General features: G+C 45.7%; 4 protein-coding genes, 1 non-coding gene and 1 pseudogene across 5 annotated transcripts in view; 3 read left to right on the top strand and 3 right to left on the bottom strand.

Moving 5' to 3' along the window:
- Positions 1–6,794: 6,794 nt before the first annotated feature.
- On the top strand, positions 6,795–17,003 carry LOC133044289 (short palate, lung and nasal epithelium carcinoma-associated protein 2A-like). The gene is made up of 7 exons (XM_061125687.1): positions 6,795–6,818; positions 7,600–7,694; positions 10,582–10,689; positions 11,702–11,854; positions 14,166–14,247; positions 15,287–15,350; positions 16,906–17,003. The coding sequence occupies exons 1-7, from the start codon at positions 6,795–6,797 to the stop codon at positions 17,001–17,003; spliced, it is 624 nt and encodes a 207-aa protein (XP_060981670.1).
- An 8,243-nt stretch (positions 17,004–25,246) lies between these two features.
- LOC133044288 (short palate, lung and nasal epithelium carcinoma-associated protein 2B-like) lies at positions 25,247–35,665 on the top strand. Its single transcript, XM_061125686.1, has 9 exons — positions 25,247–25,300; positions 26,300–26,447; positions 27,245–27,405; positions 29,034–29,163; positions 30,429–30,533; positions 31,542–31,694; positions 34,152–34,233; positions 35,273–35,336; positions 35,568–35,665. The coding sequence occupies exons 3-9, from the start codon at positions 27,258–27,260 to the stop codon at positions 35,663–35,665; spliced, it is 780 nt and encodes a 259-aa protein (XP_060981669.1). The 5' UTR covers positions 25,247–25,300; positions 26,300–26,447; positions 27,245–27,257.
- Positions 35,666–36,800: 1,135 nt separating this feature from the next.
- Positions 36,801–88,852, top strand: LOC133044287 (short palate, lung and nasal epithelium carcinoma-associated protein 2A-like; annotated as a pseudogene).
- Positions 88,853–98,071: 9,219 nt separating this feature from the next.
- On the bottom strand, positions 98,072–98,143 carry TRNAC-ACA (transfer RNA cysteine (anticodon ACA)). Its single transcript has one exon. It is a non-coding gene; the product is annotated as a tRNA-Cys (tRNA).
- Positions 98,144–106,235: 8,092 nt separating this feature from the next.
- Positions 106,236–114,804, bottom strand: LOC133044596 (short palate, lung and nasal epithelium carcinoma-associated protein 2A-like). The gene is made up of 7 exons (XM_061126031.1): positions 114,666–114,804; positions 113,295–113,454; positions 111,806–111,913; positions 110,476–110,625; positions 108,273–108,366; positions 107,201–107,264; positions 106,236–106,273 (listed from the first exon to the last, which is right to left on the bottom strand). The coding sequence occupies exons 1-7, from the start codon at positions 114,802–114,804 to the stop codon at positions 106,236–106,238; spliced, it is 753 nt and encodes a 250-aa protein (XP_060982014.1).
- A 22,815-nt stretch (positions 114,805–137,619) lies between these two features.
- LOC133044463 (short palate, lung and nasal epithelium carcinoma-associated protein 2A-like) overlaps positions 137,620–143,163 on the bottom strand; it is an 8,917-nt gene continuing 3,373 nt past the window's right edge. The window contains exons 3-7 of the mRNA XM_061125844.1: positions 143,140–143,163; positions 142,035–142,187; positions 139,659–139,740; positions 138,550–138,613; positions 137,620–137,663 (exon numbers count right to left, since the gene is read on the bottom strand). The exon at positions 143,140–143,163 is cut by the window's right edge and continues 81 nt beyond it. Of these exons, the coding sequence (XP_060981827.1) occupies positions 137,620–137,663; positions 138,550–138,613; positions 139,659–139,740; positions 142,035–142,187; positions 143,140–143,163 (367 nt within the window). The remainder of the gene's footprint in view (positions 137,664–138,549; positions 138,614–139,658; positions 139,741–142,034; positions 142,188–143,139) is intronic.

Raw genomic sequence — 143,163 nt, 5'->3', positions numbered from 1 at the left:
AGGTTCAAGAAAGGCAGGTGATTGGCCCAGGTCTCACAAGGACAGGGACCAGCATTTGAGTCCAAAGGGAAGAACCTTTCACTCAGATTACATCGAGGCCAGCTGGTGGGGCAGGAGAGTCCTAGGCTTGAATACCCTGCTTATTCCTTGACCTCTGCTGTTTGAGTTGGTGGTTATGCCTGCCGCACAGGGCCCCTGTCAACCCGGAACACCTGGTCAAGGATGCACAGATGAGTGCCCAGTTGGCATCAGGCTGGGAGCACTGGTAGAGAGCTCCAGGTCATCCAGGGCCCATGTCCTCCAATCCAAACCTGCATCAGTAGGTAAATGATGAGTGTGGCCAGGACAAAGTAGGGGTAGGGCTGCAGGCTTGAGGAATATGCTTTCATCACCCTGACTGTGGTCCCGTCTTCAGAGCACAGCCCAGGGAGATGTTGGCAGCCCAGGTGCCCTAGGCTGGGGCTGGAACATGCAGGACTCCATCCTGCAGAGACTTGGACCCATCAGAAGACCACCCTCCTCACTGGCTGTGCCCAGTTCTGCAAATATCAGAGGTCCTCCTCCCCTTGGTGTGGGGATGGAGGTTAGGACTGTGGGAAAACTTAGGAAGAAAATTTTTGGCCTCAGGATCACAGCCCAGAGATTAGAGGGTGATGTAGTGAGTTCCGACTCAGTATAGGCCCCAGGCCTTAGCTGTCCCATTGTAAAATGGCCAAAAAATCCGGTACCTGGATCCCCAGGGCAAAAAAGGTACAGAGGAGGTAGTGCTCAGAACTCAGCTCCAGGTTCGGGCAGACTGGCTTTGAATCCTCTCTTTTCCTGTTGCTGGCTATGCAGCCTGGACAAGGGACCCATCTCCCTGAATCTCAGGTCACTTCTTGGTGAAATGAGACTAAGCATGGGACTCTCCAGTCTTCCCAAGAGGCATTAGTGGTAAAGAACCTGCCTGGCAGTGCAGGAGACATAGGAGATTTGGGTTTGATCCCTGGGTTGGGGTGATCCCTTTGGGGACAGCATGACCACCCTCTCCAATATTCTTGCCTGGAGAATCCCATGGAAAGAGGAGCCTGGCGGGCTACAATCCTTGGGTTGCCAGAGTTGGATGTGACTGAAGTGACTTAGCGCTCCCACACTTGGGATTCTCCTCCCAAGTGTGTTGGAAGAAGCGGTGGGCACACGTGTGTAGTAGGCCCCTGATACACAGTTACAACAGTGATGATGATGATTATAGCTGTTCCTGGTGTCTGGTCACTTCCTCCCCTCCACCTCAGGTCTCCTATCTTTACATGACCCCACTGCACAGCGTTATGGAGAGAATGAAGTGAGGAGATGAAACATTCCATATGCTTTATGTTTAATCAGTGGCAACTGCATTTCTTATTTTGTGTGCTATAAAGACAGCATGAGCTAGATGGGCTCAGACTTCCAGTAGAGCTGGGGTATTGTAATTTCCATTTTTCTCCTAGACATGGAGTTGTCTCGCATTTTACAAGAGGCAGATGTAGCCTGGGACCAACACCAGTCTGGACTCACTACATCACACTGGTTTCTTGGGCTGTGTTCCTGAGGTAGAAAAACTCTCTTCACAAGATTCTGGCATAGCCCTCAGCTCTGTGCCCACAACCAGGAGAGTAAGGCCTGGACGTTTGCAGAACTGGGCACAGACAGCCTGGAAGGTGAGTCTGCTGACCAGTCCAAGGCTCAGATGGATGGGGTCCTCCGTGTCCCAGCCCCAGGCTTGGGCACCTGCCCTGTGCTCTGATGATGGGACCGTACTGAGCATGAGGAACACTAGCTACCCAAGCCTCTGGTCCTACCGCTACTTTGACCTGGTCGCACTCACGTCAAACTGTTACAGGTTTCCTGCTGAGGTGCAGGTAGGTGATCAGAGGAGACTGACCCTGAGTGACCTGGAGCTGTGCTGGTGCTCCCAGCCTAATGCCATATGGGCACCCATCTGTACTTCCTGGCCCGAGTGTTCCAGGTTGACTTGTGCCCAATGCACCAGGCATTACAACCAACTCAAGCAGCAGATGTCAAGGAATAAACACGGTATTCAAGTGCAAGGACTTTCCTGCCCCACCATTGGCCTCAATGTGATCTGAGAGAAAGGTCCTTCCCTGATATCGCAAATGCTGGTTCCTGTTCTTGTGAGACCTTCCTTCACTGAACCTCAGTTTCCTCAACCAGAAAATGGAGCTTTCCAAACCTATTTAGCAAGCTGTCTTGAGCACCAATGGTGAAAGCAGTCCTGCAGTGCCAAGCAAATGGCCAGGTACTGCCCTGGACTTACTGGGGCCAAAGAGTGAGACTCACTGCTGCTCCCAGAGGCTGAGAGTTGGAACAGCTGATCTCGATGGTAGAGGATGCAGACCTGGGTGCCCTCTCTAGATCTGCCCCTTCCCATCTATTCCACCCTGAGCAAGTCATCCTTCGCTTCTGAGCCTCACTTTCCTCAGTGAAGAAATAAGGACAGTAACACCCCCACCTGGTTGCTTCTGAGATGAAAAAAAAAAAAAAAAAGGTGAAGCAAGATAAGCACCTAGTATTGTACAGTCATGTCTAGGCAGAGGTGGGGTTCCAGAGGATGATGTTGGGATCAGAGCTCTTAGAACTCAAGGTCAAAAGTACCTGTGAGCCACCCTAGTCCAGTTACCTCCACTTCTGGTCAGCCACCCTGCAGACCCTGACTCTTAAGTGTCTAGAGAGGAGCTCAGGCATCCATAGCTTAAGCAAACTTATTTGATAATTTTATTTAATCTTTTCTTTTAGAAATATATTGCCCTGGCAGAAAAGTTCAACAGAACTAAAACATGTGAAATGGAAGAGGAAAATAAGTTGGGTTCAATTCACATCTAGCTTTGGCTGAGTCCTTCTCCTTCTCTGGACCATAGGTGCCCCAGCCTCCCCAGCAAGGAGGTTAAGTTGAACTCTAAGCGCTCCTGTGGCTTTGATGTCTGTTATGTTTCCAATGTGGTTAGTTGACCCCGGAGTTGTCACCTAAAGGGAGGAGTTGATGTGAGACTATAAATGTGTGAAGTCAGGACTTGTGAGTTTGAACAGCAGGACCCAAGTCACACTGGCTTTAAGAGGTGAGTTCTGTAAAGAGGGAATGGTCTGTGCAGAGGGCCAAGGCAGCAATGAATTTTATATTTTTCTGGAGAAGAAGGAAGACAATAGAGCCATGGAGAGAGAGGTATAAGTGTGTTTGGGGTGGCAATGAGTAGATGACACAGGAGCCATGATGGGCTTCTGTTTAAGGTGAGAGCTTTAACTTCTGGCAGCTGCATTGAGAGCAGAGGGGTTGGGGGCAAGTGTGCAGAGGGATACTGCATATATGCAGATATATATGGAGGCAGACTATATTCACTCTCAGGAGAAACTCTACTGACTCAGTGGAGTGGGCAGATGGGGGAGGATGGGTCCTAAGCAACCTGTTACTGCAAATATTTTTCCTGAGGCTGGTTCCACTGTGAAGGATGTTATGGAGAGTGCTCGGACACAAGGCAAGGTTTGGGGAGAATAACTTCACTGGTCACTGACCCTGATGCTACTATGGGCCGCGAGTCTAGCCCCATCTCTGTCTCTGTCTTACAGGCTGGCTGCTTTCCCTCTCTGAGCCTGAGTTTGCAAATGCTGATAAAATTAAGCTAGATGATCACTATGGATCCTTCTACCAGAATATTCTCCAATTCATCCATTCACAGTTTCAGCCCCAGCCCTCCACCCTCATGGCCACCATGTTGGTAGCTGGAGGCTCCATGAGAACCTGCTCTTATTCTTGGAACAAAGTCCACTCCATAGCCACCCAATTCAAGCATCCTGGCTGACCTTTGCTTTGGAAGTCTCTCTGTTCACTCTGGACAGGGCTTATTTTCATTGGAGTCTCCTTGGATGGTTCTGGACCCAGCGTTTGTTTCCGGGGGCAGCCTCCCTCCCCATCACCATCAATATAAGTACCATCACTGCCCAGCAGAATTCCAGGAGATTGTGCAGAGGAGCAAGGACTTTGTAAGTATTTTTCTTCAAACCTGTGAATGGTGGGCTTCCCCCTTAATGTCACTCCACATGGAGGCCTACAGAAGGCTTTGGGGACAAGAGGCATTGGGATTAAATTAGCCCCTCATTTGTGTTTGACTCTTTGCGACCCCATGTTCTGTAGCCTGTCAGGCTCCTCTGTCCATGGATCTCTCAAGGCAAGAATACTGCTGTGGTTTGCCATTTCCTTCTCCAGGGGATCTTCCTGACCCATGGACCAAATCTGGGTCTCATGCACGGCAGTGTTTACCATGAGGCACCAGGGAAGCTCTTCAGAAGGCTCTAAGGACAAAAGGCAGAGGGGTGGGGCCACTTGAATAAGCTAATTTTTTTTTTTTTTTTTTTTTTTGAGCTGTCTGTTACACCTTTATTTTCATAAATTGTAAAGTAAAGGAAAGCAAATTGGTAAGGAAAACATTTTCTTCCTATTGACACGGATGAGTTAATTTTTGTAGTGATCTGCAGTCCTGTTAGAAAATTGCGTGTCCCCAAAACAATGACTCTCTGAGAAAGTGGGATGATGCTCACTGACATTTCCTAGCCAAGCGTTCACTAACACAAGAGGAATCCCTTGGTGGTCCAATTGTTAGGACTTTGTGCTTCCAATGCAGGGGGCACAGGTTCAATCTCTGGTCAGGGAACTAAGATCTCACATGCCTTGCGGCACCTCCAAAAAAAAAAAGAGGATGAATATTCATTGTAAAGCACCTATTCTATACCAGGCACAATGCTGAGTCCTTTTAAAAAAGTGGTATCTCACGTAGCACCATATGCTACCAGAAATGCTGCTTCAGCATAAGGATTATTTTGTTTTTGTTTTTTTTTTTTTTTTTTTATTATTATTATTTTTTTCCAGTGGGTTTTGTCATACATTGATATGAATCAGCCATGGATTTACATGTATTCCCAATCCCGATCCCCCCTCCCACCTCCCTCTCCACCCGATTCCTCTGGGTCTTCCCAGTGCACCAGGCCGGAGCACTTGTCTCGTGCATCCCTCCTGGGCTGGTGATCTGTTTCACCATAGATAGTATACATGCTGTTCAATATTTTGAGTGGAGCAAACTAAGAAATAGATTCAAGTAGGAGAAATGTCAAATTGATGATGAATACAGTGTCATGATGTGCCGCCCACTTATTGGTTCATACTTTTATTTGGCAAACTTTATTTTGTTGTACTTACTAGCAGCAGTTTTTTACATTGAGTTGGGAATTCAACTCATCGTGAAATACATCACAATCCCCCCTCTAAGGAATTCACAACCTGGTGAGAAAGGCAGCCAAATTGTCACAAATTGGGACTCAGGACTCTTAACAGTGAATAAAGGCAGCAAGATGGTGGAGTGCGTCCACCTAACTTAGTCACTGGGGAGAGTTCAAGAGGACATGATGTCCTACTGAAGCTGGAAAGTCAGTAAGAAGTGATTCAGCTTAAAATGAAAAGGAAATGTTCCATGCAGAGAATTTATCATGTGCAAAGGACCTCTAGTAAAGAGAATTGACCTGGAGTCAAGCGTGACTTTTCAAACAGTAGGTCCTTCATTTACTGGTTGTTCATCTCTGGGCAAGTTTCTCTAGCTTTTTGACCTGGGTTGCCCGTCTGTAAGAGAGGGGATAACTGCATCTATCTTCAAGAACTGTTGAGTGTAAGAGTCATAGGTGCTCATCCACGATCCTGTTTCCCTGTGGGTAATTCTCACTCCTGTTCTTCCCGTGACTATTCAGGTGTCAGGACAAGATGTTTCAGCTTTGGAAACTTGTTCTCTTGTGCGGCCAGCTCGCTGGGACCTCAGCGTCTCTTTTTGACAGTATTGGCAAGGATGTTCTGAGGAAGCTGAAATCTGGTCTTGAGGTACACTTGACAGTACACTTGAAAGTGAGTCAACAAAAAAAAAAAAAAAAAAAGAAAGAAAGAAAGAAAGTGAGTCAACAACAGGGATGATCAGGGGGACCTAGAAGCTTGCTTCCTAAATACTACGCCTGTATTCCCAAAGGCTGCCAGCAGGGGCAGCTCCTTATGGGTGGTTTACTGAGAGAGGTGACTAACTGATTTCTGGTTCTTTTGTTTATTATTTTTCTAGAAACAGGCAATACTTACCTGAATATCACTTTACATCTTATATCATGGTAAACTTTGCTAATATATTCATAGGATAAAATCCTCAAAGTGACATTTCAGAAGTTCAAAAGGCTTGCATATTTTAATTTACAGCACATATTGACAAATAATCCTGTATGTTAATAGTTTCTCCAATCATCTGTGAGAGTATCTTTTTCTACTCTCTTGACAGCACTGGTTTGGACAACTGAGATTTTTTCCACTCTCACAGATGAAAGGTTATAATTCATCACAGCATTTCTCTAATTATGAAAGCATCCACTCATCTTTTTCATATTTATTAGCCATTTATGTATTGTAATTTAAATATTTAATTTATATTTGTAGCATATTCTTCTGTTGGGTTACCCAATTTACTTAGTAATTTGTATTAACCAACTGGAAAAGAATTTTACCTAGCCTAGGTAGCTTTAAATTTACCTACCCTTCTAGTGAATCATATTTCCTTGTCATTCTAATTTCTTGAAGGACCTTGGTCCTTTCACTTTTTGGAAATGTTACTAGGACATTGCTAAACATTCTTTGTAGGAAAAGCTAACTTCTGTAAAGGACTGCCCTTCAAACCTTGCCAGGGCTTAGGCAATCTCATAGATATAGGAGGGACCTACTTTCCAATTTCATTGCTGGTAAAACAGCAATGCTTCTGAACACAGAAGCAGAGGTGTCTGCATCCGAGTTGCCTAGTAAGTTCCAAGACCAGATGTAGTTTCCATTGCTGCATCATTATAACTAGGTACTGTCCATTGCAGAGCCACGTTGCAGTACTTTGATTTTCTTGCAGCCTTTTCTTCTTCTTTGAGCGAGTTGTTGCCTTGTTGTTTCTCATTTGAATTATTTTCTACACATATTTTCTTAATACCTTTCAGATGTGCCATTCTATATCTGCCTTGTCACTTCCTCTATCAAATCCCTCTTTCCTCTGTTCATTAGGATTCTCTGTTCTTGTTCTCTTCTATTAGTTAATCCTTTTCTCAGCCTTATGCAAATCTGACATTCAGAGACTCCTATTTGACAATCTGCATACTTTCTCTGATTCTAGATTTTCCATTTCTTATTTTATTCTACATTTATTTTGCTTGTATGAGCAGCCCATTAGTGCTTCACTACTAGAAGCTGATGTGCAATCAGTACCTATTGACTGCTCAGTGGGTTGATTGCTTTGTTGATGAATAATGAATATGTATTAGCATGAAGTCAGCATAAAAAGAACAAGGTCTCCTAGCTGTGTGACTTTGATCAATTCCTAAAACTCTTGATCTTTAATTTCCTCATCTGAAAGTACAGATATTAATAATACCTACTTTATGCAGTTGTTGCAAAGATTAAATGAAATAACATAGGCAAATATTCTCATTTAGTACCTGGTGCGTAGGAGCTGCTTCATAAGTTGTGTACCACACTAAGTGGAGATTGTTTTTGCAGCTATCTTGTGGTAATTGAAGACTGCTGAGGAGGACCTGGAGAAGACTGAGGAAGCTAAGAACTTGTTGGAACAACTCATTTCTGGAATTTTTGAAGTAGTGGAGAGGCTTACGGGGTGAGTTGATGCTTCATTTGGAGAGTTTTGTTCCCAGAAAAGAGAATACATCTCTTTGGGGACATAAGTTTAATATCAAAGACAAAAAGTGAAAGTGAAAGGCTCTCAGTTCTGTTTAGTCACTCAGTCGTATCCGACTCTTTGCAACCCCATGGACTGCAGCACGCCAGGGCTTCCCTGTCCATCACCAACTCCAGGAACTTGCTCAGACTCATGTCCATCGAGTCAGTGATGCCATCTCACCATTTCATCCTCTGTCATCCCCTTTTCCTTGTGCTTTCAATCTACCAGCCTTAGGGTCTTTTCCACGGAGTCAGTTCTTTGCCTCAGGTGGCAAAAGTATTGGAGTTTCAGCTTCAGTATCAGTCCTTCCAATGAATATTCAGGACTCATTTCCTTTAGGATGGAGTGGTTTAATCTTCTTGCAGTCCAAGGGACTCTTAAGAGTCATCTCCAACACCACAGTACAAAACTATCAATTCTTAAGAGTGCTCAGCTTTCTTTATAGTCCAACTCTCACACCCATACATGACTACTGGAAAAGCCACAGCTTTGACCAGATGAACCTTTGTCAGCAAACTAATAATGTCTCTGCTTTTTAATATGCTGTCTAGGTTGGTCATAGCTTTTCTTCCAAGGTGCATGCGTCTTTTAATTTCATGGCTGCAGTCACCATCTGCAGCGATTTTGGAGACCAAAAAATGAAGTCTGTCACTGTTTCCATTGTTTCCCCTTCTATTTACCAAGAAGTGATGGGACCAGATACCATGATTTTAATTTTTTGAATGTTGAGTTTTAAGCCAGCTTTTTCACTCTCTTCTTTCACTTTCATCAAGAAGCTCTTTAGTTCTTCTTCGCTTTCTGCCATAAGGGTGCTCTTATCTGCATATCTGAGGTTATTGATATTTCTCCCGGCAATCTTGATTCCAACTTGTACTTCTTCCAGCCCAGCATTTCAAATGATGTACTCTGCATATGAGTTAAATACCCAGGGTGACAGTATACAGTCTTGACGTACTCCTGTCCCAATTTGGAACCAGTCTGTTGTTCCATGTCTGGTTCTGTTTTTTCTTGACCTGCATACAGATTTCTCAGGGGGCAGGTCAGGTGGTCTGGTATTCCCATCTCTTGAAGAATTTTCCACAGTTTGTTGTGATCTACACAGTGAAATTTGCTCAGTCATGTCCAACTCTTTGTGACCCCATTGACTATGCAGGTCATGGAATTCTCCAGGCCAGAATACTGGAGTGTGCTGCCATTCCATTCTCCAGGGGATCTTCCTAACACAGGGATTGAACCCAGATCTCCCTCATTGTAGGCGGATTCTTTACAAGCTCAGCCACCAGGGAAGCCCATAGTTGGTTGAGTCACTCAAGTAGACAGAGGGTTCCTCTTAGAGTGCAGTGCTGTTCTGTGCTTAGTCGCTTGTCCTGTCGACTTTTTGCAACCCCATGGCCTGTAGCCTGCCAGCCTCCTCTGTCCATGGGGATTCTCCAGGCAAGAGTACTGGAGAGGGTTGCCATGCCCTCTTCCAGAGGATCTTCCCAACCCAGGGATTGAACCCAGGTCTCCCACATTCCAGGCAGATTCTTTACCAACTGAGCCGCCAGGGAAGATGAATAAACTTGTGTGTTCTTACAGAGCAGAAGTGGTCTGAGGCCAACTCCACCAGAGCTTGGGAAAATTAGAGGGCTGTGGGGGCTGTCCAGGTATCTTATGGGTTTAGACTTTCTCTTCTCTGATATCAGGGTCAGGATGAAGGTTCTCTTCACTCTTCCTCTACCTGTTTGCTGGTGCCTAAATTCCCTTTCCCCAAGAATAAGACTTTTCTTCTCTGAATACAACTGAATTTAAAAGTATGAATGGTCTCAGGAGAAAGGAAACTAGAATTCACACCATGTAGGTGGCCCACACGTGAAGTCTGGGAATCAAGCAGCTTCAGGTTCTAATTCTAGATCTGCATAAAAAGGAATGAAATAATGTTGTTTGCAGCAATAACCAAATTAATGTAGAGACAATCATACTAAATGAAGTAGGTCAGAGAGAGAAAGACAAATATCATAGATACCACTAATACATAGAATCTAAAATATGATAATAAAAACTTATACAAAAAGACTCATGTTCATAAAAAATTAAAAGAAAAAAAATTCACAGTTACCAAAAGGGAAACAGTGTGGAGGCTAAATTAGGAGTTTGGCATAAATATATACACACTACTATATATACAATAGACAACCAACAAGGACCTAGTATATGGCACAGGGAACTATACTCAATATTTTGTAATAACTTATAAGGGAAAAGAATTTGAAATAAAAATACATCTATATCTCTATATATCTATATCTGAATCACTTTGTTGTATGCCTGAACCTAATGAAAAGTGAAAGTGTTAGTCACTCAGTCGTGTCTGACTCTTTGTGACCCCACAGACTATAGCCCACCAGGCTCCTCTGTCCATGAAATCTCTAGGCAAGAATACTGGAGTGGGTTGCCATTTCCTTCTCTAGGGATCTTTCCAAACCAGGGATCAAACCCAGGTCGCCTGCATGGCAGGCAGATTCTTTACCCTCTGAGCCACCGTGGAAGCCCCACACCTGAACCTAGCATAACATTGTAAAGCAACTAGATATCAATCTAATAAAAAAGAACAAATTCTGACTCCGACACATATTTACCCTTGGAGTCTTGAGGGAAATCACAGCTGTCTGATCGTCAGTCTGCCATGCCATCCAGAGGAGAGAATCCAACCCCTGAGCAGGACTCTCATGAGACAAAAGGCAAGGTCTATGAGGCTCAAATGCTCAGCACAACGCTGGCATAGACAAGAGCCCAGCAATGGCTGTCAAGAGGAATGACAGGGTGAATTGTGGTTTTTGCACAGGGTGAAACTCAGTAACCTGCACATCCTGGATGGCACATTCGAAGAGACTCCTGATGGCAAAGGTGCTATAGTGAAAATCCCCATCACTGCTGAAGTCAACGTGAACCTGTGAGTATGTCTTGGAACTTGACGTTTGGGAGTGGCAGTGCACCGTATGGCTGCACCGACAGATCCCCAATTTGAAATCAGGCAATTTCTACCCTGCTACCTTAGTCTCTCAATCTATAAAATAAGATGGTCTTTGCAAGTCTAGAATCCTAACCTTTAAAATGTTCTAACAGACTTTTCCTATAACCAAATCTCTTTTAAAAAATCCCCCCATGAAATACATTTTCAAAATCTTAACACTTTTCTAATTATAAAACTTGAGAATTGAGAAGACATGATCACTTATAACTCTTTGGCAAAGTTTACCCCAGCATCATTTTGTCTCTCAAGATTCTCATTAAATGGCAGTGACCAGTATAGGCCATATAGCAGTGTATAGTATGTAATGAAGAGCATGTGGAAATTATATGGAAAATAAAATTTCTAGGTCTTTTAATTACTTTGAAGATACAGAGAGATAGGAAATGTAGGACGTGTAGGAGTCTTTATAAATTAAAGTGCACTATGACTTCATCATTCATTAGTTATGAGATCCTGAGATAGTTACTTAAATTCTCTATACCACATGTTTCCTCATTCTGAAAATAGAGATAGTGATAGTACTTTTAGAAATGGTATTGCTGTAGAGATTAAATGGATTAATCCAGGTAAAATAACTTTTTGGAAATACCTAACATAGTATTTTCTTAGGAAATGTTAACTCATTTTTATTTTAATCATTGGTGTGATACTCTATATAAATTTCACATGAGCCAAACCCTTGGGGCCAGGAGAAGAAATTCCTAATGTAAGAATGTAAATTCCATAAAGAATACAGGTATTATTGACATTGTCCATTTGTTGTTCATCACCTAAGTCCTATTCAACTCTTTGTGACCCCATGGACCACAGCACACCAGGCTTGTCCTTGTCAATAGACACCCCATATAATGTCCACACAAGAGAGAGACTAAAGTGGGCAATGTGAAGAGTCTTCTCCACCTCTGTTCACTGTGAACCTATTTCCCTGCAGGCTTGTGTTGGGTGAGATTGTCGACTTGGCCCTCAACTTGGTCCTCCAGTATAGTGTCAGCGTTGAAACTGATGAAGAGACTGAAGTCTCCACCGTGGTCGTGGAAGAATGCAGGAGCGATCAACACATCATCTCTCTCAGCGTGCTGGGCAGGCCAGGTGCACACATCTCAGCAGAGAGGGGGCGTCGGAGGAGCTGGGACTCGTCATCTCAGCCCTATTCCTTACCTGGGAAGGAGCAGAATATGAAAAAAAGAGGTTAGACTTTGGAATCAAGTTAGCTTTGCCACTAACTTGTGATTTTGTAATCAATTTAGCATCTAGATGCTTCAGTTTCCACATCTGTAAATGAAAGATGGTAAAAACACCTAACTCATAGGCAACTGTGTTAGCTAAATGAGAAAATGGAAGTGTTTACCATACAGCCTGGCACATACTAAGCTCTCAGTAATAATAATATCCATGCTGACTTTCAGTCTCTTTGTTTGTCCCCTTACTGAGACTGGAGTGTTGATCTCTCCAACCATACCTGTGAATTGCTGTATTTCACCTTTCAGCTTTACCTGTTTTAGCTTCATGTTTTTTGAAGTTCTGTTGTTAGATGCATGCACATTTAACATTGTTATGTCTACTCGAAGAACTGACCGGTCTCGTATTACATAGTGTCCCTCAATAATAATAATAATAATAATAATAATAATAATTCACTGTGTTTACTTTCCTGCCTCTTGTTAGGAGAGGGCAAGAGGAATAGTAAATACCTGCTATGGGCTCTAATTTCAGATTGTCCCCAAGTCATCCTCCTCCCACTGGAAATTTCCTAAAAATGACATCTTGAAAACTGAGCCCTCTCCATTTAAATCACTGATCTCTGATAACCCACCAAATCTACATCTTAAACTGTGTGCTTGAAAAAAGATGTTTAGTCCCAGGAAGAGGGTGGAAGGAGAAAGGCTGATCCTGGTCCTGGCTGGGAGAGAACTAGTCTGGAAGCTGAAGGCTGGGGCAGGTTGTCCTTGGAAAGGAATGAAACTGAGTCATGTGCAGAGGTCAGTTCATCCTCCCCAACAAGGCATCTGATCACAGCTTTGCCTACAGACCCCCAAAAGAAAAGATAGAACAGGTCTGCAGACTACTGGCACATGGAAAGACTGAGATGTAAGTCCAAATGCCTGAGCTCTACTGGACACTGCCTAGCCTATAGCGCCAGGGAAACCATCCTGCCTTCCGGGTCTCAGTGTCCGTATCTGTAAATGGCATTCCACTCTGCTGCTCCAAACCCTCTGGAGACTTTTCTCTCCACTTTAGGTGGAATCTCAGACCCTGCCAGGGTCATCTAGGCTCTACCTGATTTGGATCCACACCTTGCCCACTCTGCCCTAGACCCGCTAGCTTTTGCTCTGAGCCTCAGACAAACTCCTTCCACTCAGAACCTGTGCTTGGGCTGCTCAGGCACCTAGGACACCTTTCCTGCATTCCATTTTCATGTTTGTCTCATCATTTAGGGTCTAAAACAAGCTTCCTCTTCTTTTCTCTCATAAGAGTCTACTCTCAGCCTTCTCAATACTTGTCACAAGTTGTCTTTAAATATTCAATCGTATGTTTACTTCATTTATTCCCTCAGCCAAAAACGTGTGGAGCAGCTGCTCCATACAGGCAGGCACCATTCTGAGCTCAGGAGAAAGTACTGGTGACTGCTGGCAAGGTGCTTGTTCTCATGGAGCTTAGTCTCTGGAGGGAATGACAGACAGGGGAGCATTCAGTCCAGTAGTAAAAAACCCACATGGAAAATGTTCGATTGCCATCATCCCCAGGCAGAACAGCACACCTAACAGGGTGCTATGACAGAAGCCTTCCCTTGGGCAAGCAGTCACAAAGGCTGCCCTGAGGAGGTGACAGTTACGCCGAGAACTGAAGGTGGGAAGGAGTCAGCCTTAGGAAAACGTGATACTACTGGATTGGCCAAAAAGTCTTTTGGGTTTTTCCATTAGCTCTTGCTGGAAACTCCAAACAAAACTTTTATCCAACCCAGTATTCAGGTACCACATTAGGAGTTGCTTGTGCTTTGCTCATCACTGTGTCACCAGTCAGTCTTGCTTTGAGCACATAGTTGGTGGTCTCTAACTATGTATTAATGAATGAATGGATGACTAGATGCACGGATGGATGGAAGAATGGATGGATGGATGGGGAGAAGAATGGATAGATGGATAGAAGAATGGATGGATGGTTGGATGGAAGAATGGAGGATGGATAGAATGGATGGTTGGATCAGTGAGGTCTCAGGGTTGTGATGAGACTATCATGAGTTATTGGGTTGAGCTGCTGGTCAACCATGGGGTTCTAAGTGATGGTCCCCCTAGGTAGAGGCCCAAGTCACCTGGCTTCAAGGTGTTTCACCTTCTTCTGCCCTCTTCCCACTGCTCTTGCTTGGCCGACCTTTATCAGTGTCCTCTCTTCTCCAGGCGCATTGGACTGCTCAACGAGGTTGTGGACTTTGCAGTCAATCTCATGAATGAGGCGTTGTCCCTGGTAACGCATTATGAGGTGAGTCCCCCACTCCTGGGGTGCAGAACCAGGCCTAGTGGGGGCAGGTGTGACTTTCCCTGGCTGGACTGTACTCTCTGGACACCTTCTTTTCTGAGGGGCCAACTTCCTTGGGGCAATCAGTTGCTACCTGCCCTCCTTCACTTAGCCTGGCCTGGAGAGGAGGTGAGCAGGGGCCTGACTGGAGCTGAAATCACTGGGTCCCACACTTAAACCATTTGCCATACACATGGACTGCCAGTAGGCCTTTTAGCTAATACTTTTCTTCATTCAACATAATTTTAATTCATTTAAATTAAAAAAATACTGTACATACCATAGTTCAGATTCATGTGCATCACATGAAAAAAACCACTTATATACCATGTGCCCAAAATTCCAAAGATTCTATATCAGTCAACTCTGGAAGGGGGCTGGGAATCTGGCTTTATTAAAAAAAAGAAGTCCTCCATGTTGTTCTGTGATTTACTGCACTTGAGTCATGCTCATAGTGTGGTCCTCATACCAGCAGCACTGACCTCATGACACTCATGAGAAATGCAGACTAAGATCATATCCCAGACCTGCTGCTCAGTAATTTGTATTTTAACAACATCCTCGGGGAATTGTAGGCACACAAAAGTGTGAAAAACACAAAACCATTTCTCTATCATTCCTAGGGCCCCATTTAACTCTACAAAGTTTCAGAGTCCCGATGTCAAGATTTCTAAGGGCATAGTGTTCTGGAATGTTAAAAATCTAGATTCTTCAAGATTCTAGATTTCTAATGTTCTGAGGTTTTAGAATCCCAGTGTCCTCTGGTTCTCAGGTTTGGGCCTTCTAGGTTTCCACTGCTCTAGAATCCTAAGGGTCAGAAGTTCTAGGGCCCCCAGTACTGAGCATCTCTGTGGGTGTGGGGCAGGGTGCTCACAGCAGGTAATAACCAGTCCTCTTCCTTCTCTGTCTCTCCTCTCTCTCCTCACCTCCCAACCTCTCTCTTTCCTTCCCTCCCTGCATTTCTGTGTCTCTCTCTCTTTCCTTGGCTCCTTGTGACCCTCAGCTGTGCCCGCTAGTCCGCAGTTTCCTTGAAAGCCTGGATGCGAAGCATGTTAAGAACCGCATCGGTAAGTCACAGCCTGGGGAAGTGGTGAGGGGGCACCCTATGCATCCTTACAGGGGAGGGCACGCTGCTCTATGCCTGCTGCACCAGGAGGTCTTGTCAGGGCACCCTGGAGAAGTTGAGGACCCTTTGTAGTGAGTAAGTCAGGAAAGTGTGGCCGGAGGCCTCCTTGCAGACCGATGGCCTCTTGGGCCTCTGAGAGCTTCTATCCCTCCTTTGTCACACTGGCAGAACCTGCTGCCCAGAATGATGTGAGAAAGAGGACTGGCCAGATCTGGGTTCAAATCCTGAATGTTTTCTTAGCAACTGTTGGGTGGAGGTCAAGTGCCTCCACCTCTCTGAGCCTTGGGTTCCTCCCAAGTGAAAGGAAATTGTTAACACTGCTGAGCTGATGAGTGGATTTAAAGAAAAAGCAGAAAGAGCTTCATATCAAGTAGGCATTGTTAATCAACATCGCCCCTCACCTTTTATTTCTTATGAGGAACTATGGCTTCACCTCCAACCCCTGGAAGCTCTTCTTGACCTGGGTCCCTGGCAAGACTGGGGTTGCGAGGGCTGTGGGGCAACAGAAGTGGGGTGAGTAACAGTGTCAGGGTCCTGGAGGCAGTTTTTCTAGAAAATAGCCACAGACCCAGTTCACTGGGCCATCACTCTGTGCTTCTTATATACTATCTCACTGGATTCTTGGAATGACCCCAGGGGGATGGGTAATGTCATCATACCCATTTTATGAATGAAGTAACTGAGCCTGAGAGAGATGGAGTGACATGTAAGAGGTCCATGGCTTTCAAGTCTGACCCACTGGATGGTTTCAGCCTTTAGTGTCTGATTTCTATTCAGCTTCCAGTGCTACAACCTGAGAACTGCTATTGATTTGTTCTTTCAGATGAACTGTATGAAATCCCAGAGACAAAGTAAAGAGCACTGATGAGGAAAATCTCTGATGCCTGCCTGCTGGTGAGGGCCAGGCGCTGGGCCCTGGACTGAAAGAGGATATACACCCCCCGCCCCCACCCCCGCCACCACACACACACACAGGGGTCTGTGGAGAAGCAGAAGCAAAGCTTGGCTTCTCTTCTTTCTCTAGTAGCCACCTGAGCCCTGATCTTGGTCACAGACCAAATCCTGACCCTTAATCACACACTCAGACTGCACTTGATTCTTCTCCCTGACTGAGCCCAGAACCCAATCAGGCATAGCTTTCACTCCAGTTGTTGAATGAGTCCTGACTGAGCCTCTATCCACTGGTCATGGATAGAGCGCTGACCTGTATCTCAGTCTGATCCCGGATCCTGATCATGTACTGAGCTCTGAACCCAGGCTCCTCTGAGCCTTGTTCAGTCTTTTCACTTCAGCCATTGTTGCTAAGGTGAGGGGTTGGGATGGTGAAGAGATGAGGAGGGGTCAGTGCCAGGTGCCAGAGGAAGACTCCAAACCACAGGTGCCAGTCCCTCCCCGAGCCTCAGAGCTCTCAGGGTTTGTGGGGAAGTACCCCTGCAGCCGTGTTTGCTGAACATAGGAGCCGGTAAGGGACCCGGGATGTCCATGCCTCACACCAGGGTCTCCTTCCAGATTGGTTCCCGGGGACGTGACTGAATCTCTGTACCGTCTCCCTCTGGACCTCGGTGCTGCCAGCATCCCCAGGAGTGACAACTGAGCCCAGTCAAAGGACACCTCTTAGATACTCCTCCTCACAGTCAGGACATCCTATGTTCATCACCCTCCACCTCCAGCGATAAAAAGCCATTTCTGCACCTCCTGTGAGTCCCATTGCATTTCTTCCACTGAAATTTCAGGGAAGGCAAGGTATGGGCCATCAGGGCAGCAGAGACCTGGACCTGTAGCTGGAAGGAAATTTTGGGGATTATCCAGCTCCACTTCCGTGTCTTAAAATAGGAACACTGAGGCCTAAGATGGGCAAGAAGGTGACCTGAGGTCACATAGAGACAGCCTCACTCTGCTTCTGCTGCACCACCGCCATGTTGGAGGGCTGCCTTCAGCAGCACAACTGACCTCATGACCTCCTCATAGGACCCTTCTGCAGGAAACACCAATCTTGTCCCCATTAGACAGATGAGGAAATTGAGGCTCATAAGGACAAGGGATGTATTGAGATTAAAAGGTAACATCTGGCAGGACTAGGTTTTTAAACCCATGGGTATGGGATCCTTGCTCAGAAAGGAGACATCCCTCTGAGTACCCAGCCACCTCTCCCCAGCCCCGAGCAGGTCCCACTGTCCTGGCCTTGTTCTCTTCCACCCAGGACTGATGAGGATTCTCTCATGGCCCTTCTCAACATGCAAGCCCTCCGTTTCTCCTTTGCCCTGGAGTCTGGAGCACAGAGCCCTTTACTCACAGCCGTGTCACCTCTGCAGAGGACAGACCCAGGCTATCACCTCAGGGACCCTGGGCCTCTCCTTTTCAGGATGCCATCTGACTTTCCTGCCCAGAGGGCCAGAGAACATTTGCCCATCTTGCCATGAACCATCTCAGTGCTGTGTGCAATTCTGTGAGGGAAGAACCACTGTCGTCCTCATGGGAGACTCGGGGTAAGAGGGGCCAGGATCACACAGAGGCCCGAACAAGCGCTGCCTCACTCAAGGGCCTTCTGTCTGAAGGATGCCCCACAAGGTCAAGTCACCGTAGGAGGCCCTTGAGCCCCTGGGACAGGTTGGGGTGGGGGGGCCTTGGAGCAGCTCTCCCAAGAGACCTCAGGTCAGGCTGTGCCAGGGCTCCTGACACATGTGAAGTGAGAGGTTGGACAGAGCTGAGCACGACCTGGCCTCTGCTGTTGCCAGCTGTGTGATCTCAGCCAACTTACTTAACCTCTCAGAACCACAGTCCTCAAACCTGCCCAATGGAGTTAACAGGAAAACCTCCCTCGTCGTGTTGACGTGAGAATGAAATGAGTCAATGAGTGGAAAGTGCTTTACCAGAGTCTGACTCTGGTGAGCACAAGATGAACGTCAGCCTCGACACAGTGGAATTACTGTCAACCAGTGCTGAAAAATCCCGTATTAAATCTTTATACACTGTATCTCACTCAATTCTGACTTCCACTGAGTGAATGGTTCTTGGAGGAGGTGTGGCAACTGAGTCTCAGAGAAGTGAAGTGAATTCTGCAGGGCCACACAGCTGGTCAGAGGTGAAGCTGGATTCCGTTGGAAGTCAGAGCTGGCGCTTCCCCTCCTGGCATAGCAAAGGGATGAGAGTTTTCCTCTCTGTCTATATTTTGTGACAATCCCAACTCCCACAACTGTACAGAAGGAGGACTCACAATTCAGGGCTTCTCTTGAGCAGTAGCCCACTCGGGTCAGTGCTGAGCCTTTGTCCAGGCTGTTCCACCCGCTGGTCATCATTCCTTCTCTTCCCTCCAGCTTCTCAATCCTCCTCAGCCCCAAGACTCTGCTCAGGAGCTGTCTCCTGGTAAGTGGGAGCCACTCCTCAATGTTGCCCCGACAAAGAGACCATGTTTTCCAACTGGTAGGTCTACCCAAGCTACCTTGTCACCATTGTCCCATACAGACAGAGGGTTCAGGAAGTGTCAGCTCTCACAAAAAAGGTTTACACTTTTTTAGTCATCTTTTTCCCATTTTTTGCTAAGAACAAAATTGACATTCATCACTGTATAAGTTGAAGCCAACAGTTTGATTTCTGTGTACTATGAAGTGATTATGACAATAGGTTAAGCTAACATTCAAGTTCTCATATAGATACAGTAAAAAATGAAGAAAAAAAGAACAACAGTTTTTCCTTGTGATAAGAACTCTTAGAATTTGCTCTCTTAACAAAGCTTCTATATATCATACACCACTGCTAGCTATAGTCATCATGTTGTATATTATATCCCTAGTATTAAAATATGAGGAAGAGTAGCAATAAATGCCTATATAAAGAAGCAAGAAAAACCCCAATAAACAACCTACTTCTATACCTTAAGGGATTAGAAAAAGAAGAATAACTAAGCCCTGGTTACCACTGAAACAGTACAATAAACATTACAGCTAGAGTAAATTAAATAAGAAGAGAAAAATAATTTAAATATTAACCAAACTAATATTGGTCCTTTGAAAATGAAAAAAAAAAAAAAGAAAAAAGAAAGAAACAAACCCTTAGCTAGATCTCATGACTCACAAGGGGGCTTTAGGTCTTCACATGTTGCCTGGATCTGATTTGTCCTCAAGATAGCATTTATATACAAATATTTTGGCAAAGCTCACTAGAAAAAGAAGCTGTACAAAGGGGATGAGACAATATATTGTTATAGTGCCTTGATCCAAGTGTACCTGAAGTCCTCCTTGCCACAAAAATTCCTGTTCAAATACATTTCTCGCTTCTTATTTTTTATTTTTATTGAAGCCGGTGTGATTCAGCTCTTGCCATTCAAATCTACAGGAAGTCCCGGAAACACATTTGTAAACTCATGTCTTCCTACTCCAATCTGATGCCTACTCAAGGGTCACACAACCACACTGGAAACACAACAGACATCAAAGCCACAGGAGAGCTTAGAGGTCATCATTTTAACGTCTTTGCTGGAAAGTCTAGGGAGACTGTGGCCTGGGCAAATGGCTTGGCACTGCGGGTGCATGTTCACCATTGGTGCTCACGGCAACCCACATAGTAGGCATGGAAAACCTCATTTTCCAGCTAAGGATACTGAGGTTCAGGGAAGGGAGGTGGCTGGCCTAGGTCTCACAAGCACAGAAAACCAGTATTTGCGTCCACAGGAAAGGTCAGGTCATATCGAGGACAGCTGATGGGGCAGGAGAGTCCTTGGACTTGAATATGTTTATTCCTCGACGTCTGCTGTTTGAGTTGGTTGTTACGCCTGGTGGTTGGGCCCATGTCAACACGGAACACCTGGTCCAGGAAGCCCAGATGGGTGCCCACTTGGCTTTGGGCTTATAGCACCAGCAGAGACCTCTGGGTCACCTGTGTCCATCTCCTCCGGTCCCCCACCTGTGTCTCAGTAGGAACCGGATGAACTCAGCTAGGACAAAGTACAAGCAGGGCTAGAGGCTTGAGGAGCTAGCCTTCCTCACCGTAACTGTGGTCCCACCATCAGAGCACAGAGCAGGGGGAGGGTAGCAGCCCAGGTGCCCAAACCTGGTGCTTGGACATGGAGGACCCCATCCAGCAGAGTCTTGGATCCATCAGCAGACCACCCTCCACACTGTCTGAGCCTGGTTTGTACACATCTGAGGTCCCTCTTCCCCTGATTTTGGGCACAGAGCTGAGGGATCTGAGGAAAATCTTGTGGAGAGACTTGTTCTCACCTCAAGACTAGCAACCCAGGGGGTGGGGAGTGATGTAATGAACTCAGACCTGGAGTTGGCCCCAGGCTTCTGCTGCCTCATTGTAAAATGGGTAAACAACCTGGTACCTGGATCCCCGTGGCAAAATGGAAATTAAAAGGGTACCACGGGGATGGTGGTCAGACCTCAGTTCTGGATTCGGGCAGACTGCTTTCTAATCCTCTCTTTCCCTGTTGCTGGCTTGAGACCTGGACAAGGGACTTCATCTCCCTGAACCTCAGGTCCCTAGTGTGCAAAATGAGACCAAGTATGGGAGTCTCCTCCTAGGTGTGCTGTGAGGATGTGGAGGGATAATGTGTGCAGGCTTCTAATACACGGTTATAACACTGATGATGATATTATAATTACACCTCAGGTGTCCCATCTGGACCTGACCCCACTGCACAGGCTTATGGACAGGATGAAGGGAGGAGATCAAGCATCCAATATGCTTTACCCTTAATCAATGGAAACCAGATTTCTTATTGTGTGCACTATAAAGACCACATGACCTAGATGGGCTCAGGCTTCCTGTACACCTGTGTCTATAAATTCTGGCTCCCTGGTGACTGGTGTATAAGCTTTGGGAGGTGCAGTTCCTCACTAAGCCTCAGCTTCCTGTCAGGACCATGTTAGAGATTCCAAGAACTCTGGTATCATGTACACCTCATTAATTGTAGGAACTGGATGGAGCTTTCTGCAGAGAAGCCCTCCCAGGCGACTCCTGGGCTTGGAGGGCTGGATTGATTAGTGATGTCTGCCCCAAGTTCAGGAGGGGAGAGTGGAACGACTGCATGTTCGCCAGATCAGGACCAGGTCATCTCTAATGGCCCCTCCAGCCCGTGATGGGCGCATGGACACCACAAGTTCACGGAGGTTGGGACTCTGGGACCTGCCTAGCGCTGTGGGGTGGAGGAGGGACCCTGATCTGGGTTCCAGGCTTGGCTCAGTTTATAACCTGTTTTGTGACTCTGAGTAAGATGTTCATTTTCTCCAGGGTCTCCATTTCTTCTAACTACAAAATGAATAGAGGCTTCCTGCTACACATTTGACCCCTTGGTGTTCTGAGAGGTGGTCAGGAGTGTCTGGGGTGCTACTTGCTACATTCCCACCAGCTGCAGCAACGTGCATGGGGGAGAAACCTCGGGCCAGCCCAGCCCACACCCTTAGCTGCTACACATACCTGTGGTCACCTATGGGGCCAGAGAGAAGGGAGGGGTAGGTTCTAATGCAGCAGAAGAGCCCCGTGTCTGGGGAGAGCCCGACATGCACAGAAAGTACTTGAAAACAGAGCGACGTGCTCTCCCTCAGGGAAGTCAGCCATGGGCAGGGTCCCCGATCTGTGTGTTATAACAGTGGCAAAAAAATGTCAGGGAGCATGTGTTCATCAGCTATGATCACAAGGCATTGTTATGGCACAGGGGACATGTCAGGGAACAAAACAGATGAGATCCCTGCCTAGTGGGGCCTAGTGACGAGATCCCTTCCTCATCTCTCTCTAGTGGATGAGGAAGAAAGCAAATCTTTAGGGACCACATGTCCAGATTTATATATGTTGACTGTGTACTCTTCAGACCAGTTCAGCGATGTGGGTACACCCACTTGCCCTATTTACAGGTGAGTAAACTGAGTCTCTAGGAGGAAAAGATCATAAGGCCAGTAAGTGGCAGCGCTCTGATTTGCTTACAGCCTCATCTACTTTCAAGAACTGCACACACTGCCCCTTGTCTCCCTCCCTATTTTCCAGGGCTCCTGAATGCTGCCTTAGGTCACAACTCACAACTATGTATTGCAGTGATAGCAGTTATGATGATCTCTATTATTCATGGAGCACTTTCCTCATCCAGGGCTGGGTTGGGCTCTCTACTGACATTTCCTCATTTAGTGCCCCCAGCTGCTCTTCTAAGGTAGAGGATAATCTAGTGCTCCTTTTCATGGTTGAAAGCAAAAATAACAGAGCTCCAAGAGGTTATGACATTTACCTGCTGTCATACCACCAACAAGGAAAAGTTCTGGGATGTACACCCCAGGATGACCTAAGAGCAAGCTTATTGTACTGTTACAAATAAAATGCATGGATTACTTGATGGGTACTTTTTAATTAATCAGCACTTAAAGTGCTTATGCAAGCTGTAATGAATATTTATTGAAAATCCGCTCTGTGTCAGGGTCTGGGCATGAAGCCTGTGGTTTTGGCCCTTATGGCGTCAGAGAGGGGGCGGTTATCACTGTGCCCAAGGAGCTGATGGGATTCATGCTCAAAGCAAGAGTGTGGGGTGGCCCAGCAGGTGGGAATGTAGCAAGTATCCCTTAGATGTTCCTGACCACCTCTCAGAGCCCCGAGGAGTCAGCCATGTAGCAGGGAACCTCTGTTCATTTTGTAGTTAGAGGCAACGGAGACCTTGGGAGAAAATGAACATGTTACTCAGAGTCACAAAGCAGGTTCTTTGCTGGTCAAGACTGGAACCTAGATAAGGTTCTCCATCTCCTTCTCCCAGCACCAGGCAGGTCCCAGAGTCCCACCCTCCATGAACGTGTGGTGTTGGTGTGCCCATCGCTGGATAAAGGGCCTCTTGCATATGACCTGGTCCCACAGTGGCACACACGCAGTGCCTCCGCTCTCCCCTCCTGAACTTGCGGAAATCATCACTAATCAATCCTTCCCTCCAAGTTCAGGAGCTCTCTGCGAGGGCTTCTTAACATAAAGCCCCATCCAATCCCTATATTCAATCAGATCGTATTTGAGACCATGGTACTGTCTTAACTAACTCAGCCCCAGAAGGGAAACTTAGGCTTATGAGGAAGCACACCTGCCAAGAACTAAACACCATCACCCAAGGGAGCCAGGATTCATGGACACTGGTATACTGGAGACCTGAGCCCATTTTACCTCATTCAGTCTTTACTGCACACAAAAGGAAGAAATGCAGTAGCTTTGCTGAAGCATTAAGTGTATAGAGTGCTTTATCTTCTCACTTAGTCTTCCCCACAACCCTCTGGGGTAGGACCACGTATAGATGGGAGACCTGAGTTGGAGGGGTGTGAAATGGCCTGACAATAGAAACAACTGTCATCATCATTTCATCACTGGTGTTACTGCATATCAGGTACCTACTTCATGCTCAGCCCTTCATACACATTATCCCACCACATCCTCACCACACACCTGGAGGAGAATCCCATCTTTAGTCCCATTTCACACACAGGGGACCTGAGGCTCAGGGAGATGAAGCTCCTTGTCCAGGCTGCATAGACAGTAACAGGAGGAGAGGATTCAAACTCAGCTGGCCCAGCACTACAGCCAGGCTATGAGCAGCAGTCCTTCGGTACCATTTTAATTTCCATTTGCCACCAGGATCCAAACACAAGTTGATTACCTATTTCACCAGCTGAAGCCTGGGGCTAACACCAGGTCTGAGCTCACTACATCACATTCAGTCCCCTGGGCTGTGTTCCTGAGTAGGGACAACTCTCTACACAAGGTTTCTGTACAGCCCTCAGCTCTGTGCCCACAACCAGGAGAAGAGGGGCGTCAGATATTTGCAGAACTGGGCACAGTCTGGGAGGGTGGTCTGCTGAAGGGCCCAAGGCTCTGCTGGACAGGGTTCTCCATGTCCCTGGCTTAGGCTTGGGCACCTGCCCTGTGCTTTGATGGTGGGACCAGAGTCAGGGTGAGGAAGGCTAACTCCCGAAACCTCTGGACCTACCCCCACATTCTCCTGGCTGCTATCATGTCCAGGAGAGGGTTGCAGGTTTCTACTGAGATGCAGCTGGGCAAATGGAAGAGACTGACCCTGGGTGACCTGGGAGCGGGTGCTCCCAACCTAATGCCAAGTAGGCATGCATTTGCACTCTAGGACTGGGTGTTCCGGGTTGACATGGGCCCAATGCACCAGGCATGACAACCAACTCAAACAGCAGAGGTCAAGCAATAAACAGGGTATTCAAGTCCAAGGACTCTTGCCCCACCAGCTGGCCTCAAGGTGATCTGAGTGAAATGTCCTACCCTGGGGACCCAAAATTGGGCCCTGTCCTTGTGAGACCTGGGCCAGTCACCTCCTTTCCCTAAACCTGTTTCCTCACCAGAAAATTGGGCTTTCTGAACCTCCTCACGGAGTTGTCCTGAGCACCAGTTGGGAAAGTGGACCTGCAGTGCCAAGCCCAGGCCCTGGCACTCACCTGCCCCTACTGGGAGCTGGGCATTTTGGCTAATGAATGCCACTCATTGCATCCCCCAGAAGACAAAAAAGAAGCTGGCTTTGTCCTGGGTGTGATCCGTGATGACAAACTACCCCGCACCAGCCAGTGTGACTCCAGGAGGCCATGCCCAGGTGGATGTGGGTCTTGGGAGGACAGGCCGGTGAGAAAAGGAAAGAGGCAGGAAGCCTGAGGGAATCACATCCCCAGGGGGCAGCGAGACTCAGGGTGAAAAAAAAACCTGGGAGCCAGAGTCATACAAATGTACCACATTGATCTTCTAACAAGAGACTATGGAAATTTTTAATCACAGCTCACAGTCACATCAAGTCACACGGGACATTAGCAGTCATCTGGTCAAATTACCAAGCATCTCTAAGGATGGGACCCTCACCACCTTATCAGGGACTGGACGGCCTTATCAGATGCCACAGAGATGCTTGGAGCATTCTAGAGCAAGGTCAGTGTCTTGGGACCCATGTGGGAGGAAAGCCCTAGAGGAAAGGGTGGTAACAACTTGCTGAGGGCAGAGAACAAGGGGAAAAGCCAATGATAATGATCTGCTGTGACAGAAGCCAGCAAGAAGCTGCACTTGGGGAAGATGGGGAGGGACCACCTCAGGTGAGCCATCACAGAGGTTGCGAGGTGATGTCGAGACCCAGGGTCAGCTAGGCAGGCGAGTTCTGCAAAAAGGGAATGGTCTGTGTGGAGGTCAAAGGCAGCAAAAGGGTGGTATCCTTCTGGAACAGAAGGAAGTCAGTAGGGCCATGGAAGGAGAGGTAGATGAGTTTGGGGTGGCAGTGAACAGTATCACAAGGCCTTGATGGGGTTGCTGTTTTGAAGCTGAGTGCTTCAACCTCTGGCCACTGCATTGAGAGTAGAGGGGTTGGGGGCAAGTGTGCATAGGAATCCTGCATACGTGAGGGCACAAAGGAGGCAGGGTTTGTTCACTCACAGGAGGAACTCAACTGACTAAATGGAGTAGGCAGACAGGGGAGGGTGGTCCTGAACTGAAAACATCTGCCCTAAGGCTGGCTCCACTGTGAGGGATTTTATGGAGAGCACTCAGACAGAAGGTTTGGGAAGAATGACCTCACTGGTCACTGACCCTGACTCTGTGGGCCACAATTCTAGCCCCATATCTGTCCCTGTCTTTCTGGGGGACCTCAAGCTGATTCCCAAATACTGATAGAATAGTATCATAATTTCCCTCTCAGCCTGTGTTTCCAAATCCTGATAGAATTAAGCTGGATGATCACCATGGGTCCTTCTACCAGAACATTCTCCACTTCATCCATTCTCGGTCTTTATCCCAGCCGCCATTTGCAATGGCCACTGTCTTGGCAGCACAAGAACCTGCTCTTAGTCTTGGCACGAAGTCCTCTCCACATCCACCCATTCCAATTCAAGCATCCTGGGTGACCTTTGCTTCGGAAATCTCTGTATTCACTCTGGACAGGGCTTATTTTCATTGGAGTCTCCTTGGATGGCTCTGGACACAGGGCTTGTTTCCGGGGGCAGCCTCCCACCACATCACCATCCTGGAGATATAAGGGCCATCACCACCCAGCAGAATTCAGGAGACTGTGCAGGGGAGCAAGGATTTTGTAAGTATTTTTCTCCAAACCTGTGAACGATGGGCTTTCTACCTAATGTCACCCCACCTAAGGCTTTCAGACGGCTTTGGGGGCCAGAGGCAGAGGGATCGGTCTAATTCAGTTAGCTTCTATCTTGATCAGAGCAAATTAAGAAATAGATGCAATTAGGAGAGGTGCCAAACTGACAAGCAAAGCAGAGTCATGATGTAGTGCCCATTTATTTGTTCATACTTTTATTCAGCAAGCTTTATTTTGTTGTAGTGAGCGAAGAGCAGGTTTTTTACTATGTGTTATAAATTTGATAGTGAGATACATCACAATCCCTCCTCTAAGGGGTGCCCAGCTTGATGGGAAAGGCAGTCAGTCTTCTCTAACTGGTCCCCAGGACTCTGGCCATACAATGAAGGCAGCAAGGTGGTGGAGTGGGGCCCCCTATCCTAGACCCTGGGGAGAGGTCTAGAGTGAGAGGACATGCTATCTTACTGAATTTGGAGTCAGTAGGAAGTGACTCAGGTAAAAATGAAAAGAAGAGGGAAATGTTCCAGGCAGAGAAGCCAGCAAGTGCAAAAGACCCCTAGCAAAGAGCACTGACCTGGAGTCAAGTATGACTTTTCAAATAGTATCTCCTTCTTTCACTGGTTGTTTATCTCTGGGCAAGTTGCTCTAGCTTTCTGACCTGGGCAGTGAGAGAGGAGATAACCACATCTATCTTCAAGGTCTGTTGAGTGTAAGAGTGATAGGTGCTCATCCAAGATCCCGTTTCCCTATGGGTAATTCTCATTCCTGATCCTCCCATGATTGTCCAGGTGTCAGGACAAGATGTTTCAGCTTTGGAAACTTGTTCTCTTGTGCGGCCTGCTCGCTGGGACCTCAGCATCTCTTCTTGACAATCGTGGCAACGATGTTCTGAGGAAGCTGAGATCTGCTCTTGAGAGTGGACTTGCCAGCTTTGACAGTGCAATTGAAAGTGAGTCAACAATAGTGATGGTCAGTGGCACCTGGGAGCTTGCCTGCTAAATACTATGCCTGTATTACCAAGGACTGTAGCAGGGGCTCTCTTTATGGGTTGTTTACTAAGGTAGGTTGCTAACTGGTTCCTGTTTATTTGGAAATAATGACTAATTGGTCATTGCTTATTATTTTTCTAGACACAAGCAACACTTAACTGAACATCACTTTACATCTTATATCATGGTAAACTTTGCTAATATAGTCTTAGGATAAATTCCTCAAAGTGACATTTCAAAAGTTCAAAAGTGTGCATATTTTAAATTACAGTAGATATTGTCAAATAATACCCTATGCTAACATTTTCTCCAATAGTCTATGAGATTACCTTTTTTTCCACTTCCCTGACAGCACTGTTTTGGACAACTGAATTTTTTGCCAGTCTCACAGATGAAAGGTTATAATTCATGTCACTTAGCTTTTCTCTAATTTTGAAAGAATTCACTCATATTTTTCATATTTTGTTAGTCATTTACATATTTAATTTAAATATTTTATTTATATTTGTGGCATATTCTTTTGCTGGGCCATTTAATTAACTTAGTACTCTGTATTAACTATTAGAAAAGGATTCCTACCTAGCCTAGATAGCTTTAAAATTACCTATCTTTCTCGTTAATCACATGTCCTTGTAATTCTGATTTCTTGGAAGAACTTGGCCTTCTTTTCAATTTCTGGAAACATTACCAGCACCATGACAAACATGCTTTATAGGAGAAACTAATTTCTGTATATGACTGCCTTTCAAACCTTGCCAGGGCTTGGGAAAACTTCAAAGGGACCCACTTTCCAGTTTCAGTGCTGACAAAACTGGGCTCAGAAGCAGAAGTGTCTGGATTATCTATAGGACCAGACGGAGTTTCCGTCTCTGTTTGCATCATTATAATTAGGTACATATTGTCCATTGCAAGTTGGAGTACTCTGAATACATATCTTTTCCTGTAGCCTTTTGTGTGTGTTTTTTGAGCTAGTTGTTGCCTTCCTGTTTCTCATTTGAATTCTTTCCTACAGGTATATTCTGAACTCTTTTCAACTGTGCCATTCTGCATCTGCCATGCCACTTCCTCTATCAAAGCCCTCTTTTCTCTGAAAGACCCTCTGTTAGGACTCTCTGTCCTCCTGCTCCTGAATGAATCACTGCTTTCTAGGCCTGTTATCCAGGGCTCCTACTTGCCACTTTAATGATTTGGAGCCATGTTTTTCTTTGATTCTACATTTTCCATTTCTTATTTTGTTCTCAGTTTATTCTGTTTGAGCATCTCCTTAAGCTTCACTACTAGGAGCTGATGTGCAATCAGTATCTACTGATGCTCAGTGGACTGATTGCTTTGTTGAAATGACGAGCATATATTAGCATGAAGACAGCATACTAGGCACAAGGTCTCCCAGCTGTGTGACTTTGGCCCGTTTCTCAATCTTTTGATCCTTTATTTCCTCATCTGAAAGTGCAGATAATAGCACCATCTACTTTATGGAGGTGTGACAAGATGAAATAAAATAACCTAGGAAAGTAGTCTCATTAGTACCTGGTGCCTAGGAACTGCTTCTTAAGTTGTGTACTACACCAAACGGAGATTGTTTTTGCAGTTATCTTTCAGAATTTGAAGGCTGAATTGGAATCCAGGTGTTCAGAAGAGGTTGTGGAGAACCGGGAACCTGAGAATTTGTTGGAACAACTCATTTCTAGAATTTTTCAAGTAGTAAACAGGCTTACAGGGTGAGTTGATGCTTCATGTTGGAAATCTTTGCTCCCAGAAAAGAGAATATGTATCTTTGGGTAGGTAAGTTTAGTATAAAAGAAAGGAAGATGAACAAACCTTGTGTGTTCTTGCAGAGCAGAAGCGGTCTGAGGCCAGCTCTACCAGAGCCTGGGAAAATTAGAGTCAGCGCTGCAGGGCCTGTCCAGCATCTCATGGGTCTGGACCTTCTCATTCTGTGATTTCAGGGTCAGGATGAAGGTTCTCTTCTCCCTCACCTCTATCTGTTTGCTGATGCCTAAAGTCCCTTTTCTAAGGAATGACTTTTCTTCTCTGAATATACTTGAGTATAAAAGCCTAAATGGCCTCAGGAGAGAGAAAACTAGAATTCACACCACGTAGGTGGCTCCACACATAACGTCTGGGAGCCAGGCAGTTCTGGGTTCAAATTCTGTCTCTGCATAAAAAGAATTAATTAATCCTGTCTGCAGCAACCAAAGGGTGGGCATAGAGGTTACCATACTAAATGAAGTAAGTAAGACTGAGGAAAAACAAATACCATGTGATGCCACTTATGTATGGAATCTAAAATATGATACAAAAGATCTTATACTAAACAGACTTGTGGACATAAAAAGCAAACTCATGGTTACCAGAAGGGAAAACTGTGGGAGAGAAATGAGTGGTTTCGCATTAACGTATGCTAAGTTGCTTCAGTCATGTCCAACTCCTTACAACCCTATGGACCGTAGCCCACCAGGCCCCTCTGTCCATGGGATTGTGCAGGCAAGGATGCTGGAATGGGCTGCCATTTCCTACTCCAGGCATTAACATATACACACTACTATATATACAATAAATAGCCAACAAGGACCTACTATATAGCACAGGGAACTATACTCAATATTCTCTAATAACCTATAAGGTAGAAGAATCTGAAATAAAGATACCTCTATAAATATACATATCTCTACCTGAATCACTCTGCTGCCCACCTGAAACTAACACAACATCATAAAGCAGCTATACCTCAACTGAAAACAAAAACAAAAAAAACAAATACTGGCTCTGGCACATGTTCACCCTTGGCATCTTGAGAAAATCACAGCTGTCTGAACCTCAGTCTGCCATGCCTCCAACGGAAAGAATCCAACCCCTGAGCAGGGCTCTCATGAGACCAAAGCAGGTGAAGTCCATGAGGCTCAATGCTCAGCACAACGCTGGCAGAGAAGAGCCAAGCAATGGCTGTCAGGAGTGACAAGGGTGAACTGTGGTTTTTACACAGGGTGAGAATCAGGAATGTCCAAGTCCCGGATATCACATTCGAGGCAACTTCTAACAACAGTGCTGACGTGAAGATCCCCATCACTGCTGATGTCACCGTGAACCTGTGAGTAGCCTTAGAATCTGAGGGTTGGGAGAGGCAGTGAGGTATGGCCAATAGGTCTCCAATCTGGCATCGGGCACTTTTCCACCCTGCTGCCTTGCTCTCCCAATCTGTAAAATAAAGAGGCCTTGGCAACTCCTAAATCCTAACCTTTAAAATGTCTAAGAAACATTGCCCAGAACCAAATCTCTTTTTTAAAAAGTCCTCCATGAAATATATTTCCAAAATCGTAAAACTTATCTAATCATAATAGTTGAAAACTGAGAAGACATGGACATTCATAATTCTTAGGCAAAGTTTCCTCCAGCATCATTTTGTCTCTCAAGATTCTCTTTAAATAGCAGTCACCAGTATGGCCATACAGTAGTGTACAGTATGTAATGAAAGGCATGTGAAAATTATATAGAAGCTATAATTATATTAGAAATTTTATTACTTCATTAATTATATAAATTATATTAGAAACAGTAATTTCTAAGTATTTTAATTACTTTTTAAATACTAAGAGAAAGGAAAATGCAGATGTGTAAACGAGTCTTCTTTTTTTTTTAGACGAGTCTTTATAAATTAAGTGTACTGCTATTTCATCATTCACTGGATATGAGATCTTGGGATAGTTACTTAACCTCTCTATACCAGACATTTCCTCACTCTGAAAATAGAGATAATGATAGTATTTTTCCCTCATGGTACTGCTGTCAAGATTAAATTGCTTAATTCAAGTAAAAGACTTTTGTGAAATACTTAACACAGAGTTTGTGCTCAAGAAATGTTAACTATTATTTTTATTTTGTTTATCAGTGTGATACTGTATAAAAATTTCATATGCGCCAAACCCATGGGGCCAGGAAAAGTAATACCTAATGAAAGAATGTAGATTTCATAAAAAATTTACACACCATTGACTTTGTCCATAGGTATCCCATGCAATGGCCATCTAGAGAGAGAGACTCGTGGGCAATGTGAAGCGACTTCTTCACCTCTGTTCACTGTGAATCTTATTCCCTGTAGGCCTCTGTTGGGTGAGATTGTCAGCCTGAACCTCACTGTGGAAATCCAAACTAGTGTCAGCATTGAAACTGATGCCGAGGCTGATGACTCCAAGGTGGTCGTGGGAGAATGCGCCAACAACCCAGAAAGCATCTCACTCACGGTGTTGCACAGGTCAGGCCCACACATCTCTGCACAGCAAGGAATTCCAGAGGAGCTGGGACCCAAAATTTCAGCCCTATTCCTTACCTGGGAGGGAGCAGAGTATGGCAAAAAAAAAAAAAAAAAGAGAGAGAGAGAGTTCAGACTCTGGAGTCAAGCTAGCTTTGCACTCACTTGTGTCTTTGTAATCAATTTAGCCTATAGAAGCTTTAGCTATCACATCTTTAAACTAAGGCTGGTAACATTACCTAACTCATACGCTACTATGTTGACCAAATGAGAAAATATATAGCATACTCAGAGAATATTTGGCCAAGCACATACGAAGCTTTCAGTAATAGTAATATCTATCCTTATTTTCTGTCTCTTGGGTCTTCCCATTACTAAGACAGGAGTGTTGACCTCTCAAACCATAACTGTGAGTTTGTGTATTTCACCTTTCAGCTTTATTTGTTTTTGCTTCATGGTTTTTGAAGCTCTATTGCATGCACATTTAGCATTGTTACATCTACTTGAAGAACTGACCCTTCTTTTATTATATGGGCTTCCCTGGTGGCTCAGAGGTTAAAGCGTCTGCCCGCAATGCAGGACACCTGGGTTCAATCCCTGGGTCGGGAAGATCCCCTGGAGAAAGAACTGGCAACTCACTCCAGTATTCTTCCCTGGAGAATCCCACGGACTGAGGAGCCTGGTGGGCTACAGTTCACAGGGTCGAATGTCCCTCAAATAATAATAATGATAATAACAATAATAATATATTGTGTTTACCTTCTTGCCTCTAGTTAGGGGCAGGCAAGAAGAGTAAACCCTGCTACTGGCTCTAATTTCAGATTGTGCCCTAATCATCTTCCACTCAATGGAAGATTCCCAAAATGAGGCCTTGAAAAATTAATTCTCTCCATTTAAGTCACTGATCTCCAGTAACCCACGAAATCTAGATCTTAAACTGTGTGGTTGAAAAAAGCAGGTTTTGCCCAGGCACGATGGTAGAGAGAAAAAGGCTGACTCTGGTCCTGGCTCGGAGAGGAGGAGTGGTCTGGAAGCTGAGACTGGGGCAGGTTGACCTTGGCAGGCATCAAGGCTGAGCCATGAATACAGGTCAGTCCATCTTGCTCCAACAAGGGATCTGATCACAGGTTGCCTAGGGACCCCCCAAAACCCACAGATAGGCTCTGCAGCCTATCCTCACTTGGAAAGACTAATGTAAGTCCAAATGCCTGAGCCCTGCTGGACACTGCCTAGCCTATAGCCCCAGGGAAATCACCCAACCTTCTGGGTCTCAGTGTCCATATCTATGAAATGGCATTCCACTCTGCTGCTCCAAATCCTTTTGGGGCTTTTCTCTTCGCCATGGGTGGAATCTCAAGCTCTCCCCAGTGCCACTGAGGCTCTGCCTGATCGGATCCGCCCTCATATCACTGTGCTCTCCCCCTTGCCCTCTCTGCTCTAGACACACTAGCTTTTGCTCTGAGTCTCAGAAAAACTTCCACTCAAGACCTGTGCATAGGCTGCTCTGGAACCTAGTCTCAAACACCTTTCCCACATTCCTTCTTATTGTACATCTCATCCTTCAGAGTCTAAAACAAAATTCCTCCTCTTCTCTCTTGGAAGATCTACTCTCACCCTTCTCAATACCTATCATAAGTTGTCATTATGTATTTAGTTGTATGTTTACTTCATTTCCTCCTTCAGCCAAAAACATGTTGAACATCTGTTCTATGCCAAGCAGCTGCCTTTCTGAGCTCTGGAGAATTTATGGTGACTGCAGGCAAGGACCTTGCTCTTGTGGAGCTTACACTCATGAGCGGAGGGCAGACAGGCGAGCATTCAGTCCAGTAATAAAGAGCTCACACGCCAAGATCCCTGAGCAGTGCAGCACACTTAACAGAGTGCTATGATACAAACTGATACAAAGTCCTACCTTAGGCAAACAGTCAGGGAGGGCTGCCCTGAGGTGGTGAAAGTTATGCTGAGAGCTGATAGTGGGAAGGAGCAAGTCTTAGGAAAACTTGTTTAATGCGGGGTTGGCCAAAAAATTTATTTGGGTTTTTCCATAAGATGTTACAGAAAGCTCTGAACGATCATTTTGGCCTCTAATACTTAGGTACCATGTTAGGAGCTGCTTCTGCTTTGTTCATCACTGTGTCCTAAGTCAGGCTTGGTTCCCAGCATATAGTTGGTGTTCTGTAAATATGTGCTGACAAATAAATGAATGGATGGCTAGATGGAGGGATGGATAAAAGAATGGATGGATGGGTGAATGAGGTCTCAGGATGGTGATAAGACTCTCATGAGCTACTGGGGTGGGCTGCTGGTCAACCATGGGGTTCTAAGCGATGATCCCCTTGGGTAGAGGCTCAAGTCACCTGACCTCGAAGTGCCCCAGCATATTCCACCCTCTTTCCCACTGCTCCTTCTTGGCCGCTCTGCCAACTTCACCAGCCTTTATCAATTTCCTCTCTTCTCCAGGAGCTTTGGACTGCTCAACGACGTTGTGGACGTTGGCATCAACCTTGCGAGAAGAGTGGTGTCCTCGGTGGTGCAGGACGAGGTAAGGCCCCCGCTCCTGGGGCTGCAGAGCCAGGATGGTGGGGCAGGTGTGACCGTCCATGGGCGGGCTGCACTCTCTGGGCGCCTTCCTTTCTGAGGGGCCGGCTTCTCCATGAGGTGTCAGTCGCTATTCCCCCCGCCCCACCCTGCTTCACTCAGCCTGGCCTGGCGAGGAGAAGGGGGCCCAACATGAGCTGAAATCACTGGGTCCCACACCTGAACCATTTGCCATACCCACGGACTGCCAATAGGCCTTTTAGCTAGTATTTTTCTTATTTCAATACAACTTTATTTAATTTATTTAAATACAAAATCTGTACACACCATAGGTCAGATTCCTATGTATCATGTACAAAACCATATGTACCATGTGCCCTAAATGTCAAAGATTCTAAATTAGTCACTGTAGAAGGGGGCTTGCAATCTGGGTTTATTTTTTTAAAGAATCCTCCAGGAGACCATGATGTTTACTGAACTGGAGGTCACGGCTAAAACTATGGTTGTCAGACCAGCAACACTGACCTTCCCTGGGCATTTTTTAGAATACAGACCCTTAGGTCCCACTCCAGACCTGCTGCTCGTTAATTTGACTTTTCACGAGATCCTCGGGGAATTGTATGCACACAAAATTGTGAGAAACACTTCTCTATGGTTCCCAGGGCCCCATTTGACCCTTGAGGTTTCAGAGTCCAAAGGACAAGGTTTCTAAGAGCACAGGGATCAGGGATGCTTATAGTCTAGATACTTAAGGTACTGGGATTCTAATGTTCTGAGGTTTTTAGGGTTCTAGTGTCCTCTGGATCTCAGATATGGGCCTTCTAGGTTTCCTCTGTTCTAGACTCCTAAGGGTCGGAAGTTCTGAGGCCCCAAGTAGTGAGCATCTCTGTGGGTGGGTAGGAGGGTGCTCACAGCAGGTAATAACCAGTCCTCTTCCTTCTGCGTCTCTCCTCTCCCTCCTCACCTCCTGACCTCTTTCTTTCCTTCCTTCTTTCCAATTCTGTGTGTGTCTCTCTCTTTCCCTGGCTCTGTGTGACTCTCAGCTGTGCCCACGAATCCGTGAACTCCTTGAAAGCCTGGATGCAGAGTGTGTTAAGAAACTCATCGGTAAGTCACAGCCTGGGTAAGCGGGGAGGGGGCTCCCTCTGCAGCCTCACTGGGGATGGTATGTCGCTCTATGCCTACAGCACCATCACTTCTGGTCAGGGGATCCTGGAGAAGCTGAGGACCCTTCATCCTGAGCAAGTCAGGAGAGTGTGGTTGGAGGGGGTCCCTGCAGACTGAGGGTCTCTGTGAGCCTTTGAGAGCTTCTACTGCCCTCCTTTGTCCCACTGGCAGAAACTGCTGCCCAGAATGATGTGAGAAAGAGGATGGGCCAGATCTGGGTTCAAACCCTGGATCTGCTACTTAGCAACTGTGCAATCCTGGTCAACTAGCTCCGCCTCTCTGAGCCTCAGGTTCCTCCCAGGTGAAAGGAGATTGTCAACATGCTCAGCTGATGAATGGGTTTAAAGAAAAAGCATCAAGAGCCTAATATCCAGTAGGCACTGGTGATAAATACCGTCCCTTCCCTTTCCCTTCTTATAAGAAGGTGTGGTTTCACCCTCAGCCCGTGGGAACTTTCCTTGACCTGGGTGTCTAGCATGGCTGGAGTTGCTGGGGCTGTGGGCAACAGACATGGGATGAGTGAAACATAAGGGTCCTGGAGGCAGTTCTTCTAGAAAAAAGCCACAGACACAGTTCATTGGGCCATCGCTCTGTGCTTCTTATATGCTATCTCACTGGATCCTTGCAATGACCCTGTGGGGATGGGTAGTATTATCATACCCATTTCACAGATGAACTAACTGAGGCTCAGAGAGATGGAGTGATACACAAGAGGTCTCATGGCTGTCAAGTCTGACCTGCTGGAGGGTGGCAGTCACTGGTGTCTGATTTGTATTCAGCTTTCCTGTGCTGGAGCTTGAGAACTGCTACTAATTGTGTTCTTTCAGGTGAGCCTCAGGACTCCCAACAGGGAGACTGAAGAGCGCAGATGAAGAAAACTGCTGGGATGCCCGCCTGCTGGTGAGGTCTGGGTCCAGGGCCCTGGGCTGAGGGAGGATAAGACCCCCCAGAGGAGCCCGTGGAGAAGCAGAAACAAACTTGGCTTTTGTTCTTTCTCTGGTGGCAGACTGAGCCCTGGTCTCGGTCACAGACCAACTCCTGACTCTTAATCAGACACACATGCACATATTGTGCTTGATTCTGCTCTCTGACTGAGGCTGGAACAGTCAGACTGAGCTTTGCCTCCAGTAGTTGACTGAGCCCTGACACTGGTCACAGATAGAGACCAGATCGCATCTTAGTCTGATCCCTGATCCTGATCATACACTGAGCCCTGAACCCTGGCTCCTCTGGGCCCTGATCAGTCTTCACATTGGCCATTGTTGCTAAGGTGAGGGTGGTGGGAGGGTGAGGGGATGAGGCGCGGGTCAGTGCCAGGTGTCAGAGAAAGAGCCCAAACCACAGGTGCCGGTCCCTCCCCAAGCCTCCGACCTCGCAGGGTTCGAGGAAAGTACTCCTGCAGCCATGTCTGGTGAACGCAGGAGCAGGTAAGGGTCCCAGGGTGTCCATGCCTCACACCAGGTTCTCCTTCCAGATTGGTTCCCGGGACTTGACTGAATCTCTGTTCCATTTTCCTCTGGGATGGTTGGTGCTGCTGGGACGGGCCGTCCCTCAGGAGTGACAACTGAGCCCAGTCAAAGGACACCTCTCAGATACATGTACTCACAGTTAGGACATCCTATGCTCATCACCCTTCACCCCCAGCAATAAAAAGCCTTTTCAGCACCTCCTGTATGGTCCGTTGTATTCCTTCCATTGGGATTTTGGGGGATGTGGGATATGTGCAACCAGGTAAGCAGAGACCTGGATCTGAAGCTGGAAGGGAGTTTGGGGATTATCCAGCCTCACCTCCTTGTCTTACAAACAGGAAGACTGAGGCCCAGGATGGGCAAGAAAGTGACCTGAGATGTCACAGAGACAGCCTCACCCTGCTTCTGCTACAGCACCACCATGATGGGGGGCTGCCTTCCCCAGCACACCTGACCACATGACCTCCTCCCAGCACCCTTCTGCTCTTGTCCCCATTGTACAGATGAGGAAACTGAGGCTCATAGAGGACAAGAGACACATCGAGGTTACAGGATAGCAAGTGGCAGGACTGGTATTTAAAGCCATGGCTATGGGGTCACTTGCTTAGAGAGGTGATGTCCCATCTCCCAGTACTCAGCTACCTCTCCCCAGCCCCTGCAGGCCCCGCTGTCCTGGCCTTGGTCTCTTCCACCCAGGACTGCTGAGGTCCTTTTGTGGCCCTTCTTCCTCCCCAACATGCATCCCCTCAGTTTCCCCTTTGCCCTGGAGTGGTGGCTCAGAAAATAAAGCATCTGCCTGCAGTGCTGGAGACCTGGGTTTGATCCCTGAGTCAGGAAGATCCTCTGGAGAAGGAAATGGCAACACATTCCAGTACTCTTGCCTGGAAAATCCCATGGATAGAGGAGCCTGGTAGGCTACCGAGTCTCAGAGAGTTGAAGTGACTTCTCCAGGGCCACACAAGCTGGTCAGAGGCAAAGCTGGATTCTCTTTGAAGTCAGCCTTCTCCAGAGCTGGTTTTCCCCCTGCTGGCCATAGCAAAGCAATAAGAGTTTTCCTCTCAGTCTATATTTTGTGACAATCCTAACTCCCACAAACTAAGATCATGGCATCCAGTCCCATCACTTCATGGCAAATAGATGGGGAAACAGTGGAAACAGTGTCAGACTTTATTTTTGGGGGCTCCAAAATCACTGCAGATGGTGATTGCAGCCATGAAATTAAAAGACGCTTACTTCCTGGAAGGAAAGTTATGACCAGCCTAGATAGCATATTAAAAAGCAGAGACATTACTTTGCCAACAAAGGTCTATCTGGTCAAGGCTATGATTTTTCCAGTAGCCATGTACGGATGTGAGAGTTGAACTATAAAGAAATCTGAGCACTGAAGAATTGATGCTTTTGAACTGTTGTGTTGGAGAAGACTCTTGAGAGTCCCTTGGACTGCAAGGAGATCCAACCAGCCCATCCTAAAGGAGATCAGTCCTGGGTGTTCATTGGAAGGACTGATATTGAAGCTGAAACTCCAAAACTTTGGCCACCTGATGCAAAAAACTGACTCACTGGAAAAGACCCTGATGCTGGGAAGGATTGAGGGCAGGAGAAGGGGACGACAGAGGATGAGATGGTTGGATGGCATCATTGACTCAATGGACATAGGTTTGGGTGGACTCTGGGAGTTGGTGATGGACAGGGAGGCCTGGCGTGCTGCAATTCATGGGGTCGCAAAGAATCAGACACGACTGAGTGACTGAACTGAACTGAACTGATAGATCCAATGTTCCTTATTTCTTATCCTGCTACCATTTCTAGATGTGTTTTAGTGTCTTTTGGTTTCAGTATGCTTTGAATTCTTTCCATGTTCTTTTATGTAATAACTACAGAGCTTCCTCTTCTAGTTACCATGAGGATAACATAAAATACTTTATGCTTGAAACATTCTATTTTAAACTGATCACAATTCATCTTCAGTAGAATTAATAAATTTTCTGCTTTTACTTCACCTTTTCCTCACTTTTTAGGTTATTATTTTTATAATTTACATATTTTCATATCATAAAACCAGTAACAGATTATTATAGTTATGGCTATCTTTCTTCTTTCTTTTCTGAACTTTTAATTACACTTGTGTGAGTTATGCACCAATATAGCCATATTGAAATCTATGACTATATACTTACCACTACCAGTGAAATTTATGCTACTTTTAATGTTCTTATGCTATTAATTAGCCTACTTTTACTTCCACTCAAAGAACTTCCTTTAGCATTTATAATGCAGATCTGATGGTAATGAACTCTCTCTGATTCTACTTGTTCATAAAAATCTTTATCCCTTCTTTGTTTCTAAAGGACTGCTTGTGGTTCACCAGCTATAAAATTCTTGGTTGATAGTTATTTTCTTTCAGTATTTTGAATCTCATTCCATTCTCTGCTGGTCAGAACAGTTTCTGTTGAGAAATCAACCAATAATCTTACAATAATCTTACAACCAATAATCTTAGAATAATCTTACAATAATCTCCCCTTGTATGCAACTTCTTTTTTTCTTTTGCTGCTCTTACAATTCTTTCTTTTTCTTTGACTCTTAAGAAGGTAATAATAATGTGTCTTGCTGCAGACCTATTCAGATTCAATTTATTTTGGGCTTTTTGGACCTCATGGATCTAGATGTGCATTTCTCTACCCAGGTTCAGGATGATTTTAGCCATCATTGCTTTAATTATACTTTCTGTTGTTTTCTCTTTCTGGAATTCCCATAATGAATATTATTTCTTTTCATCCTGTCCCATAAAATTCCCATAGGCTTTCTTTACTCTTTTTGTTTTTGCTTGACTGACTGGGTAATTTCTAATGTCCTATCCCCCATGTAGATAATTCTTTCTTCCGTGTGGTCAAGTCTATTAATACTTTTGAAACTTTCCATTGAGTTCTTCAGTTCAGTCACTGTAGTTTCAGTGCAGGATTTGTTTGCTATTTTTTACGAATGCTATTTCTTGGTTGAACTTCTCATTTTATCCATGTATTGTTTTCCTGATTTTATTATACTTGTCCGTGTTTCCTTGTAGTTCTGTGGGTGACCTTGACAAACCTAACTGGTCCTTGTCCAAGGGTACCAAGTTCCCTGCCCTTTGCATGTCCCCCAAACCCAGACTCTGCCACATTTGAAGAGTGTTCGGGCAGGCAGGGGCGTTGATACACCCCACATGCACTGAGCAAGGCATTAGAATCCAGAGCAGAGAACAACTGGCTCAGAGTGGCCCACAGCTGAGGAGAAACGCCCCCAGCCTGCCAAGGCCACACTCGCAGCCCCTACACAGCCACTCTGGGTATTAACGTCAGTCTCTGGCTCCTCTATTCTGCTGTGACATTGGGTAAGATAAACCCGGCCTGGGCCTGGCACAATGCTGAGTGACTTAACTCTTCAAAGCCTGCAGGGCCTGCATACAAAGGGCACACAGATGGTGCTTGCATTGCCGTTAGTACACTCTGTGGGTATCTGAGTTCCAGGCTGGTTTGTCCATATAATCCCAGAAAGAGAAGCAATCAAGCTTCCCCTCATCTCTCCTTCTTGGGCATCCCGCCTCTTCCTTCACCTCCAGGGTACAAGGAATCTCTTTGCTAGCATTTTGCTGTTCACCACCCATTCAGCTATCCTGAGAATACTGTCTCATTGTGTACAATCAAAAAAGTGCATTCATTCATTCACTCATTCACTCATTCAACACCAGTTAGTGCCTGTATTGCATCTGGTCCTTTGTTTGGTAATAGGGCTCTTAGAAGAGGGAGGTGCCCGCCCTCAGGGACCTCACAAGCTGGTGGAGCAGAGATGATAAGAAACGTAAGGGAGTGCTGTGACCAAGATGGAGACTAAGATCCTTCCTGACTTTGCTCTCCTCCTAAGAAGAACAACTAATGATTATTTAAGAACAAAACACCACAGAGGGGATCCGAGAATACAAGAGTGAAACTGAAGCATTCCCCACACCCCAGAGAACCGGAACAGACCACCCTAGAAGGGTAAGAGAGAAGCTCCACATGTACTCCTCTAGGCCAGCACAGCACCATGTGGAGAGGCTTCCTCTGAGCCTCCAGGGAGAAAAGTAAACACTGGGGGACAATCAGAGTACCTTCGGCATTGTGATCAACTTGCGGAATGACCCGATTATGATCTCACAGGGACTGCCAGGGAACCTGCAAGGGCTTACCCCTGGGACACTGACTTCAATGACAGAAGGAAAGAGGGGCTTGCAACAACCAACACGTGAAACTTGGCAGACCAAGTTCATACCTGCAGTGATCAAGTAGTAATCACAACCAGTGCCTTTGCCTATTTGCAGAACTGATCTGGGGGTGCAGTCTGAGCAGAGAACTTGGTGGGAAGCACGTCTGTCTGATTCACATCCTCAAACAAGGAGTTTACAGGCCCTAGAGATCAGTTTGTCCATGAACAGTCAGGGAGGGGAGTCCCAGCTCCATCCCCCAAGAACAATGTCTTGTGGTTCCATCTGACCAGAAGGGCTGGTGGCAACTATTGAAAACTGTGTTTACCAAGCACAAAACAAGAAAAAGTCAGGCAGAACCCATAGTTCACAAGCAAAGCTAATGAATGCTGACCCAGGAAACTTGGGGTGTGAGTTGGTTTCAATTAAAACAATAAAGAGAAAGCTTTACCAGCATTAGAGCAACTTCCCCCACCTGCCAGGACATGAAAGCTAATTGCTGAGTGCAGCCTGTAGCCTATTCAACTACAGCACTTAACCAGAGCACGTGGGAAGCTGTGTAGCCCATTCAACAGTCCTAAGTACCATAGCCCTTGAAGACAGCACAGCCAGTGACTTGGCTTATTTGCAGAGCAAAACTGATGGCTTCATGGCATGGATTTCAGCATACTCAAGCTTTCAAAGAATAAATTCTAGAGGCTGTGGGTCCGGTCCTACAGCATATTGTACTGAATATAACATCACATCCCTGAACATGTAGGAAGTCTGGCCAGAGAATCCAGGCAACTGCAAAGCTCATTCTACAGCCTCAGCTAAGGAGGAATTCAAGGCAGTAGTTGGATCCAAATGCCTTCAGGCAGAGGCACACCCCTATCCTCATTCTCAGAACTCAAACCATTGCCTCAGCTCCAAAGAGACCGAAATAGCAGGTTCCCTCTGGCCAAGGACATCACCCTCAGACACACCCAGAAAATGAATTTGAGCTGACTTGTGCAAAACTGTCCCTACCAAAGCAAACCTGTAATTCTGGAAGAGGAGCCTGATTACTCAAATGTGCAGATTCCAGTGTAAGGAATCAAGGATTACACAACATAAGTGAACTATGATATGACCAAAGGAAACTAACGAAGCTCCAGTAACTGACCCTCAAGAAATGGAGATCTATGAACTGTCAGACAAACAATGAACTCTCTCAGCTTCTGCTTGTTCAGAACAGTTTTTATCCCTTCTTTGGTTTTGAAGGACAGCTTGTGCTTCACCATTTATTGAAATCTTCAGCACACCAGGCTTCCCTCTCCTTCACCATCACCTGGCAGGCTGCAGGCCTGGGGGTTGCAAAGAGTCAGACACTACTGAGCAGTTGAACAACAACAATCACAAGAGAAAGCCCTGTAGTTATTACACAAAAGAACACATAAAGAATTTAAATCATACTGAAACAAAAAGTTACTAAAACACACACACACAAAAGACAGCATAACAAGAAATAAGAAAAAATGGATTTACAAAAAAAAAACACAAAAAAACAATTAACAAAATGGCAATAGTAAGTTCTTACCAATCAATAATTACTTTAAATATAAATGGACTGAATTATCAAATTAAAATACATAGCATGGCTAAATGAATAAAAAACAACATCCAAAAATATACTGCCCAGAAGAGATTCACTTTAACAGTAAGTACCCACAGAGATTGAGTGTAAAGGGATAGAAAAAGATATTTCAAGAAAATGTTAACAAATAAATCAACAGCAGTGTTCTGTTCAGTTCAGTTCAGTCGCTCAGTCGTGTCCGACTCTTTGCGACCCCAGGAATCACAGCACGCTAGGCTTTGCTGTCCATCACAATCTTCCGGAGTTTACCCAAACTTCCGGAGTTTACTCAAACTCATGTCCATCGAGCCGGTGATGCCATCCAGCCATCTCATCCTCCGTTGTCCCCTTCTCCTCCTGCCCCCAATCCCTCCCAGCATCAGGGTCTTTTCCAATGAGTCAACTCTTCACATGAAGTGGCCAAATTATTGGAGTTTCAGCTTCAGCATCAGTCCTTCCAATGAACACCCAGGACTGATCTCCTTCAGGATGGACTGGTTGGATCTCCTTGCAGTCCAAGGGACTCTCAAGAATCTTCTCCAACACAACAGTTCAAAAGCATCACTTTTTCGGTACTCAGCTTTCTTCACAGTCCAACTCTCACATCCATACATGACCACTGGAAAACCCATAGCCTTGACCAGATAGACCTTTGTTGGCAAAGTAATGTCTCTGCTTTTTAATATGCTATCTAGGCTGGTCATAACTTTCCTTCCAGGAAGTAAGCGTCTTTTAATTTCATGGCTGCAGTCACCATCTGCAGTGATTTTGGAGCCCAGAAAAATAAAGTCTGACACTGTTTCCACTGTCTCCCCATCTATTTCCCATGAGGTGATGGGACCAGATGCCATGATCTTAGTTTTCTGAATGTTAAGCTTTAAGCCAACTTTTTCACTTTCCTCTTTCACTTTCATCAGGGTTAGCCATACTTAAAACAGACAACATAGACTTTAAACTAAAAATGATTAAAAGAAACAAAGAGACTCATTATAGAGTGATAAAGGGGTCAATACACCATGAAGATATAACAATAACAAATGTTTGGGTGCTTAACATTGGAACACCTAACTATATGAAGCAAAAGTAAATAGAGCTACAAGGAGAAATAAATTGCAATGTGGTGGTAGTCAGGGACTTTACTATCCCACTCTCAAAACAGATATCATTCAGATAGAGAATCAATATGGAAAGAGAGGATTTGAACAACACTAGAGGCCAAATGGGGACTTGCCTGGTAACTCAGTTGGTAAAGAATCTTTCTGCAGTGCAGGAGACCCAGTTCGATTCCTGGGTCGGGAAGATGCCCTGAAGAAGGGGTAGCCTACTCACTCCAGCATTCTTGGGCTTCCCTGGTGGCTCAGACAGTAAAGAACCTGACTGCAAGGTGGGAGACCTGGGTTTGATCCCTGGGTTGGGAAGATCCCTGGAGGAGGGCATGGCAACCGATTCTAGTATTCTTGCCTGGAGAATCCCCATGGACAGAGGAGCCTGGCGGGCTACAGTCCATGGGGTCACAAAGAGTCGGATATGACTGAGAGACTAAGCACATAGGCCAAATGGACCTAGCATACAAATATAGAACATTCTAGTCAACATCAGCAGAATACACGTTCTTCTCAAGCACATAAGGAACACTTTCTAAGAAGACTGCAAAACAACTTGGATCTAATTCAAAAAGACTGAAATTGTATCAAGTATAATTTCTGGAAACAATGCTATGAAACTAGAAATTGGTAAAAGGAAAACTGGAAAACTCACAAACACATGGAAATTAAACAGCATTCTCCTGTGAAGTGAAAGTCACTCAGTTGTGTCCAACTCTTTGCAACCTCATTGACTATACACTCCACGGATTCTCCAGGCCAGAATACTGGAGTGGGTAGCCTTTCCCTTCTCCAGGGAATCTTCCCAACCCAGGGATTGAACACAGGTCTCCCACATTGCAGGTGAATTCTTTACCAGCTCATCCACAAGGGAAGCCCAAGAATACTGGAGTGGGTAGCCGATCCCTTCTCCAGGGATTCTTCCTGACCAGGAATTGAACCAGGATCTCCTGCATTGCAGGAGGATTCTTTCCCAACTGAGCTATCAGGGAAGCCCTGAACATTCTCCTGAACAACCAATAAAAAGAAAAAAGAAGGAGATAAAGTTTCTTGAAACAAATGAAAATGGAAACTATAGCAAAACATACAGGATGCAGAGAAAGCAATTCTAAGAGAGAAGTTCATAGCAATAAATGCCACATTAAGAAGCAAGAAAAATTTCAAATAAACAACCTAACTCTATACCTTAAGCAACTAGAAAAAGAAGAATAAATTAAGCCCAAAGTTATCAATGAAGGAATACAATAAAGATTATAGCAGGAATAAATGAAATGCAGATGCTTTACCATCTGAGCCACCAGGGAAGCCCCTAAATGAAAAAAAGAGGGGAAAAATAAGAGAAAGTATTTAACAAACAAACAGCTGGTCCTTTGAAAATGTAAAGAAGTTGAAAAGCCCTTAGCTGGATCTCATGACACATAAACAGAGCTTTACGTCTTCACATATAGCCTGGGTCTGCTTTTGTCCTCAGAGATAAAGATTAGATACAATTACCTGGCAAAGCTCACTAGAAAAAGAAGCTATACTAAGGACATAAGAGAATGTATTCTTTCAGTGCCCTGATCCAAGTGTACCCGAAGTCCTCCATGCCCCAAACTTTCCAGTTAAAATACATTTCTCCCTTTCTATTTTTTTATTTTTGTTGAAGTCAGTTTGAATTGGATCCTGCCATTCAGGATCCAAGTAAGTAGAACCTGACGTAGCACATTTATAGACTCACATCTGTCTCCTCCATTCTGAAACCTCCTTAAGGGTCACACACCACACTGGAAACAGAATAGACATCAAACCCACAAGAGAGCTTAGAGATAATCATTTTAACCTCTTTGCTGGAAAGTCTAGGGAGACTATGGCCCAAAGAAGGGTTCAAAGTACACATGACTTTAACCCCACTTATTTTCTTCACTTCACAGATGCTAAGCTTTGCTTTTGGAAAAAAAAGAAAAAAAGATCAACAAAGTTATCTAATAAGGCTGCTTAAATGATAGATGCCTGAGCCACTTCCTAGATACTTAGGGTTACCAGCTCCCAGACAGGCTGCCCCGGGGTGTCTGGCCAGAAATGGAAACAACTGGACTGGATGGACCAAAGGTACTTTCTAAGTTAAGTTCTAAGAGCTTGAGCCTCCACTCCTTCCTCTAGAATCCCACCTCTGCCTAGACATGACCCTCACAACCCTACATGCATATCCTGTTTCATCTTCTCAGCAACCACGCGGGAGGTGCTACTGCCCCATTTCCCAGCTGAGGAACATGAGGCTCAGAAGGGCAGGATGACCTGCTGAAGGCCACATGATGGGAAGGGGCAGAGCTGAAGAGTGCACCCAGTTCTGTATCCTCTCCCATCGAGGTCGGCTCTTCCAGTCTCTGGGGACAGCAGTGAGTCCCAGTTGTTGGTCCCAGGGTCCAGCACTCAGGAGGTGCAGGTGAATGCGTGGCTCTAGTCTTGACACTGCACATCCGTTTTTGCCACTAATGCTCACCACAACCTTATAAGGTTTGGAAGACCTCATTTTCCAATTGAGGAAACTGAGATTCAGGGAAGAGAGGTGACTCACCCAGGTCTCACAAGGACAGGAACCCAGAATTTGGACCCGAGGGGAAGGACCTTTCACTCAGTGTCACACAGTGACAGCCTCACTCTGTTTCTGCTTACATCACCACCATGATGGAGGATTGTCTTCTCCAGAACCCCTGACCTCATGACTTTTTGACAGGACCCTTCTGCCAGGAGACACCACTCTTGTCCCCATTGGACAGACTAGGAAACTGAGGCTCAGAGAGGACAAGTGACTCCTCAAGGTCACAGTGTAGCAACTGGTGGGACTAGGTTTAAACCCAAGTCTCTGGGTACCCTTGCTCAGAGAGGTGACATCCTGGCTCCCATACTCAGCCACCTCTCCCCAGCCCCTGCAGGTCCCGCTGTCCTGGCCTTGGTCTCTTCTTTCCAGGGCTGATGAGGTTCCTCTTGCGGCCTTTCTGTCTCCTCAACATGCAAGCCCTCAGTTTCCCCTTTGATTTTGAATGGGGAGCAGAGACCCCTTACTCACAGCTGCATCACCTCTGCAGAGGACTGACCCAGGCTATCACCTCAGGGTCCCCTTTCCATGAGGACATCTGACTTTCCTGCCAAGAGGCCCAGGGAAGCTTTGCCCATTTGCCGAGGAGCCATCTCAGTGCTGTGTCCAATTCTGTGAGGGAAGAACCACTGTTGTCCTCATGGGAAACTGGTTACTTGAGACCAGGGCCACACAGAGGCCTGCACCAGCGGCTGCTTCATTCAAGGGCCTTCTGTCTGATGAAAGCTGCCTCAGAGAGCCAAGTCATCTAGGAGGCCTTTGAGCCCCTGGGACAGCTGGGGGCCTTGGACCAGCTCTCCTGATCTCTCCCAAGAGGACCTCAGTTCAGGCTGTTCCAGGGCTGTTGACAAGGTGTGAGGTGAGAGGTTGGTCAGAGCTGAGCTACACTTGGCCTCTGCCTTTTGTCAGCTGTGTGATCTCAGGCAGCTTACTAGAGCCACAGTTCTCTCACCTGCCCAGTGGAGTTAACAGGAAAACCCTGTTGCAATGTTGTGACGATGAAATGAGTCAATGAGTGGAAAATGCTTAACCAGAGTCTGACACTGGTGAGCACAAGATGAATGTCAGCTTCTACGCACTTGAATTACTGTCATACACATTTGAGGAATCCCATATTCAATCTTTATACACCGTATCTCACTCAATTATGATTTATACTGAATGATGCAGTGAATGGATCTTGGCGTAGGTGTCGCAACTGAATCTCAGAGAGGGGAAGTGACGTCTCCAGGGCCACACAGCTGGTCAGAGGCAAAGCGAGATTTCATGTGAAGTCAGGCTCCTCCAGTTCTGGTTCTTCCCCTGCTGGCCATAGCAAAGGGATGAGAGCTTTCCTCTCCGTCTGTATTTTGTGACAGTCCCAAGTCCCACACAAGTCCACACGGAGGGCTCACGATTCAGGACTTCTCTTGAGCAGTAGCCCCCTTGGGTCAAGGCTGAGCCTTTCTCTGAGCCGTTCCACCCACCTGGACATCAATCCTTCTTTCCCTCCAGCTTTTCTGACCTCCTTAGCCCACCACTCTGCTCAGCAGCTGTCTCCTGGAAAGTGGGGGCACTGCTTAATGTTTCACCAAGAAAGAGAGAATGTTTTCCAGCTGGTAGGTCTACCCAGGCTACTTTTCATTATTGTCTCATACAGACAGAGGGTTTAGGAAATGTCAACTCTCGTGATTATGGCTTATACTTTTTAAAATACTCTTTTTTTTCCATTTTTAGTGAGAAATAATTATACAGTGATATTCACCACTGTATAAGTTAAAGGCAAGTTTGATTTCTGTGTATTATGAAATGATTATGACAATGGGGCAAGTCAGCATTCATCTTCTCATATAGATAAAATTAAAAAAATTATGAAAAAGAATAATACTTTTTCCTGGTGATGAGAACTCTTAAGATTTGCTCTCTTAACAACACCCCTGTATATCATACATCACTGTTAGCTATAGTCATCATCTTATGCATTACATCGCTATTACTCATATATTTAGAACCTAAAATATGGGAAGAATAGCAATAAATGCCTACATTAAGAAGCAGGAAAAACCCAAATGAACAACCTAACTCTATACCTTAAGGGACTAGAAAAAGAAGAATAAACTAAGCCCTAAATTACCACTGAAAGAATACAATACAGATTACAGCAGGAGTAAATGAAATAAAGAACACAAAAAGAATAGAAAATATTAACCAAAATAGTAATCATACCACTATTGGTCCTTTGAAAATGTAAAAGAACTGAAAAAACTGAAAAATCCTTGGCTAGATCTCATGACTTACAAGTGGGCTTTAGGTGTTCACATGTTTCCTGGGTCTGCTTTGTCTTCAAAGATAGACTTTACACAAAATTACATGGCAAAGCTCACTAGAAAATGAAGCTATAAAAGGGGATGAGACAATGTATCATTTTGGTGCCTTGATCCAAGTAAACCTGAAGCTCTTCCTGCCACAGAACTTCCAGTTCAAACACATGTCTCCCTTCCTATTTTTATTTTTGTTGAAGCCAGTATGACTCGGATCCTGCCATTCAAATCCACAGGAAGTCCTGACAAGGTATTTGTAGACTCATGTCTTCCTCCTCCATTCTGACATCTACTCGAGAGTCACTCAACCACAATGGAAACATAACAGACATCAAAGGCACAAGAGAGCTTAGAGGTCATCATTTTCACCTCTTTGCTTCAAAGTCTAGGAAACTGTGGCCCAGAAAAGGAGAAGGACTCATCTAAAGACACACCTGACTTGAATGTTACTTATTTTCCTCTTTCTCTTCACATATTTTTGATTTGTTGAAATTATCTACTTGGGAAATAGCCTTTTACCAAAAAACCGAAACAACATTACCTGATAAGTCTGCTTTAAACTTTAGATGCATGGGCTCCTTCCTAGATACTTAAGTTTAGGGGTTCCTGAGGAGTCTGTCCCCAGAGTGTCTGGCCAAAAATAGGAACGACTGGAGTAGATGGACCAAAGGTGCTTTCAACCTTGAGTTCTAGGAGCTGTGACTGACCCACCCCACACACCCCCGCCTTCCCCTGGACCCCCAGCTCTGCCTAGACATGACCCTCACAACCATATCTGCTAATCCTGCTTCATCTTGCTTCATCTCAGCAGGAACCAGGCAGGGGGTGTTCCTGTCCTGAGGGGTGTGATGCTGAGAAGGGGAGGATGACTTGGTCAAGGTCAAAAGATAGAAAGAGGCAGAGCTGAAGAGTGCTCCCAATTCTGCATCCTCTCCCATCGAGACTGGCTGTTCCAGCTCACAGCCTCTGAAGCAACCATGAGTCACAGTGGTTGACCCCAGTCTAGCACCCAGGAGGGAAAGCAAATGGCTGGTTCAGGGCTTGGCAATGAGGGTACACTTTCAGCATTGGTGCTCGTGACAAACCACTAAGGAGGCAGGGAAAATACCCTTTTCCAGTGAAGGATACTGAGGTTCAAGAAAGGCAGGTGATTGGCCCAGGTCTCACAAGGACAGGGACCAGCATTTGAGTCCAAAGGGAAGAACCTTTCACTCAGATTACATCGAGGCCAGCTGGTGGGGCAGGAGAGTCCTAGGCTTGAATACCCTGCTTATTCCTTGACCTCTGCTGTTTGAGTTGGTGGTTATGCCTGACGCACAGGGCCCCTGTCAACCCGGAACACCTGGTCAAAGATGCACAGATGAGTGCCCAGTTGGCATCAGGCTGGGAGCACTGGTAGAGAGCTCCAGGCCATCCAGGGCCCATGTCCTCCAATCCAAACCTGCATCAGTAGGTAAATGATGAGTGTGGCCAGGACAAAGTAGGGGTAAGGCTGCAGGCTTGAGGAATATGCTTTCATCACCCTGACTGTGGTCCTGTCTTCAGAGCACAGCCCAGGGAGATGTTGGCAGCCCAGGTGCCCTAGGCTGGGGCTGGGACATGCAGGACTCCATCCTGCAGAGACTTGGACCCATCAGAAGACCACCCTCCTCACTGGCTGTGCCCAGTTCTGCAAATATCAGGGATCCTCCTCCCCTTGGTGTGGGGATGGAGGTTAGGGCTGTGGGAAAACTTAGGAAGAAAATTTTTGGCCTTAAGATTCACAGCCCAGAGATTAGAGGGTAATGTAGTGAATTTAGACCCAGTATAGGCCCCAGGCCTTAGCTGTCCCATTGTGAAATGGCTAAAAAATCCGGTACCTGGATCCCCAGGGCAAAAAAGGTACAGAGGAGGTAGTGCTCAGAACTCAGCTCCAGGTTCGGGCAGACTGGCTTGAATCCTCTATTTCCTGTTGCTGGCTATGCAGCCTGGACAAGGGACCCATCTCCCTGAGTCTCAGGTCACTTCTTGGTGAAATGAGACTAAGCATGGGACTCTCCAGTCTTCCCAGGAGGCATTAGTGGTAAGGAACCTGCCTGGCAGTGCAGGAGACATAGGAGATTTGGGTTTGATCCCGGGTTGGGTGATCCCTTTGGGAATAGCATGGCAACCCTCTCCAATATTCTTGCCTGGAGAATCCCATGGAAAGAGGAGCCTGGCGGGCTACAATCCTTGGGTTGCCAGAGTTGGATGTGACTGAAGTGACTTAGCGCTCCCACACTTGGGATTCTCCTCCCAAGTGTGCTGGGAAGAAGCGGTGGGCACACGTGTGTAGTAGGCCCCTGATACACAGTTACAACAGTGATGATGATGATTATAGCTGTTCCTGGTGTCTGGTCACTTCCTCCCCTCCACCTCAGGTCTCCTATCTTTACATGACCCCACTGCACAGCGTTATGGAGAGAATGAAGTGAGGAGATGAAACATCCCATATGCTTTATGTTTAATCAGTGGCAACTACATTTCTTATTTTGCATGCTATAAAGGTAGCATGTGCTAGATGGGCTCTGACTTCTAGTAGACATCTGTCTACAAATTCTGACTCCCATGGTGACTGGTTTATAGTCTTTGGGAAGTGTGGTTCCTCACTAAATCTCATCTTTCCGTCCAGGACCGTGTTAGAGTCTCTAAGAACGATGGTCTAGTACACCTCATTGATTGTAGAGACTGGATGGAGCTTTCTGCAGAGAAGCCCTCCCAGGCAATCCTGGGCTTGGAGGGCAGAATTGATTAGTGATGTCTGCCACAAGTTCAGGAGGGGAGAGTGGAAGGACTGCATGCTTGCCAGGGCAGGACCAGGTCATCCCTAATGAGACCTTCCTAGTGCTGTGGGGTGGAGGAAGGGCCCTCATGTGGGTTCCAGTCTTGGTTCAGTTTATAACCTGCTTTGTGACTCTGAGTAAGATGGTCATTATCTCCAGGGTCTCCATTTCTTTAACGACAAATGAACAGAGGTTTCCTGCTACACAGCTCACCACTCAGACATTTCAGAGGTGGTCAGGAACATCTGGGGCTACTGGCTGCATTCCCACCCGCTGGAGCAACGCGTGTAGGGGAGAAGCCTCAAGCAGCCATTCAGGTAACCTGTGGTCACCTGAACAGGGAGGGAGCAGAGAGAAGAGAGGGGTGGGTCTTAATGCAGCAAAACTTCCCAGTGTTTGGGGAAGTACGTGAAAACAGCAACATGGCTCTCCCTCATGGAAGTCACCCACGGGCAGGGTCCTGATCCGTTGCTATAATAACAGCGACAACAGCACTCAGGGAATACGTTCATCAGTGACGATCACAAGGCATCGTTATGACACAAGGAACAAGTTAGATCGCAAAACAGACAAGGTCCCTGCCTCATGGGGCTCCCGCTCCAGTAGAAGAGCCAGGACAGCACACTTTTAGGGACTGTGTGTCTGGGTTGATACACGTTAACTTGTGCGTGCTTCAGACTAGCTCAGTGAGGTAGGGACCCCCGTTGTGTCCAGTTTACAGGTGAGTAAGCTGAGTCTATGCGAGGCAAAGCTCACAAGACAGAGCTAGGATTTGAACCCAGACCCATCACGCTTTCAAGACCTGCACACGCTGCCCCTTGTCACCCTCCTTATTTTCCTGGGCTAACAAATTTCTCTTTGATCATGACTGACTACTGTTTACTGCAGTAATAGTAATGACAATAATGACTATTATTCATGGACCACCTTATCCAGTCAAGGTTAGGGTGGGCTCTCTACTGACTTTTCCTCTGCTGTTTCCCCAAGCAGCTCTTCTAAGGTAACTAGAATGTCCTAGGACATTCTAATTCTGGTTTCATGTTTAAAACAAATGGACAAACAAAGCTCAAGAAATTAGAGCACTTGCCTGCTGCCTCACAACCAACAAGGGAAAAGTCTGGGATGAACACCCAAGGCTGACTCTAACAGTATTGTGCTGATATAAATAAAATGAATGGAAGTCTAAACGTGTACACTCTAATTAGTCAGCAATAAAAAAAAATGTATCATCAGGCTATAATATATATTTGTTGAGTGTCAGTATTTGTGGACACTGGCATACTGGAGAGCTGAGCCATTTTATCTCATTCAGGTTTCACTGCACACAAAAATAAGAAATGCAATAGCCATTGATTAAGCATATAAGATGCTTTATCTTCTCACTTGGTCCTCTCAATAATCCTCTGGGGTAGGACCACATATAGATGGGAGACCTGAGGTAGAGGGGAGTGAAATAGCCTGACAATAGAAACAACTGTCATCATCATTTCATCATTGGTGTTACTGCATATCAGGGGTCTATCTCAATGTCAGCCCTTCATACCCATTATTCTACTGCATCCTCACCACGCTCCTGGAGAAGAATCTCATTTTTGGTCCCATTTCACACACAGGGGACCGGAGGCTCAGGGAGATGAAGCTCCTTGTCCAGGCTGTACACCCAGTAACAAGAGAAGAGAGAGGATTCAAACACAGCTGGCCCAACATTGGAGGCTGGGGATGAGCACCAGCCCCTCAGTACCCTTTTAATTTCCACTTTGCCACCAGGAGGCAGGCACAGGTCTGTTTACCCATTTTACAATAAGACAGGTGAAACAGGGGCCAGCACCGGGTCCTAGCTCACTACATCACACTCAGCCTCCTGAGCTGTGTTCCTGAGGCGGGTGAAACTTTCTTCACAAGATTTTGACACAGCCACCAGTTCTGTGCCCACAGCCAGGAGAAGAGGGATCTCTGATGTTTGCAGAACTGGACGCAGACAGCCTGGGAGGTTATTCTGCTGATGGGTCCAAGGCTCTGCTGGATGGGGTCCTCTACGTCCCAGGTCCAGGCTTGGGCACCTGGGCTGTGCTCTGGTGGGGGGACCACAGTAAGCATGAGAAAAACTAGCTCCCCAAGTTTCTGGCTATATCCCTACTTTGTCCTGGCTGCATTCGTGTCAAGGACAGGGGTATAGGTCCTTGCTGAGAGGCCGATGGACAGACGGAGGAGACTGACCCTGGGTGACCTAGAGCTCTCTACCAGTGCTCCCAGCCTAATGCCAAATGGGCACCTGTCTGGGCTTCCTGGACCGTGTATTCCAGGTTGACATACGCCCACTGCACCAGGCTTTACAACCAACCCAAACAGCAAAGGTCAAGGAATAAACAGGATATTCAAGCCCAAGACTCTCCTGCTCCATCAGCTGGCCTCGTGATCTGGGTGAAAGGTCCTTCCCTGGGTATGCAAGTACTGGTTCCTGTCCTTATGAGACCTGGGAGAGTCACCCTCCTTCCCTGCACCTCAGTTTCCTCAACTGGAAAATTCTGCTTCTATACCTCCTCATGGGGTAGTTGTGAGCACCAATCGTGAAAGAAGACCTGCAATGCTAGGCCCAGGGTCAGGTACTTGCCTGCACCTACTGGGTGCTGGGCACTTTGGCCAATGAGTGTGACTCACTGCGGCCCCCAGAGGCTGAGAGTTGGAACAGCCAATGTCCATGGGAGAGGTTGCAGAATGGGGTGCACTCTCTAGCTCTGCCCCTTCCCATTAGTGTGGCCTTGAGCAAGTCATCCTGCCCCTCTGAGCCTCATGTTCCCCAGCCAGGAAATGGGGCGATAACACCCTTGCCTGCTTCCTGACTAGATGAAACAAGATAAAGCAGGATAAGCATCTAGGTTTGTGAGGGTCATATTTAGGCAGAGTAGTGGTTCCAGGGGATGGCAAAGGTGTCACAGTTTTTAGAACTCAAGGTAGAAAGTACCTTTGAGCCACTAGTCCAGTTCTTCCCATATCTAACCATCCACCCTGAAGCCCCTGACCCTAAGTATCTAGGGAGGGGCTCAGGCATCTATACTTTCAAACATACTTAATGCATCATTTTTAAAAAATCTTTTTTTAAGGACTGTTGCCCAAGAAGAAAATTTCAACAAACTTAAAAGATATGAAATGAAAGGGGAAAATAAGTTGGGTTTAAGTCACCTGTAGCTTGGATGAGTCCTTCTTCTCTCAGCTTCAGGTTTCCCAGACTTCCTCAGCAACTTAAGTTGATGAACTCTAAGCTCTCCTGTGGCTTTAATGTCTGTTTTGTTCCCAGTGTGGTTTTGTGACTCTCGAGCGGTCATCAGAAGGAAGGAGACAGACATCAGTCTACATATATCTTAAGTCATGACTTACTACGGATTTGAATGGAATCCAAATACTATGGAACTCACACTGGCTGCACCAAAGATAAAAAGTATGGAGGGAGAAATGTATTTGCACTGGAAACTCCAGGGCACAAAGGACTTCAGGACAAGCTAGATTAAGGCACTAGAAGGCACCCTCATTATGGTTTCATTCTCTGATGAATTTACTGGATATTTGTATCTATATAAGTTGTATTTCCAAGAACAAAATCAGACCCAGGCAATCTGTGGAGACCCAAAGGTTGCAAGTGACACTGAGAACATGGTTCCTTAGAAAGAAGAACCTTTGAGGTACAACTGTGCCAGCTTCAGGCCCACCCCCAGGGACCAAGTATATCTGATCCAATTCCAAAGCATCTCTGATGATGGAGCCCTCACCAACTTCTCAGGGAGTGGACGGCTTTATAGGATGCTCCAGAGAGGTTTCTACTAAAAAAATATAGTCACAACCTGAAAGTAAGGAGTTATTTTATTTGGTGGGAATGTTTAGGACATGAGCCTGGAAGACAGCATCTCAGTGGTTCTGAGAAAACGGCTCCAAGGAGGTGGGAGGGGGAGTCAGGCTATACACAAGTTTGCAACAAAGAGAGCAAGCAGTCCGAACATCAAAGATTATTGTGATGTAAGAAAAATCAGATATCAAGTTGAGGAATTTAGCAATCTATGTATGAGAAGATGCAAACGTTGGGCTCACTGAATTCATTCCTTTCGTGTGCATCTCAGCTATCTGGGGCCAAATCCTGTTTCCTTGTCCACCTCAAGGAGTGGCTGGCAGACAGCTGCTTCTTGTATTCCCCTCGAGCTCCTCAGCCATCACTGTGGGAGGTGGCAGAAACAGCTGAATCGCAGGCACTGTGTTCTTTGAGCTGAGCTCAAGGTAGAAGGGAGGGACCACTTCAGGTGCACATTCACGGAGGTTGTGAGGTGATGTTGAGACCATAGACAGCTGGAGAGGAGAGACAGGGAAGAGGGAATGGTCTGTGCAGAGGCCTAAGGCAGCAAAAAGACTAGCATGTTTATGGAACAGAAGGAAGAGAGCAGGGACCATGGAAAGAGCGGTAGATGGGTTTGGAGGGTCAGTGAGCAGATGAAACAGGGGTCATGATGGGGATGTTGTTTTGAAGCTGAGAGCTTCAACCTCTGGCCACCTCATTGACAGCAGAGGAACTGGTGGCAACTCTACACAAGGATGGCATCACCGACTTGATGGACATGAGTTTGAGTAAAATCTGGGAGTTGGTGATGGACAGGGAGGCCTGGTGTGCTGCGATTCATGGGGTCACAAAGAGTCAGACACGACTGAGCAACTGAACTGAACTGAACTACACAAGGATACTGCATATATGAGGGCATATACGGAGGCAGATTTTGTTCACTCACGGAAGGAACTCTACTGACTAAATGGAGTAGCCCAGGGGGGAGGGTGGTCCAGAAAAGGCATCATTGCAAATATTTATCCTGAGGCTGATTCCACCATGAGGGATATTGTGGAGAACACTCAGACACAAGAGAAGGTTTGGACAAAATGACATCACTGGTCACAGACTCTGACTCCATAAGCCCACAATACTAGTCCCATCACTGTCCCTGTGTAACTGGGTGACTTCAACTCGTTGTTTTCCCTCTCTGAGCCGGAGTTTCCAAATAATGACAGAATTACTCTGGCTGATCACTATGGGTCCTTCTACCACAATGTTCTCCAATTCATCCATTCTCAATCTTGATCCCAGCCCCGCACCTGCATGGCCACCATCTTGGCAGTTGGAGGCTCCATGAGAACCTGCTCTTAGTCTTGGCACAAAGTCCTCTCTCTATCCATCCATTCCAATTCAAGCATCCTGGGTGACCTTTGCTTTGGAAACCTCTGTGTTAACTCTGGACAGGGCTTATTTTCACTGGAGTCCCCTTGGATGGCTTTGGACCCAGGGCTTGTTTCTGGGGGCAGGCTCCCAGTCCATCATAGAAGGGCCATCACCACCCAGCAGAATTCAGGCAACCTGTTTTGCACAGTCGTGCTGTGCAAAACAGCAAGGATTTTGTAAGTATTTTTCTCCAAGCTTACAAATGGTGGGCATCCCCCTTAATGTAACTCTTCATGGAGGCCTTCCAAAGGCTTTGGGGGCAAGAGCCAGAGGGATGGAGTAATTCAGTTAGCTACTATTTAATAGAGCAAATTGAAAAGTAGCTTATATGAGGAGAAGTCCCAAACTGATGAACTGTGCAGGGTCATGATGTGGTGTCCATTGATTTGTTCACACTTTTATTCAGCAAACTTAATTTTGTTGTGCTCTACTAGGAGCAGGGTTTTTGTTGTTTGGTTTTTTTTTTTTTTTGGTTTGTTTTTACTCTGTGTAATGAATTCAACAGTGAAACAAGTCACAATCCCTCTTCTAAGGGGTGCACAGCTTGTTAGGAAAGGCAGCCAAGCCGTCACTAATGAGTACCCAGGGGCAGCAAGATCACCATCTCCACTCCACCAGTGGACTCTCTAACCTAGACCCTGGGGAGTCGTCTAGAGTGGGCTTCATAGACATCATGATGTAATAGTAAAGCTAGAGAGTCAGTAGGAAGTGACTCAGGTAAAAATGAAAAGAAGAGGGAAATGATCCAGGCAGAGAGGCAAGCATGTGCAACGGACCTTTAGTAAAGAGCAGTGACCTGGAGTCAAGCATGACTTTTCAGATAGTAGCTCCTCCACTCATTGGCTGTGCCGCTCTGGGCAGATTGCTCTAGCTTTCTGACCTGAACTGCCGTCTGGAAGAGAGGTGATAACCACATCTGTCTTCAAGGTCTGTTGAGTCCTAGGTGCTCATCAAAGGTCCCATTTCCCTATGGGTAATTCTCACTCCTGATCCTCCTATGACTGTCCAGGTGTCAGGACAAGAAGTTCCAGCTTTCAAAACTTGTTCTCTTGTGCGTGGCCTGCTTGTTGGGACCTCAGCATCTCCTCTTGGCAATCTTGGCAGGGATGTTCTGAGGAAGCTGAAATCTGGTCTTGAGAAAGGACTTGCCACCTTTGACAGTACACTTGAAAGTGAGTCACTAACAGATGATCTGTGACACCTAGGAGCTTGCCACCTAAATCCTATGTCTGTGTTAGCAAAGGCTGCCAGCAGGGGCTGCTCCTTATGGGTGGTTTACTGGCAGGTGGCTAATTGGTTCATGGTTCATTTATTTATTATTTTTCTAGAAACAAGCAATGTTTAACTGTGTATCACTTTTCATCTTATATCTTGGTTAACTTTACTAACATAGTCATAGGATACATTCCTAAAAGTGACATTTCATAAGTTCAAATGGTATGCACATTGTAAATTATAGCAGATGTTGACAAATAATCCCCTATGCTAAAATTTATTCCAATATAGTCTAAGAGTACCTTTTTTCCTACTTCTTTGACAGCACTGGTATGGAGAACTGAAATGTTTTGACAATCTCACAGATAAATGGGTTATAAATCATTTCAGCATTTTCTAATTAGGAAGGCATTCACTCATTTTTTTCATATTTTATTATCCACTTATGTAATTTAACTTAAATATCTTATTTAAATTAGTAGCATATTTTTCTGTTGGGTCATTCAATTTTCTTAGTAATTTGCATTAACTAATTGGAGAAGGACTCCTACCTAGCCTGCTGCTGCTGCTAAGTCACTTCAGTCATGTCTGAGTCTGTGTGACCACATAGATGGCCGCCCATCAGGCTCCCCCGTCCCTGGGATTCTCCAGGCAAGAACACTGGAGTGGGTTGCCATTTCCTTCTCTAATGCATGAAAGTGAAAAGTGAAAGTGAAGCCGCTCAGTCGTGTCCGACTCCTAGCGACCCCATGGACTGCAGCCTACCAGGCTCCTCCGTCCATGGGATTTTCCAGGCAAGAGTACTGGAGTGGGGTGCCATCGCCTTCTCCTTCCTACCTAGCCTAGGTAGCTTTAAAATTACCTACCTTTCTAGTTAATCATATCACCTTGTAATTCAGATTTCTTGAAAGAACTTGGCCTTCTTTTCCATTTTCTGGAAATATTACCAGCACACTGACAAATATGCGAAACTAATTTCTATATGTGACTGCCCTTCAAACCTTGCCAGGGCTTAGGCAACCTTAAAGATACAGGAGGGACCCACTTTCCAATATCACTGCTGGTAAAACAGCTCAGAAGCACACGTGTTTGGATTAAGGTCACCTCCTAAGTTATATGACCAGATGTAGCTTCCATCTCTGTTTTCATTGTTATAATTAGGTAGATACTGTCCATGGCAGAGCCATGTTGCATTGCTATGATTACATATCTTTTCTTGTAGCTTTTTGTTTTCCCTTGAGCTAGCTGTCATCTTGTAGTTTCTCATTTGAATTATTTTCTACACCTATATTCTGAACTCTTTCTGAACTATATTCTGAACTCACATATTCTACACCTGTATTCTGAACAATATTCTGAACTCATATATTCTACACCTATATTCTGAACTCATTCTACATCTGCCATGTCACTTCCTCTATTAAATCCCTGTTTTCTCTGAAAGAAACCCCATTAAGACTTTCTGTCCTCCCACTCCTGAATGAAGTACTGCTTTCTAGGCCTGCTGCAAAGATACAATAACCAGGGATTCCTACTTATCTCTTTAATCATTTGGAGTTTCTGTTCCCTTTGATTCTAGATTTCCGTTTTCTTATTTTTTTCTAAGTTTATTTTGTTTGTGTGAAAAACTCATTGGTGCTTCTCTATTAGAAACTGATGTGCAATCAGTATCTATTGCCTCCTCAGTGGACTGATTGCTTTGTTGATGAATGATGAGTATATATTAGCATGAAGGCAGCATACAAGGAACAAGGTCTCCTAGCTGTGTCTCTTTGGCCCATTTCTTAATCATTTGATCATTTGTTTCCTTATTTGAAAGTACAGATAGTAGTAATAACTACTTTATGGAGGTGTTATAAAGATGAAGTGAAATAACATAGGCAAATAGCCTCATTTAGTACTGCGTGCCTAGGAGCTGCTTCTTAAGTTGTGCACCACACTAAATGGAGATTGTTTTTGCAGTTATCTTTCAGAAATTGAAGGCTGTTTTGAAGACTGTCCAGGAAATGAATACTTGAGAGGAGTTCCAGGAGAAGATCCAGGAAGCTAAGAACTTGTTGGAACAACTCATTTCTGGAATTTTTCAAGTAGTGAACAGGCTTATAGGGTGAGTTGATGCTTCATGTTGGAGATCTTTGTACTCAGAAAAGAAAATACATCTCTTTGGGGACATAAGTTTAATATCAAAGAAATAAAGATAAATGAACCTTGTGTGTTCTTGCAGAGCAGAAGTGATCTGAGGCCAACTCTGCCAGAGCCTGGGAAAATTAATCAGGACTGCAGGGTCTGTCTGGTATTTCATGAGTTGGGGCTTTTTCCTTCTATGATTTCAGGGTTAGGATGAAGTTTCTCTTCACCCTTACCTCTACCTATTTGCTTGTGCCTAAAGGCCCTTCCCAAAGGAATAAGATATTTCTTCCCTAAAAAACCTGAGTATAAAAGTCTGAATGGCCTCAGGAGAGAGAAGACTCAAGTTCACACCACATAGGTGGCTCCCCACATGACGTCTGGGAGTCAAACAGTTCCGGGTTCAAATTCTTGCTCTGCATAAAACAGAATGAAATGATGTCATTTGCAGCCACACGGATGGATGTAGAGAGAAGCATACTAAGTGAAGAAAGTCAGACAGAGAAAGCAAATATCATATTATTTATATGTGGAATCTGAGATATGACACAGATGAACTAATACAAAACTGAAACAGACTCATGGACATAAAAAGCAAATTTATAGTTACCTAATGGAAAAGAAGTGTGGGGGATAAACTAAAAGTTTGGCATTAATATATTCACAATACTATAGATAAAATACATGGCCATTATGGACTTACTATATAGCACATGGAAATATACTCAATATTTTGTAATAACCCATAAAGCAAAGAGTCTGAAATAAAAATACCTCTATATCTATATATATATATCTATGTCTGAATCTCTTTTCAGCACTCCTGAACCTAACACAACCTTATAAAGCAGTTATGCACGTGTGTGTGATCTGTCACTCAGTCCTGTCAGCCTGCTTTCAACACTCTGGACTGTAGCCTGCCAGGCTCCCCTGTCCATGGACTTCTCCAGGCCAGAATACTGGAGTGGGTTGCCATGCCCTCCTCCAAGGCATCTTTCTGACTCAAGGATCAAACCCACATTGCTCTTGTCTCCTGCATTGGCAGATGGGTTCTTTACCACTAGTGCCACTTGGGAAGCCCAAATCAACTATATTTCCATTAACAAAATATAGGTGTAGGAAATAATTCAAATGAGAAACTACAAGATGACAGCTAGCTCAAGGGAAAACAAAAAGCTACAAGAAAAGATATGTAATCATAGCAGTGAAACATGGCTCTGCCAAGGACAGTATCTACCTAATTATAGCAATGAAAACAGAGATGGAAGCTACATCTGGTCATATAACTGAGGAGGTGACCTTGGAGTCTTGAGGGAAATCACAGCTGTCTGATGCTCAGTCTGCCATGCCATCCAGTGGAGAGAATCCAACCCCCGAGCACGGCTCTCATGAGACCAAAGCAGGCAAGGTCCATGAGGCTCAATGCTCAGCACAACTCTGGCAGAGAGAAGAGCCCAGCAGTGCCTGCCAAGAGGAATGATAAGGGTGAATTGTGGTTTTTACACAGGGTGAGAATCAGTAAACTGCACATCCTGGATGTCACATTCAAAGTGGCTCCTGATGGCAAAGGTTTTAACGTGAGGATCCCAATCACTGCTGAAGTCAACGTGACCCTGTGAGTGTGAATTAGAATCTGAGGTTTGGCAGATGCAGTGCTGTATGGCCAGTAGATCTCCAATCTGGAATCAGGCACTTTTCCACTGCTGCTTAGTCTCCCAATCTATAAAATAACGAGGCCTTTGCAACACCTACATCCTAACCTTTAAAATGTTGTAAGAAATATTGCCCATAATCAAATCTCTTTTTAAAAAAATTCTCCAGGAGCTATCTTTCCAAAATCATAGTACTTATCTAATTATAAAACTTGAGAATTGAGAAGACGTGAACACTTATAACTCTTTGGCAAAGTTTCTTCCAGCATCATTTGTCTCTCAAGATTCTCTTTAAAAGACAGTGACCAGTATGGGCCATACAACAGTGTACTGTATGTAATGAAGAGCATGTGAAAATTATATGGAAAATATAATTTCTACATATTTTAATTTTGAAGATACAAAGAGATAGTAAAATGATATATAAATTTTTATTTATATTTATTAAAGTGCACTATGACTTCCTCATTCATTAGTTATGAGATCTTGAGATAGCTATGTAACTTCCTTATATGATGTTTCCTCATTCTGAAAATAGAGATGACAACGGTGCTTTTTTCTCATGGTATTGTTGTTGAGATCAAATAGATTAATCCAGGTAAAATGCTTTTTTTGAAATTCCTAGTGTAGCATTTTGCTTAAGAAATGTTAGCTCATTTTTATTTTAATCCTCAGAGTGATACTCCATAGAAATTTCACATTAGACAAACCCTTGTGGTCAGGAGAAGAAACTCCTAATGTAAGAATATAGCTTCCATAAAGAATACAGACAACGTTGACATCGCCCATTTGTGTTCAGCCACTAAGTTCTGTACAACTCTTTGCGACCCCACTGACTGTAGCATGCCAGGCTTCCCTATCCTTGCTCATAGACATCCCATATAATGCCCACACAAGAGAAAGACTAAAGCGGGCAATGTGAAGAGATTTCTCTACCTCTGTTCATTGTGGACCTATTTCTCTGCAAGCCTGTGTTGGGTGAGATTGTTGACTTGGCCCTCAACTTGGTCCTCCAGTATAGTGTCAGCGTTAAAACTGATGAAGACACTGGTGTCTCCGAGGTGGTTGTGGAAGAATGCAGGAGCGATCAACACCGCATCTCACTCACTGTCCACACATCTCAGCAGAGCGGTGATCACGGAGGAGTTGGATCCCAAAATTCCAGCCCTATTCCTTACCCGGGAGGGAGCAGAGTATGGTAAAGAATAGATCAGATTCTGGAGTCAAGCTAGTTTTGCCACTAACTTGTGGTTTTAGCCTCTAGAAGCTTCTGTTTTCACTTCTGTAAATGGGGGATGTTAATAATACCTAATTCATAGCCTCCTGTTGTTGGCCAAATGAGAAAATACAAGTGTTTACCATACAACCTGGCACATACTAAGCTCTCAGGTAATGATAATATGCATGCTGACTTTCTGTCTCTTGGTTTTTCCCCTTACTGAGACAGGAGAGTTGATCTCTTCAACCATAACTGTGAATTGCTGTATTTCACCTTTCAGCTTTACCTGTTATTACTTCATGCTTTTTGAAACTCTCTTGTTAGATGCCTGTACATTTAACATTGTTATGTCTACTCAAAGAACTGACCCTTCTCATATTATGTAATGTCCCTCAACAATAATAATAATTCATTTGTTTACCTTCTTGCCTCTAGTTAGGAGGGCCAAGGGGAGTAGTAAATACTTACCATGGGCTATAATTTCAGATTATCCTCAAATTATCCTCTTCCCACTGAGAAATCCCCAAAATGAGATCTTGAAAACTTAAACATCTCCATTTAAATCACTGATCTCTGGTAACCCACCAAATCTACATCTTAAACTCTGTGCTTGAAAGAGCATGTTTAGCCCAGGGAAGGTGGTGGAAGGAGAAAGGCTGATCTTGGTCCTGGCTGGGAGAGGAGAAAAGGTCTGGAAGCTGAAGGCTGGGGAAGATTGCCCTTGGCAAGAAACAAGGCTGAGCCATGAGCAGAGGTCCATGAATCCTGCCTCAAGAAGGGATCGGACCACAGGCTGCCTAGATAATCCCCAAAATAAAGACAGGCTCTGAAGCCTACCATCATTTGGAAAGACTGAGATGTAAGTCCAAGTGCCTGAGCCATGCTGGACGCTGCCTAGCCTATAGCACCAGGGTATCATCCTGCCTTCTAGGTCTCAGTGTCTGTATCTGTAAAAAGGCATTCTGCTCTGCTGTTCCAAACACTCTGGGGGCTTTTCTGTCCACTTTAGGTGGAATCTCAGGCCCTTTCAGGGCCATCTGGCTCATCTGATCTGGAGCCACACATTTCCCACTCTACCCCTAGACCTGCTAGCTTTTGCTATGTGACTCAGACAAACTCCTTCCATTCAAGATCTGTGCACGGGCTGCTCAGGCACCTAGGACACCCTTCCTGCATCCCATTTCCATGTATGTCTCATCGTTTAGGGTCTAAAACAAGGTTCCTCCTCTCCTCTCGCTTAAGATTCTCCTCTTGCCCTTCTGAATACCTGTCACAACTTGTCATTTTATATTCAATTGTATGCTTGCTTGATATATTCCTTCAGCTAAAAATGTGTGGAGCATCTGCTCCAGACCACAGCCACCTTTCTGAACTCTGGATAAGTTACTGGTGACTGAGGGCAAGGAGCTTGTTCTCGTGGAGCTTAGTCTCTGGAGGGAAAAGCAGACAGGCAAGCATTCAGTCCAGCAGTAAAGAGCCTGCAAGGAATGTTAGACTGCAATCATCCCTGGGCAGAACAGCACACCCAACAGGGCACTATGACACAAAGCCCTCCTTTAGGTAAGCAGTCACAAGGGCTGCCCTGAGGAGGTGACAGTTACAAGAGCTGAAGGTGGGAAGGAGACAGGCTTAGGAAAACGTGTTAACACTGGGTTGGCCAAAAAGTCTTTGGGACTTTTCCATAAGCTGTTACAGAAATCTCCAAACAAACCTTTTAGCCAATATTTAGCCAATATCTTAGGCACCATGTTAGGAGTCACTTGTGCTTTGGTCATCACTGTGTCCACAGACAGCCTTGGTTCCAGGCACATAGTTGGTGTTCTCTAAATATGTGTTGACAAATGAATGAAAGGACGACTAGATGGATGGATGGATGGATGGAAGAAAGGATGGATGGAAGGAGGAGGTCTTAGGGTTGTGATGAGACTCTCATGAGATATTGGTGTGGGCTGCTGGTCAACCATGGGGTTCTAAGTGATGATCGCCCTGGGTAGAGGCTCAAGTCACCTGACTTCAAGGTGCTCCACCATCTTCCACCCTCTTCCCACTGCTCCTGCTTATTTGCTTTGCCAACTTCGCCGAGCTTTATCAGTTTCCTTTCTTCTCCAGGCACATTGAACTGCTCAGTGAGGTTGTGGGCCTTGAGATCAACCTCATGAATGAAGTGTTATCCCCGGTGATGCACTATGAAGTGAATTCCCCACTCCTGGGGTTGCAGAGGCAGGCCTGGTGGGGGCAGAGGTGACCTTCCCTGTGTAGGCTGTACTCTCTGGACACTTTCCTTTCTGGGGGGCCAACTTCCCTTTGGGCTGTGAGTTGCTAACTGTCCCCCTTTGTTCAGCCTGACCTGGGGAGGAGGTGAGCAGGGGCCCAACATAAGCTGAAATCACTGGGTCCACACTTGAACCATTTATAATACCCATGGACTGCCAGTAGGCCTTTTTGCTAATATTTTTCTTTACTAAAAACATACTTAATTCATTTACATAAAAAACATACAGATAATATTTCAGATGCATATGTATCATGTAAAAAATCATATGTACCATGTACCCAAAATTCCAAAGATTTTATATTAGTCCCTCTGGAAGGAGGCTGGGACTCTGGCTTAATTAAAAGAGAAAAAAAAATCCTCCATTTTGCTCTGTGATTTACTGAACTTGAGTCATGCTCAAAGTGTGTTCCTCAGACCAGCAGCACTGACCTCCCATGGACACTCTTTAGAAATGCAGACTCTTAGGTCCTACTCCAGACCTGCTGCTCAATAGTTTGCATTTTATCCACCTCCCCAGGGAATTGTAGGCACACAAAAGTGTGAAAAAACACAAAATCACTTCTGTATCATTCCTACAGCCCCTTTTAACTCTATAAAGTTTCAGAGTCCAGAGGTCAAGGTTTCTAAGGGCATAGGGCTCTGGAATTTTAAAGTCTAGATTCTTCAAGGTTCTAGGATATTCTGAGGTTTTAGGATTCTACTGTCCTCTGGTTCTCAGATTTGAGCCTTCTAGGTTTCCACTGTTCTAGGATCCTAAGGGTAAGAAGTTCTGAGACCCCCAGTACTGAGTTTCGCTGTGGGTGGAAGGCAGGATGCTCACAGCGGGTAATAACCAGTCCTCTTCCTTCTCTGTCTGTCGTCTCCCTCCTCATCTCCAGACCGCTTTCCTTCCTTCCCTCTCTCCATTTCTCTCTCTGTCTCTCTCTTTCCTTCCTTGTGACCTTCAGGTGTGCCCACTAGTCCGCAGCCTCCTTGAAAGCCTGGATGCACATTATGTTAAGAACTGCATCGGTAAGATAAGTCACAGCCTGGGGAAGCGGGGAGGGGGCTCCCTCTGCAGCCTCACAGCAGGGTGCACGACACTCTATGCCTATAGCACCAGCAGGTCTGGTCAGGGGACCCTGGAGAAGCTGCAGACCCTTCATCCTGAGCAAGTCTGGAGAGTGTGGGTGGGGGCGGTCCCTGCAGACCGATGGCCTCTGTGGGCCTCTGAGAGCTTCTGCTGCTCTCCTTTGTCAAACTGGCAGAACCTGCTGCCTAGAATAATGTGAGAAAGAGGACAGGCTAGATCTGGGTTCAAATCCTGGATTAGCTACTTGGCAACTGTGGGGTTGGTGTCAACTGGCTCCACCTCTCTGAGCCTCGGGTTCCTCACAGGTGAAAGGAGATTATAAACGCTGCTGAGCTGATGAGTCAATTTAAAGAAAAAGCAGAAAAAGCCTAATATCCAGTAGGCATTGTTAATAAACACTGACCCTTCTCTTTGCCTTATGAGGAACTGTGGCTTCACCTCCAGGCCCTGGGGGCCTTCTTTGACCTGGGTCTCTGACATGGCTGGGGTTGCTGGGGCTCTGGGCAACAGATGCAGAGTGAGTGACAGTGTCAGGGACATGAAGACAGTTCTTCTAGAAAATAGCCAAAGGTCCTGGTCCTTGGGCGATCACTCTGTGCTTCACGTAACCATTTCATTTGATCCTTGCAGTGATCCTGTGGGTGTGAGTAGTAGCATCATACCCATTTTTCAGAAGAACTAAAGGAAGCACAGAGAGACGGAGTGACATGCAAGAGATCCCATGGCAGTCAGTTGACTGGCTGGAAGGTGGCAGCCATAGGTGGCTGATTTCTATTCAAATTTCCAGAGCTGGAGTTGAGAACTGCTACTGACTTCTTCTTTCAGATGAAATTCAAGAAACTCAACAGGGAAAGTAAAGAGCACAGATGAGGAAAACTGCTGTGATGCCCGCCTGCTGGTGAGGATTGCACTCAGGGCCCGGGGCAGAGAAAGCATGAGACTCCCCCTACAGAGGGCTGGGTTTCTGCTTCTCTCTCTAGCCGCAGACTGAGCCCTGATCTTGGCCATAGACTGAGTCCTCGCCCTTAATCACACACCCAGACTGTACCTGATTCTGCTCCCTGACTGAGCCCAAAAGAGTCAGACTGAGCTTTGACTCCAGTAGTTGACTGAGCCCTGACAGCGGTCACATCTCAGTGGTCACATCTCACCCACATCTCAGTCTGATCCCTGATCCTGATCATACGCTGAGCCCTGAACCCTGGCTCCTCTGGGCCCTGATCAGTCTTTTCACATCAGCCATTGTTGCTAAGGTGAGGGGGTGGGAGGGTGAGGGGATGGGGAGGGGTCAGTGCCAGGTGCCAGAGAAAGACCCCAAACCACAGGTGCCAGTCCCTCCCCGAGCCTCACAGCTCGCAGGGTTTGGGGGAAGCACTCCTGCAGCCATGTCTGGTGAACGCAGGAGCTGGTAAGGTCCTCAGAGTGTCCATGCGTCACACTGGGGTCTCCTCCAGATTGGTTCCCGGGGACGTGACTGAATCTCTGTACCGTCTCCCTCTGGGATGGTCGGTGCTGCCACCATCCCCCAGGAGTGACAACTGAGCCCAGTCAAAGGACACCTCTCAGACACTCCTCCTTTCAGTCAGGACACACTATGCTCATCACCCTCTACCCCCAGCAATAAAAAGCCATTTTTGCACCTCCTGTATGGTCCGTTGCATTCCTTCCATTGAGATTTCAGGGGAGACGAGTACAGGCAATCAGAGCAGCAGAGTCCTGTATCCAAAGCTGGAAGGGAATTTGGGGATTATCCAGCCCCACCTTCTTGTCTTACAAACAGGAAAACTGAGGGCCAGGGTGGGCAAGAAAGTGACCTGAGGTCATGTAGAGACAGCCCCACTCTGCTTCTGCTAACGCCACCGCCATGCTGGAGAGTTGCCTTTGCCAGCACACCTGACCTCATGACTTCCTGACAGCACCCCTCGGCCAGGAGACACTGCTCTTGTTCTCATTGTACAGATTAGGAAACTGAGGATCATAGAAGACAAGTGACTCATCAAGTAGCAGGGTGGTGCCAGGGTAGCCACTGGTAGGACTAGGATTTAAACCCACATCTATGGGACTGACTGCTCATCGAGGTGACATCCCATCCCCCAGAACTCAGCCACCTCTTCTCAGGCCTCAGCAGGTCCCCCTGTCCTGGCCTTGGTCTCTTCTGATCAGGACTGATGAGGTCCTCTCGTGGCCCTTCTGTCTCCTCAACATGCAAGCACTGAGTTTCCCTTCTGGCTTGCAGTGGGGAGCACAGCACCCCTCACTCACAGCTGTGTCACCTTTGCAGATCTATCACCCAGGCTATCACCTCAATGACCCTGGGCCTCTGCTTTCCAGGAGACCATCTGACTTTCCTGCCAAGAGGCCCGGGGAACATTTGCCCCTTTTGCCGAGGAGCCATCTCAGTGCTGTGTACAATTCTATGAGGGAAGAACCACTGTCCTCCTCAGGGGAGACTCGGGTTAACAGAGGCCAGGGCCACACAAGAGGCTGCATCATCAAGGGCCTTCTGTCTGCAGGATGCCCCACAAGGTCAAGTAACCCCGGGGGCCCTTTCAGTCCCTGGTGCCACTTGGGGGCCTTGGACCAGCTCTCCTGAGCTCTCCCAAGAGGACATCAGTTCAGGCTGTGCTGGAGTTGCTGACAGCGTGAGCTGAGAGGTTGGACAGAGCTGAGCTTGACTTGGCCTCTGCCCTTTGCCAGCTGTGGGATCTCAGGCAAATTACTAGAACCACAGTTCTCTCACCTGCCTGATATAGTTAATTACAAAACCTCCCCGTTGATGTTCATGATGATTAAATGAGTCAGCGTGTGTAAAATGCTTAACCAGAGTCTGACACTGGTGAGCACAAGATGAATGTCAGCCTATGCACACTGGGATGACTGTCAAATGGTGCTGAGAAATCCCATGTTCAATATGTATACACTGTATATCAATTCTGATTTCTACCGAGTGACGCAGTGAATGGTTCTTGGAGTAGGTGTGGCAACTGAGTCTCAGAGAGGTGAAGTGACTTCTCCAGGGCAACACAACTGGTCAGAGGCAGAGCTGGTTTCCATTTGAAGTCAGTCTCCTCCAGAGCTATTTTTTTCCCTGCTGGCCATAGCAAAGGGATTAGAATTTTCTTCTCTGTCTATATTTTGTGACAATCTCAACTCCCACAACAGCACACAAGCAGGTCTCACAATTCAGGGCTTCTCTTGAGCAGTAGCCCACTCGGGTCAGTGCTGAGCCTTTGTCCAGGCTGTTCCACCACCTGGTCATCATTCCTTCTCTCCCTCCAGTTTCTCAATCCTCCTCAGCCCTAAGACTCTGCTCAGGACCTGTCTCCTGGTAAGTGGGGGCCACTGCTCAATGTTTCCCCAACAAATAGTCCATGTTTTCCACCTTCTAGGTCTACCCAAGCTACCTTGTCATCATTTTCCCATACAGACCGAGGATTCAGGAAGTGTCAGCTCTCATGATTACGGTTTACATTTTTTTTTAATACTCTTTGTTTCAATTTTTTGTGAGAAATAATTGACATTCATCACTGTATATATTAAAGGGAAGTTTGATTTCTGTGTATTAAGAAATGATATTGACAATAGACTAAGCTAACATTCATCTTCTCATATACATGCAATAAAAAATAATGAAAAACAATAACGCTTTTTCCTTGTGATGAGACTCTTTAAGATTTACTCTCTTAACCAGATTCCTGTATATCATACATCTTAACAGATGTATGATATACAAAAGATATATGATGTGGCATACGTATATCATAAACTGTTAGCAATAATCATCAAGTAATTCAATACATCCGCAGTACTCATTTGTTTAGAACCTAAAATATGGGAAGAATAGCAATAAATGTCTACATTAAGAAGTAAGAAAACCCAGATGAACAACATAGAACTAAAGGACTTAAAGGACTTAAAGGACTTAAAGGACTTTAAGGACTAAAAAGGACTAAAGGACTAAAGGACTAAAAAGAAGGATAAACTTAAGTTCAAAGTTACCACTGAAAGAATGCAATAAAGATTACAGCAGGAGTAAATGAAATAAAGAAGACAAAAAGAATACAAATTATTCACCAAAATATTAATCACTAGTATCGGTCCTTTGAAAATGTAAAAGAAATTGAAAAATCCTTGGCTAGATCCCATGACTTACAAGGTGGCTTTAGGTCTTCACATGTTTCCTGGGTCTGCTTTGTCCTCAAAGATAGAATTTAGACACAATCATATGGCAAAGTTCACTAGAAAAAGAAGCTATACAAAGGGGATGAGACAATGTATCACTTTAGTGCCTTGATCCAAGTGTGCCTTGAAGCCCTTCTTGCCAGAAATGTTAAAGTTGAAATATGCTTCTCACTTCCTATTTTTCATTTTTGTTGAAGCCAGTTTGTCTTCGGTCTTGCCATTCAAATCCACAGGAAATCCTAACAACATATTTGTAGACTCATGTCTTCCTCCTCTATTCTGATATCTACTTGAGAGTCACACAACCACATTGGAAACATAACAGACATCAAGGACACAGGAGAGCTTAGAGTCATCATTTTCACTTCTTGCTTAAAAGTCTAGGGAGACTGTGGCCCAGAGAAGGAGAAGGACTCATCTAAGGCCACACATGACTTGAACCTCACTTATTTTCCTCTTTCTCCTCACATACGTTAGGTTTCTTGAAATTATCTACTTGGGCAATAGTCTTTTACCATAAAGATTAAGCAATATTTTCTGATAAGTTTGCTTAAACTTTAGATGCTGAGCCCCTTCCTAGATACTTAGGGTCAGGGGCACCTGGATAGTCTGGTCCCCTAGTGTCTGGCCAGAGATGGAAACAATTGGAACAGGTGGCCCAAAGGTACTTTAAACTTTGATTTCTAAGAGCTGTGACCGCCCCCGTCCCCGCTTCCTCTGGAACCCCGGCTCTGCCTAGACAAGGCTCTCACAACCATATGTGCTTCTTTCTCATGCTTCATCTTGTTTCAGCTCAACAGGAACCAGGCAGGGGGTGTTACCGCCCTCATTTCTTGGCTGAGGGCTATGATGCTCAGAAAGGAGGGATGAATTGCTCAAGGTTAAAAGATGGAAAGGGGCAGACATGTAGAGTGCTCCCAGTTCTGCATCCTCTCCCATCGAGATCGGCTGTTCCAGCTCAGAGCCTCTGGAAGAAATAGTGAGTCACAGTCGTTGACCCCAGTCCAGCACCCAGGAGGGGCAAACAAATGGCTGGCCCTGGGCTTGGCATTGAGGGTCCACTTTCACCCTTGGTGCTCATCAAAACCCACTAAGGAGGCAGGGAAAACCCCTTTTTCCAAATGAGGATACTGAGGTTCAGGGAAGGGAGGTGACTCTCCCGGGTCTCACAAGGACAGGGCCCAGCATTTGGTCCAAAGGGAAGGATCTTTCACTCAGATCACATCGAGGCCAGCTGGTGGGGCAGGAGAGTCCTAGGCTTGAATACCCTGCTTATTCCTTGACCTCTGCTGTTTGAGTTGGTTGTTATGCTTGACGCATTGGGCCCCCGTCAACCTGGAACACTGGGTCCAGGATGCACAGATGGATGCCCACTTGGAATCAGCTGGGAGCACCAGTAGAGAGCTCCAGGTCATCCAGGGTCCATCTCCTCTGGTCACCCTCCTACATCAGTAGGAACCTGATGAACAAGGTCAAGACAAAATAGGTGCAGGGCTGGAGGCTTGAGGAGCCAGCTTTCCTCACCCTGACTGTGGTTCTGTCTTCAGAACACAGAGCAGGGAGAAGGTGGCAGCCCAGGTGCCCATGTCTGGGGCTGGGACATGGAAGATCCCATCCAGCAGAGCCTTGGACTGTCAGCAGTCCACCCTCTTCACTGTCTGTGCCCAGTTCTGCAAGCATCAGGGATCCTCCTTCCCTTGGTGTGGGGACAGCGGTGTAGGCTGTGGAAAATTTTGGTGAAGAGAATTTTTGGCTTTGGGATCACAGCCCAGTGGTTGGAGACAGATGTAGTGAACTCAGATCCGCTGGAGGCCCCAGGCTTTTGCTTTCCCACTGTAAATTGGCTAAAACTACATGGTACCTGGATCCCCATGGCAAAAAAGGCACAGAGGAAGTGGTGCTCAGACCTCAGCTCTAGATTCGGGCAGACTAGGTTCGAATCCCCTCATTTCCTATTGCTGGACATGTGGACTGAACACGGGACTCCTCCCTGAGTCTCAGGTCCCTTCTCTGTGAAATGAGAGTACGTATGGGACTCTGTGCTTCCCAGGGGGCTTTAGTGGTGAATAACCCACCTGCCAGCGCATGAGACATAAGAGATGTGGGTTTGATCCCTGGGTTGGGAAGATCCCCTGGAGGAGGGCATGGCAACCCACTCCACTATTCCTCCCTGGAGAATCCCATGGATGGAAGAGCTTGGCATGCTGCACTTCTTAGGGTCGCACAGAGTCGGACACAACTGAAGCCACTCAGCACTCACACGCTTGGGATTCTCCTCTGCAGTGTGCTGTGAAATGCATTTGGATAATGTGGGCAGGCCCCTGATACATGGCTACAGCAGTGATGATGATATTATAATTATTCCTGGTGTCTGATCACTTCCTCCCCTCCACCTCTGGTCTCCCATCTGTACATGACCCCACCGCACAGGGTTGTGGAGAGAATGAAGTGAGGAGATGAAACATCCCATATGCTTTATGCTTTATCAATGGCAACTACATTTCCTATTTTGTGTGCTATAAAGACTACATGACCTAGATGGGCTCAGATTTCCAGTCGACCTATATCTACAAATTCTGGCTCCCTTGGTGGCTGGTGTATAGACTTTGGGAGATGCGGTTCTTCACTAAGCCTCTGTTTCCTTTCCAGGACCATGTTAGAGACTCTAAGAACTATGGTGTCAAATACACCTCATTGATTGTAGGGACTCGATGAGGTTTTCTGCAGAGAAGACGTCCCAGGCAATCCTGGGCTTGGAGGGCAAGATTGATTAGTGATGTTTGCCACTGTCCAGGAGGGGAAAGTGGAACAACTGCATGTTCACCAGGGCAGGACCAGGTCACCACTAAAGGTCCCTCCACCTGTGATGGGCCCATGGACACCACATGATCATGGAGGTTGGGACTCTGGGACCTGCCTAGTGCTGTGGTAGGGAGGAGAGACCTTGATCTGGGTTCCAGTCTTTCCCAGTTTATAACCTATTTTGTGACTCTGAGTAAGAGATTCATTATCTCCTGGGTCTCCATTTCCTCTAACTACAAAATGAACAGAGGTTCCCTACTAGACAGCTGACCCCATGGGGCTTTGAGAGATGATCAGGAACAAATGGGGGCTACTGGCTACATTCCCACCAGCTGGAGCAACATGCACAGGGGAGCAAACTTGGGCCAGCCAAGCCCACACTCTAAAGCACAACGCACACCTGTGGTCACCTGACAGGGAAGCAGAGAGAAGGGACGGGTGGGCTTAATGCAGCAAAAGTGCCCAGTGTTTGGGGAGAGGCAGACATGCCTGGAAAGCACTTGAAAACAGCAGCATGGCTCTCCTGCAGGGAAGTCACCCAGGGGCAGGGTCGCCGATCTGTGTGTTATAACAACAGCAGCAACAACATGTCGCAGAACATGTGTTCATCACCTAAGATCACAGGCATTGTGATGACTCGGGCGACACATCGGGGAACAAAACAGAAAAGATCCCTGCCTTGTGGGGCTCCCACTCCAGTGGAACAGCAAGGAGAGCACCTTTCTAGGGAATGCGTGTCCAGGTTTCTACACGTTAACTTGTGCATGCTTCAGACCAGTTCAGGGATGTAGGGACAACGACTGTGCCCACTTTACAGGTGAGTAAACTGAGTCTATGAGAGGGAAAGCTCACAAGGCACAGCCAGGTTTGAACCCAGACCCATCACACTTTCAAGAACTGCACACCCTGCCCCTTGTCATCCTCCCTATTTCCTGGGCACCTAAATGCTGTTTTTGGTCACTACTCAGTACTGTTTATTGCAGTAATAGTAATGACATAGATCTCTATTATTCATGAAGCATCTTATCTAGCCAAGGATAGCCTGGGACCTCTACGGACATTTCCTCAGATAACTGAGCAACTATTCTAAGGTAATTAGAATGTCCTAGGACTTTCTAGGTTTCATGTTAAAAAACAAAACAAAACAAAAAAAAAGGCCTAGAGATGTTAGTGTGCTTGCCTTCTGTCAGACAACCAACAAGGGAAAAGTCTGGGATGCACACCCAAGGCTGACTCTAAGAGCAAGCATATTACACTGTTACAAATAAAGTGTATGAGTGTCTAAATGTGTGCACTTTAATTAATCAGTGGTAAAGAAAAATGCTTCTGCAGGTTGTAATAGATAATTGCTGAGCAACTGTGTGTCAGGTCCTGGGGATGATGCCCCGTGGTCCTGGCCCTCATGGCCTCAGAGAGTGGGCAGTTATCTCTGTGCCCAAGGAGCGGGTGGGATTCCTGCAAGGCAAGAGCTCCAGTTGTGCCATCTGATGGAAATGTAGCAGGTAGCCCCAGATGTTCCTGATCACCTCTCAGAGCCCCGAAGTGTCAGCTGTCTAGCAGAGAACCAGTGTTCATTTTGTAGTTAGAGGAGACAGACCCTGGGAGAAAACAAATGTCTTGCTCAGGCTCACAAAGCAGGTTGTTTGAACAGAGCCAGGACTGGAACCCAGATCAGGGTCTCCTTCTCTTTCCTCCAGCCCCAGGCAAGTCTCAGGGTCCCTCTCTCCTTGGACATGTGGTGTTGATGTACCCAGCACTGGCTGCAGGGACCTTAGAGATGACTTGGTCCTGCACTGGGAAACATGCAGTGTCTCCACTCTCTCATCCTGAACTTGTGGCAGACATCACTAATCAATCCTAGCCCAGGAGCTTCCTGGGAGGGTATCTTGGCAGAAAGCTCCATCCAGGCCCTACAATCAATCAGAATTCTCCTGAGACTCCCTAACTGGACTCCAGAGGGGAGACTGGGGCTGAGTGAGGAAACATCTGTGCCAAGGGCTATATATATCAGCACCCAAGTGTGGCAGAATTTGTGAACATAGGTACCCTGTAGATCTAAGCCCATTCAAGCTCATTTAGTCTTTACAGAAGGCAAAAATAATGAATGCAGTTGCAATTGATTAAGCATATTGGCTGCATAATCTACCCACTACAGCCTCTCCATAACCCTGTGCAGTGGGGTCATAAACAGATGAGAAACCTGAGGTGGAAGGGAGTGAGGTGACCAGACACCAGCAACAACTGTAATCATTAACATCACTGTAGCAACTGTCTATCAGGGGCCTACATACATTATCCCACCACTTCCCACAGCACCCCTGGGAGGAGAGGCCCATAGTTAGTCCCATTTCACACTTAGGGGACCTAAGCCTCAGGGAGAAGAAGCTCCTTGTCCAGGCCACACAGCCAGCAATAGGCAAAAAGAGGATTTGAATCCAGTCCGCCCAACCCCAGAGCTGGGGTATTTTGCCACTAGACATGGAGTTGTCTTGCATTTTACAAGAGGCAGCAGTAGCCTGGGGCCAACACCAGGTCTGGACTCACTATATCACACCGGCCCCTTGGGCTGTGTTCCTGAGGCGGAAAAACTCTCTTCACAAGATTCTGGCATAGCCCTCAGCTCTGTGCCCACAACCAGGGGAGTAAGGGCCTGGACGTTTGCAGAACTGGGCTTAAACAGCCTGGGAGGTGAGTCTGCTGACCAGTCCAAGGCTTGGCTGGATGGGGTCTTCCATGTCCCAGCCCCAGGCTTGGGCACCTGCCCTGTGCTCTAATGACAGGATCATATTCAGCCTGAAGAATCCTAGCTACCCAAGCCTCTGGTCCTACCACTACTTTGACCTGGTCGCGCTCACGTCAAAGTGTTACAGGTTCCTGCTGAGGTGCAGTAGGTGATCGGAGGAGACTGACCCTGGGTGACCTGGAGCTGTGCTGGTGCTCCCAGCCTAATGCCATATGGGCACCCATCTGTGCTTCCTGGACTGGGAGTTCCGGGTTGACCTGAGCCTAATTCACCAGGCATTACAACCAACTCAAACAGCAGAGGTCAAGGAATAAACAGGGTATTCGAGTGCAAGGACTCTCCTGCCCCACCAGTTGGCCTCAGTGTGATCTGAGAGAAAGGTCCTTCCCTGAGATTGCAACTGCTGGTTCCTGTCCTTGTGAGACCTATGGCTGTCACCTCCCTTCCCTGGACCTCAGTTACCTCAACCGGAAAATGGAACTTTCCAAACCTCCTTAGGGAGTTGTCATGAGCACCAATGGTGAAAACAGTCCTGCAGTGCCAAGCAAATGGCCAGGTACTGCCCTGGACTTACTGGGGCCAAAGAGTGAGACTTGCTGCTGCTCCCAGAGGCTGAGTTAGAACAGCTGATCTCGAAGGGAGAGGATGAAGAACTGGTTGCCCTCTCCAGATCTGCCCCTTCCCATCTGTTCTACCTTGAGCAAGTTATCCTCCCCTTCTGAGTATTATGCCTCTCGGTCAAGAAATAAGAACAGTAACACCCCCGTCTGGTTGCTTATGAGATGAAACAAGCTGAAGCAGGATAAGCACTTAGTGTTCTGTGGTCATGTCTAGGCAGAGGAAGGGTTCCAGAGGATGGTGTTGGGATCAGAACTTTGAACTCAAGGTCAAAAGTACCTTTGAGCCACGCTAGTCCAGTTACCTCCACTTCTGGTCATCCACCCTGCAGATCCTGACTCTAAGTATCTAGAGAGGTGCTCAGATATCCATAGTTAAAGCAAACTTATTAATAATTGTATTTAATCTTTGTTTTAAAAATATATTGCCCAAGCAGAAAACTTCAACAGACCTAAAACATATGAAATGGAAGAGGGAAATAAGTTGAGTTCATTTCATGTGTAGCTTTGGATGTGTCCTTCTCCTTCTCTGGACCATAGGCTGCCCAGCCTTCCCAGCAAGGAGGTTAAGTTGAACTCTAAGCTCTCCCATGGCTTTCCTGTAAGTTATGTTTCCAGTGTGGTTAGTTGACCCTGGAGTTGTCATCTAAAGGGAGGAGTTGATATGAATTTGTAAATGTGTGGAGTCAGGACTTACTGTGCGTTTGAATGGCAGGACCCAACTCACACTGGCTTCAAGAGGAGAGTTCTGTAAAGAGGGAATGGTCTGTGCAGAGGGCCAAGGCAGCAATGATGCTGGTATTTTTCTAGAAAAAAAGGAAGACAGTACAGCCATGGAGAGAGAGGTAGATGTATTTGGGGTGGCAGTGAGTAGATGACACAGGGGCCATGATGGGGACTTCTGTTTAAGGTGAGAGCTTTAACTTCTGGCAGCATCATTGAGAATAGAAAAGTTGAGGGCAAGTGTGCAGAGGGATACTGCATATATGGGGATATATATGGAGGTAGACTATATTCACTCTCAGGAGAAACTCTACTGACTAAATGGAATGGGTAGATGGGGAGGGTGGGTCCTGAGCAACCCGTCATTGCAAACATTTTTCCTGAGGCTGGTTCCACTGGGAGGGATGTTATGGAGAGTGCTAAGACACAAGAGAAGGTTTGGGAAGAACGACTTCACTGGTCACTGACCCTGATGCTACGATGGGCCGCAAGCCTAGCCCCATCTCTGTCCCTCTCTTAGAGGCTGGCTGCTTTCCCTCTCTGAGCCTGAGTTTGCAAATGCTGATAAAATTAAGCTAGATGATCACCATGGATCCTTCTACCAGAATATTCTCCGATTCATTCATTCTCAGTTTAATCCCAGACCCCACCCACATGGCCACCATGTTGGTAGCTGGAGGCTCCATGAGAACCTGCTCTTAGTCTTGGCACAAAGTCCTCTCCATAGTCATCCAGTTCAAGTGTCCTGGCTGACCTTTGCTTTGGAAGTCTCTCTGTTCACTCTGGACAGGGCTTATTTTCATTGGAGTCTCCTTGGATGGCTCTGGACGCAGAGCTTGTATCGGGGGCAGCCTCCCTCCCCATCGCCATCAATATAAGTACCATCACCACCCAGCAGAATTCCAGGAGACTGTATAGAGGAGCAAGGACTTTGTAAGTATTTTTCTTCAAACCTGTGAATGGTGGGCTTCCCCCTTATTGTCACTCCACATAGAGGCCTACAGAAGGCATTGGGGAAAAGTGGCATAGAGATTAAAATAGCCGCTCACTTGTGTTTGACTCTTGCAACCCCACAGACTGTAGCCCATCAGGTTCCTCTGCCCATAGATTTCTCCAGGCAAGAATACTGCTGTGGTTTGCCATTTCCTTTTCCGGGGGATCTTCCTGACCCACAGATTGAGTCTGGGTCTCATGCACTACAGTCTTTCCCATGAGGCACCAGGGAAGCCCTTCCAAGGCTCAAGGACAAGAGGCAGAGGGGTGGGGCCACTTGAATTAGCTAATATTTTGAATGAGGCAAACTAAGAAATAGACTCAATTAGGAGAAATGTCAAACTGATGATGAATGCAGCATCATGATGTGGTGCCCACTTATTTGTTCATACTTTTATTTGTCAAACTTTATTTTGTTGTGCTTACTAGTGGCAGTTTTTTTCACTATGAGTTGGGAATTCAACTCATTGTGAAATAAGTCAAAATCCCTTCTCTAAGGAATTCACAGCCTGGTGGGAAAGGCAGCCAACTTGTCACTAATTGGTACCCAGGACTCTGAACAGTGAATGAAGGCAGCAAGTTGGTGGAGTGAGTCCACCTAACCTAGTGTCTGAGGAGAGTTCAAGAGGACATGATGTCCTACTGAAGCTGGAAAGTCAGTAAGAAGTGATTCACCTAAAAATGAAAAGAAGAGGGAAATGTTCCATGCAGAGTAACCAGCATGTGCAAATGACCTCCAAAGAGAATTGACCTGGAGTCAAGTGTGACTTTTCAAATTGTAGCTCCTTTATTCACTGGTTGTTTATCTCTGGGCAAGTTTCTCTAGCTTTTTGACCTGGGTTGCCCATCTGTAAGAGAGGAGATAACCACAGCTATCGTCAACGAGTGTTGAGTATAAGAGTCATAGGTGCTCATCCACGATGCCATGTCCCTGTGGGTAATTCTCACTCCTCCTGTTCTTCCCATGACTATCCAGGTGTCAGGACAAGATGTTTCAGCTTTGGAAACTTGTTCTCTTGTGCGGCCTGCCTGCCGGGACCTCAGTGTCTCTTCTTGACAATCTTGGCAAAGATGTTCTGAGGAAGCTGAAATCTGGTCTTGAGGAAGAACTTGACAATCTTGACAGTACACTTGAAAGTGAGTCAACAACAGGGATGATCAGGGGGATCTAGAAGCTTGCTTCCTAAATACTACGCCTGTATTCCCAAAGGCTGCCAGCAGGGGCAGCTCCTTATGGGTGGTTTACTGAGAGAGGTGACTGATTCCTGGTTCCTTTGTTTATTATTTTTCTAGAAACAGGCAATACTTACCTGAATATCACTTTACATCTTATATCATGGTAAACTTTGCTAATATATTCATAGGATAAAATCCTCAAAGTGACATTTCAAAAGTTGGAAATGTATGCATATTTTAATTTACAGCACGTATTGACAAATAATCCCCTATGTTAATAGTTTCTCCAATCATTTGTGAGAGTACCTTTTTTCTACTCTCTTGACAGCAGTAGTTTGAACAACTGAGATTTTTTCCAGTCTCACAGATAAAGGTTATAATTCATCACAGCATTTCTCTAATTATGAAAGCATTCCCTCATTTTTTCCTATTTATTAGCCATTTATGTATTGTAACTTAAATATTTAATTTATATTTTGTATCATATTCCTCTGTTGGGTCATCCAATTTTCTTAGGAATTTGAATTAATGAACTTGAAACAAATTTCTGACTATCCTAGCTAGCTTTAAAATTACCTACCTTTCTTGTGAATCATATTTCCTTGTAATTCTAATTTCGTGAAAGAACTTGGTATTCTTTTCACTTTTTGGAAACATTACTGGGACACTGTTAAACATTCTTTGTAGGAGAAGCTATCTTCTGTAAAGGATTGCCCTTCAAACCTTGCCAGGGCTTAGGCAGTCTCATAGATACAGGAGGGACCTACTTTCCAATTTCATTGCTGGTAAAACAGCAATGCTTCTGAACACAGAAGCAGAGGTGTCTGCATCAGAGTTGCCTAGTAAGTTCTAAGACCAGATGTAGTTTCCTTCGCTGCATCGTTATAACTAGGTACTGTCCATTGCAGAGCCACATTGCAGTACTTTGATTACATACTTTTTCTTGCAGCCTTTTCTTCTTCTTTGAGCGAGTTGTTGCCTTGTTGTTTCTCATTTGAATTATTTTCTATACATATTTTCTTAATACTTTTCAAATATGCCATTCTACACCTGCCATGTCACTTCCTCTATCAAATCCCTCTTTCCTCTGTCCATTAGGACTCTGTCCTTGTTCTCCTCTATTAGTCAACTCTTTCCTAGGTCTCATGTAAAGCTGTCATTCAGGGATTCCTGTTTGCCACTTTCATGATTTAAACCTGTATATTTTCTTTGATTCTAGATTTTCCACTTCTTATTTTATTCTACATTTATTTTGTTTGCATAAGCAGCTCATTAGTGCTTCACTACTAGAAGCTGAAGTGCAATCAATACCTATTGCCTGCTCAGGGGATTGACTGCTTTGTTGATGAATAATGAGTATGTATTAGCGTAAAGGCGGCATAAAAAGAACAAGGTCTCCTAGCTATGTGACTCTGATCAGTTTCTTAAACTTTTGATCTTTTATTTCCTCATCTGAAAGTGCAGATGTTAGTAATACCTACTTTATGGAGTTCTTACAGAGATTAAATGAAATAACATAGTTCTTTCATATTACTCTCAGTTAGTACCTGGTGCGTAGGAGCTGCTTCGTAAATTGTGTACCACACTAAGAGGAGATTGTTTTTGCAGCTATCTTGCAGCAACTGAAGACTGCTGAGGAGACCCAGGAGAAGACCGAGGAAACTAAGAACTTCTTGGAACAACTCGTTTCTGCAATTTTTGAAGTAGTGAACACTCTGACAGGGTGAGTTGATGCTTCATTTGGAGATTTTTGTTCCCAGAAAAGAGAATACATCTCTTTGGGTACCTAAGTTAAATATCAAAGACAAAAAGTGAAAGTGAAAGTCACTCAGTTCAGTCTAGTCAGTCAGTTGTATCCAATTCTTTTCAACCCGAAGGACTGCAGCATGCTAGGGCTTCCCTGTCCATCACCATCTCCTGGAACTGGCTCAAACTCATGTCCATCGCGTCAGTGATGTCATCCAACCATCTCATCCTCTGTCGTCCCCTTTTCCTCCTGCCTTCAATCTACCAGCATTAGGGTCTTTTCCAAGGAGTCAGTTCTTTGCCTCAGGTAGCCAAAGTATTGGAGTTTCAGCTTCAGCATCAGTCCTTCCAATGAATATTCAGGATTGATTTCCTTTAGGATTCACTGGTTGAATCTTCTTGCAGTCCAAGGGACTCTCAAGAGTCTTCTCCAACACCACAATTTAAAAGCGTCAATTCTTTGGCCTTCAGCTTTCTTTATAGTTCAACTCTTACATCCATACATGACTACTGGAAAGACCATAGCTTTGACTAGATGAACATTTACTGGCAAAGTAATGTCTCTGCTTTTTAATATGCTCTCTGGGCTGGTTATAGCTTTTCTTCCAAGGTGCATGCATCTTTTAATTTCATGGCTGCAGTCATCATCTGCAGTGATTTTTGAGACCAAAACAATAAAGTCTGTCACTGTTTCCATTGTTTCTCCATCTATTTGCCATGAAGTGATGAGACCAGATGCCAGGATCTTCATTTTTTGAATGTTTAGTTTTAAGCCAGCTTTTCCTCTCTCCTCTTTCACTTTCATCAAGAAGCTCTTTAGTTCCTCTTTGCTTTCTGCCATAAGGGTTGTGTCATCTGTGTATCTGAGGTTATTGATATTTCTCCCAGCAATCTTGATTCCACCTTATGCTTCATTCACCCTGGCATTTCACATGATGTACTCTGCATATGAGTTAGATAAGCAGGGGGACAATATACACCTTTGAAGTACTCCTTTTCCTATTTGGAACCAGTCTGTTCCATGTCCAGTTCTAACTATTGCTTCTTGACCTGCATACAGGTCTCTCAGGAGACAGGTAAGGTTGTCTGGTATTCCCATCTCTTTAAGAATTTTCCACAGTTTGTTGTGATCTACATAGTCACAGTTGCTCAGTCATGTCCAACTCTTTGCAACCTCTTTGGCGATGCAGATCATGGAACTCTCTAGGACAGAATATTGGAGTGAGTTATTATTCTATTCTCCAGGGGATCTTCCTAACACAGGGATCGAACTCAGGTCTCCCACATTGCAGGTGGATTCTTTACCAGCTGAGCCACCAGGGAATATGAATAAACCTTGTGTATTCCTACAGAGCAGAAGTGGTCTCAGGCCAACTCCACCAGAGCTTGGAAAAATTAGAGGGCTGCATGGGCTATCCAGGTATCTCCTGGGTTTAGGCTTTCTCTTCTGTGATATCAGACTCAGGATGAAGGTTCTCTTCACCCCCTCCTCTACCTGTTTGCTGTTGCCTAAATTCCTTTTCCCAAAGATAAGACTTTCCTTCTCTGAATATAATTGAGTATAAAAGTTTGGTCTCAGGAGAGAGGAAAATAGAATTCACACCATGTAGGTAGCCCTGCACATGAAGTCTGGGAGTCAAGCATTCTGGGTTCTAATTCTGGCTCTGCATAAAAAAGAATGAAATAATGCTGTTTGCAGCAATAAGTGGGTGGATGTAGAGATAAGCATACGAAATGAAGTAGTTCAAAGGGAGAAAGACAATTATCATAGATACCACTAATACATAGAATCTAAAATATGATACTAAAATCTTATACAAAAAGACTCATTGACAATTAAAAAAAAAAACTCATGGTTACCAAAAGGGAAAACAGTGTGACTAATTATCGAGTATGGCATAAATATATGCACACTACTATATATACAATAGACAACCAACAAGGACCTACTATACAGCACAGCGAACTATACTCAGTATTTTGTAATAACTTATAAGGGAAAAGAATCTGAAATAAAAATACATCTATATCTATATATATCTATATCTGAATCACTTTGCTGTAACCTGAACCTAATGAGAAGTGAAAGTGTTAGTTGCTCAGTCGTGTCATACTCTTTGCAATGATTTGGACTGTAGCCCACCAGGCTCCTCTGCCCATGAAATCTCTAGGCAAGAATGCTGAAGTGGGTTCCTATTTCCTTCTCCTGGGACCTTCCCAAACCAGGGATAAAACTCGGGTCTCCTGCATTGCAGGCAGATTCTTTACCCTCTGAGTGACCATGGAAGCCCCACAGCTGAACCTAGCATAGCATTTTAAAGCAACTATATATCAATTAAAAAAAAAATTCTGACTCTGACATATATTTACCCTTGGAGTCTTGAGGGAAATCACAGCTGTCTGATCGTCAGTCTGCCAGGCCATCCAATGGAGAGAATCCAACCCCTGAGCAGGACTCTCATGAGACCAAAGCAGGCAAGGTCTATGAGGCTCAACTGCTCAGCACAAGGCTGGCATAGACAAGAGCCCAGCAATGGCTGTCAAGAGGAATAACAAGAGTGAACTGTGGTTTTTGCACAGGGTGAAAATCAGGAATCTGCACATCCTGGATATCACATTCGAAGAGACTCCTGATTGCAAAGGTGCTATAGTGAAAATCCCCGTCACTGCTGAAGTCAACGTCAACCTGTGAATATGTCTTGGACTTTGAGGTTTGGGGGGTGCAGGGTGGTGTGGCCGGTAGATCTCCAATTTGAAATCAGGCACTTTTTCATCCTGCTGCCTTAGTCTCTCAATCGGTAAAATAAGGAGGTCCTTGCAACTCTAGAATCCTAACCTTTAAAATGTTCTAACAAAGTCTTCCCATAACCAAATCTCTTTTTTTTTAAAAATCCCCCATAAAATATATTTCCAAATTCTTAACACTTATCTAATCATAAAACTTGAGAACTGAGAAGACATGAACACTTACAACTCTTTGGCAAAGTTTCCTCCAGCATCATTTTGTCTCTCAAAATTCTCTTTAAATGGCAGTATGACCCGTATAGCAGTGTACGGTATTTAATGAATAGCATGTGAAAACTATATGAAAAATATAATTTCTAAGCATTTTAATTACTTTGAAGAGACAAAGAGATAGGAAACGAGGATGCGTGGGAGTAAATTAAAGTGTGCTATGACTTCATCATTCACTAGTTATGATATCTTGAGATAGTTACTTAACTTCTCTATACCACGTTTCCTCATTCTGAAAACAGAGATAGTGATAGTACTTTTTTCAAATGGTGTTGCTATAGAGATTAAATGGATTAATCCAGGTAAGATACCTTTTTGGAAATACCTAACATAGTATTCTCTTAGGAAATGTGAACTCTTATTTTTGTTTTAATCATTGGTGTGATACTCTATAGAAATGTCGCCTGAGCCAAACCCTTGTGGCCAGAAGAAGAAATTCTTAATGTAAGAATGTAAATTCCATAAAGAAAACAGATAGTATTAACATTGTCCACTTGTCATGCAGCAATTAAGTCTATCCAACCTTTGTGACCCCATGGACCGCAGCACACCAGGCCTGTCCTTGTCAATAGACATCCCATATAATGTCCACACAAGGAAGAGATTAAAGTGGGCAATGTGAAGAGATTTCTCCACCTCTGTTCATTGTGAACCTATTTCCCTGCAGGCCTGTGTTGGGTGAGATTGTCGACTTGGCCCTCAACTTGGTCCTGCAGTTTTGTGTTGGCGTTGAAACTGATGATGACATGGTGACTCCAAGGTGGTCCTGGAAGAATGCAGGAGCGATCAACACATCATCTCACTCACCGTGCTGGGCAGGCCAGGTGCACACATCTCAACAGAGAGGGGGCGTCGGAGGAGCTGGGACTCGTCATCTCAGCCCTATTCCTTACCTGGGAAGGAGCAGAATATGAAAAAAAGAGGTTAGACTTTGGAATCAAGTTAGCTTTTCTACTAACTTGTGGTTTTGTCATCAATTTAGCGTCTAGATGCCTCAGTTTCCACATCTGTAAATGAAAGATGGTAAGAACACTGAACTCATAAGCTACTGTGTTAGCCAAATGAGAAAATGGAAGTGTTTACCATACAGCCTGGCACATACTAAGCTCTCAGTAATAATAATATCCATGCTGACTTTCAGTCTCTTTGTTTGTCCCCTTACTGAGACTGGAGTGTTGATCTCTCCAACCATACCTGTGAATTGCTGTATTTCACCTTTCAGCTTTACCTGTTTTAGCTTCATGTTTTTTGAAGTTCTGTTGTTAGATGCATGCACATTTAACATTGTTATGTCTACTCGAAGAACTGACCGGTCTCGTATTACATAGTGTCCCTCAATAATAATAATAATAATAATAATAATAATAATTCACTGTGTTTACTTTCCTGCCTCTTGTTAGGAGAGGGCAAGAGGAATAGTAAATACCTGCTATGGGCTCTAATTTCAGATTGTCCCCAAGTCATCCTCCTCCCACTGGAAATTTCCTAAAAATGACATCTTGAAAACTGAGCCCTCTCCATTTAAATCACTGATCTCTGATAACCCACCAAATCTACATCTTAAACTGTGTGCTTGAAAAAAGATGTTTAGTCCCAGGAAGAGGGTGGAAGGAGAAAGGCTGATCCTGGTCCTGGCTGGGAGAGAATTAGTCTGGAAGCTGAAGGCTAGGGCAGGTTGACCTTGGAAAGGAACGAAGCTGAGTCATGTGCAGAGGTCAGTTCATCCTCCCCAACAAGGCATCTGATCACAGCTTTGCCTACAGACCCCCAAAAGAAAAGATAGAACAGGTCTGCAGACTACTGGCACATGGAAAGACTGAGATGTAAGTCCAAATGCCTGAGCTCTACTGGACACTGCCTAGCCTATAGCGCCAGGGAAACCATCCTGCCTTCCGGGTCTCAGTGTCCGTATCTGTAAATGGCATTCCACTCTGCTGCTCCAAACCCTCTGGGGACTTTTCTCTCCACTTTAGGTGGAATCTCAGACCCTCCCAGGGTCATCTAGGCTCTACCTGATTTGAATCCACACCTTGCCCACTCTGCCCTAGACACAGTAGCTTTTGCTCTGAGCCTCAGACAAACTCCTTCCACTCAGAACCTGTGCTTGGGCTGCTCAGGCACCTAGGACACCTTTCCTGCATCCCATTTTCATGTTTGTCTCATCATTTAGGGTCTAAAACAAGGTTCCTCTTCTTCTCTCTCATAAGATTCTACTCTCAGCCTTCTCAATACTTGTCACAAGTTGTCTTTAAATATTCAATCGTATGTTTACTTCATTTATTCCCTCAGCCAAAAAGGTGTGGAGCAGCTGCTCCATACAGGCAGGCACCATTCTGAGCTCAGGAGAAAGTACTGGTGACTGCTGGCAAGGTGCTTGTTCTCATGGAGCTTAGTCTCTGGAGGGAATGACAGACAGGGGAGCATTCAGTCCAGCAGTAAAGAACACACATGGAAAATGTTTGATTGCCATCATCCCCAGGCAGAACAGCACACCTTACTAGGCGCTCTGACAGAAAGCCCTCCTTTAGGCAAGCAGTCACAAAGGCTGCCCTGAGGAGGTGACAGTTACGCCGAGAACTGAAGGTGGGAAGGAGTCAGCCTTAGGAAAACGTGATACTACTGGATTGGCCAAAAAGTCTTTTGGGTTTTTCCATAAGCTCTTGCTGGAAACTCCAAACAAAACTTTTATCCTACCCAGTATTCAGGTACCACATTAGGAGTTGCTGTGCTTTGCTCATCACTGTGTCACCAGTCAGTCTTGCTTTTGAGCACATAGTTGGTGGTCTCTAACTATGTATTAATGAATGAATGGATGACTAGATGCACGGATGGATGGAAGAATGGATGGATGGGTGGGGAGAAGAATGGATAGATGGATAGAAGAATGGATGGATGGTTGGATGGAGGAATGGAGGATGGATAGAATGGATGGTTGGATCAGTGAGGTCTCAGGGTTGTGATGAGACTATCATGAGTTACTGGGGTGAGCTGCTGGAAAACCATGGGGTTCTAAGTGATGATCCCCCTGGGTAGAGGCCCAAGTCACCTGGCTTCAAGGTGTTTCACCTTCTCCTGCCCTCTTCCCACTGCTCTTGCTTGGCTGCTCTGCCAACTTCACCAACCTTTATCAGTGTCCTCTCTTCTCCAGGCGCATTGGACTGCTCAACGAGGTTGTGGACTTTGCAGTCAATCTCATGAATGAGGCGTTGTCCCTGGTAACGCATTATGAGGTGAGTCCCCCACTCCTGGGGTGCAGAACCAGGCCTGGTGGGCGCAGGTGTGACTTTCCCTGGCTGGACTGTACTCTCTGGACACCTTCTTTTCTGAGGGTCCAACTTCCTTGGGGCAATCAGTTGCTACCTGCCCCCCTTCACTTGGCCTGGCTTGGAGAGGAGGTGAGCAGGGGCCTGACTGGAGCCAAAATCACTGGGTCTCACACTTAAACCATTTGCCATACACATGGACTGCCAGTAGGCCTTTTAGCTAATACTTTTCTTCATTCAACAATATTTTAATTCATTTAAATTAAAAAAAAATACTGTACATACCATAGTTCAGATTCATGTGCATCACATGAAAAAAAACATTTATATACCATGTGCCCAAAATTCCAAAGATTCTATATCAGTCAACTCTGGAAGGGGGCTGGGAATCTGGTTTTATTTAAAAAAAAAAAAAGTCCTCCATGTTGTTCTGTGATTTACTGCACTTGAGTCATGCTCATAGTGTGGTCCTCATACCAGCAGCACTGACCTCATGACACTCATGAGAAATGCAGACTCAGATCATATCCCAGACCTGCTGCTCAGTAATTTGTATTTTAACAACATCCTCGGGGAATTGTAGGCACACAAAAGTGTGAAAAACACAAAACCATTTCTCTATCATTCCAGGGCCCATTTAACTCTACAAAGTTTCAGAGTCCCGATGTCAAGATTTCTAAGGGCATAGTGTTCTGGAATGTTAAAAATCTAGATTCTTCAAGATTCTAGATTTCTAATGTTCTGAGGTTTTAGAATCCCAGTGTCCTCTGGTTCTCAGGTTTGGGCCTTCTAGGTTTCCACTGCTCTAGAATCCTAAGGGTCAGAAGTTCTAGGGCCCCCAGTACTGAGCATCTCTGTGGGTGTGGGGCAGGGTGCTCACAGCAGGTAATAACCAGTCCTCTTCCTTCTCTGTCTCTCCTCTCTCTCCTCACCTCCCAACCTCTCTCTTTCCTTCCCTCCCTGCATTTCTGTGTCTCTCTCTCTTTCCTTGGCTCCTTGTGACCCTCAGCTGTGCCCGCTAGTCCGCAGTTTCCTTGAAAGCCAGGATGCGGAGCATGTTAAGAACCGCATCGGAAAGTCACAGCCTGGGGAAGTGGTGAGGGGGCACCCTATGCATCCTTACAGGGGAGGGCACGCTGCTCTGTGCCTGCTGCACCAGGAGGTCTTGTCAGGGCACCCTGGAGAAGTTGAGGACCCTTCGTAGTGAGCAAGTCAGGAAAGTGTGGCCGGAGGTCTCCTTGCAGGCCGATGGCCTCTTGGGCCTCTGAGAGCTTCTATCCCTCCTTTGTCACACTGGCAGAACCTGCTGCCCAGAATGATGTGAGAAAGAGGACTGGCCAGATCTGGGTTCAAATCCTGGATGTTTTCTTAGCAACTGTTGGGTGGGGGTCAAGTGCCTCCACTTCTCTGAGCCTTGGGTTCCTCCCAAGTGAAAGGAAATTGTTAACACTGCTGAGCTGATGAGTGGATTTAAAGAAAAAGCAGAAAGAGCTTCATATCAAGTAGGCATTGTTAATCAACATCGCCCCTCACCTTTTATTTCTTATGAGGAGCTATGGCTTCACCTTCAACCCCTGGAAGCTCTTCTTGACCTGGGTCCCTGGCAAGACTGGGGTTGCGAGGGCTGGGGGGCAACAGAAGTGGGGTGAGTAACAGTGTCAGGGTCCTGGAGGCAGTTTTTCTAGAAAATAGCCACAGACCCAGTTCACTGGGTCATCACTCTGTGCTTCTTATATACTATCTCACTGGATTCTTGGAATGACCCCAGGGGGATGGGTAATGTCATCATACCCATTTTATAGATGAAGTAACTGAGGCTGAGAGAGATGGAGTGACATGTAAGAGGTCCATGGCTTTCAAGTCTGACCCACTGGATGGTTTCAGCCTTTAGTGTCTGATTTCTATTCAGCTTCCAGTGCTACAACCTGAGAACTGCTATTGATTTGTTCTTTCAGATGAACTGTATGAAATCCCAGAGACAAAGTAAAGAGCACCGATGAGGAAAATCTCTGTGATGCCTGCCTGCTGGTGAGGGCCAGGTGCTGGGCCGTGGACTGAAAGAGGATATACACCCCCCACAACACACACACACACACAGGGGTCTGTGGAGAAGCAGAAGCAAAGCTTGGCTTCTCTTCTTTCTCTAGTAGCCACCTGAGCCCTGATCTTGGTCACAGACCGAATCCTGACCCTTAATCACACACTCAGACTGCACTTGATTCTTCTCCCTGACTGAGCCCAGAACCCAATCAGGCATAGCTTTCACTCCAGTTGTTGAATGAGTCCTGACTGAGCCTCTATCCACTGGTCATGGATAGAGCGCTGACCTGTATCTCAGTCTGATCCCGGATCCTGATCATGTACTGAGCTCTGAACCCAGGCTCCTCTGAGCCTTGTTCAGTCTTTTCACTTCGGCCATTGTTGCTAAGGTGAGAAGTTGGGATGGTGAAGAGATGAGGAGGGGTCAGTGCCAGGTGCCAGAGGAAGACTCCAAACCACAGGTGCCAGTCCCTCCCCGAGCCTCAGAGCTCTCAGGGTTTGTGGGGAAGTACCCCTGCAGCCGTGTTTGCTGAACATAGGAGCCGGTAAGGGACCCGGGATGTCCATGCCTCACACCAGGGTCTCCTTCCAGATTGGTTCCCGGGGATGTGACTGAGTCTCTGTACCGTCTCCCTCTGGACCTCGGTGCTGCCAGCATCCCCAGGAGTGACAACTGAGCCCAGTCAAAGGACACCTCTTAGATACTCCTCCTCACAGTCAGGACATCCTATGTTCATCACCCTCCACCTCCAGCGATAAAAAGCCATTTCTGCACCTCCTGTGAGTCCCATTGCATTTCTTCCACTGAAATCTCAGGTAAGGCAAGGTATGGGCCATCAGGGCAGCAGAGACCTGAATCTATAGCTGGAACGAAATTTTGGGATTATCCAGCTCCACTTCCGTGTCTTAAAATAGGAACACTGAGGCCCAGTATGGGCAAGAAGGTGACCTGAGATCACGTAGAGACAGCCTCACTCTGCTTCTGCTGCACCACCGCCATGTTGGAGGGCTGCTTTCACCAGCACAACTGACCTCATGACCTCCTCATAGGACCCTTCTGCAGGAGACACCAATCTTGTCCCCATTGGACAGATGAGGAAACTGAGGCTCACAAGGACAAGGGATGTATTGAGATTACAAGGTAACATCTGGCAGGACTAGGATTTTAAACCCATGGGTATGGGATCCTTGCTCAGAAAGGAGACATCTCTCTGAGTACTCAGCCACCTCTCCCCCGCCCCGAGCAGGTCCCGCTGTCCTGGCCTTGTTCTCTTCCACCCAGGACTGATGAGGATTCTCTCATGGCCCTTCTCAACATGCAAGCCCTCAGCTTCCCCTTTGCCCTGGAGTCTGGAGCACAGAGCCCTTTACTCACAGTCATGTCACCTCTGTAGAGGACAGACCCAGGCTATCACCTCAGGGACCCTGGGCCTCTCCTTTTCAGGACGCCATCTGACTTTCCTGCCCAGAGGGCCAGAGAACATTTGCCCATCTTGCCATGAACCATCTCAGTGCTGTGTGAAATTCTGTGAGGGAAGAACCACTGTGGTCCCCATGGGAGACTCGGGGTAAGAGGACAGGGTCACACAGAGGCCCGAACCAGCGCTGCTTCACACAAGGACCTTCTGTCTGAAGGATGCCCCACAAGGTCAAGTCACCATAGGAGGCCCTTGAGCCCCTGGGGCAGCTTGGTTGGGGGGGCCTTGGAGCAGGTCTCCCCCAAGAGACCTCAGTTCAGGCTGTGCCGGGGCTCCTGACACACGTGAGGTGAGAGGTTGGACAGAGCTGAGCATGACCTGGCCTCTGCTGTTGCCAGCTGTGTGATCTCAGCCAACTTACTTAACCTCTCAGAACCACAGTCCTCAAACCTGCCCAATGGAGTTAACAGGAAAACCTCCCTCGTTGTGTTGATGTGAGAATGAAATGAGTCAATGAATGGAAAGTGCTTTACCAGAGTCTGAAACTGGTGAGCACAAGATGAACGTCAGCCTCGACACAGTGGAATTACTGTCAACCAGTGCTGAAAAATCCCGTATTAAATCTATACACAGTATCTCACTCAATTCTGATTTCTACTGAGTGATGCAGTGAATGGTTCTTGGAGGAGGTGTGGCAACTGAGTCTCAGAGAAGCAAAGTGAGTTCTCCAGGGCCACACACCTGGTCAGAGGTGAAGCTGGATTCCGTTGGAAGTCAGAGCTGACACTTCCCCTCCTGGCATAGCAAAGGGATGAGAGTTTTCCTCTCTGTCTATATTTTGTGACAATCCCACTCCCACAAAATACACAAGGAGGACTCACAATTCAGGGCTTCTCTTGAGAAGTAGCCCACTCAGATCAGTGCTGAACCTTTGTCCAGGCTGTTCCACCAGCTGGTCATCATTCCTTCCCTCCCTCCAGTTTCTCAATCCTCCTCTGCCCACCACTCTGCTCAGGAGCTGTCTCCTAGTAAGTGGGGGCCACGCCTCAATGTTGCCACAACAATGAGACCATGTTTTCCAGCTGGTACCTCTACTCAGGCTATCTTGTCATCATTGTCCTATACAGACACACAGTTCAGGAAGTGTCAGCTCTCATAAAAAAGGTTCACACTTTTTTAGTCATCTTTTTTCCACTTTTCGTGAGAAAAAAGTTGGTATTCATCACTGTGTAAGTTGAAGACAACAGCTTGATTTCTGTGCAATAGGTTAAGCTATCATTCAAGTTCTCATATGGATACAATCAAAAAGAAAAAACAGTTTTTCCTTGTGATGAGAACTCTTCTAATCTGCTCTCTTAACAAAGTTTCTATATATCATACATCACTGCTAGCTATAGTTACCATGTTGTACATAGTATCCCTAGTGCTAAAATGTGAGGAAGAATAGAAATAAATACCTACATAAAGAAGCAAGAAAAACCCAAATAAACAACCTGCATCTATACCTTAAAGGATGAGAAAAAGAAGAATAACTAAGCCCTAAGTTATCACTAAAAAAGTATAGTGAAGATTACAGCAGGAGTAAATATAATAAGAAGAGAAAAATAATTGAAAATATTAACCAAACTAATATTAGTTCTTTGAAAATGTAAAGGAAATGAAAAAACCCTTAGCTAGATCTCATGACTCACAAAGGGGGCTTTAGGTCTTCACCTGTTGCCTGGGTCTACTTTGTCCTCAAGATAGCATTTATATACAAATGTTTCAGCAAAGCTCACTAGAAAAAGAAGCTGTACAAAGGGAATGAGACAATGTATTGTTATAGTGCCTTGATCCAAGTGTACCTGAAGTCCTCTTTGCCACAAAAATTCCTGTTCAAATACATGTCTCACTCCTTATTTTTTATTTTTATTGAAGCCAGGGTGAGTCAGCTCCTGCCATTCAAATCGACAGGAAGTCCTGGAAACACATTTGTAAACTCATGTCTTCCTCCTCCAATCTGATGCCTACTCAAGGGTCACACAACCACACTGGAAACACAACAGACATCAAAGCCACAGGAGAGCTTAGAGGTCATCATTTTAACCTCTTTGCTGGAAAGTCTAGGGAGACTGTGGCCCGGGTAATGGCTTGGCACTGCGGGTGCATGTTCACCATTGGTGCTCACGACAACCCACTTAGTAGGCAATGAAAACCTCCTTTTCCAGTTGAGGATACTGAGGGTCAGGGAAGAGAGGTGACTGGCCTTGGTTTTACAAGGATAGGAAACTAGCACTTGCATCCTCAGGGACGGTCAGGTCACATTGAGGCCAGCTGGTAGGGCAGGAGAGTCCTTGGACTTGAATATGTTTATTCCCCGATGTCTGCTGTTTGAGTTGGTTGTTATACCTGGTGGACTGGGCCCGTGTCAACATGGAACACCTGGTCCAGGAAGCCCAGATGGGTGCCCACTTGGCATCGGGCTTATAGCACCAGCAGAGACCTCTGGGTCACCTGTGTCCATCTCCTCCGGTCCCCCACCTGCGTCTCAGTAGGAACCGGATGAACTCAGCTGGGACAAAGTACAAGCAGGGCTAGAGGCTTGAGGAGCTAGCCTTCCTCACCGTAACTGTGGTCCCACCATCAGAGCACAGAGCAGGGGGAGGGTGGCAGCCCAGGTGCCCAAGCCTGGTGCTGGGACATGGAGGACCCCATCCAGCAGAGCCCTGGATCTGTCAGCAGACCACCCTCCACGCTGTCTGAGCCTGGTTTGTACACATCTGAGGTCCCTCTTCCCCTGGTTGTGGGCACAGAGCTGAGGGATCTGAGGAAAATCTTGTGGAGAGAATTGTTCTCACCTCAAGACCGCAACCCAGGGGGTGGGGAGTGATGTAATGAACTCAGACCTGGAGTTGGCCCCAGGCTTCTGCTGCCTTATGGTAAAGTAGGTAAACAACCTGGTACCTGGATCCCCATGGCAAAATGGAAATTAAAAGGGTACCAAGGGGATGGTGGTCAGCCCTCAGTTCTGGATTCGGGCAGACTGCTTTCTAATCCTCTCTTTCCCTGTTGCTGGCTTGTGGCCTGGACAAGGGACTTCATCTCCCTGAACCTCAGGTCCCTAGTGTGCAAAATGAGACCAAGTTGGGAGTCTCCTCCCAGGTATGCTATGAGGAGGTGGAGGGATAATGTGTATAGGCTTCTAATACACGGTTACAACACTGATGATGATATTATTATTATACCTCAGGTGTCCCATCTGGACCTGACCCCACTGCACAGGCTTATGGAGAGGATGAAGGGAGGAGATCAAGCATCCAATATGCTTTACCCTTAATCAATGGAAACCAGATTTCTTATTGTGTGCACTATGAAGACCACATGACCTAGATAGGCTCAGACTTCCTGTACACCTGTGTCTATAAATTCTGGCTCCCTGGTGACTGGTGCATAATCTTTGGGAGGTACAGTTCCTCAGCTTCCTGTCAGAACCATGTTAGAGATTCCAAGAAATATGATGTCAAGGACACCTCATTAATTGTAGGGACTGGATGGAATTTTCTGCAGAGAAGCCCTCCCAGGCGACTCCTGGGCTTGGAGGGCTGGATTGATTTGAGATGTCTGCCCCAAGTTCAAGAGGGGAGAGTGGAATGACTGCATGTTCGCCAGATCAGGACCAGGTCATCTCTAATGGCCCCTCCAGCCCGTGATGGGCTCATGGACACCACATGTTCACGGAGGTTGGGACTCTGGGACCTGCCTAGTGCTGTGGGGTGGAGGAGGGACCCTGATCTGGATTCCAGGCTTGGCTCAGTTTTGTGACTCTGAGTAAGACGTTCATTTTCTCCAGGGTCTCCATTTCCTCTAACTACAAAATGAATAGAGGCTTCCTGCTACACAGTTGATCGCTTGGTATTCTGAGAGGTGGTCAGGAATGCCTGGGGGCTACTTGCTACATTCCCACCAGCTGGAGCAACGTGCATAGGGGAGAAACCTCGGGCCAGCCCAGCCCACACCCTTAGCCACTACACATACCTGTGGTCACCTGCGGGGCCAGAGAGAAGGGAGGGGTGGGTTCTAATGCAGCAGAAGTGCCCGTGTCTGGGGAGAGGCCAACGTGCACAGAAAGTATTTGAAAACAGAGCAACGTGCTCTCCCTCAGGGAAGTCAGCCACGGCAGGGCCCCAATCTGTGTGTTATAATAACAGTGACAAGAACATGTCAGGGAGCATGTGTTCATCAGCTATGATCACAAGGCATTGTTATGGCACAGGGGACACATCAGGGAACAAAACAGACGAGACCCCGGCCTAGTGGGGCTCCCACTCCAGTGGACAAGGAAGAAAGCAAATCTTTAGGGGCCGCGTGTCCAGATTTATACATGTTAACTGTGTACCCTTCAGACCAGTTCAGTGATGTAGGTACACCCACTGTGTCCACCTTACAGGTGAGCAAACTGAGTCTCTAAGAGGGAAAGATCATAAGGTTAGTAAGGGGCAGCGCTTGATTTAAGATGTTAGTAACAACTTGCCTCCCTTTCCTACCAGGCTGTGAATTCATTAGAGAAGGGATTGTGACTTATTTCATGGTTGAATTTTCAACTTATAGTAAAAACCCTGCACCGAGGACAGTTTTAGTGTTAGTCACTGAGTCGTGTGTGACTCTTTGTGACCCCATGGACTGTAGCCTGCTAAGCTTCTCAAACCATAGGATTCTCCAGCCAAGAATGCTGGAGGGGGTTGCCGTGCCCTCCTCCAGGGGATCTTCCTGACCAAGAGATCATACTGACGTCTTTTATGTCCCCTGCACTGGCAAGCGAGTTGTTTACCAAATACCTAGAACAGTATAACAAAATAAAGTTCGCCAAATGTAAGTATGAACAATTAGGCACCACATCATGACACTGCATTCATCATCAATTTGACCTTTCTCCTAATTGAATCTATTTCTTAATTTGCTCTATTCAAAATATTAGCTAGTTCACGTGGCCCTACCCCTCTGGTTCTTAACCCCAGAGCCTTCTGAAAGGCTTCCACAGTGGCTCAGATGGTAAAGACTGCAATGCAGGGGACCTGGATTCAATCCCTGGGTGGGAATATCCCCTGGAGAAGGAAACGGCAAATCGCTCCATATTCTTGCCTGGAGGAATCCATGGACAGAGGTGCCTGGTGGGCTACTAGCCGTGGAGTTGCAAGGAGTTGATCACGACTGAGTGGCTAACACTTTCAATTTCATCCCTATGCCTCTTGTCCCCAAAGCCTTCTGTAAACCTCCATGTGGAGTGACATTAAGGGGGAAACCCAGCAGTCACAGGTTTGAAGAAAATTACCTTCAAAATCCTTTCTCCTGGAATTCTGCTGGGTGGTGATGGCCCTTATATTGGTGGTGATGGGGTGGGAGGCTGCCCCTGGAACCAAGTTCTGTGTCCAGAGCCATTGAACGAGACTCCAATGAAAATAACCCCTGTACAGAGTGAACAGAGAGACTTCCGAAGCAAAGGTCACCCAGGATACTTGAACTGGATGGATATGGAGAGGACTTTTGCCAAGACCAAGAGCAGGTTCTCATGGAGCCCCCAGCTACCAAGATGGTGGCCATGTAGGTGGGAGGCAGTGGAGAAAACATAGAATGAATGAATTGGAGAGTATTCTGGTAGAAGGTTCCATAGTGATCATCCAGATTAACTTTATCAGCATTTTGATACTCAGGCTCAGAGAGGGAGGGCAACCAGCCTTTAAGACAAGCACAGAGATGGGGCTAGAACTTGTGGTCCAAAACATCAGGGTCAGTGACCAGGGAGGTCATTCTTCCCAAACCTTCTCCTTGTCCGAATGCTCCCTATAACATCCCTCACTGTGGAACCAGCTTCAGGACAAATGTGTGCAATGACAGGTTGCTCAGGACCCACCCTCCCCCATCTGCCCCATTTAGTCAGTGGAGTTTCTCCTGAGAGTGAGTATAGTCTGCCTCCATATACATCCCCATATATGCGGTATCCCTCTGCACACTTACCTCCAACCTCTCTACTCTCAATGCAGGTGCCAGAAGTTAAAGCACTCACCTTTAGCCAAAGTCCCCAACTTGGCCCCTGTGTCATCTACTCACTGCCACCCCAAACACATCTACCTCTCTCTCTCCATGGCCCTACTGTCTTCCTTCCTTTTCAGAAAAATACCAACATCATTTCTCCTTTGGCCCTGTGCACAGACCATTCCCTCTTTCCAGAACTCTCCTCTTCAAAGCAGTGTGAGTTGGGTCCTGCCATTTAAACTCATAGTAAGTCTTGATCAACACATTTGTATACTCACATCACCCCAGCCCTTTAGATGACAACTCCAGGTTCAAACAACCATAACAGAAACATAACAGACATCAAAGCCACAGGAGAGCTTAGAGTTCATCTTAACCTCCTTTCTGAGATACCCGAGGAACCTATGGTCCAGAGAAGGAGAAGGACGCATCCAAAGCTACATGTGAAATGAACCCAATTTATTTTCCTCTTTCATTTCATATCTTTTCATTTTGTTGAAATTTTCTACTTGGGAATAGCTTTTTAAAATAAAATATTAAATACTATTTTTATAAATTTATTTATTAATTTTAATTGAAGGCTAATTACTTTACAATATTGTGGTGGTTTTGCCATACATTGACGTGAATCAATGTATGTGTATATGCATTGTACACATAGGTGTACATGCGTGACCGTCCTAAACCTCCCTCCCGCCTCCCTCCTCATCCCATCCCTCTAGGTTGTCCTAGAGCACTGGCTTTGGTGCCCTGTTTCATGCATCGAAATTACACTGGTCATCTATTTCACATATGGTAATATACATGTTTCAATGCTACTCTCTCAAGCCATCCCACCCTCACCTTTTCCCACAGAGCCCAAAAGTCTGTTCTTTACATCTATTTATCTTTTGCTGTCTTGCATATAGGGTCATTGTTACCATCTTTCTAAATTCCACTTCTAAATTTCATTTCTAAATTCAGTCCTGTCCGACTCGTTGTGACCCCATGGACTGTAGCCTATCATGCTCCTCCATCCATGGGATTTTCCACGCATGAGTGCTGGAGTGGGTCGCCGTTTCCTTTTCCAGAGGATCTTCCCAACCCAGGGATCGAACCTGGGTCTCCCGCATTGTAGGCAGACGCTTTACCATCTGAGCCACCAGGGAAGTCCTCTAAATTCCACATATATACGTTAATATACTTTATTGGTGTTTTTCTTTCTGACTTACTTCATGTGGTTTAATAGGCTTCTGTTTCATCCACCTCATTAGAACTGACTCAAATGCATTCTTTATTATAGCTGAGTAATATTCCATTGTGTATATGTATCACAACGTTCTTATCCATTCACCTGCTTATAGACATCTAGGTGACTTCCATGTCCTAGCTATTGCAAACAGTGTTGCAATGAACATTGGGGTACACATGTCTCTTTCAATTCTGGTTTCCTTGGTGTGTATGCCCAGCAGTGGGATTGCTGGGTTATATGGCAGTTCTATTTACAGTTTTTCTATTAAGTTTGCTTAAACAGTAGATGCCTGAGCTTCTCCCTAGATACTTAGGGTCAGCAACTCCAGGGTGGCTGGCCAGGATTGGAAGTAACTGGACTAGGGTGGCTCAAAGGTACTTTTGACCTTGAGTCCTAAGAGGTGTGATCCCCACCTTATCGTTGGAACCCCACTTCTGTGTAGACATGATCGCACAACCCTAGGTGCTTATCCTGCTTCATCTTTTGTCACCTCATCAGCAACCAGGCAAGGGTGTTACGGTCCTTATTTCTTGACTGAGGAAAGTGAGGCTCAGAAGGGGAGGATGACTTTCTCAAGACCACACAGTTGGAAAGGGGCAGAGCTGGAGAGCACCCAGTTCTGCGTCCTCTCCCACCGAGATCGGGTGTTCCCACTCTCAGTGTCTGGGGGCAGCAGCGAGTCACACTCGTTGGCCCCAGTGTCCAGAATCCAGCAGGTCCAGGCCAATGCCTGGCCCTGGGTTTGGCAGTGCAGGACTACTTTCACCATTGGTGAAAGCAATGAGCACCATTGGTGCTCATGACAACACCCTAAGGTGGTTTGGAAAACCGCATTTTCCAATTCAGGAAACTGGTGTTCAGGAAAAGAAGGTGAGTGGCCCAGGTCTCACAAGGACAAGAACCCAGCATTTGGCTCCCCAGGAAGGACCTTTCACTCAGATCACATTGAGGCCAGCTGATGGGGCAGGAGAGTCCTTGCACTTAAATACCCTGTTTTTTCCTTGACCTCTGCTGTTTGAGTTGGTTGTAATGCCTGGTGCATTGGGCCTAGGTCAACCCGGAACACCCAGGCCAGGAAGCACAGAAGGCTGCCCATGTGGCATTAGGGTGGGAGCACTGGTAGAGAACTCCAGGTCAGCCAAGGTCAGTCTCCTTCGTTCAGCCATCTGCACCTCAGCAGGGACCTATAACCCTGTCCTTAACATGAACATGGCCAGGATAAAGTAGGGGTACAGCCAGAGGCTTGGAGAGCTAGTGTTCCTCATGGTCCCATCATCAGAGCACAGGGCAAGTGCCCAAGCCTGGGTCTGGGGCATGGAGGACCCCATCCAGCAGAGCCTTGGACTGGTCAGCAGACTCACCTCCCAGCTGTCTGCGCCCAGTTCTGCAAACATCTGAGGCCCCTCTTCCCCTGTTTGTGGGCACAGAGCTGAGGGCTGTGCCAAAATCTGTACAGAGAGTTGTCCCGCTTCAGGGGCACAGCCCAGGGGGCCAAGTGTGATGTAGTGACCTCAGATGTGGTGTTGGTCCCAGGCTTCAGCTGTCTCATTGTAAAATGACAACACAACTCCATGCCTAGTGGCAAAATGGAAATTACAGTACCCCAGCTCTGGGGTTGGGCAGATTGGGTTCGAATCTTCTTTTTGCCTGTTGCTGGCTGTGTGGCCTGCACAAAGAGCTTCATCTCCTTGAGCCTCCGGTCCCCTAAGTGTAAAATGAGACTAACTATGAGCCTCTCCTCCCAGGTGTGCTGTGGGGAAGTGTGGGATATTCTGTGTCTGCCCCGATAGACTGTTACTACAGTGATGTTGATGATTATAATTGTTGTTGGTGTCTGGTCACCTCACCCCTTCCACCTCCAGTTTCTCATCTGTTTATGAACCCACTGCACAGGGTAATGGAGAGACTGCCGATAAGCAGCTAATATGCTAAACCAGTTGCAACTGCATTTCTTATTTTTGCACTCAGTAAAGACTAAAGGAGCTTAAACGGTCTCAGATGTACAGTACACATATGTTCACAAATTGTGGCATCCTTGGGTACTGATATATAGCCCTTGGCACAGATGATTCTTCATTCTGCCCAAGTTTCCCTTCTGGGGTCAAGTTAGGGAGTCTCAAGTAGGACTCTGATTGTAGGGCCTGGACAGTGCGTTGTGCCAAAATGTCTTCCCATTAAGCTCCTGGGCTTGGAGGGAAGGATTGAATAGTGATGTCTTCCACAAGTTCAGGAGCAGAGATTGGAGACAGCATGTTTGCCAATGCAGAACTAAGTCATCTCTAAGGTCCCTGCAGCCAGTGGTGGGCACCTTGACACCACATGTTAATGGAGGGTGGGACCCTGGGACCTACCTGGTGCGGGAGACAGGAGGAGACCCTGATCTGGTTCCAGTCTTGGCTCTGTTAATAACCAGTTTTTTTTCACTCTTACCAAGACATTCATTTTCTCCCAGGTTCTCCGTTTCCTCTAACTACAAAATGAACAGATGTTCTCTGCTAGACAGTTGACACTTCAGAGTTCTGAGAGGTGATCAGGAACATCTGGGGCTACCTGCAACATTCCCACCAGATGAAGCACCTGGCACTCTTGCTTTGCAGGCATCCCACCGGCTCCTTGGGCACAGTGATAACTGCCTACTCTCTGAGGCCATGAGGGCCAGGACCACAGGGCATCATCCCCAGGACCTGACACACAGATGCTCAATAATTATTTTTTACAGCCCACAGAAGCATTTTTCTTTATTGCTGATTAATTAAAGCATATACATTGAGAAATCCATGCATTTGATTTATAACAGCACAATCAGCTTGCTCTTAGAGTCAGTCTTGGGTGTGCATCCCAGACTTTTTCCCTTGTTGGTTGTGTGACAGAAGGCAAGTGCCCTAACTTATCTGAGCTTTGTTTTTTTTTTTTTCTTTTAAACATGAAGCCAGAAATAGAATGTCCCAGGACATTCAGCTACCTGAGAAGAGCTGCTCAGGGAACTAACAGGAAAAGTCAGTAGAGAGCCCAGGCTAACCTTGGCTAGATAAGGTGCTCCATGAATAATAGCGATCATTACATTACTATTACTGCAATAAACAGTAGTGAGCGGTGAACAAATATAGCATTTAGGAGCCCAGGAAAATAGGGAGTGTGGCAAGGGGCAGTGTGTGCAGGTCTTGAAAGTGTGATGGGACTGGGTTCAAATCCTAGCTCTGCCTTGGGGGCTTTGCCTCTCAGAACTCAGCTAACTCAGCTGGAAAGGGGGCACAGTGGGTGTACCTACCTCTCCGAATCAGTCTGAAGGGTACACAAGTTAACATGTATAAACCTGGACACACAGTCCCTAGAAATGTGCTCTCCTTGCTCTTCCACTAGACTGGGAGGTCCATGGGGCAGGGATTTTGTCCACTTTTTTCCCTGACGTGTCCCCTGTGTCATAGCAATGCCTTGTGATCGTAGCTGATGAGCACATGCTCCCTGATGTCTTGCTGGTGTTCCTATAGCACACAGGGCGGCTGCCCACTGATGACTCCCCTGTGGGAGAACCACAATGCTGTTTTCAAGTACTTTCCACGCACGTCTGCCTCTCCCACTGGGCACTTCTACTGCTTTAGGACCCACCCCTCCCTTCTCTCGGGTCCCTCTCTGTTCAGGTGACCACACATAGGTGTAGTGCTTTAGAGTGTGGGCCTGGCTGGCCCAAAGTTTCTCCCCTATGGGCATTGCTCCAGCTGATGGGAATGTAGCAAGTAGCTCCCATTTGTTCCTGTTCAGTTCAGTTCAGTCGCCCAGTCGTGTCCAACTCTTTGTGACCCCATGGACTGCAGACTTCCCTGTCTATCACCAACTCTTGGAACTTACTCAAAGTCAAGTCCATTGAGTCAGTGATGCCATCCAACCATCTCATCCTCTGTCATCCCCTTCTCCTCCTGCCCTCAATCTTTCCCAGCATCAGGGTCTTTTCAAATGAGTCAGTTCTTCAAATCAGGTAGCCAAAGTATTGGAGTTTCAGCTTCAGCATCAGTCCTTCCAATGAATATACAGGACTGATTTCCTTTAGGATTGACTGGTTTGATCTCCTTGCAGTCCAAGGGCTTCTCAAGAGTCTTCTCCAACACCACAGTTCAAAAGCATCAATTTTCAGTGCTCAGCTTTTTTTATAGTCCAACTCTCACATCCATACATGACTACTCTGAAAACCAACAGCTTTGACTAGATGGACCTTTATTAGCAATGTAATGTCTCTGCTTTTTAATATGCTGTCTAGGTTGGTTATAGCTTTCCTTCCAAGGAGCAAGCATCTTTTAATTTCATGGCTACAGTCAACATCTGCAGTAATTTTGGAGCCCTAGAAAATAAAGTCTCTCACTGTTTCCATTGTTTTCCCATCTATTTGCCATGAAGTGATGGGACCAGATGCCTTGATCTTAGTTTTCTGAATGTATAATTTTAACCCAGCTTTTCCTCTTTCCTCTTTCACTTTCATCAAGAAGCTCTTTAGTTCTTCTTCACTTTCTGCCATAGGGTGGTGTCATCTGCATATCTGAGGTTATTGGTATTTCTCCTGGCAATCTTGATTCCAGCCTGTGCTTCATCCGGCCAGCATTTCACATAATGTACTCTGCATATAAGCAGGATGACAATATATAGTCTTGATGTGCTCCTTTCCTGATTTGGAACCAATCTGTTTTTCTATGTCCCATTCTAACTGTTGCTTTTTGACCTGCATACAGATTTCTCAGGAGGCAGGTCAGGTGGTTTGGTATTGCCATCTCTTTAAGAATTTTCCACTGTTTGTCATGATCCACACAGTGAAAGGCTTTGGCATAGTCAATAAAGCAGAAGTAGATGTTTTCCTGTAACTCTCTCACTTTTTCAATGATCCAGTGGATATTGGGGATTTGATCTCTGGTTCCTCTGCTTTTTCTAAATCCAGCTTGAACATCTGAAAGTTCCTGGTTCATGTACTGTTGAAGCTTCACTTGGAGAATTTTGAACATTACTTTGATAGTGTGTGAGATGAGTGCAATTGTGCGGTAGTTTGAACATTCTTTGGGATTGCCTTTCTTTGGGATTGGAATGAAAACTGACCTTTTCCAGTCCTGGGGCCACTGCCGTGTTTTCCAAATTTGATGGCATAATGAGTGCAGCACTTTCACAGCATCATCTTTGAGGATTTGAAATAGCTCAACTGGAATTCCATCACCTCCCCTAGCTTTGTTCTTAGTGGTGTTTCTTAAGGCCCACTTGACTTCGAATTCCAGGATGTGTGACTCCAGATGAGTGATCACACCATTGTGGTTATCTGGGTGATGAAGATCTTTTTTGTATAGGTCTTCTGTGTATACTTGCCACCCATTAAAAATAGGGGGAAAAAGATTATTTTAAAAAATGCAACCATAATCATGAGAGCTGACCCTTCTTGCTCCCTCTGTCTGTATGGGACAATGATAACAAGATAGCTTGGGTAGACCTACCAGCTGGAAAACATGGTCTCTTTGTTGGGGAAACATGAGGAGTGGCCCCCACTTATGAGGAGACAGCTCCTGAGCGGAATTGTAGGGCTGAGGAGGATTGAGAAGCTGCAAGGAGACAAGCAATTATGTTCCAGTGGACAGAATTACCTGACAAACACTCAGCACTGACTGAAGGGGGCTACTGCTCAAGAGAAGTGCTGAATTGTGACCTCCTTGTTTGCAGTTGTGGGAGTTGAGATTGTCACAAAAATTAGACAGAGAGGAAAACTCTCATGCCTTTGCTATGGTCAGCAGGGGAAGAACCAGCTCTGGAGGAGGCCGACTTCACATGCAACATAGCTTTGCCTCTGACCAGCTGTGTGAGCCTGGAGAAGTCATTTCACCTCTCCTCTTGGAGATTCACTTGCCACACATTCCCCAAGAACCATTCCCTGCATCATTCAGTAAAAATGAGAATCTAATGAGACACAGTGTATAAAGATGTAATACGTGGTTTCTCAACACTGTTTGATAGTAATTCCAGAGCCTGACTCGTGTAGAGCCTGACTTGTGCTCACCAGTGTCAGACCCTGGTTAAGCACTTTCCAGTCATTGACTCATTTAAAGCTCACACCAGTGTACTGAGAAAGTTTTGCTGTTAATTCTATTTGGCAGGTGAGAGAACTGTGGTTCTAAGAGTAACTTGCTTGAGATTAAACAGCTAGCAAGGGGTAGAGGCCAAGTAACTCAAGTTCACCATTGTCCAACCCTTCACCCTATGCCTTGTTGTCAGCCCCAGCACAGCCTGACCTAAGGTCCGCTCGGCGGAGCTGAGGAGAGCTGGTTGAAGGCCCCTGGATATAGCCCCAGGGGCTCAAGGGCTCCCTGAAGTGAGTTGACCTTGTTAGGCAGCCTTCATCAAGTAGAAAGCCCTTGGGTGAAGTAGCTGCTGGTGCAGGCCTCTGTGTGACCCTGACCTCCTAACCTGAGTCTTCAATGAGGACGATAGTGGTCCTTCCCTTACAGAATTGCACAAAGCACTGGGATGGTTCCATGGCAAAATGGACAAAGTTCCTCTGGGTCTTTTGTCAGGAAAACCAGATGGTCTTTGGGAAAGAAGCCCGGGGACCCTGACGTGACAGCCCAGGTCAATCCTCTGCACATGGGATGCAGCTGTGATTAATGGGTGCCTTGATCCCACTCCAGGACCAAGGGGAAATTGAGGGCTTCCATGTTAAGGAGGAAGAGTGGACTCCAGAGGACCTCATCAGTCCTGCTCAGAAGAGAGCAGGGCCAGGGTGATGGGACCTGCTGGGGGCAGGGGGGAGGTGGCTGAGTACTGACAGCCAGGGTGTCACCTCTCTGAGCAAGTGTTCCCAGGGACATGGGTTAAAATTCTAGCCCTGCCACTTGCCACCCTGTAACCTTGATGAATCACTTGTCTTCTGTGAGCCTCAGTTTCCTCATCTGTACAGTGGGGACAAGAGCCATGTCTCCTGGCAGAAGGGTGCTGTGAGGAGGTCATGAGGTCAGGTGTGCTGGTGGTGGTGTAGCAGAAGCAGGGTGAGGCTGTCTCTACGTGATCTCAGGTCACTTTCTTGCCCATCCTGGGCCTCAGGTTTTCCCTTTGTAAGACAAGAAGTTGTGGCTGGATAATCCCTAATGTACATTCCAACTTCGGATCCAGGTCTCTGATGCCCTGATTGCCCATACCTCACCTCCCCCGAAATCCCAATGGAAGGAATGCCACGGGCCACACTGAAGGTGCAGAAATGCCTTTTTATTGCTGGGGGTGGAGAGTGATGAGCATAAGGTGTCCTGATTACAAGGAGGAGTATCTGAGAGTGTCCTTGACCTCACTTAGTTGTCCCTCCTGGGGGGATAGTGGCAGCACCGACCGTCCCAGAGGGAGACGGTACAGAGATTCAGTCACGTCCCGGGAACCAATCTGGAAGGAGACCCCGGTGTGAGGCATGGACACCCTGGGGCCCTTATCAGCTCCCGCAGCCAGCAGGCATAGCTGCCAGAGTGCTTCTCCACAAACCCTGCGAGCTCTGAGGCTTGGGAAGGGACTGGCACCTGTGGTTTGGGGTCTTTCTCTGGCACCTGGCACTGACCCCTCCTCATCCCCTCACCCTCCCACCCCCTCACCCTAGCAACAATGGCCGATGTGAAAACATTGATCAGGGCCCAGAGGAGCCAGGGTTCAAGGCTCAGCGTATGATCAGGATCAGGGATCAGCCTGAGATGCTGGTCGGGTCTCTATCCATGACCCGTGTCAGGGCTCAGTCAACAACTGAAGTCAAACTTCAACCTGACTGCATTCTGGGCTCAGTCAAGGACCAGAATCAAGCACAATCTGAGTGTGTGATTAAGGGTCAGGACTCAGGCTGTGACCAAGATCAGGGCTCAGTCTGCTACTAGAGAAAGAGGAGAAGCCAGGCCAAGCCTTGCATCTCCTTCTCCACAGATCCCTGTGGAGGTCTCTCATCCTCCCTCCGCCCAGGGCCCCGAGTCCGGTCCTCACCAGCAGGCGGGCATCACAGTGGTTTTTCTCATCTGTCCTCTTCAGTTTACAATTTGTTGTGTGGTTTCCTGAAGTATATCTGAGGGAACAAAATCAGTAGCATTTCTCCAGATCTGGATATAGCTGAATAGAAACTAGATCTAGAATATTGCTGAATCTAGATCTAGATTTAAGCTGAAACTAGATCTAGATAAAGCTGAATAGAAACTAGGGCTGCCACCCTCCAGCAGGTCAGAATCGGCAACCACGGGATCTCTTACATGTCACTCTGTATCTCTGAGCCTCAGTTTGTTCATCTGTAAAATGGGTATGATAACAGCACCCACTCCACAGTGTTGTTGAAAGAATACAATGAGAGAGTGTATACAAAGCACAGAAGTATGGCCCAGGTAAGTGCACCTGGGGCCGTTTTCTAGAAGAACCACCTCCAGAACCCTGACACTGTGACTCATCCCATTTCTGTTGCCCCACAGCCCCAGAAACTCCAGTCTGCCAGAGACCCAGGACAAAGAAAGCCCCCAGGGGCTGGGGGTGAGGCCACAACTGCTCATAAGAAGGGAAAGGGTAGGGGCAGTGTTCAGCAGCAATGAGTATGAGATATTAGGCTCTTTCTTGTTTTTCTTTAAATCCACTCATCAGCCTGGCAGTGTTTACAGTCTTTCATCTCCGAGGAACCCAAGGATCAGAGAGGTGGAACCAGTTGCCCAAAGACCCACATTTGCTAAGAGCAAATCCAGCATTTGAACCCAGCTCAGGCCCGTCCTCTTTCTCTCAACAATCTGTGCAGCTGGTTCCACAGGTTTGATAAAGGAGACCAATAGAAGCCTTCAGTCTGCAGGGACACTGTTCCCCCAGCCACACTCTCCTGACTTGCTCAGGACAAAGGATCCTGAACTTCTCCAAGGTCCCCTGACAGACCTGCCTGTTGAGCAGGCATAGAGCAGGGTGCCTGCCCCTTGGGAGGCTGCAGAGGGTGCCCCCACTGCTTCCCCAGGCTGTGACTTACCGTTGAGGTTCTTAACCAAATTCTCATTCAAGGAGCTGCTGACTGTGTGGATTCGTGGACACAGCTGAGGGTCACAGGACACCAGGGAGAGATACAGCGAGAGATGGAGAGAGGAAGGCAGGAACGATGTTGGGATGGGGAGCGGGGAGAGGAGAGACAGGAGAGAAAGAGGACTGATCATTATCCACTGGGAGCACCCTGCCAACCCCCTGCAGAGATGCTCACTACTCGGGATCTCAGAACTTCTGACCCTTAGGAATCTGTAACAATGGAAACCTAGAAGGCCCAAATCTGAGAGCCAGAGAACAATAGAATCCTAAAACTTCAGAAGGTTAAAACTTTAAAATCTAGACTTTTAACATTCCAGAATGCTATGCTCTTAGAAACCTTGACCTTTCGAACACTGGAATTTTAAGCAGTCAAATGAGGCCCTGGGAACCATACAGAAGTGTTTTCCCTGATTTTCTGTGCATGCAATCCCCAGGGATCTCGTGAAAATGCAAATTCTTGAGTCAGCAGGTCTGGGGTAGGACCTGAGAGTCTGCATTTCTAACAAGTGTCCAGATGAGGTCAGTGTTGCTATTCTGAGACCACAGCTTGAGCAGTGCCCCTCCAGCTTAGTAAATCACAGAGACTTCTGGAGGAATTTTCGCCCCATAAACTGTGATTCCCAGCCAAATTCCAGAGTGACTAATTTAGAATCATTTCTGGCACATGGTACATGTGGTTTGCATATGATGCACAGGAATCTTACTTACGGTATGTGTACTTTTTATATTTAAATAAATTAAATAAAGTTGTATTCAATAAAGAATATTACTAAAAGGCCTACTGGCAGTGCATGGGTATGGTATATGACTCAAGTTGGAACCCAGTGATTTCTGTTAATATCAGATCCCTCCTCCCCTTCTCCCCACACCAGGCTGAGTGAAGAAGGGGAGCAGCAGCTGACAACCCAAAGGAAGTGGGCGCCTCAGGAGGGAAGGTGCCCAAAGAGCACAGCCCACCCAGGGAATGTCACACCTGCTCCCCACCTGGCCTGGCTCTGAGCTGCCAGAAGTGGGGTACTCACCACGTACTGCACTATGTAGTCCTCCACCAGTTTCACGAGTTTGGTCACCGTCTTTCTGATATCGCTGATCAGTCCAGTGAGGCTGGAGATGGAACTGATAAAGACCAGTGAAGTTGGCAGAGCAGCCAAGGAGGAGCAATGGGAAGAGGGCGGGCGATGGTGGAGCACCTTGAAGTCAGGTGAGTTGAGCTTCTGCTCAGGGGCTCATCACCTAGAACCACATGACTGACCAGCAGCTCACCCTAACAGCTCATGAGAGTCTCACCACAGACATGAGACCTCATCCATCCATCCATCTATCCTTCATCCATTCATTCAGCACATATTTATACAGCAACAAGCATATATGCCAGGAACCACGCCAGACTGGGGACACAGGGATAAATAAAGCACAAGCAGCTCCCAGTCTGGTAACTACATATGAAATGAGTGTGGCTAAGGCTGGCTCCTTCCCGCCTCCAGCCCCCAGCATAACTGTCACCTCTTCAGGGCAGCCCTCCATGACTGCTGCATGAGGGAGGGCTTTGTATCATTGCACCCTATTAAGTGTGCTGCTCTGCCCAGGGATGGTTGCCATCTGACGTTTACCTCGTGGGCTGTTTATTATTGAACTGATGCTTGTCTGTTTGTGATTTCCTCAAGAGAATAAGCTCCAGGAGAGCAACTTCTTTGCCTGAAGTCACCGATACATTCTCCAGAGCTCAGAATTGTGGCTGCCTGGCATGGAGCATATGCTCAGCACATTTTTGGCTGAGGGAATAAATAAAGTAAACCTACAATTAAATATATAATGACAACTCGTGGAAGGTATTCAGAAGGGCAAGAGCAGATTCTTATAAGAGCGAAGAGGAGGAACCTTGTTTTAGACCCTGAGTGATGAGAAGTACATTGAAATGGGATGGGAGATAAGTGTACTTGACATCCAGAACAGCCCCTTGCACAGGTCTCGAGGTGGAAGGAGTTTGTTTGAGGCTCAGAGCAAAAGCTAGTGTGTCTAGGGCAGAGTGGCAAGGGGGAGAGCACAGTGATATGAGGGTTGATCCAGATCAGGTGGTCTAGATGGCCCTAAGGAGGGCTTGGGATGGTACCCAAAGTGGAGAACAAAGCCCCCAGGGGTTTTGGAGCAACAGAGTGGAATGCCATTTTACAGATATGGTCACTGAGCCCCAGAAGGCAAGGTGATTTCTCTGGCGCTATAGGCGAGGCATTGTCCAGCAGGGCTCAGGCATTTGGACTTACATCTCAGTTTTTCCATGTGATGATAGGCTTCAGAGCCTGTTTTTGGTTCTGGGGTTCTTTAGGCAACCTGTGATCAGATCCCTTGTTGAGGCAGGATGGACTGACCTCTGCTCATGGCTCAACCTGGTTCCTTGCCAAGGCCAACCTGCCCCAGCAATTGGCATTCAGACTATTTCTCCTCGCCCAACCATAACCAGGGTCAGCCTTTCTCCCTCCACCTTCTTCCCTGGGCTAAACATGCACTTCCAAGCACACAATATAAGATGTAGTTTTGGTGTGTTACCAGAAATCACTGATTTAAAAGGAGAGGATTCAGTTTTCAAGATCTTATTTTGGGAATTTCCCAGTGTGTGGAGGATGATTTGGGGACAATCTGAAATTAGACCCATGGTAGGGTTTACTACTCCTCTTGCCCCTCCTAACTAAAGGCAAGAAGGTAAACAAGTGAATTATTATTATTATTATTATTGAGGGACATTATGTAAAACGAGAAATGTCAGTTCTTCAAGTAGACATAGCAATGTTAAATGTGCAGGCATCTAACAACAGAGCTTCAAAAAGCATGAAGCAAAAACAGATAAAGCTGAATGGTGAAACATGCAAATTCACAGTTACAGCTGGAGAGGTCAACAATCCTGTCTCAGTTAGGGGAAGAACCGGGAGACAGAAAGTCAACTGAGAGCATAGTACCAGGCTGTATGCTAAACACTTGCATCTTCTCATTTGGTCAACACAGTAGCCTATGAATTATGTATTACTACCATCCTCAGTTTAAAAATGAACACTGGAGCTCCTAGAGCTAAAATGATGATAAAACCATAAGTTAGTGGCAAAGCTAGCTTGTCTCCAGAGTTTCACCTCTTTTTCACCATATTCTGCTCCCTCCCAAATATAGGAATAGGGCTGAAATTAGGGATTCCAGCTCCTTTGGGAGTCCCGCTCTGCTGAGATATCTGGGCCTGACCTGTTCACGAAGGGGAGTGAGATCTTGGCTGGTGTGTAAGTGCATCCTCCCATGACCACCATTAAGGTACCAGATTCATCAATTTTAAAGCTGATACTTGTCTGTAGGACAAAGTTGAGGGTCAGGTCAACAACGGCACCCAACAGAGGCCTGTAGGGAATAAGATTCACAGTTAACAGAGGTGGAGAAATCCCTTCTTGTTGCTCACTTGAGTCCCCTTCTCTGTGGACATTATATGGGGTGTCTATGGACAATGTCAATATTGTCTGTATTCTTTACAGCATCTACTTTCTTATATTAGGTTTTTCTTCTCCTGGCCACAAGGGTTTCTCTCATGAAATTTCTATGCAGTATTACACAGATGATTAAAATAAATATAATAGTCAACATTTCTTTAGCACAAATTCTGTGTTAGGTATTTCAAACAAAAGTATTTTACTTGGATTAATCCATTTCATCATGACCGTACTATCATGACAGAAAATTACTATCTCTATTTTCAGAATGTGGAAACACTTGGTATAGAGAGGTTAAGCAACTATCCCCCAAGATCTCATAGCTAAGAAATGATGAAACCATAGTGCATTTAATTGATAAAGACTCTTCTACACACCTTCATTTTATCTCTTTGTATCTTTAAAGTAATTAAAACACTTAAAAATTATAGTTTCCATATAATTTTCATATGCTCTTCATTACATACTGTACAATACTATGTGGCCCGTACTGGTCACTATCATTTAAAGAGAATCTTGAGAGACAAAGTGATGCTGCAGGAAACTTTATCAAAGAGTTATAAATAAATCTTTTCAGTTTTCAAGTTTTATAATTAGATAAGCATGATGAATTTGGACATATATTTCATGGAGGATTTTTTAACAAAAAGATTGGTTATGGCCCATGTTTCTTAGAACATTTTAAATGTTAAGATTTCAGGTGTGTTTGACTCTTTGCGAGCCCGTGGACCATAACCCACCAGGCACCTCTGTCCATGGAATTCTCCAGGAAAGACTACTGGAGTTGGTAGCCACTCCCTTTTCCAGGGGATCCACCCTCTGAGCCACCAGGGAAGCCCAAGAATGCTGGAGTGGGTAGCCATTTCCTTCTCGAGAGGATCCTCCCAACCCAGGGATTGAACCCAGGTCTTCCACATTGCAGGCAGATTCTTTACCATCTGGAGCCACCAAGGAAGCCCTTAGACCTGGAAAGGTCTTCTTTTACAGATTGGGAGACCAAGTCAGAAGCATGGAAAAGTACCCGGTGCCAGATTGGAGATCTACTGGCATACCGCACTGCATCTCTCAAACCTCAGATTCTAACCAATACTCACAGGGTCAGGGTGACCTCAGCAGTGATGGGGATACTCAGGTTAATGCCTGTGCCTCCAGGAGTCCCTCGGAATGTGATATTCCCGATACTGATGCTCCTGATTGTCAACCTGTGCAAAAACCACAATTCGCCGCTGTCATTCCTTATGCAGCCATTGCTGGGCTCTTCTCTATGGCAGTCTCATGCTTAGCATTAGAGCCTGACTGACTTTGCCTGCCTTGGTCTTCCTGACAGCCCAGTTCAGAGGTTGGATTCTCTCCACTGGATGGCATGGCAGGAGACAGCTGTAATTCCCCCAAGACTCCAGGGTGAACATGTGCCAGAGTCAGAATTTGGTTCCTTAAAAAATTAAAGTAGAGTTGCTTTACAGTGTTGTGTTAGTTACAGGTGTACAGCCAAGTGATTCAGATATGTATAGATAGATAGATACTTGTGTGTGCTAGTCACTTCAGTTGTGTCTGACTCTTTGCGACCCTATGGGCTGTAGCCCACCAGGCTCCTCTGTCCACCAGGCTCCTCCTGATTCTCCAGGCAAGACTACTTGAGTGGGTTGCTTTTTCCTTCTCCAATAGATGGATATAGATATAGCTATAGGTATATAGGTAGAGACAGAGATACTTTTCATTTCATATTTCTCCCCTTATAGGTGGTTACAAAATATTGAGCATAGTTCCCTGTGTTACATAGTAGGTCCTTGTTGGTTGTCTACTTCATATACAGTGTATATGAAGTATGTATTTATATATATATGAAGTATATATTTAACATATACAGCAGTGTACATATGTTAAAGCCAAACTCTTAATTTATCTCCCATACTGCTTTCCCTTTTGTTAATAGCCATAAGTTGTTTCTTTATGTCTACCAATCTGTTTCTGTTTTGTGTAAGTTCATAGCATCATCTTTTAGATTCCACATATAAGTGATATCATGTGATATTTGTCTTTCTCTGAACTCACTTAGTATGATTATCTCTACGTCCTTCCATTTGTTGCTACAAACGGCATTATTTCATTCTTTTTTAGCAGAGTCAGATTTTGAACCCAAAACTGCTTGGCTCCCAGACTTCATGTATGGGGCCATGTATATGGTATAAATTCTAGTTTCCTCTGTCCTGAGGTCATTCAGACTTTTATACTCAGCTATATTCAGGGAAGAAAAGTTTTATTCCTTGGAAAAGTGACTTTAGATACCAGAAAACAGGTAGAGATGAGGGTGAAGAGAACCTTTATCCTGAACCTGAAATCATATGAGAACAAAGCAAGCCTAGATCTTTAAGAGCCTTGATAGGTCCTGCAGCCCTGCCTCTAACTTTCCCAAACTCTAGAAGAGCTGGCCTCACACCAGTTCCACTCTCAGGGATGTACAAGGTTTTTTTGTTGGCTTTTTCTTTTTTTACTTTTCTGTCTTTGATCTTAAATTCACCTCCCCAAAGATGTGTATTCTCTTTTGGAACAAAGAGCTTCAGTGTGAACTCAACGTCAACTCACCGTAAACACTTGAAAAATAGTTGAAGATTTTCAGTATTGTCCTTGTCCAAGACCTCAGCTTCCTGGATCTTCTCGGTAAGTACATCCTTCACAGTGACTATCTCCAAACATGTGAAATCCTGGACTGACTCAAAATCAGCCTTCACTTTCTCAAGGCCAGCTGCAAAAGTAATCTCCTTTTAGTGTGATACACAATTTATGAAGAGCTCCTATGCACAGGCACCAAATGAGACTGTTTGCCTCTGTTACTTCATTCAGTCTTTACACCTCCATAAAGCTGGTGTTACTATTATCTGCACTTTCATACGAGAAAACAAAAGATTAAAAGGTTAAGATATGGGCCTAAAGTCTCACAGCTAGGAGACCTTGTTCCCTCTATGCTGCCTTCATACTAATACATACTCATCATTCATCAACAGAGTAATCAATCCACGTTGTAGGCAATAGAGACTGATTGAACATCAGGTTCTAATAGTGAAGTTCTAATAAGATGCTCAAACAAATGAAATAAATTTGGAATAAACTAAGAAATGGAAAATCTAGAATCAAAGAAAAATTATGGCTCCAACTCATGAAAGTGGCAAATAGGATTCCCAGGAACAGTCTTGCAGCAGGCCTAGAAAGAAATGACTCATACAGGAGAAGGACAGAGTGTCCTAATGGGGGTCCTTCAGAGAAAAAGGGATTTGATAGCGTGGTGGTAGATGTAGAATGGCACATTTGGAAGCAATTAAGAATATATGTTTTGAAAGGAAGTCAAATGAGAAACAAGGCAATAACTAGCTCAAGGAAAAGCAAAAGGCTACAGGAAAAGATATGTAATAGTAGTGCTACTTGGCTCTGCAACAGACGGTATCACCTAACTATATTGATTCAAACAGAGGTGGAAGCTACATCTGGTCCTATAACTTACTAGGTGACCTGGATTCAGACCCTCTGTTTCTGAGCTCAGTTTTATCAGCAAAGAAACTGGAAAGTGTATTTTTGAAGGTTGCCTAAATCCTGACAAGGTTCAAAGGCAGTCATTTTCAGAAGTTAGTTTCTCCTATAAAAAATGTTTGTCAGTGTGCTGGTAATGTTTCCAGGAAATGAGAAGGCCAAGTTCTTTTAAGAAATCAGAATTAAAAAGTGATATGACTAACTGGAAAGGCAGGTAGTTTTAAGCCTACCTAGATTTGGTAGGGATTAATTTCCAATTAGGTAATACAAATCACCAAGAAGATTGAATGACCCAACAGAAGAATATGCTGCAAATATAAATAAAATATTTAATTTAAATAATGTAAATGACAAATAAAAGATGAAAAAATGAGTGAATTTTTTCAAAATTAGAGAAATAGGTACCCCTGATCATCCCACTTGCTGACTCACATTCAAATGCACTGTCATCAGTCTCAAGTCCTTTTTTAAGAGCAGATTGCAGCTCTCTCACAACATCATTGTCAAGAAGAGACGCTGAGGTCCCAGCGAGCAGGCCACACAAGAGAACAAGTCCCCAAAGCTGAAACATCTTGTCCTGACACCTGGGCAGTCATGGGAGGAACAGGAGTGAGAATTACCCATAGGGAAACAGGATATTTAATGAGCACCTATCACTCCTACACTCAACAGTCCTTGAAGCTATCTGCTCTCTTACAGAGGGGCAGCCCAGGTCGGGAAGCTAGAGCAACTTGCACAAAGATACACAACCACTGAGTAGAGAGATAGTAGTTGAAAAGCCATGCTTGACTCCAGGTCAGTGCTCTTTACACAGAGGCCATTTGCATTTTCTGGCTTCTCTGCCTGGAACATATTTCCCTCTTCTTTGCATTTTAACATGAGTCACTTCTTGCTGAGTCTCCAGCTTCAGTAAGACATCATATCCTCTATAAAGCCCACTCTAGGCCCTTCTCAGGGTTAGGTCAGGGGACCCCAATCTACCATCTTGTTGCCTTCATTCTCTGATCAGAATCCTTGGTACAGTTAGTGATGACTTGCCTCCTTTCTCACCAGGCTGTGAACTCCTTATATAGGGACTGTAACTTTGGGAATTCCCAACTGATAGTAAAAAACCTGCACCTAATACGGTGTAACAAAATAAAGATTTGCAGAATAAAAGTATGAACAAATAAATGGGCACCACATCATGACCCCACATTGCTTACCAGTTTGAAACTTCTAATATAGTTGATTTCTTAATTTGCTATATTGACAATATTAGCTAATTCATGTGGCCCTGTCCCTCTGCCTCTTGGTCCCACGGCCTTCTGAAGATCTCCATGTGGGGTGACATTAAGGGGGAAGCCCACCATTGACAGGTTTGGAGGAAAATACTTACAAAATCCTTGCTCCCCTGCACAGTCTCCTGGAATTCTGCTGGGTGGTGATGGCCCTTATATTGTGGTGATGGGTGGGAGGCTGCCCCTGGAAACAAGCCCTGGGTCCAGAGCCATTCAAGGGGACTCCAAAGAAAATAATCCTTGTCTAGAGTGAACAGAGAGAGATTTCCAACCCAAAGGTCACCCAGGACGCTTGAATTGAAATGGGTGGTTATGGAGAGGACTCTGTGCCAAGACTAAGAGCAGGTTCTCATGAAAACTCCAGCTGCCAAGATAGTGGCCATTGTAGGTGGGGTTTGGGGTAAAGACTGAGAATGGATGAATTGGAGAATGCTGTGATAGGAGGACCCATAGTGATCATAATTTTGTCATCAGTTGGAAACTCAGTTCAAGAGAAGGAGAGCAACCAGCTTGAGGTCACCCAGTAAGACATGGACAGAGATGTGCTAGAATTATGCCCCAAGGAGTCAGGGTCAGGGACTAGTGAGGCCATTTTTTCCAACTCTTCTCTGATTTTTGTGAGCTCTCCACCACATCCCTCACAGTGGGGCCAGCCTCAGGGCAGATGTTTGTAATGATGCAATTGCTCAATACCATCCTCCGAAGTCTGCCTACTCATTTAATTGGCAGAGTTCCCCCTGAGAGACAACAACATCTGCCTGCAAAATACCTTCTTATATAGGATCTCCCTCTGCACATTTGCCCCCAATCCCGCTACTCTCAAGGCAGCAATCAGAGGGGTCTCATTCAGTGTAAACCCAAAGTCCCCATCATGGTCCCTGCGTCATCTGCTCACTGCTGCTCCAAACCATCTTCCTCTCCCTCCATGGCCCCTACTGTCTTCCTTCTGTTCTAGATTCAAGCCTCTTTGTTGCCTTGAGCCTCTGCACAGACCATTCCCTCTTCCCAGCACTCTCCTCCCTAGCTGTCACTGGCTCTTGACATAACCTCACAAATTCTGTGACTGTCCACCTGAGGTGTTCCCGCCCTTCCCCTCAACTCATCTTCTTTTTGGCTTCTTTCACAGCAAATTATCATCATTTGACTTTTTCCTCTTGTTCTCTGCCCTCAGCAACTTGCTACCATCCTGTGCTCTGTGGCTTTCCTCTCACAAGGGTCCCCAAAACCTTGACCTGGCTCCAGAGTGCTCCAAGCCTCTCTGGAGTATCCTATAAATCCATCCACTCCCTGGGAAGATGGTAAGGGTCTCATCACCAGAAATGCTCAGGAACTTGACCAGATGGCTGCTAAGATCCTGTGCGACTTGTTGTAATTGTGAGCCATGATTCGGCTCTACAAAAACCATTATTACACATTTGTATGACTCTTCTTCCCAGATTTTTTTTTCTCCCTGAGTCTGGCTCAGGCAGAGCTATGGTTCTGAGCTATGGAACATAGAGCTATGGTTCCCTCAGGCTTCCTGTCTCTTTCCTTTTCTCAACCTCCCTGCCTCCCAAGACCCCACCTCCACCTGGCCATGGCCTCCTGGAGTCACAGTGGCTGGTGCTATTTCTCAGCATGGACCACACCTAGGACAAAGCCCTCTTCTTGCACTGATATCAGCCTCCTCTCATGGCTGAGCTTTGAGGTGAAATGATCTTCATGCTTGATCCCTGTTGGTGAGTCTGGGGCTGGCACACAAGGTCCTACTTTCTAAGGAACCATGTTCTCATGGTGACTCACTCCTTTAGAGGTTCACTGGCTCCAATTCACTTGAAGACAGAACTTCACTACATGATCAATGTCCCCCATCTGCTAAAGCATTTGGGGGACTCCCTAGTCTAGTACACACTATACTAAATCTGCCAAATGTCTCCCTTCTTCCTGAGGTCCTCTGTCCTCTGCTCCCTGCAGTGTGTCTGAAACTCTTGAACAAGCATATTAATACTTACACATATGAAGACATGAGCATTCAACATGCATGCATACATATCTGCAAGAACAAGACAGCACCACCAGATTCAAGAAGGAAACACCTACAATTATCCCCTTATTTTAAGGGAACTTTTATAGAATCGTGGAGACCAAGTTACCAGTGTTCTGGTGAAAAAAGGTCACTACACACAAAAGGGGCTATGGGTCTCTACAGATTGATGGGTTTGTTTTTGTCCTTAAAGATACAGTTAAGATACAATTATCTGACAGAGTTCACTAGAAAATGAAGCCATACAAAAGGAATCAGATAATATATCCTTTCAGTGCCTGGATCCAGCTGTGCCTGATGTCCCCTGTGCCCTAGACTTTCCAGTTCAAATACATTTCTTCCTCCCTATCTTTTTTGTTGAAGTCAGTGTGATTTGGGTCCTGCTGTTCAAACCCACAGTAAGTCCTGACTCAGCACCCTTGCAGACTCACATCTGCTTCCTCCCTTCTGATGACTACTCGAGGGTCACAAGACCACATTGGAAACATAACAGACATTAAAGCCTCAGAAGATCTTAGAATTCATCAATTTAACCTCTTTGCTGAAAAGTCTTGGAAGCTGGCCCAGAGAAGGAGAAAGACTCATCCAAGACTACATCCAAGGGTTCAAAGTGATTTGAACCCCACTTACTTTCCTCTTTCATTTCATCTCTTTTGGTTTTGTTGACATTTTCTACTTTGGGCAATAGTCTTAGGGGAAAAAAGAAAAAGACTAACCAGAATCACCTAATAAGTTTCTTTAAACTATAGATGCCTGAGGCCATCCCTAGGTACTTAGGCTCAGGGGCTCCAGGATGGCTGACAAGAAATGGAAGTAACTGAACTAGATGGTTCAAAGGTACTTTCTGCCTTGAGTTCTATTAGCTGTGACCGCCATGCCATCCTCTGGAACCTCAGCTCTGCCTAGACGTGACCCTCACAACCCAGTATGCTTATGCGGCTTCATCTTGTTTCCTCTTCTCAGCAACCACGCAGAGGGTGTTACTGCCTCCATTTCCCAGCTGAGGAATGTGAGGTTCAGGAGGGCAGGATGACTTGTTCAAGGTCACACAGATGGGAAGGGGCAGAGCTGGAGAGTGACCCAGTTCTACTTCCTCTCCCATCGAGGTTGGCTGTTCCAGCTCTCATCCTCTGGGGGCAGCAGCGAGTGGCATTCTTTGGCCGCAGGGTCCAGCACCCAGGAAGGCCCCGGGTGAACGGCTGACCCTGGGCTTGGCCCTGCAGGTCCGCTTTAGCCATTGGTGCTCACGACACCCCATGAGGAGACTTGAAGCCCCATTTTCCAGTTGAGGAAACTGAGGCTCAGGGAAGAGAGGTGTCCCACACAGGTCTCACACAGACAGGGCCCAGCATTTGAGTTACCAGGGAAGGACCTTTCACCCAGATCACACTGAGGCCAGCTGGTTTGGCAGGAGCGTCTTTGGGCTTAATACCCTGTTTATTCCTTGAACTCTGCTCTTTCATTTGGTTGTAACGCCTGGTGCGTTGGGCCTATGTCAACCCGGAACACCCGGTCCAGGAAGCACGGATGGGTGCTCACTGACATCAGACGGGGAGCCCCGGTGGAGATCTCTGGGTCACCCAGGGTTTTCTCCTCCGTTCTTCCACCTGCTTCTCATAGGAACCTGTAAGCCTGTCCTGGACATGAACGTGGCCAGGGCAGAATGGGGCAGGGCTGGAGGCTTGGGGAGCTAGTGTTCCTCACGCTGACTGATCCCACCATCAGAGCACAGAGCAGGTGCCGAAGCCTCGGGCTCAGATGTTGAGGAACCCATCCAGCAGAACCTTGGGCCCATCAGCAGACCACCCTCCCAGACTGTCTGCGCCCAGTTCTGCAAACACTGGGGTCCCTCGTCCCCTGGTTGTGGGCACAGAGCCGAGGGCTGTGCTAAAATCTTGTGAAGAGAGTTGTCCCGACTCAGGAGCACAGGCCAAGGGCCTGAGTGAGATGTAGTGAATTCAACCCGGTTTTGGCCCCGGGCTTCACCTGGTAAAACGGGTAAACAACCCTGCGCTTGGATCCTGGTGGCGAAAGGAAATGAAAAGCATAGCGAGGGCTGGTGCTCACACCCCGGGTTCAGTGCTGGGCCCGCTGTGTGCGAATCCTCTCTCTTCTCTTGTTACAGGCTGTGCCGTCTGGACAAGGAGCTTCATCTCCCTGAGCCTCAGGACCCCTGTGTGCGAAATGGGACTAAAGATGGGATTCTCCTCCAGGTGTGAGGTGTGGATGCGGTGGGATAGTGTGTATGAAGGGTGGAGCACGAGGTGAGCCCTGATATGCAGTAACACCAATGCTGAAATGATGATGACAGTTGTTCCTGTTGTCTGGTCACTTCACTCCCCTCCACCTCAGGTCTCCCATCTACACTTGGCCCTACCCCAGAGGGTTATGGAGAAGATGAAGTGAGAAGAAAAAGGATCCAGTATGCTTAATGCTTAATCAATGGCTAATGAACCTCTTACTTTTGAGTGCCGGATGAGATAAAATGGTCTCAGGTCACCAGTATACCAGTGTCCACAAATTCTGGCTCCCTTGGGTGATGGTGTATCACCTTCCTTGGCAGATGTCCTTCCTCATAAGCCTAAATTTCCCTTCTGGGGCTGAGTTAGCAATGACAGTACTATGGCCCCAAATACGATCAGATTGATTACAGAAACACGTTGAAGCTCTCTGGTTAAATGTCCTCGCAGGCAGCTCCTGGACTTGGAGGAAAGGATTGATTAGTAATGTCTGCCACAAGTTCAGGAGGGGAGAGTGGAGGCGCTGTTTCTTTGCCACTGTTGGCTCAGGTCACATCCACAAGGCCCTTTAGCCAGCAATGGACACACCAACACCACATGTTCATGGAGAGTGGGACTCTGGGACCTGCCTGATGCTGGGGGAATGTGAAGGAGTCCCCTATCTAGGGTCCAGTCTTGGCTCTGTTAGTAACCTGCTTTGTGACTCTGAGTGTGATATTTGTTTTCTCTCAGGGTCTCTGTTTCCTCTAACTGCAGAATGAACAGAGGTTTTCTGCTAGATGACTGACCCCTCTGGGCTTTGAGAGGTGTTCAGGAACGTCTGGTGGTTACTTGCTACATGCCCACCAGCTGGGGCACCCCACACTCTTGCTTTGAGCATGAATCCCACCAGCTCCTTGGGCACAGTGATTACAACCCATTCTCTGAAACTGTAAGGATCAAGACCACTGTCTTCATGCCCAGGGCCTGACATAGAATAGACACTCAAATATTTATTACAGCTTGCAGAAGCGTTTTTCTTTAATGCTGACTAATTAAAATGTACACATTTAGAAACCATGTATTTCATTATAATAAGACAGAAGCTTTGGCTAGATTCAGCCTTGGGTGTGCATCCCAGATTTCTCCCTTGTTGGCTGTGTGACAGCAGGCAAGTGACCTAACGTCTCAGCTCTTTTTTTAACCATGAAATTAGAACTAGAGTGTCCTCTAACTGCGAAGAGCTGCTGGGGGGACTAAATAAGGAAATGTCAGTAGAGAGGCCATGGCAGTCCCAGCTGGAGAAGGTGCTCCATGAATAAGAGTGATCATCATCATAGCTAGTATTGCAATACATAGAAGTGAGTGGTGACCTAAGCAGCATTTAGGAGTCCAGGAAAATGGGGAGGGTGACAAGGGGCAGTATGTGCAGTTCTTAAAAGTATGATAGGCCTGGGCTCAAGTCATGGCATTGCCACTTACTAGCCTTGTGAGCTTTCCCTCTCAGAGACTCAGCTTACTCACCTGTAAAGTGGGCATAATGGGTGTACCTATATCACTGAACTCCTCTGAGGGGTACACAGTTAGCATGTGTAAACCTGGACTCACATCCCTAAAGATGTGCTTTCTTCCTCTTCCACTAGAGTGGGAGCCTCACGAGGCAGGGATCTTATCTGTTTTGTGCCCTGACACGTCCCCTGTGTCATAACAATGCCTTGTGATTGTCGCTGATGAACATATGTTTCCTGACATGCTGTTATTATAGCACATAGATCAGGGATCCTGCCCACGGGTGACTGCCCTGAGGGAAAGCGCGTTGCTCTGTTTTCAAGTACTTCCCATGCACGTCTGCCTTTCCCCAGACACTGGGACTTCTGTTGCATTGAGACCCACCCCTACCTTCTCTCTGGTCCATCCCTGTTCAGGTGACCACAGGTATTTGTAGTGGCCAAAGGTGTGGGCCTGACTGGCCCGAGGTTTCTCCCCTACACATGTTACTCCAGCTGGTGGGGATGTAGCCAGTAGTCTGCAGATATTCCTGACCACCTCTCAAAGCCCTGAGGGTTCAGCTGCATAGGAGGAAACTTCTGTTCATTTTGTCATTAGAGCAAATGGAGACCCTGGAGAAAATGAGTATCTTACTCAGAGTCACAAAGCAGGTCATAAACTGAGCCAAGACTGGAACCTAGATCAGGGTCCCTCCTCCATCCCACATCACTAGGCAGGTCCCAGAGTCCCACCCTCCATGAGCATGTGGTGTCCACATGCCCATCACGGGTCAGAGGGACCATTAGGGATGACCTGGCCCTGCCCTGGCAAGCATGTAGTGGTTCCACTCTTCCCTCTGAACTTGTAGCAGACATCACTAATCAATTCTGCCCTCCAAGCCCAGGAGTCGCCTGGGAGGGTTTCTCTGCACAAAGCGCCATCCAGTGCCTACAATCGATGAGGTGTACTTGACACCACAGTTCTTAAGAGTTTCTAACATGGTCCTGAACTAGAAGCTGAGGTTTAGTGAAGCCTGCACTTCAAAACAAAGGGAATCAGAATTTCTAGACACATGTCTATACACCAGCCAGCAAGGGAGTCAGAATTTGCAGATGCAAGTCTACTGGAAGTCTGAGCCCATCCTAGCTCATGTGGACTTTATAGTACAGAAATATAAGAAATGTAGTTGCCTTTGATTAAGCATAAAGCATATTGGATGCTTGATCTCCTCATCTCATCCTCTCCATAACCCTGTGCAGTGAGGTCATTGCAGATAGGGGATTGAGGTGGAGGGGAGTGAAGTGACCAGACACCAGCAATAGTCATCATCATCACTGTTGTAACTGTGTATCAGGGGCCTACACACATGATCCCTCCACGTCCTCAAGCACACCTGGGAGGACAGTCCCATAGTTAGCTCCCTTTCATACTAGGGGACCTGAGGTTAAGGGAGATGAAGTCCCTTGTTCAGGTACCACAGCCAGCAACAGGCAAAGAGAGGATTCAAACCCAGTGTGCCTGACCCCAAAGCTGGGTCTGACAACCACGCCCTCGGTACGTATTTTATTTACATTTTGCCACCAGGATCCAGGCACCATGTTTTCCTCATTTACTCAGTTTTACTCATTTTTCAATGGGGAAGCTGAAGCATGGGGCCAACACTGTGTCTGAGTTCACTACATCTCTCTGGAACCCCTGGGCCATGGCTCTGGGGTGAGAAAAAGTCTCTTCACAAGATTTTGACACAGGCCTCAGCTCTGTGCCCACAACCAGGGAAAGAGGGACCTCTGATATTTGCAGAACTGGGTACAGACAGCGAAGAGGGTGGTCTGCTGACAGGTTCAAAGCTCTGCTGGATGGGGTCCACCATGTCCCAGGCCTAGGCTTGGGCACCTGGCCTGCCACCTTCTTCCTGTTCTGTGCTCTGATGGTGGGACCACAATCAGGGTGAGGCAGGCTAGCCTCTCAAGCTTCCAGCCCAACTCCTACTTTGTCCTGGTGGTGTTCATCCAGACCCTGTGAGATGCAGCTAGGGGACCGGAGGTGATGGACCCTGGATGACCTGGAACTCTCCACAGGTGCTCCCAGCCTGTGCCAAGTGGGCACCCATATGGGCTTCCTGGATCAGATGTTTCCGTTGACAGGGGCTCAATGCATCAGGCGTAACAACCAACTCAAACAGAAGCAGTCAAGGAATAAACAAGATATTCAAGTCCATGAACCATCCTGCCCCACCAGTTGGCCTCAATGTGATCTGGGTGAAAGGTCCTTCCCCTCGGGTCCAAATTCTGGTTCCTGTCCTTGTGAGACCTGGGCGAGTCACCTCCCTTCCCTGAAACTCAGTTTCCTCAATTGGAAAATGGGGTCTTCCAAACCTTATAAGGTTGTGGTGAGCATTAGTGGCAAAAACAGATGTGCAGTGTCAAGCCTAGAGCCACGCATTCACCTGCACCTCCTGAGTGCTGGACACTGGGACCAACAACTGGGACTCTCTGCTGCCCCCAGAGACTGGAAGAGCCGACCTCGATGGGAGAGGATGCAGAACTGGGTGCACGCTTCAGCTCTGCCCCTTCCCATCATGTGGCCTTCAGCAGGTCATCCTGCCCTTCTGAGCCTCATGTTCCTCAGCTGGGAAATGGGGCAGTAGCACCTCCCGCGTGGTTGCTGAGAAGATGAAACAGGATATGCATGTAGGGTTGTGAGGGTCATGTCTAGGCAGAGGTGGGATTCTAGAGGAAGGAGTGGAGGCTCAAGCTCTTAGAACTTAAGTTAGAAAGTACCTTTGGTCCATCCAGCCCAGTTGTTTCCATTTCTGGCCAGAAACCCCGGGGCAGCCTGTCTGGGAGCTGGTAACCCTAAGTATCTAGGAAGTGGCTCAGGCATCTATCATTTAAGCAGCCTTACTAGATAACTTTGTTGATCTTTTTTCTTTTTTTAAAAGCAAAGCTTAACATAGGTGAACAGAAGAATATAAGTGGGGTTAAAGTCACATGTACATTCAACTTTAATGATCTACCCTGTTTCGAGAGTGGGATGGTAAAGTCCCTAACTACCACCATATTGCTGTTTATTTCTCCTTGTAGCTCTATTTACTTTTGCTTCATATAGTTAGGTGTTCTAATATTAAGCACACTAACATTTGCTATTGTTAAATATTCCTGGTGTATTGACCCCTTTATCACTCTATAATCAGTCTGTTTCTTTTTATCATTTTTAATTTAAAGTCTATGTTGTCTATTTTAAGTATGGCTAGCCCTGCTGTTGATTTATTTGTTAACATTTTCTTTTTTTTTTTTTTTTTTTTATTTTTTTTTCCAGTGGGTTTTGTCATACATTGATATGAATCAGCCATGGATTTACATGTATTCCCAATCCCGATCCCCCCTCCCACCTCCCTCTCCACCCGATTCCTCTGAGTCTTCCCAGTGCACCAGGCCGGAGCACTTGTCTCGTGCATCCCACCTGGGCTGGTGATCTGTTTCACCATAGATAGTATACATGCTGTTCTTTTGAAATATCCCACCCTCACATTCTCCCACAAAGTTCAAAAGTCTGTTCTGTATTTCTGTGTCTCTTTTTCTGTTCTGCATATAGGGTTATCGTTATCACCTTTCTAAATTCCATATACATGTGTTAGTATGCTGTAATGTTCTTTATCTTTCTGGCTTACTTCACTCTGTATAATGGGCTCCAGCTTCATCCATCTCATTAGGACTGGTTCAAATGAATTCTTTTTAATGGCTGAGTAATATTCCATGGTGTATATGTACCACAGCTTCCTTATCCATTCATCTGCTGATGGGCATCTAGGTTGCTTCCATGTCCTGGCTATTATAAACAGTGCTGCGATGAACATTGGGGTGCATGTGTCTCTTTCAGATCTGGTTTCCTCAGTGTGTATGCCCAGAAGTGGGATTGCTGGGTCATATGGCAGTTCTATTTCCAGTTTTTTAAGAAATCTCCACACTGTTTTCCATAGCGGCTGTACTAGTTTGCATTCCCACCAACAGTGTAAGAGGGTTCCCTTTTCTCCACACCCTCTCCAGCATTTATTGCTTGTAGACTTTTGGATAGCAGCCATCCTGACTGGCATGTAATGGTACCTCATTGTGGTTTTGATTTGCATTTCTCTAATAATGAGTGATGTTGAGCATCTTTTCATGTGTTTGTTAGCCATCTGTATGTCTTCTTTGGAGAAATGTCTGTTTAGTTCTTTGGCCCATTTTTTGATTGGGTCATTTATTTTTCTGGAATTGAGCTGCAGGAGTTGCTTGTATATTTTTGAGATTAATCCTTTGTCTGTTTCTTCATTTGCTATTATTTTCTCCCAATCTGAGGGCTGTCTTTTCACCTTACTTATAGTTTCCTTTGTAGTGCAAAAGCTTTTAAGTTTCATTAGGTCCCATTTGTTTAGTTTTGCTTTTATTTCCAATATTCTGGGGGGTGGGTCATAGAGGATCTTGCTTTGATTTATGTCAGAGAGTGTTTTGCCTATGTTCTCCTCTAGGAGTTTTATAGTTTCTGGTCTTACATTTAGATCTTTAATCCATTTTGAGTTTATTTTTGTGTATGGTGTTAGAAAGTGTTCTAGTTTCATTCTTTTACAAGTGGTTGACCAGTTTTCCCAGCACCACTTGTTAAAGAGGTTGTCTTTTTTCCATTGTATATCCTTGCCTCCTTTGTCAAAGATAAGGTGTCCATAGGTTCGTGGATTTCTCTCTGGGCTTTCTATTCTGTTCCATTGATCTATATTTCTGTCTTTGTGCCAGTACCATACTGTCTTGATGACTGTGGCTTTGTAGTAGAGTCTGAAGTCAGGCAGGTTGATTCCTCCAGCTCCATTCTTCTTTCTCAAGATTACTTTGGCTATTCGAGGTTTTTTGTATTTCCATACAAATTGTGAAATTCTTTGGTCTAGTTCTGTGAAGAATACCGTTGGTAGCTTGATAGGGATTGCATTGAATCTATAGACTGCTTTGGGTAGAATAGCCATTTTGACAATATTAATTCTTCCAATCCATGAACACGGTATGTTTCTCCATCTGTTTGTGTCCTCTTTGATTTCTTTCATCAGTGTTTTATAGTTTTCTATGTATAGGTCCTTTGTTTCTTTAGGTAGATATACTCCTAAGTATTTTATTCTTTTTGTTGCAATGGTGAATGGTATTGTTTCCTTAATTTCTCTGTCTGTTTTTTCATTGTTAGTATATAGGAATGCAAGGGATTTCTGTGTGTTAATTTTATATCCTGCAACTTTACTATATTCATTGATTAGCTCTAGTAATTTTCTGGTAGAGTCTTTAGGGTTTTCTATGTAGAGGATCATGTCATCTGCAAACAGTGAGAGTTTTACTTCTTCTTTTCCTATCTGGATTCCTTTTACTTCTTTTTCTGCTCTGATTGCTGTGGCCAGAACTTCCAACACTATGATATAACAATTATAAATATATATGCACCCAACATAGGAGCACCGCAATATGTACGGCAAACGCTAACGAGTATGAAAGAGGAAATTAATAGTAACACAATAATAGTGGGAGAGTTTAATACCCCACTCACAACTATGGATAGATCAACTAAACAGAAAATTAACAAGGAAACACAAACCTTAAATGACACAATGGACCAGCTAGACCTAATTGATATCTATAGGACATTTCACCCCAAAACAATCAACTTCACCTTTTTCTCAAGTGCACACGGAACATTCTCCAGAATAGATCACATCCTGGGCCATAAATCTGGTCTTGGAAAATTCAAAAAAATTGAAATCATTCCAGTCATCTTTTCTGACCACAGTGCAGTAAGATTAGATCTCAATTACAGGAAAAAAATTGTTAAAACTTCAAACATATGGAGGCTAAATAACACGCTTCTGAATAACCAACAAATCATAGAAGAAATCAAAAAAGAAATCAAAATATGTATAGAAATGAATGAAAATGAAAACACAACAACCCAAAACCTATGGGACACTGTAAAAGCAGTGCTAAGGGGAAGGTTCATAGCATTACAGGCTTACATCAAGAAACAGGAAAAAAACCAAATAAATAACCTAACTCTACACCTAAAGCAATTAGAGAAGGAAGAAATGAAGAACCCCAGAGTTAGCAGAAGGAAAGAAATCTTAAAAATCAGGGCAGAAATAAATGCAAAAGATACTAAAGAGACCATAGCAAAAATCAACAAAGCTAAAAGCTGGTTTTTTGAAAAAAATAAACATTTTCTTAAAATGTCTTTTTCTATCCCTTTACACTCTATCTATGTGGACACTTAGTGTCAGTGAATCTCTTGTGGGCAGTATATTTTTAGACATTGCTCTTTATTTATTTAGCCATGCTATGTATTTTAATTTGATAATTTAATCCATTCCCATTTAAAGTAATTTTTTATTGGTAAGGACTTACTATTGCCATTTTGTTATTTGTGCTTTTTTTTGTGGATCCATTGTCTCTTATTTCTTGTCCTGCTGTCTCTCTTCCTGTGTGTTTTAGTATCCTTTTGTTTCAGTATGATTTAAATTCTTTATGTGTTCTTTTATGTAATAACTATGGGGCTTTCTCTTGTGATTGTTGTTGTTCAATGGCTCAGTTGTGTCTGACTCTTTGCGACCCCAGGGACTGCAGCCTGCCAGGTGATGGTGAAGGAGAGGGAAGCCTGGTGTGCTGAAGATTTCAATAAATGGTGAAGCACAAGCTGTCCTTCAAAACCAAAGAAGGGATAAAAACTGTTCTGAACAAGCAGAAGCTGAGAGAGTTCATTGTTTGTCTGACAGTTCATAGATCTCCATTGCTTGAGGGTCAGTTATTGGGGTTCACTTAGTTTCCTTTGGTCGTATCATAGTTCACTTATGTTGTGTGATCCTTGATTCCTTACACTGAAATAGCACATTTGAGTAATCAGGCTCCTCTTCCAGATTTACAGGTTTGCTTCGGCAGAGACAGTTTTTCACCAGTCAGCTCAACTTCGTTTTCTGGGTGTGTCTGAGGGTGATGTCCTTGGCCAGAGGGAACCTGCTATTTCGGTCTCTTTGGAGCTGAGGCAATGGTTTGAGTTCTGAGAATGAGGATGGGGGTGTGCCTCTGCCTGAAGGCATTTGGATCCAACCACTGCCTTGAGTTCCTCCTTAGCTGAGGCTGTAGAATGAGCTCTGCAGTTGCCTGGATTCTCTGGCCAGACTTACTACACGTTCAGGGACGTGATGTTATATGCAGTACAGTATGCTGGAGGACCGGACCCACAACCTCTAGAATTTATTGTTTGAAAGCTTGAGTGTGCTAAGTTCCATTCCATGAAGCCATCAGTTTTGCTCTGCAAACAAGCAAAGTCACTGGCTGTGCTGTCTTCAAGGGCTATAGTACTTAGGACTGTTGAATGGGCTACGTAGCTTCCCACGTGCTCTGGTTAAGTTCTGTAGTTGAACAGGCTACAAGTTGCACTCAGCAATTAGCTTTCCTGTCCTGGCACAGTGAGGGAAGTTGCTCTAATGCTGGTAAAGCTTTCTCTTTATTTAATTGAAACCAACTCACACCCCAAGTTTCCTGGGTGAGCAGTCCCTAGCTTTGCTTTGCGAACTATGGGCTCTGCCTGCCTTTTTCTTGTTTTGTGGTTGGTAAACATAGCTTCCAATAGCTGCCACCAGCCCTTCTGGTTAGGTGGAACCACAAGATATTCTTCTTGGGGGAGGGAGCTGGGACTCCCCTCCCTGACTGTTCATGGACAAACTGATCTCTAGGGCCAGTAAACTCCTTGTTTGAGGATGTGAATCAGACAGACGTGCTTCCCACCAAGTTCTCTGCTCGGAGTGCACCCCCAGATCAGTTTTGCAAATGGGCAAAGGCAGTGGTTGTGATTACTACTTGATCGCTGCAGGTATGAACTTGGTCTGCCAAGTTCCATGTGTTGGTTGTTGCAAGCCCCTCTTTCCTTCTGTCATTGAAGTCAGTGTCCCAGTGGTGAGCCCTTGCAGGTTCCCTGGCAGTCCCTGTGAGATCATAATTGGGTCATCCCGCAAATTCATCATAATGCCGAAGGTGCTCTGATTGTCCCCCAGTGCTCTCTTTTCTCCCTGGAAGCTCAGAGGAAGCCTCTCCATATGGTGCTGTGCTGGCCTAGAGGAGTACATGTGGAGCTTCTCTCTTACCCTTCTAGGGTGGTCTGTTCTCTGGGGTGTGGGGGATGCTTCAGTTTCACTCTTGTATTCTCGGATCCCCTCTGTGGTGTTTTGTTCTTAAATAATCATTAGTTGTTCTTCTTAGGAGGAGAGCAAAGTCAGGAAGGATCTTAGTCTCCATCATGGTCACAGCACTCCCTTACGTTTCTTATCATCTCTGCTCCACCAGCTTGTGAGGTCTTTGAGGGCTGGCACCTCCCTCTTCTAGGAACCCCCATTACCAAGCAAAGGACCAGATGCAATACAGGCACTAACTGGTGTTGAATGAATGAATGAGTGAATGAATGAATGCACTTCTTTTTGATTGTACACAATGAGACAGTATCCTCAGGATAGCTGAATGGGTGGTGAACAGCAAAATGCTAGCAAGGAGATTCCTTGTACCCTGGAGGTGAAGGAAGAGGAGGGATGCCCAAGAAGGAGGGATGAGGGGAAGCTTAATTGCTTCTCTTTCTGGGATTATATGGACAAACCAGCCTGGAACTCAGATACCCACAGAGTGTACTAACGGCAGTGCAAGCACCATCTGTGTGCCCTTTGTACGCAGGCCCTGCAGGCTTTGAAGAGTTGAGTCACTCAGCATTGTGCCAGGCCCAGGCCGGGTTCATCTTACCCAAAGTCACAGCAGAATGGAGGAGCCTGAGACTGACGTTAATACCCAGAGTGGCGGTGTATGGGCTGCGAGTGTGGCCTTGGCAGGCTGGGGGCGTTTCTCCTCAGCTGTGGGCCACTCTGAGCCAGTTGTTTCTCTGCTCTGGGTTCTAATGCCTTGCTCAGTACATGTGGGGTGTATCAACACCCCTGCCTGCCTGAACACTCTTCAAATGTGGCAGAGTCTGGGTTTGGGGGACATGCAAAGGGCAGGGAACTTGGTACCCTTGGACAAGGACCAGTTAGTTTTGTCAAGGTCACCCATAGATTAGTGAACTACAAGGAAACACGGACAAGTATAATAAAATTAGGTAAACAATGCACGGATAAAATGGGAAGTTCAACCAAGAAATAGCATTCATAAAAAATAGCAAACAAATCCTGCACTGAAACTACAATGACTGAACTCAATGAAGAACTCAATGAAAAGTTTCAAAACTATTAATAGACTTGACCACACAGAAGAAAGAATTATCTGCCTGGAGAATAAGACATTAAAAATTACCCAGTCAGACAAGCAAAAACAAAAAGAGTAAGAAAGCCTATGGGAATTTTATGGGACAGGATGAAAAGAAATAATATTCATTATGGGAATTCCAGAAAGAGAAAACAACAGAAAGTATAATTAAAGCAATGATGGCTAAAATTATCCTGAACCTGGGGAGAGAAATGCACATCCAGATCCATAAGGTCCAAAAGGCCCAAATAGATTGAATCTGAATAGGTCTGCAACAAGACACATTATATTATCTTCTTAAGAGTCAAAGAAAAAGAAAGAATTGTAAGAGCAGCAAAAGAAAAAAAGAGAAGTTGTGTACAAGGGGACCCTGTAAGATTGTTGGTTGATTTCTCAACAGAAACTGTTCTGACCAGCAGAGAATAGAATGAGATATTCAAAATACTGAAAGAAAATAGCTATCAACCAAGAATTCTATAGCTGGTGAAGCACAAGCAGTCCTTTAGAAACAAAGAAGGGGTAAAGATTTTTATGAACAAGTAGAATCAGAGAGAGTTCATTACCATCAGACCTGCATTATAAGAAATGCTAAAGGAAGTTCTTTGAGTGGAAGTAAAAGTAGGCTAATTAATAGCATAAGAACATTAAAAGTAGCATAAATTTCACTGGTGTGGTAAGTATAGTTACCACTGGTGTGGGAAGTATAGTTAGTCATAGTTAGATTTCAATATGGCAATATTAGTGCATAACTCACACAAGTTTAATTAAAAGTTCAGAAAAGAAAGAAGAAAGATAGCCATAACTATAATAATCTGTTACTAGTTTTATGATATGAAAACATGCAAATTATAAAAATAATAACCTAAAAAGTGAGGAAAAGGTGAAGTAAAAGCATAAAATTTATTAGTTCTACTGAATATTGTGATCAGTTTAAAATAAAATGTTTCAAGCATAAAATATTTTGTGTTATCCTCACGGTAACTAGAAAAGGAAGCCCTGTAGTTACTACATAAAAGAACATGGAAAGAATTCAAAGAATGCTGAAACCAAAAGACACTAAAACACACCCAGAAAAGGTAGCAGGATAAGAAATAAGGAACATTGGATCTACAGAGGAGCAGAAAACAATTCACACAATGGGGACAGTAAGTTCTTTCCAATCAATAATTACTTTCAATTTAAATGGATAAAATTCTCCATTCAAAATACTTAGAATTGCTAAATAAATTAAAAAAACAAGATCCAACGTTACATTTCCCAGGGAGTGGAATAATATGGTGGAGGATTAGAACAAATTCTTACCTTTTCCCACAAATTCATCAAAATACATCTACATGTGGAACTGTTCTTGCAGAAAATCTACTGATCTCTGGAGGAAGACATGAGTTCAAAAAGGACAAGAAAATCTCTATATATCTGGGTAGGACAAAGCAAAAAAGAAAAAGAGAGAGAAAGTAGTGGGGATGGAACATGTGCTCCCTGGAGGAAGCTGTGAAAGAGGAGAGGTTTCCACACTGGGAAGTCCCATCATCGGCCGGGATATCAGCCAGGACAGAGCGGGAGCCTTGGAGCCTCGGAGGAAAACACAGCCGCTGGTTTCTGGAGGGTCAGTTGGAGAGGGACCCACACAGGCGGTTGTCGTTGCTGCCAGACTCCGCAGCCTGAGATGCTCCTCTGTCGGGGTGGGCGAGGGCTAGGTGCTGAGATTTGGGCTTCAGAAGTCAGCTGGAGGCTGGACATAGATTAGTTGCCTGGAGACAGTCTGAGGGGACAAGGGTGTGGTTCTCCACAACCAAGAGGATATGGGAAGAAGGGAAGAAGCCTGGGCCTCAATGAGGCGGGGCACCATTGTTGGGAGGCCCATGAGGAGGGTGGTGGGATTGCCTTAGGAGCTTCTTTCTCCATGAGTGTATGCTCTGAGGCAGCAGGGCACCAGCCACATGAATTCCAAGGGCAGGTGCAAGCCACTGCTTCTATCTCAGTCTCCAGAGGTGGGTGCGGACTGCTGATGCCATTGAGGGTCCTGAGATTGGGCACCAGCTTTGGCCCCCACCTCCCCAGGCACTCACCCTGTCAAGGGAACAATGGCCAACATATGCTGAGGAAAGAGACAGCACAAGCATCCAACCTCCAAACGTCCCTCGGGCCAAGGAAAATTAAGCTCACACAAGCTACACAGGGACACTCCCATATATAAACAGCATGGGAATGTATATAAACATACTCAAAGTCTTGCAACCTAGAATACTCTACCCAATAAGATTGTCATTTAGAATAAGAGAGAACTAAATAGTTTCTCAGGGAAGCAAAAACTAAAAGAACACAGCAATACTAAACCTATCCGAAAAAAAAATATTGAAAGATCTTCTCAAAGTAGAAAAGAAGCCAGAAGATACAGGAGGTAGGAAATCAAAATTGGAAGTTAAATCACTTTAAAAAGCCAATATACAGACCAAAAATAAAAATGAAACTATTTGTGAAAGTGAAGATAAACTAAGCTCAAAGTTAACAGAAGAAAGAACCTAATAAAGATCAGAACTGGAGTAAATGAAACAGTGAAGAGAAAAATTATAGAAAATATTAACCAAACTGGTAAGTCGGTTCTTTGAAAAGGTAAATGAAATTGATAAACTCTTAGCTGGACTAACCAGGAAAAAAGAGAAGTGACACAAATGAACAAAATTATAAGTGAAAAAGGAGATGTTATAAGAGATTCTATAGAAATTCAAAGAATCCTGAGAGGCTACTATGAACAATTATAATGTTAACAAACCAGACAACCTAAAAGAAATGGAAAAATTCTTAGAAACATACAATTTTCCATGACTGAATCAGGGAGGAATAGAAAATGTGAGTAAACTGATTACTAGTAAGGAGATTGAATCAGCAATGAAAACTCTCCCAACTAAGAGTCCAGAGCCATATGTTTCAGCAATTTTATCAATACTTCTGGAAATATTTCCAAAAGAAATGAAACCACTGACTCATAAAGATCTCTGCACCCCTATGATTATAGCAGTGCACTTGGAAACACTTAAATATTCATTGATGGATGAATGGATAAAGAAATTATGGTATATATAATATATATTGTATATATATGTATATATTTACACAGAGAGAGAGAGAGAGAATATTGTTCAGTCATTAAAAATTATGAAATCCTACTGTTTGTGACTACATGGCTGGATCTTAAAGGCATTATCCTAAATGAAGTAAGTTAGAAAAAGACCTATACTGTGTGATCTCATTTATAATTGGAAACTAAAAACAAAAGTAAACTCATAGAAAAAGAAATCAGATGTGATAACCAGAGGTGAAGAGTAGGAGGAGAGGAAACTGGAAGAAAATGGTCAAAAATACAAACTTACCATTCTGAACATATGAATACTGGGGATGTAATGTACAACATGATGACTAGGGTTGACAGTGATGCATGATATACAGGAATGTTGCTGAGATTAAATCCTAGGAGTTCTCATCACAATGAAAAAATGTTTCTCTTTTTATCTGAATTTTTTATCTGTATGAGAAGATGAATGTTAGCTGAACCTATTGTCATAATCATTTCATAGTACACAAAAATCAAACCAATGCCTTCAACTTATACAGTGATGAGTGTCAATTATTTCTCACTAAAAATGGAGAAAAAGATTATTAAAATGTGTAAACCATTATTTTGAGAGCTGACACTTCCTGCACCCTCTGTCTGTATGAGACAATGATGACAAGGTAGCTGGGGTGGACCTATCAGCTGGAAAAATGGTCTCTTAGTTGGGGAAACATTGAAGAGTGGCCCCCACTTATCAGGAGATAGCTCCTGAGCAGAGTCAGAGGGCTGAGGATTGAAACAGAGGAGGGAGAGAAGGAGTGATGTTCCAGCTGGTGGAACAGCCTGGACAGAGGCTCAGCACTGACCCGAGTGGGCTACTGCTCAAGAGAAGCCCTGAATTGTGAGACCTCCTTGTGCGCTGTTGTGGGAGTTAGTTCAGTTCAGTCGTTCAGTCGGGTCTGACTTTTTGTGACCCCATAAACCGCAGCACGCCAGGCCTCCCTATCCATCACCAACTCCCAGAGTCTACCCAAACCCATGTCCACTGAGTCGGTGATGCCATCCAACCATCTCACACTCTGTCGTCCCTTTCTCCTCCTGCCCTCAATCTTTCCCAGCATCAGGGTCTTTTCAAATGAGTCACCTCTTCACATCAGGTGGCCAAAGTATTGGAGTTTCAGCTTCAACATCAGTCCTTCCAGTGAACACCCAGGACTGATCTCCTTTAGGATGGACTGGTTGGATCTCCTTGCAGTCCAAGGGACTCAAGTGTCTTCTCCAACACCACAGTTGAAAAGCATCAATTCTTCAGCGCTCAGTTTTCTTCATAGTCCAACTCTCACATCCATACATGACTACTGGAAAAACCATAGCCCTGACTAGATGAACCTTTGTGACAAAGTAATGTCTCTGCTTTTTGATATGCTTTCTAGGTTGGTCATAACTTTCCTTCCAAGGAGTAAGCGTCTTTTAATTTCATGGCTGAAATCACCACCTGCAGTGATTTTGGAGCCCAAAAAAATAAAGTCAGCCACTGTTTCCACTGTTTCCCCATCTATTTCCTATGAAGTGATGGGACTGGATGCCATGATCTTAGTTTGTGGGAGTTAGGATTGTCACAAAATATAGACTGAGAGGAAAACTCTCATCTTTGCCATGGCCAGCAGGGGGAAAACCAGCTCTGGAGAAAGCTGACTTCAAATAGAATCCAGCTTTGCCTCTGACCAGCTTGTGTGGCCCTGGAGAAGTCGCTTCACCTCTCTGAGACTTAGTTGTCACATCTATTTCGAGAACCATTCACTGCATCACTCAGTAGAAATCAGAAATGAATGAGATACAGGTATAAAGATTGAACATGGGATTTCTCAACACCGTTTGACAGTAATTCCAGTGTGTCGAGGCTGACATTCATCTTGTGCTCACCAGGTCTCAGATTCTGTTTAAGCGTTTTCTACACATTGACCCATTCAATCATCACAACAGCACAACAGGGAGGTTTTACTGTTAAGTGCATTGGGGAGGTAGGAGAAGTGTGGTTCTAGTAAGCTGCCTGAGATCACACAGCTAGCAATGAGCAGAGGCCAGATCTGTCCTACCTCTCACCTCATGCTGTCAGGAGCCCTGGCACAGGCTGAACTGAGGTCCTCAGTTCAGGAGAGCTGGTCCAAGGCCCCCCAGCTGCCCTGGGGGTTCAAGGGCTCCCTGGGGTGACTTGACCTCATGAGGCAGCCTTCAGACAGAAGGCCCTTGAGTGAAGCAGCCACTGTGTGACCCTGGCCTCCATTAACCCAAGTCTCCCATGAGGATGACAGTAGTTCTTCCTCACAGAATTGCACACAGCACTGAGATGACTCCTTGGCATTATGGGAAAATGTGTCCTGGGCCTCTTGGCAGGAAAATGAGATGGCCTCCTGGAAAGGAGAGGCCCAAGGTCCCTGGGGTGATAGCCTGGGTCAGTCCTCTGCAGAGCTGATGCAGCAGTAAATAAGTAAGTAAAGTCGCTCAGTTGTGTCCGACTCTTTGCAACCCCGTGGACAGTAGCCTACCAGGCCCCTCTATCCATGGGATTTTCCAGGGAAGAGTACTGGAGTGGGTTGCCATTTCCTTCTCCAGAGGATCTTCCCGACCCAGGAATTGAACCCAGGTCTCCAGCACTGCAAGCAGACGCTTTATGGTCTGAGCCATCACTCCACGGCAAAGGGGAAACTGAGGGCATGCATGTTGGGGAGGAAGAAGGGCCACAAAAGGACCTCAGCAGTCTTGGGTGGAAGAGACCAAGGCCAGGACAGCGGAGCCTGCAGGGGCTGGGGAGAGGTGGCTGAGCACTGGGAGATGGGACATCACCTCCCTGAGCAAGTGACCCCATAGCCACGGCTTTAAATACCAGTCCTGCCACTTGCTACCCTGTAACCTCGATGTGTCTCTTGTCCTCTATGAGCCTCAGTTTCCTCATCTGTACAATGGGGACAAGAGCAGAAGGGTGCTGGGAGGAGGTCATGTGATCAGGTGTGCTGGGGAAGGCAGCCCTCCATCATGGTGGTGCTATAGCGGAAGCAGAGTGAGGCTGTCTCTGTGACATCTCAGGTCACTTTCTTGCCCATTCTGGGCCTCAGTCTTCCTGTTTGTAAGACAAGGAGGTGAGGCTGGATAATCCCCAAGCTCCCTTGAGCTTCGAATCCAGGTCTCTGCTTACCTGGTTGCACATATCTCACATCCCCCAAAATCCCAATGGAAGGAATGCAACGGACCATACAGGAGGTGCTGAAAAGGCTTTTTATTGCTGGGGGTGAAGGGTGACGAGCATAGGATGTCCTAACTGTAAGCACGTGTATCTGAGAGGTGTCCTTTGACTGGGCTCAGTTGTCACTCCTGGGGGATGGTCCATCCCAGCAGCACCAACCATCCCAGAGGAAAATGGAACAGAGATTCAGTCAAGTCCCGGGAACCAATCTGGAAGGAGAACCTGGTGTGAGGCATGGACACCCTGGGACCCTTACCTGCTCCTGCGTTCACCAGACATGGCTGCAGGAGTACTTTCCCCAAACCCTGCGGCTCTGAGGATTGGGGAGGGACCGGCACCTGTGGTTTGGGCTCTTTCTCTGGCACCTGGCACTGACCGCCCCCCTCCATCCCCTCACCCTCCCACCACCCTCACCTTAGCAACAATGGCCAATGTGAAAAGACTGATCAGGGCCCAGAAGAGTCAGGACTCAGGTCTCAGTGTATGATCAGGATCAGGGATGAGACTAAGATGCGATCTGGTCTCTATCTGTGACCAGTGTCAGGGCTCAGTCAACTACTGGAGTCAAAGCTCAGTCTGACTGTTCCAGGCTCAGTCAGCGAGCAGAATCAAGCACAATCTGCATGTGTGATTAAGGGTCAGGACTTGGTCTGTAACCAAGATCAGGGCTCAGTCTGCCACTAGAGAAAGAGGAGAAGCCAAGCTTGTTTCTGCTTCTCCACAGCCCCCTCTGGGGTGTCTCCCTCAGCCCTGGGGCCTGGACCCAGCCCTCACCAGCAGGCAGACATCCCAGCAGTTTTCCTCACTTGCGCACTTTAGTTTCCTGTTGGGTGTTCTGAGGCTCACCTGAAAGAACACAATTAGTAGCAGTTCTCAAGCTCCAGCACTGGAAAGTTGAATACAAATCAGATACCAGTGACTGCCACCCTCCAGCAGGTCAGACTTGACAGCCATGGGACCTCTTGTGTATCACTCCATCTCTCTGAGCCTCAGTTAGCTCATCTGTGAAATGGGTATGATAATACTACCCATCCCCACAGGGTCATTGCAAGGATCCAGTGAGATAGCATATAAGAAGCCCAGAGCAATGGCCCAACAAACTGTGTCTGTGGCTATTTTCTAGAAGAACTGCCTCCAGAACCCTCATGCTTCACTCATCCCATGTCTGTTGCCCACAGCCCCAGCAACGCCAGCCATGCTAGAGACTCTGGCCAAGGAAAGTTCCCACGGGCTGAGGGTGAAACCACACCTCCTTATAAGAAGGGAAAGGGAAGGGACGGTATTTATCACCAGTGCCTACTGGATATTAGGCTCTTGCTGATTTTTCTTTAAATCCATTCATCAGCTAAGCTGTGTTTACAATCTCCTTTCACCTGGGAGGAACCCGAGGCTCAGAGAGGCGGAGCCAGTTGACCAGGATTGCACAGTTGCTAAGTAGCAGATCCAGGGTTTGAACCCAGATCTGGCCCATCCTCTTTCTCACATCATTCTGGGCAGCAGTTTCTGCCAGTGGGACAAAGAAGGGCAGCAGAAGCTCTCAAAGGCTGACCGAGACCCTCAGTCTGCAGGGACCCCTCCAACCACACTCTCCTGACTTGCTCAGGATGAAGGGTCCTCAGCTTCTCCGGGATCCCCTGATCAGACCTGCTGGTGCTGTAGGCATAAAGTGGCATACCATCCCTAGTGAGGCTGCAGAGGGAGCCCCCTCCCGCTTACCCAGGCTATTACTTACCGATGAGTTTCTTAACACACTCTACATCCAGGCTTTCAAGGAGTTCACGGATTCGTGGGCACAGCTGAGGATCACACAGAGCCAGGGAAAGAGAGAGACACACAGAGAGAGAATTGGAAAGAGGGAAGGAAAGAAAGAGGTCAGGAGGTGAGGAGGGAGAGGAGAGACATAGAAGGAAGAGGCCTGGTTATTACCTGCTATGAGCACCCTGCCCACCATCCGCAGAGATGCTCACTATTTGGGGCCTCAGAACTTCTGACCCTTAGGAATCTAGAACAGAGGAAACCTAGAATGCCCATATCTGAGATCCGGAGGACACTGGAACCCTAAAAACCTCAGAACATTAGAATCCCAGTACCTTAAGTATCTAGACTACAAGCATCCCTGATCCCTGTGCTCTTAGAAACCTTGTCTTTTGGACTCTGAAACCTCAAGGGTCAAATGGGGCCCTGGGAACCATAGAGAAGTGTTTCTCACAATTTTGTGTGCATACAATTCCCCAAGGATCTTGTTAAAAGGCAAATTAATGAGCAGCAGGTCTGGATTGGGACCTAAGAGTCTGTATTCTAAAAAATGCCCAGGGAAGGTCAGTGCTGATGGTCTGACGACCACAGTTTGAGCAGTGACCCTCTAGTTCAGTAAATCTCAGGGCCTTCTGAAGGAATAAAAATAATAAATAAACCCAGATTCCTAGCCCCCTTCTAGAGTGAATAATTTAGAATCTTTGGAATTTAGGGCACATTGTACATACAGTTTTGTATGATACATAGGAATCTGACCTATGGTATATATAGTTTTGGTATTTAAATAAATTAAGTAAAGTTGTATTGAAATAAGAAAAATATTAGCTAAAAGTCCTATTGGCAGTGGCATGGATACGGCAAATGTTTCAAATGTGGGACCCAGTAATTTCCACTCATGTTGGGCTCCTCTTCTCCCCAGACCAGGCTGAGTCAAGTGGGGTGGGACAAGGGGGAGGTAGCAACTGACAGCTCAAAGGGAAGTTGGCCCCTCAGAAAGGAAGGTGCCCAGAGAGTGCAGCCCACCCATGGAATGTCACACCTGCCCCCACCATCCTGGCTCTGAACCCCCAGGAATGGGGGACTCACCTCATTGTGCACTACAGAGGACACCAACTGTCTTACAAGGTTGACTCCAAAGTCCACAGCATCACTGAGCAGCCTAAAGCGTCTGGAGAAGAGAGGAAATTGATAAAGGTCGGTGAAGTTGGCAGAGCAGTCAAGTGGGAGCAGTGGGAGGAGGGTGAAGATGGTGGAGCACCTCGATGTCAGGTGACGTGAACTTCTACCCAGAGGGATCATCACTTAGAACCCAATGGTTGACCAGCAGCCCACCCCAGTACCTCATGAGAGTCTTATCACCATCCTGAGACCTCATCCTTCCATCTACCCATCCATTCTTTTATGCATCCATCCATCTAGCCATCCATTCATTTGTCAGCACATATTTACAGAACACCAACTATGCTGGAAACCAAGCCTAACTGGGGCACAGTAATGAACACAGCACAAACAGCTCCTATTATGGTACCTAAATATTAGAGGCCAAAATGCTTGTTCTGAGTTTCCTGTAACATCTTATGGAAAACCCCAAATAAATTTTTTGGCCAACCCCATATTAAACAAGCTTCCCTAAGGCTGGCTCCTTCCTACCTTCAGCTCTGAGCATACTTTTCACCACCTCAGGGCAGCCCTCCCTGACTGCTTGCCTAAGGAAGGACTTTGCAACACTTTGCACTATTGCATTCTGTTAAGTGTGCTGCACTCCTCAGGGATCTTTGCCATCTGAAATTCCCCGTGTGAGCTCGTTACTGCTGGACTGAAGGCCTGTCTGCCTTCCCCTCAAGAGAATAAGCTCCACGAGAGCAAGGTCCTGGCTTGCAGTCACCAACAAATTCCTCAGGGCTCAGAATGGTGGCTGCCTCGCATGGAGCAGATGCTCCACATATTTTTGGCTGGAAGAATAAATGAAGTAAACATACGAATGAATATATAATGACAACTTGTCACAGTTATTCAGAAGGGGGAGAGTAGATCTGGAAAGAGAAAATAGGAGGAACCTTGTTTTAGACCCTGAATAATGAAATGTACATTGAGATGGAATGCGGGATAGGTGTTGTAGGTGCCAGAGCAGCCCATCAGAGGTCTTGAGTGGAAGGAGTTTATCTGAGCCTCAGAGCAAAAGCTAGCGTGTCTAAGGCAGAGTGGGCAAGGGGGAGAGCACAATGATATGAGGGTGGACCCAGATCAGGCAGAGCCTAGATGGCCCTGGGAGGGCCTGAGATTCCATCCAAAGTGGAGAGAAAAGCCCCCTGAGGGTTTGGAGCAGCAGAGTGGAATGCCATTTCACAGATACGGTCACTGAGACCCAGAAGGCTGGATGATTTCCTTGGCGCTAGACGCTAGGCAGTGTCCAGTAGGGCTCAGGCATTTGGACTTTGAGTCTTTCCAAGTGATGGTAGGCTGCAGAGCTTATCTTTGGTTTTTGGGGGGGGTTCTAGGCAATCTGTGATGATCAGATCCCTTCTTGGAGCAGGATGGACTGACCTCTACTCATTGCTCAGCCTTGATACCTGCCAAGACCAACCTGCCCCAGTCTTCAGCTTCCACACCATTTCTCCCCTCCCAGCCAGGAACAGGATCAGTGTTTTTCTCGCTACCCTCACCTCTGGACTAAACCAGCTTTTTCAAGCACACAGTTTAAGATTTAGATTTTATGGGTTACTGGAGTTCAGTGACTTAAATGGAGAGAATTAATTTTTCAAAGTCTGATTTTGGGAATCTTCCATTGAGTGGAAGATGATTAAGGCAGTCTGAAATTAGAGCCCATGGCAGAAATTACTCTTCTTGCCCACTCCTAACTAGAGGCGAGAAGGTAAACACAGTATATTATTATTGCTGTTATCATTATTTTTTGAGGGACATTATATAATAAGAGAAAGGTCAGTTCTTCAAGTAGATATAATAATGCTAAATGTGCACGCAACAGAGCTTCAAAAACCACGAAGCAAAAACAAATAAAGCTGAAAGGTGAAATACACAAATTCACAGAAATGGTTTGAGAGGTCAACACTCCCACCTTAGTAATGTGAAGAACCAAGAGACAGAAAATCAGGATGGATATTATTATTACTGAAAGCTTAGTATGTGCTTGGCCAAATATTCTCCGAGTATGCTAAACACTAGCATTTTTCTCATTTAGTCAACATAGTAGCCTATGAGTTAGGTAATATTACCAACCTTAGTATACAGATATGATAGCTAAAGCTTCTATAGGCTAAACTGATTACAAAGACACAAGTGAGTGGCAAAGCTAGCTTGACTCCAGAGTCTGAACTCTCTCTCTCTCTCTCTCTCTTTTTTTTTTTACCATACTCTGCTCCTTCCAAGGCAAGGAATAGGGCTGAAATTATGGGCCCCAACTCCTCTGGAATTCCTTGCTCTGCAGAGATGTGTGGGCCTGACCTGTGCAACACCGTGAGTGAGACGCTTTCTGGGTTGTTGGTGCATTCTCCCACAACCACCTTGGGGTCACCAGTCTCGGCATCAGTTTCAATGCTGACACTAGTTTGGAGGTCCACTTTGAGGCCCAGGTCAACAATGTCACCCAACAGAGGCCTGCAGGGAAGAAGATTCACAGTGAACAGAGGTGGAGAAGTCGCTTCACATTGCCCACATGAGTCTCTCTCTCTAGATGGCCATTGCATGGGATGTCTATGGATAAAGTCAATAGTGTGTAAATTTTTTATGGAATCTGCATTCTTACATTAGGTATTACTTCTCCTGGCCACATGGGTTTGGCTAATATGAAATTTCCATACAGTATCACACCATTAAATAAACTAAAAATAATTGTTCACATTTCTTGAGTACAAACCCTGTGTTAGTATTTCACAAAACTATTTCTCCTGGATTAAGCCTTTTAATCTTGACAGCAGTACCATGAGGGAAAAGTACTATCATTATCTCTACTTTCAGTGTGAGGAAATGTTTGGTATAGAGAGGTTAAGTAACTATTCCAAGATCTCATGATAGTTCAATGATGAAATCACAGTACACTTAATTTATAGACTCTTCTACAATCTGTGTTTTCTTTTCTTTTTCTATTTATAAGGTAATTAAAATGCTTAGAAATTACAATTTCCATATAATTTTCACATGCCCTTCATTATGACCTGTACACTACTATATGGCCCATACTGGTCACTGCCACTTAAAGAGAATCTTGAGAGACAAAATGATGCTGGAGGAAACTTTGCCAAAGGGTTAAAAGTGTTCATGTCTTCTCAATTTTCAACTTTTATCATTAGATTAAGTTTTATGATTTTGGAAATATATTTCATGGAGGATTTTTTTTTTCCCCCATGGAGGATTTTTTAAAAAAGATTTCATTCTGGGCAATGTTTCTTAGAACAATTTAAAGGTTAGGATTTAGGAGTTGCAAAGGCCTTCTTATTTTACTGATTGGGAGACCAAGGCAGCAGGGTGGAAAAGTGCCTCATACCAGGTTGGAGTCCTATTGGCCATACCTCCCTGCCTCTTCCAAACCTCAGATTCTAAGGCTACTCACAGGTTCACGGTGACGTCAGCAGTG

Source organism: Dama dama, chromosome 23 (genome assembly GCF_033118175.1).
Source record: "Dama dama isolate Ldn47 chromosome 23, ASM3311817v1, whole genome shotgun sequence".
NCBI classification, from domain to species: Eukaryota; Metazoa; Chordata; class Mammalia; order Artiodactyla; family Cervidae; genus Dama; species Dama dama.
Note: the sequence above shows the minus strand (reverse complement) of the source record. Positions and strands in the feature narration are given on the sequence as shown.

What these genes read in the sequence shown, in the direction of transcription:
- LOC133044289 (XM_061125687.1), top strand. Translation starts at nt 6,795, where the DNA reads ATGCTTCTGAACACAGAAGCAGAG. An exon ending in GTAGTGGAGAGGCTTACGGG is followed by an intron (nt 7,695 to 10,581) that starts GTGAGTTGATGC and finishes GTTTTTGCACAG; the next exon opens with GGTGAAACTCAGTAACCTGC. An exon ending in GCATGTTAAGAACCGCATCG is followed by an intron (nt 15,351 to 16,905) that starts GTAAGTCACAGC and finishes GCCTCACACCAG; the next exon opens with GGTCTCCTTCCAGATTGGTT.
- LOC133044596 (XM_061126031.1), bottom strand. Translation starts at nt 114,804, where the DNA reads ATGTTTCAGCTTTGGGGACTTGTTCTCTTGTGTGGCCTGCTCGCTGGG. An exon ending in TGATGACAGTGCATTTGAAT is followed by an intron (nt 113,455 to 114,665) that starts GTGAGTCAGCAA and finishes TTACTTTTGCAG; the next exon opens with CTGGCCTTGAGAAAGTGAAG. An exon ending in CTATTTTTCAAGTGTTTACG is followed by an intron (nt 111,914 to 113,294) that starts GTGAGTTGACGT and finishes GTTTTTGCACAG; the next exon opens with GTTGACAATCAGGAGCATCA.
- LOC133044288 (XM_061125686.1), top strand. Translation starts at nt 27,258, where the DNA reads ATGTTTCAGCTTTGGAAACTTGTTCTCTTGTGCGGCCTGCTCGCTGGG. An exon ending in GTAGTAAACAGGCTTACAGG is followed by an intron (nt 29,164 to 30,428) that starts GTGAGTTGATGC and finishes GTTTTTACACAG; the next exon opens with GGTGAGAATCAGGAATGTCC. An exon ending in GTGTGTTAAGAAACTCATCG is followed by an intron (nt 35,337 to 35,567) that starts GTAAGTCACAGC and finishes TCCCACTGGCAG; the next exon opens with AAACTGCTGCCCAGAATGAT.